Below are 144,179 nucleotides of genomic sequence, written 5' to 3'. Positions count from 1 at the left end.
AAGAGTGAATCTAATTCCAAATAATGAAACATTGCCGGTCAGGTTTCAAAGAAGACAATTCCCAATTATCATATCATTTGCAATGATAATAAATAAGTCCCATGGACAAACTCTATTGAAACTTCCAAGGCCAGTTTTCATCCATGGTCAATTGTATGTTACGTTATCAAGGGTAACGAGTAAAGATGATCTGCGAGTGTTGTTGCAAGATCATGGACACTTGGAAGATAACTGCATGATGAATGTGGTATATAGAGAAGTTTTTGAGAGCCTATAATAAAAAGGTAATAACAAAATGTCTTACTAAATCTATTTATTTATTAAAATTTATTACTATCACTTAAAAAAATTTAGAAATTCTAGGAACTAATAGATGAATTCTTATTATACATTAATAGTTTGAAAATATTAAAATTATCATTAAAATTCTTATAATTTTATATACAAACATTGATACGGTATTGTTTCATGTATATATTTTGCAGGTATCAAAAGATAGCATTGAATTGTTATTCAGTAGGTTTAAATTATTTATTGTTTATTACAAAACTTTCTGCATTAGGATTCTCTATTAATTTGTTCTTCATTTTGAGCTGATTTTGATATTTTCTTACTTCACATTAAACCAACATATAAAATTTTGTTGGTAGATTTAAGTATTACTAGATTATTTATGGTCATATTGAGTATATATGCCTGATTTATTGAAAAAAGTAGATTAAATAACTATTTTATAGTTAATACAATTAATACTATATTAAAAAAAGAAAAACAATGCATACAAGTTATTTTTTTATTAATTAAATTATTATAATTAAAATGAAATTTAACATAACAACTTAAAATTATAATTTTAATTTTATCACGTGCATGGCACGGGTGATTAAACTTGTATATATATATATATAAAACAAATGTTCAGGTGCTAGTGAGTTGTTTGTACACGAAACCTATGTGCAGGACGACCGACCTCTCATTCATGTCGCGATTCCGGAGCATGAGGCAGAGGAGGATGAGGAGGAGTTAGATGAGGATTACGTGGCGGACAGTGCGGACAGTGAGTCTTTTGATGGTGGCGATGAGGATGAGTTTGTGCCGGAGACACCTGCGGGGGCTGTGCCGCGCCATGTGCTGCCTCCACCTCATCTAATTCCGATGCTATTGGCTATGCCAAGTCACTATCACAGTCTACATCTGGACGCCATGCATGAGAGGAACCCGGTGGAGGACAGCTGTGGAGTGGATTACAACCTGGACGGCTGCGTACCGGGTGATCCAGTCTGACTGCTTAAAGTACCATGTGCAGTGCCATCAAGCAAACAGTGGGTGTCAATGGAACCTCTGTGTCGCCCTTCGTCAAAATCTCGGATACTAGTATGTTCAAGTTTAATTGTGAGTTTGAGTAGTTTTGTCTTATATGTTATTTCTGGTAGAATGCCGTGTAAGAATAAATTTTTTTCTGTGGTGATTAGGGAGGTTCGGAGATTTGGTGGACCACACAGCTGTCTAGCACCCACCGTGTGCGCGTAGGACCAGGTGGTACGCCACACCCTGCAGGGTGATAGTGACCTCACCCCACGGGAGATGAAACGTGTGCGTTTCTGGACGCCATCACTCCACCAATGTCGAAATGAGGGAATTGTCAAAAGTAAAATCCTTCAGCGGCACGGTGTCGCCGAATTCGACCTCAACCAGATACGGGACGATGGCATCCGATAGAGGTAAAGTATGGCTCACTCGCCGGGCAACAGGGAGGCGAGGCCTCTGAATAATTGCAAATAGAAATAAAATTTAAATTATATAAAATCAATTATAACTTATAAATTATTTGTTTAACATTTTAAAAAATTAAATTTAGTTTTGGTAATATTTATCTCTCAAAAGTCTCAAGAATAATTATTTCTATTACTACTGTTTTTACAAATTAAACAATATAATACAACAAAATAAAGTCTTAAACGTCTAATAAAATAAAAATATCAAAATTTATTAACGTATTACAGTGTCATACACACTATTCTAATGGCATTAAATTTATAACTACTAACAACATAGCAATAATAGTATTCCAAATTAATAATATTTATGTCATACCAACCTAGCACAAGCGGATAGAGTTCTAATTTAAGCCTACAGACCTAACTCCTAACAGATACCAACGTTCCAGATCTTCATGACTACCCTAACAATGGCAACATCATTAAACTTAACAACCATAACGAAACTAACCTCGAAGTCGGCCACCCCAGCGTAATGTGTCGTCTCGTTCAGTCTGTTTATATCCCCGTCATTCCCCACTTGGCGCGCCATCACCGTTTGGGTCAAAGGTATAGTTAGAAAGGGTTGAAAGAGAGGAGAAAGATGTTGACAAAGTAAAACTGGGGCCCGGATGTCTGCTGTAAACAACTTCTATATATAGGCGCGAATGGCCATATCTCGTTTACAGTGTAAACGAGATGACAATGCGTATATCTCGTTTATAGTGTAAACGAGATATACACGTATTACGCTGACGTGTCATATCTCGTTTACACTATAAACGAGATATGACAGGAGAATTTAATTCGGTATATTCTCTAAAAATTAATTATTTTAGTAAATATTATATTTATTTTATTTATTAAAATAAAAAATCTATAATAACTATCATAACACATATTTTTTTATTATTATATTAAATTAATTTATATTATATAGTTAAATGTGGTAAACAGACATCTCATATTATATAATAATAATAATAATAATAATAATAATAATAATAATAATAATAATAATAATAATAATAATTGTTGTTGTTGTTGTATTATTGATAAACACTTGCATATATTTTATCTTAAAAGAATTAGACTTGTCCTTCTTTTTATATTTCCATTTTTGAAAACAAACCAATTTAGAGATTAAATATTTATAGTAGTTTTTGAGGTCTACAGTTTTTATTTTAATCTCTTAAATTTAAAATTTATTATACTAATTTTTAAGATTCAATTTTGGACATTATATTAGTCTTTAGATTCTTTTCGTTGTTAAGTCATCAATGAATAGAATACTGAATTAGTTTTGACTTGTGACATTAGATACATGGCTAAATGATATTGTTTCATTTTAAAGTTTAAACAAGACTAAAACAATATCCTTTTGGATAATGAAGGGAGACAAAACGATTTGAATATCACATAAATTCTTCTTGTTTTTTCATTTTTTTTGTTTAAACGTAAAAAAAAAAGTTGTTTAGGCCTGTATCTAAAATAAAAAATCAGAATTAGTTCAATACTTTGTTTATTAATTCAATACTAAAAAGAGTCTAAAGACTAATACGGTGTTCAAACCTAAATTTTAGATATTAATATAATAAATTTTAAATTTAAAAAACTAAAATAATAAATGAAAATCATAAATTTAAGAGACTACTTTACAATTTTATCCTAAGTTAGATAGATACAAAAGGCATTCTACTCTTTAAGTTGGTAGAAAAAAAATATATATGTGAATGAAGTATATCTTGAATTATAAAGAAGATAATAAACAATATGCTGGTAATATAATATAAAAATTTGCGTAACCAACGTATAAGTTGGATATCAGTGAAATACAATAATAATAATAACAACAATAATAAATTAAAATCATTTAATAAATTATATAAAATAAATCACTTAAATATTGTTTAATAAAATAGAATATTACAAAATAATTATACAAATTAGTTCTTAAATTTTTAGAATCAAATATTTTATTTTTGTAAAAAAAATATTTAATATTTATCTCTATTAGACAATATAATCTCTTTTAATTTGATTCATTAGTCCTAATGATAACTGTCAATATAAAACATTAATTCGCACACTAAATTATTAAATGTTTACGTATATGAATTAAAAAGATCAATCTCTAGAGTGAAACAAAAAACAGTCTCTAAAAAATTAAAGAAAAAATTCAAAACAGTATTTGAACAATTTTAAAAATTCTAAAAAGTCATTTGATAAACAAAATATCCAAAGTGTGAAAGAGGTACCTATAATTAGGGAGCTGACTAGGAGACATAAATATCCTCTGCTACATGCTTGAAAGTTCTAGCATTTAATTGAGCACTAATCCGTCTATTTGCGTTGTCAATTTTTAATACAGTAAATTAGTGAACAATAATCACAAACCGTCACATTGCTAATTTGACTCCAACTCTAAATTAGTGAACAATCTTCACAAATACCGACACAGTAAACAATTGTCACAACCACTACTTTTGACAAGTTTTAATAGTCTAAATATGTGAATAATGTTGTAAAATAACTAAATAAATAAATAAAGAAGAAGTAACAAATATAAAGTATGGAAATATAATTAGATAGTTTTAGTAGTAGTGTTTATTAGAATTATTATATTAATAGATATATTTAATATATTGTAGTAAAGAATATAAGAGAGAGAGTGAAGAATATTTAATATTCTTATTGTTATGTACTGAGATTTGACCTCTATTTATACATGCAAGGAGGCTACCTTTTTTCACTATTATTAAATGCAAGAACTTTGGTAACATAGAACTTTAGTATGGAAAAGGTGAGTCGCCTATGGTCATCCATTTTATTCTTATCGTAACACTCCCCCTTGGATGACCATTTAGGATTATGCCTCATTAAAACCTTACTAAAGAAAAATCCAGTGGAAAAAAAATTTAGTGAAGAAAAAAGAGTACAATATCCTTTATGATAGGGACTGCCTCATTAAAAACCTTGTCAAGGAAAACCCATTGGGAAAAAAACCTGACCAAGGAAAAAGAGTACAGTCTCCCCCTCTTGACGACATCATTTAATGTCTCGAAATCGACGCATCCCAATCTCATGTACCAATCTTTCAAAGGAAGATTTTGGGAGTGACTTTGTGAATAAATCTGCCAGATTGTCACTTGAGCGGATCTGTTGGATATCAATTGTCCATTGATTTTGAAGATCATGAGTGAAGAAGAATTTGGGAGAAATATGCTTTGTTCTATCATCTTTGATGTATCCGCCTTTAAGTTGAGCAATGCATGTTGTATTATCTTCAAACAAGACAGTTGGAGCTATCTTATGATTAATCAGTCCACATGATGACAGAATATATTGGATCAAACTCCTGAGCCAAAAACACTCGCGACTAGCTTCATGTATCGCGAGTATTTCAGCATGATTAGAGGAGGTTGTTGCTATCGTCTGTTTTGTGGACCTCCATGATATAGTTGTACCACCATATGTGTATAGATATCATGTTTGAGATCTCCCTTTATGTGGATCAGACAAGTATTCAGCATCTACATAACCAACTAATTGTGACTTGGATCCATAGGGATAAAACAATCTCAAAGCAACCGTTCCATGAAGATATCGAAAGATTTGTTTGACTCTACTCCAATGTCTTATGGTTGGAGAGGAACTATATCTTGCTAGTAAATTCATAGCAAATGATATATCGGGTCGTGTATTATTAGCAAGATACATTAGCGCTCCAATGGCACTAAGATATGGTACTTCAGGACCAAGGATATCTTCATTTTCTTCTTTAGGACAGAACTGATCCTTTTCCACATCCAAAAATCTTACAATCATTGGGGTACTCAAGGGATGTGATTTATCCATATAAAAATTTTTCAAGATCTTCTCTGTATATGTTGTTTGATGAATAAAGATCCCATTTTTTATATGTTCGATCTGCAGACCGAGACAAAATTTAGTCCTTCCAAGATCTTTCATCTCAAACTCTTCTTTTAGAGTTTTTATAATTGTTGGAATCTCTTCAGGAGTTCCAATGATATTTAAATCATCAACGTACACAGCAATTAAAATGAATCCAGATGCAGTTTTCTTTATCAAAACACAAGGACATATATCATCATTCTTGAATCTATTTTTTGCCAGATACTCAGTAAGACAATTATACCATATTTGTAACACCCTAACTACCAAAGCTCACGCTTTCGGCTGCGCAACTCTGATAGCTCGGACATTACGACGACACTTATACTATTTAATACTAAAATATGAGCCTGTTTAAAACTTTAAACCGTAATACCGCTCCCAAAAATACCTTCGTTCGATAACGTACATCCATAAATACCATACAACTTACAACAACTCATAAAGAGTACGTCCATATATATATATATATATATATATATATTACAAGCATTAGACAATACAATTCCTACCCCTCTTACAGAATATCTCAAGATAAAGGTGAGGGTACAAATAATAACCTAAAGCAATACAGAGCATCTCAATAACAACTAAATAAACTCTTCGTGACTTCTGCGCCCATATCCTGAAAGGGGAAAAATGTAGGGGGTTGAGAACATCATCCTCGAAAGGGTTCTCAGTAGAGGGTTTTTGGGAATTACTGTAATAGGATACGTGAAGATAAACCGTACCAGTTATTAATAACCGTCTTATGCCTCTTTTCAAAAACAACGGTTTTCAATAAAAGTGAAGTCGAAAATCTTTTCTAAAAGAGGAACCATTCAATTCTCAAAAACATCAAAAGCCTTTCAAAAATGTTTATCTATACTGAACCAAAATAGCCTTTCATACATTTCCAAACCATAACCACAAAACCAAAATCAACCATCGGTCCATCTCAATTCAACCACGGCCCTAGGCCCAAACAATCCAACCAACAACCAATCACCACAATCCAACAGAGTCCCAGATGCAAACACAGATAGGAAGTTCAAGTACAAACAAACAGTTATTGCAAGTAGGACAATTAGCAATTAATCACATAGGCAAACCAAGTATAATATGCACACCCAAACAATGTCACATAGATGCATATGATGCATGCCTGTCCCTAGTGGCTGATGATATCATCTGTCGGTTATAGAGCCAACCCGACAAGTCCTGGTAGCTAACCATTGGACTGTCCCTCTGTCGTGCATCCCCAGCTCGAGTTATACTCATCATAAACTTGATCATAATCATGATCCATATCCATCACCTTCACTGGTGAATATTTACGGGGGCGAGCTCATCCGGGACTTTCACAGTGCCCGACCACACTTACGACATAGGGTCCAAAGAGCTTCGAGTCTCAACCTGGAGCACGTGGTGGCTAGCCACTGCTTTCTCCCAGGGAAACTCTTATCTCCGATAGTGGAAGTGCAACATTCACATTTATCAATGATTCAGCATATACATGCATTCAATCTCATCCATGGATCAACATCCATCTCAGCCATCCGGCTCACGGTTCAGTCCAGAACCAGCCAATATTCATATCATACATAGCCATTCCGGCTCACGGTTCAATCCAGAACCAACCAATATTTATAATCATACACAGCCATTCCGGCTCACAACAAAACAGCACTTCCACATTCAACATCATCAATTCATAAAATTGGCATTTAAGCCATAAATCACTTTTTCCCAAATCATTTCACTTTGAAATCAGGTTTCAACTCTTTTCAGCCTTGGCTTTAAAGATCTCATTTCTCAAATCATCTCAGGCTCATAAGCCAAATTTACTCAAAGTGAGTTCCCTTTTTAAAACAAAGCCTCTCTTGGCATTCTCTTTCCAAAACTTCCAAAACCATGGCAAGTTAAGGATTTATTTCAAAGCATTCAAAATCATCCATTCAACAATGGGATTTTATAACAAAAGTTCCTTGGCAGAGTCCCAAGTCTCTAGGGGAGGACAGCATAACTCATTTCGCCAAATTCATTTAAAATCATTAAAACCTTGGCTTTCCGATTTGAGTAATAAAATAGGGTCTAAGCCAAACCGAGTAACGTAATCCTTTACTTCTTTCAAAGCCGTTTCCTTTACTTAGGCAAAACCAGCTTTAACCCCCATGATAAATTCTAAAGCATTTCAACTGTTCAAAATTGTTTTAGTCTTGCAAAAATTCAGAATTCAAAGAGTAATTAAAACCTTTCTCAAAACATTTCAAAATGAAACTTGTCACTAGACATTCAGGTTCTTTCAAAGTCATTGAAACTTCTTTAATTGAAACCCCCAAGTCAAATTCAAAGGCATAAACCCTTTTCACATTCAAATAGCTTTAAAGCACAAGTTTCATCTAAATAACTTTCTCCTGAAAGAGATACAATGCCTTTCTTAAGAAGCAAGACTAAATCACAATTTCCTCTTTACCGATTCATTTCGAAAACATGAATCATCCTTTTCTCGATAATTCAAATAAAATAGTAGAAGTCTTTAACTCATCATTTTCCAGACAACATTTCAATAAAGACTCGGATTTTATAGAAATTTCGGCAGCACCTCCCCTAAAACTTGGACTTTGCCACCCGGTTCGGGTCCCAACTAAACCATTCCAAAATCCTTTTCAACAGCCCAAAATCCAAAATTAGTTCAAGGCAAGCCAAATCCAACAGTCATCTCAATTCCATATTTCAAGGAAACCGTTTCAAAATCAAATCATTATCAGCCGAATAAACTCATTTCTAAAGCTTTAAAGAAACGGTTCAGTAATAATCATTCATCAAAAACCAGATCATTTAAAGCAAGCCAGGCTAAATTCAAGAGTGGATTCTATTTTTTTCACATTCTCAATAAAATTAACTCAATTCAGTTCTCAACGGATTAAACTCGATCTCAAAGCTTTAAAAGAACCAACTTGAAAAGCATTTCGTTTCACAAAACCACACAACAATTCAACCAACAGACGTTCATAACTAACCAAGGCAAATCAAGCCATACATAAGGCCGATACAATCACCAAATACACATTCACTCACATCAGTATCCATATGTAATAATTCCAATACATAAAATATAGTTTTTGGAAAGCGCCCCTACCTCAAAACGCAAAGTTCCATAATCCAAATGCCTCATAAGTTCTTTTTGCCTCAACTCAAAATCAAAGGCAGCTTCAAAGCACAGCCCCACACATTTTCGCAGCAGCATAAACGGCTCTAAATTACAACAAGCAACCTCAGTTACCAAACTCTAAGAACATTAATACCGTAAAGCCTTTAATACACGTACGGGACACTAACGTAGGGTTTTCGAAACATAATTTCTTACCGGAATAACTACACGAAGCAGCTGCGATTTCGAACCGGCCCCAGCAATAGGTCCGGCGGCGGCCAGAAGCTCCGGTGGGTCATCTATAAAAAGCCGCGCAGCATCAAAACCTTTTCAAAATCCAAAATGGCAGAAACCTCAATTAAAACCCTTACCGAAAGAGTTCTCCGGCAATGGCAGCGAGGTTCTCCGGCGACAGCAGCAAGGTTCCCCAGCGACAGAAACGGGCCAAAGCTCCAGTGATGCTAACCGAGGCTTGCCGGCGGCAGAAACGGCGGCAATAGCTCCGCGCAGTGGGTCGCGTTCCGGCACGCGCCACTGGTCCGCATCTCCCACCCTCAACATCGTGCGACCTCTCTCTCTCCTCTGGGCTCCCTCCCCTGCGACGGGAAATGCAGCGATGGTGCACGAATTGTGAATCACACTTTTCACAACGCGTACCACTAACCAGCAAGTGCACTGGGTCGTCCAAGTAATACCTCACGTGAGTAAGGGTCGAATCCCACAGAGATTGTTGGTTTGAAGCAATCTATGGTTATCTTGTAAATCTTAGTCAGGAAGTCAATTATGTTTATCAGTTGAATTGCAAATAAACAACAGAGCATGGATTAAAGGTTACTTGTTATGCAGTAATGGAGAATATGTTGGAGTTTTGGAGATGCTTTGTCTTCTGAATCTCTGCTTTCCTCTGTCTTCTTGTTCACGCACGCACGTCCTCCTATGGCAAGCTGTGTGTTGGTGGATCACCGTTGTCAATGGCTACCTTCCATCCTTCCAGTGAAAACTACGCTCACGCGCTCTGTCACAGCACGGCTAATCACCGGTTGGTTCTCGATCCGGTTGGAATAGGATTTACTATCCTTTTGCGTCTGTCACTAACGCCCAGCCTTCAGGAGTTTGAAGCTCGTCACAGTCACTCAATCCTTGAATCCTACTCGGAATACCACAGACAAGGTTTAGACTTTCCGGATTCTCATGAATGCCTCCATCAGTTCTAGCTTATACCACGGAGATTCTGATTAAGAGATCTCAGAGATACTCATTCAATCGGATATAGAACAGAGGTGGTTGTCAGGCACACGTTCATGGTTTGAGGAAGGTGATGAATGTCACTGATCATCACCTTCATCACAGTTAAGCGAGAATGAACATCTTAGATAGGAACAAGCGTGTTTGAATGGAAAACAGAAATACTTGCATTAATTCATCGAGACACAGCAGAGCTCCTCATCCCCAACAATGGGGTTTAGAGACTCATGCCGTCAGAGAATACAACTCATAGTAAAGTCCAGAAAAATACCTGAAATTACAGAAAAACACACAACTCATAGTAAAGTCCAGAAATATTAATTTTTCCTAAAAACTAATAGAAATAGACTAAAAACTAACTAAAACATACTCAAAACTATATGAAATTATCCCCAAAAAGCGTATAAAATATCCGCTCATCACAACACCAAACTTAAATTGTTGCTTGTCCTTAAGCAACTAGACAAATAAAATAGAAGACTAATAGGTTGAGAAGCAATAATATCTCAGAGTTTTTGATTGAAGCTCAGATCCTAATTAGATGAGCGGGACTAGTAGCTTTTTGCTTCTGAACAGTTTTGGCATCTCACTTTATCCATTGAAGCTCAGAGTGATTGGCATCTATAGGAACTCAGAATTCAGATAGTGTTATTGATTCTCTTAGTTCAGTGTGATGATTCTTGAACACAGCTTCTTTATGAGTCTCGGCCGTGGCCCTAAGCACTTTGTTTTCCAGTATTACTACCGGATACATAAATGCCACAGACACATAACTGGGTGAACCTTTTCAGATTGTGACTCAGCTTTGCTAAAGTCCCCAATTAGAGGTGTCCAGAGTTCTTAAGCACACTCTTATTTTTGCTTTGGACCTTGACTTTAACCGCTCAGTCTCAAGTTTTCACTTGACACCTGCACGCCACAAGCACATGGTTAGGGACAGCTTGGTTTAGCCGCTTAGACCAGGATTTTAGTCCTTTAGGCCCTCCTATCCACTGATGCTCAAAGCCTTGGGATCCTTTTTATTTGCCCTTGCCTTTTGGTTTTAAGAGCTTTTGGCTTTTTTTTTTTTTTTCTGCAAGCTTTGTTCTTTGCTGCTTTTTCTTGCTTCAAGAATCATTTTTATGATTTTCAGATTATCAATAACATGTCTCATGTTCATCATTCTTTCAAGAGCCAACATATTTAACAGTCTTAAACAACAAATTCAAAAGACATATGCACTGTTCAAGCATTCATTCAGAAGACAGAAAGCATTGCCACCACATTTAACCAATTAGAATTTCTTTTATTAAACTCGAAATTTTATTGCTTCTTATTCAAAAGATCTACTATTTTATTCATATTTAATGATGATGAGAAAAATAAACTATAGCTTAATTGGAGATAAAATCAAATAGATACTAATTACTATTATATGACTTCTAAGGTAAACTTTTTATAAGGACACTGTCACAGAGTTAAGGCAGAAATTGGAAATTAACAACCTTTATTCTGGGGGTATGGGGGTTCCTCTGATCCTTGGGATGCTTGGTATTACAGAAGACTTTTGGCGCTTCAGTTCCCTTAAGTCACGTCCCTGCTCCTCTTGTTCTTTAAACATATGGGTCAGCATTTGACTGTGTTCCTTCTGTTGTTTTATTATTTGCTCCACAGCTTCCTGTATCTTGGTGACAGACGTCTCAAGATATTCCCAATATTCTGCTTGAGGAATCTCTGGGAGGAATTCCTGTGCTCTCTTCTTGATAAGATCCTCCTGTGCTTGTTGTCTCTCCATTGATGCTTTGGTGATTGACTTTTCAATTAGGATATATTCAGTTATTCCCATCTTGACTCCAGCATCCTTGCAGAGCAGAGCAATCACGCTTGGATAAGCCAACCTGGCCTCTTTTGAAATTTTGTTAGCAATCTTATAGAGCTCAGTTGAAATTAGCTGATGAACCTCCACTTCCTTTCCCATCATGATGCAATGAATCATCACTGCTCTTTTAACTGTGACTTCAGAACGGTTGCTAGTGGGCAACAGAGAACGCCCAATGAAGTCCAGCCATCCTCTGGCAACTGGTTTGAGATCCTCCCTCTTGAGTTGATTTGGGACGCCCTTTGCGTTGGTGGTCCACCTGGCTCCAGGGATACATATGTCCTCTAGAATCTTATCCAGGCCAATGTCTGCTCTCATCATCCTCCTGTTGAAGGAGTCTGGATCATCCTTTAGCTGAGGTAGCTTTAATATCTCTCTGATCTTGTCAGGGGTGGTATGAACAATCTTTCCCCTTACCATGGTCCGAAATTCGTAGCAAGCAGTTCCAGATAGTCTTTGCTTGTCAGTCTGCCACATATTAGCATAGAACTCCTGGATCATGTTCCTTCCTATTTTCATTTCAGGATTAGCTAGGACTTCCCAGTTCCTGATTCGAATTTGCTCCTGGATCTCCGGATATTCGTCTTCTTTCAGATCAAATCTAACTTCTGGGATCACTGATCTCAGACCCATTACTTTAAGATAATGGTCTGAATGTTCTTTAGATAAGAACTTCCCTTGATTCCAAAGTGGTTTTGGAACGCTCTCTTTCTTGCCTCTTGGAGTGGATTGTTTTCCTTTGGGAGCCATGATCTTAGTGATCTCGGAAAAACACACCAAACTTAGAGGTTTGCTTGTCCTCAAGCAAAAGAAAAGAAAGGAGAGGGATAGAAGGAGATCGAGGTGCACTTGTTGATGGAGGAGGGGGGAGGCCGAACCCAATTTTAAAGGGGTGGGGTGGTGGCTTTTCGAAAAAATGGAAGAGATAAGATAAAAAGATTGAGTTGAAAAAGATAAGATAGAAGATAGAGTTTAATTTTGAAAAGATATGATAGATTTTTGAAAAAGATAACTCTGAATTTTGAAAAAGATAATATGGATATTTGAAAAAGATATGGATTAGTTGAAAAGATTTTTGAGTGAAAAAGATAGATTTGTTTTCAGAAAAGATTTTGAAAAGAGTTGGATTGAATTTGGAAAGATGGATTTTTAGAAATTAAGGATTTTAGAAATCAGGGTTCTTAACATGTTCATGTAAAAATCATGCATTGAAGCATAAAATTTGAAATTAAAATAGAAATACGTGTGGGACAAATGGATTTGGCTCCTCCCTGTCTTCCTGGCATTTGAACGCCCAAACACTGCTTGTTTTGGGCGTTCAGCGCCCAAATGCTGATCTCCTGGGCGTTCAGCGCCCAGTTGCTGCCATTACTGGCGTTCAATGCCCAGTGGGTGGCCATTTCTGGCGTTGAACGCCCAGATTGCTACCATTACTGGCGTTCAGCGCCCAGTGGATGCCCATTTTGGGCGCTGAACGCCCAAAATGCCCCTTTACTGGCGTTTTCTTGCCATTGAGCTCTTTTACTCTGTTTTGTGTGCCGATTCCTTCTGTAACCCTGTAAACTTATACAAATGATTCTGTACCTTAGTGTCAGTGAACTTTATATAAACAAATAAAAATAAAAATAGGGCAAAAATGCTTAGAGGATTGATGCCCCATGGCTGGGTTGCCTCCCAGCAAGCGCTTCTTTATTGTCTTTAGCTGGACCTTGCTGAGCTTTTAATCTAGCTTCAGCCTTGAGCATTCTTGCTCAATGTTGCCTTCAAGATAATGCTTGATTCTCTGTCCATTGACAATGAACTTCTTATCAGAATCAATATCTTGAAGTTCCACATAACCATATGGTGACACACTTGTAATCACGTATGGTCCCCTCCACCGGGATTTCAGTTTCCCGGGGAATAGCCTGAGTCTAGAGTTAAACAACAGGACCTTCTGTCCTGGTTCAAAGATTCTAGATGACAGCTTTCTGTCATGCCATTTTTTTTATTTTTCTTTATAAAGTTTGGCATTTTCGAAAGCTGTGAATCTGAATTCCTCTAGCTCATTTAGCTGGAGCAATCGTTTTTCTCCTGCTAATTTGGCATCAAAGTTTAGGAATCTGGTTGCCCAGTAGGCCTTATGTTCCAGTTCCAAGGGCAAGTGGCATGCCTTACCATACACGAGTTGGTATGGAGAGGTCCCTATAGGGGTCTTGAATGCTGTTCTGTAAGCCCACAGAGCATCATCCAAGCTCCTTGCCCAATCCTTTCTACGGGTATTTACTGTCCGTTCTAGGATTCTCTTTAATTCTCTGTTAGAGACTTCAGCTTGCCCATTGGTTTGTGGATGATATGGTGTGGCCACTTTGTGGCGAATTCCATACCGAACCATGGCAGAGTAAAGCTGTTTATTGCAGAAGTGAGTGCCCCCATCACTGATTAACACTCTAGGGACACCAAACCTGCTAAAGATATGTTTCTGGAGGAACTTCAGCACTGTTTTAGTATCATTGGTGGGTGTGGCAATAGCCTCAACCCATTTTGATACATAGTCAACTGCCACCAGAATATAAGTGTTTGAATATGATGGTGGAAAAGGTCCCATGAAGTCAATTCCCCATACGTCAAACAACTCAATTTCCAAGATTCCTTGTTGAGGCATGGCGTAACCATGAGGCAGATTACCAGCTCTTTGGCAACTGTCACAATTACGTACAAACTCTCGGGAATCTTTATAGAGTGTGGGCCAATAGAAGCCATATTGGAGGACCTTGGTGGCTGTTCGCTCACCTCCGAAATGGCCTCCATATTGAGATCCGTGGCAATGCCATAGGATTCTCTGTGCTTCCTCTCTGGGGACACACCTACGGATAATTCCGTCTGCACATCTCTTAAAGAGATAGGGTTCATCCCACAAGTAGTACTTTACATCAGTGACTAATTTCTTCTTTTGTATTCTATTGTACTCCTTGGGTATGAACCGTGCAGCTTTATAGTTTGCAATATCGGCAAACCAAGGTGCTTCCTGAATGGCAAATAGATGCTCATCAGGGAACGTCTCAGAGATCTCAAGAAAGGGGAGGGACGTCCCTTCCACTGGCTCTATCCGGGACAGATGATCAGCCACTTGGTTCTCTGTCCCTTTTCTGTCTCTTATTTCTATATCAAACTCTTGCAGAAGCAATACCCATCTGATGAGCCTGGGTTTTGAATCCTGCTTTGTGAGTAGATATTTAAGAGCAGCATGGTCAGTATACACAATCACTTTTGATCCTACTAAGTATGATCTGAACTTGTCAATGGCGTAAACCACTGCAAGTAGTTCTTTTTCTGTGGTTGTGTAATTTTTTTGGGCATCATTTAGAACGCGACTGGCATAATAAATGACATGCAGAAGCTTGTCATGCCTCTGTCCCAATACTGCACCAATGGCATGATCACTGGCATCACACATTAACTCAAATGGCAATGTCCAGTCTGGTGCAGAAATGACTGGTGCTGTGACCAGCTTAGCTTTCAGCGTTTCAAACGCCTGTAGGCATGCTGTGTTAAACACAAATGGCGTGTCAGCAGCTAGCAGATTGCTTAGAGGTTTTGCGATTTTTGAAAAATCCTTTATAAACCTCCTATAGAATCCTGCATGCCCCAGAAAGCTTCTGATTGCCTTAACATTGGCAGGTGGTGGTAATTTTTCAATTACCTCTATTTTTGCTTGATCCACCTCTATTCCCTTGTTTGAGATTTTATGCCCAAGAACAATTCCTTCAGTCACCATGAAGTGACACTTTTCCCAGTTTAAAACTAGGTTGGTTTCTTGGCATCTTTTCAGAACAAGTTTTAGGTGATCAAGACAGGAGCTGAATGAGTCTCCATATACTGAGAAGTCATCCATGAAGACTTCCAGAAATTTTTCCACCATGTCAGAGAAAATAGAGAGCATGCATCTCTGGAAGGTTGCAGGCGCATTACATAGCCCAAATGGCATCCTTCTATAAGCAAACACTCCAAATGGGCATGTGAATGCTGTTTTCTCTTGATCCTGGGGATCCACTGCAATCTGGTTATAGCCTGAATAGCCATCCAAAAAGCAGTAATAATCATGACCTGCTAGTCTCTCTAGCATCTGGTCTATGAATGGTAAAGGAAAATGATCCTTTCTGGTGGCTGTATTGAGCCTTCTGTAGTCAATACACATGCGCCACCCTGTAACTGTTCTTGTGGGAACCAGTTCATTTTTTTCATTATGAATCACTGTCATGCCTCCCTTTTTTGGGACGACTTGAACAGGGCTCACCCAGGGGCTATCAGAAATAGGATAAATAATCCCAGCCTCTAGTAACTTGGTGACCTCTTTCTGCACCACTTCCTTCATGGCTGGATTTAGCCGCCTCTGTGGTTGAACCACTGGTTTGGCATTATCCTCCAATAGGATTTTGTGCATGCATCTAGCTGGACTTATGCCCTTAAGGTCACCTATGGACCACCCAAGAGCTGTCTTGTGTGTCCTTAGCACTTGAATAAGTGCTTCCTCTTCCTGTGAATTTAAAGCAGAGCTTATGATCACTGGAAAAGTATCACCTTCTCCCAGAAATGCATATTTCAAGGATGGTGGTAGTGGCTTGAGCTCGGGTTTAGGAGGTTTTTCCTCTTTCAGAAGAAAGTTCAGAGGCTCTTTCATGTCCTCTGAATCCTTCCAATCAGGCTGAACATCTTTAAAGATGTCTTCCAACTCTGATTCGAGACTCTCAGCCATGTTGATCTCTTCTACCAAAGAGTCAATGAGATCAACTTTCATGGAGTCTGTTGATGTGTCTGGATGCTGCATGGCTTTGACAGCGTTCAACTTAAACTCATCATCATTGACTCTCAGGGTTATTTCCCCCTGTTGGACATCAATGAGGGATCGTCCAGTTGCTAGGAAGGGTCTTCCTAGAATGAGAGTAGCACTCTTGTGCTCCTCCATTTCCAGCACAACAAAGTCAGTGGGAAAGGCGAATGGCCCAACTCTGACAATCATGTCCTCAATCACGCCTGATGGGTATTTAGTGGAACCATCAGCAAGTTGGAGACATATCCGGGTTGGTTTAACTTCTTCAGTTAAGCTAAGCTTCCTGATAGTGGATGCAGGTATCAGGTTGATGCTTGCCCCAAGATCGCATAAAGCTGTCTTGGTGCAATCACCTTCTAATATGCATGGTATCAGAAAACTTCCAGGGTCTTTAAGCTTTTCAGGAAAGCTTTTCAGAATGACTGCACTGTATTCTTCAGTGAGGAGAACTCTTTCTGTTTCTCTCCACTCCTTTTTATGACTCAAGATCTCTTTCATGAACTTGGCATAAGAAGGTATTTGCTCAAGTGCTTCTGCAAATGGAATCTTTATTTCCAGAGTCCTTAGATAATCTGCAAAGCGAGCAAATTGCTTATCCTGCTCTTCTTTCCGGAGTTTTTGAGGATAAGGTATCTTGGCTTTATATTCCTCAACCTTAGTGGTTAAAGAAGCCTTTTTAGAGGGGTTGTTATCAGCACTTGTGTGTGTCTGATCCCTCACTGGCAATTGAGTGCCAGAGTCAGAAGCTGGAGTGACGTTAGACGCCAGCTCACTGTCTGTTCCTGGCGCCTGAACGCCAGAAATGTACCCATTTTGGGCGTTCAACGCTGGATTCTGCCCCATTTGGGCGTTCAACGCCAGATTCTTGCCCATTTCTGGCGTTGAACGCCAATCCTGCCTTGTTTCTGGCGCTGAACGCCAGTTTTGAGCATGGTCTGGGCGTTCAGCGCCAGCCTTCCACCCATTTTCTGACGTTTTAGTGCCAGAATTATTTTTCCCTGGGCTCTTACTGTCCTCAGGTGAATCTTTGGTGGGTCGCTCATTTCTTGAATTTTTGATGCCTTGAGGTGGGGTATTTAATGTTTTCCCACTTCTTAATTGAACTGCTTGGCATTCTTCTGCTATTTGCCTTGATAGCTGCTGCTTTGTTTACTTAAACTGTTCGTCCATATGTATATTAGCTATCCTTGTCTCCTGTAGCCTGTCCTTGAATTCAGCTAGCTGTTTTGTTAGAAAATCCAATTGCTGATTGAATTCAGCAGCTTGTTTTACAGTACTGAATTCAGCAGTTACTGTTTTAACCTCTTCATTCATGGAAGGGTTGTTGCTTAGATACAGATGCTGATTCCTGGCAACTGTATCAATGAGCTCTTGAGCCTCTTCAATTGTCTTTCTCATATGGATAGATCCACCAGCTGAGTAATCTAAAGACATCTGAGCTCCTTCTGCAAGCCCATAGTAGAAGATGTCTAACTGAACCTGCTCTGAAAACATTTCAGAGGGGCATTTTCGTAGCATCTCTCTGTATCTCTCCCAGGCATCATAAAGAGATTCGTTATCTCCTTGTTTAAAGCCTTGGATGTCCAGCCTTAGCTGTGTCATCCTTCTTGGAGGAAAATACTGATTCAGGAATTTTTCTATCAGCTGTTTCCATGTTCTTATGCTGGCCTTAGGTTGGTTATTTAACCACCTCTTAGCTTGATCTTTTACAGCAAATGGAAACAGTAATAGTCTGTAGACATCCTGATCTATTTCCTTATCATGTACTGTGTCAGCAATTTGTAGAAATTGTGCCAGAAACTCTGTAGGTTCTTCCTGTGGAAGACCAGAATACTGGCAACGTTGCTGCACCATGATAATGAGCTGAGGATTCAACTCAAAGCTACTAACTCCAATGGAGGGTATGCATATGCTACTCCCATATGAAGCAGTAGAGGGGTTAGAATATGACCCCAGAGTCCTCCTGGACTGTTCATTTCCACTTATGTCCATGATGGATATATGGATATAACTTGGACTGATTTACCTTTTTATTTATTTTATTTTATAAGAAGTAAATACTTAAATAAAATAAAATAACTAAAAAGAATTTGAATTTTGAAATTAAAATTTTTTTTTGATAAAAAAAATAAAAATTAATTAGTTAATAAAAAAGAAATTTTTGAAAAAGAGGGAAGATATTTTCGAAAATTAGAGAGAGAGAGTTAGTTAGGTAGTTTTGAAAAAGTTGAGAAACAAACAAAAAGTTAGTTGGTTAGTTGAAACAAATTTTGAAAAGATAAGAAGTTAGAAAGTTAGAAGAGATATTTTGAAAAGATGTTTTTGAATTTAGTGAGGAGAGAGAAAAACAATAAGGTAGTACAAGATTTAAAATTTTTAGATCTAATGCTCCTTGTTTTTGAAAAGTTTGGAGGGAAAACACCAAGGAACACCAAACTTAAAAATTTTAAGATCAAGACACAAGGAAAACTCAAGAACACTTTGAAGACTCACAAGAACACAAGAACATGAAGAAAGAACACCAAACTTAAAATTTTTAGAAAATCAAACCAAAATTTTCGAAAACCAAAGGGAAATCAACAAGAAAACACCAAACTTAAAGTTTGGCACAGGATTTAATAGAAAAATTATTTTTGAAAAAGGTTTTAAAAAATATGATAGCTAATTATCATGAACATAAACACCACGTTCTAATTAACTGAGCTATAAATTTAAAGTGTTTTAACAAGGGATAAATAATAAAAGACTCTAAACCTAAAAAGAAAGATTTTTTTTTTCTTTATCTAAGCAACAAAATAATTCGTCAGTTATTCAAACACAAACAATCCCCGGCAACGGCGCCAAAAACTTGGTGCACGAATTGTGAATCACACTTTTCACAACGCGTACCACTAACCAGCAAGTGCACTGGGTCGTCCAAGTAATACCTCACGTGAGTAAGGGTCGAATCCCACAGAGATTGTTGGTTTGAAGCAATCTATGGTTATCTTGTAAATCTTAGTCAGGAAGTCAATTATGTTTATCAGTTGAATTGCAAATAAACAACAGAGCATGGATTAAAGGTTACTTGTTATGCAGTAATGGAGAATATGTTGGAGTTTTGGAGATGCTTTGTCTTCTGAATCTCTGCTTTCCTCTGTCTTCTTGTTCACGCACGCACGTCCTCCTATGGCAAGCTGTGTGTTGGTGGATCACCGTTGTCAATGGCTACCTTCCATCCTTCCAGTGAAAACTACGCTCACGCGCTCTGTCACAGCACGGCTAATCACCGGTTAGTTCTCGATCCGGTTGGAATAGGATTTACTATCCTTTTGCGTCTGTCACTAACGCCCAGCCTTCAGGAGTTTGAAGCTCGTCACAGTCACTCAATCCTTGAATCCTACTCGGAATACCACAGACAAGGTTTAGACTTTCCGGATTCTCATGAATGCTGCCATCAGTTCTAGCTTATACCACGGAGATTCTGATTAAGAGATCTCAGAGATACTCATTCAATCGGATATAGAACGGAGGTGGTTGTCAGGCACACGTTCATGGTTTGAGGAAGGTGATGAATGTCACTGATCATCACCTTCATCACAGTTAAGCGCGAATGAACATCTTAGATAGGAACAAGCGTGTTTGAATGGAAAACAGAAATACTTGCATTAATTCATCGAGACACAGCAGAGCTCCTCACCCCCAACAATGGGGTTTAGAGACTCATGCCATCAGAGAATACAAAGTTTAGATCTAAAATGTCATGAGATACAAAATAAGTCTCTAAAAGTTGTTTAAATACTAAACTAGTAGCCTAGGTTTACAAGAATTGGATAAACTATGATGGATGATGCAGAGATCCACTTCTGGGGCCCACTTGGTGTGTGCTGGGGCCCACTTGGTGTGTGCTGGGGCTGAGACTTAAGCAATTCACGTGCAGAGGCCATTTGTGGAGTTGAACGCCAGTTTTTATGCCAGTTTGGGAGTTCAACTCCAGCTTTTGATCCTTTTCTGGCGCTGGACGCCAGAATTGGGCAGAGGACTGGCGTTGAACGCCAGTTTACGTCGTCTATTCTTGTGCAAAGTATAGACTATTATATATTTCTGGAAAGCCCTGGATGTCTACTTTCCAACGCGATTGGAAGTACCCCATTTCGAGTTCTGTAGCTCCAGAAAATCCACTTTGAGTGCAGGGAGGTCAGAATCCAACAGCATCAGCAGTCCTTTTTTAGCCTGAATCAGATTTTTGCTCAGCTCCTTCAATTTCAGCCAGAAAAATACCTGAAATTACAGAAAAACACACAACTCATAGTAAAGTCCAGAAATATGAATTTTTCCTAAAAACTAATAGAAATAGACTAAAAACTAACTAAAACATACTCAAAACTATATGAAATTATCCCCAAAAAGCGTATAAAATATCCGCTCATCAAGCGACAACACAGCTCCTCACGCGCGGTGGTTCGGCGCGATGACGCCGCGACAGAGTCTCCCTCTTCCTCTGTCTGGTTCAGCGACATCAGCAGTGGGACGGACTTGACGGAAAGCAGAACGGTGAGGCTGATCGCAGAGGGCGCGACGCCAACGGGCATCACGGCGAAGGGCGACCGCAGCAACCCAAGCCCCGCGAAGACGGTAGCGGACGCGTTTTTCTGGGCAACGGCAGTAGCGCGGGGTCCCCACTCTACTTCCTCCTTCCATTGGTGGCGAAACCCTCACTCTCGAATCTCCCCTTTTTCCTGATTCTGTTTCCTTCTTCCACGGAACAAGAAAAGGAACTATGGGTGCTACTATGGGTTTCAGGTTTGGTGAACTTGCTGAAGGTGAAAGGGAAGACATGGTAGGATGTTCGGCTACTGGGATGAAGGCCTTGGGGTTTCATTCTTGAAAAAATTAGGGTTAGGAACATTTCTGTAATTTCAAATGAAATTAGAAAAAATATAGTAATTGAAACCCAATTAAATCCAACACCAACTATATATAAAAAAATACTATTTGTTCATCAATTTCACATTCTATTTTCAATAAAATGTTCAAATCAAATAATTAAAAATAATATAATTAAACCCCTTTATTTTCCAAAGTAGCAGTATTAATATTCAAAATATTAATTATTTAGTCCAAAATCATATAAAAATCCTTATTATTTCATAACTACCAACTTTATAATTTGAAAATAGAAAATAATCCAATAATTGTAAAATTGGATAAAAATCTCAATTTATTTCAAATTCAATAAATCAAAACTTGCTTTAATTTTCTTTAATAGAGAAATTTCTGAAATTAAAGCTACAGAAACACTGAATTTGAAATTAGCTAATGATAGCCCTTTTTCAAAGGTTTTGGGTTTTACATTCTACCCACCTTATAAAAATTTTTGCCCTAAAAAATTGATACAGAACGAAAGAAATTTCATAACAGTTCACACTTGAACACATTTAAGGAAGAAGCAAAAACATCTCATCATATAAACATATATACGATTTTGAAATACTTTGATTGTCATATGCATAAGGATGCAAAGGTAGAAGTATGGTTGCAAAGCAAACATTTCAAGACAGGCTCAATGCAAAAAGGTGACATGGTTCAACATGTGGTAGAAGAGCAAAGCATCGAAGGCTATAAAACAGGATGGGGTTAAAACGACATGCTTAACATCCGCACACTATTCTCATATCAACCTTCAAGGCTTCAATTTCCCAACTCCATAAAGCACTTTACAACCCCCATATCCGATCATAAGCCTAACGATCACAAACCTGTTCGCAAGGAACAAAACACCCACAACTCTTAATGTTATACACCTACCACTTCAACTTCCGTATACACATATCACGTCTTAAAGAACTAACGCATCACGTTACTACGTCTACAAGTCGCACGTGATATCAAAACAATTCTCGAGTCTACTCAGAAGGATACAAGATCTAGAACGGAGAAACAATTATCAAAGGTAATACTCATAGATTTGAGGAAATGTATCCAATTCCAGATAAACAAGGATGTCCAAGCAAAGAAGTTTGCTAGAAATAAATCGATTGACAACTCCAAAGATAACCCTTGGATCCAAGAAATTCAATAGGACCAAAAAGAAGAGAACCAGCGCCTTAGTTCGAAACAAATTCAAGTTGAGTCGAAGAAGTAGGAGGTTTACAGAAAAGAATATCAAACCCAAGACAAAGCTCACAGAACTTAAGAGCATGATTAAAAATACTTCCAAATACATTGTTCATAAAAGAATCGAAAACTTGCGGAAAAATCACTTCGCAATTTAGAAGAAAAGCTCAATAGCAAACATTCCTCAAAAGGGCAACAAAAGCAATAACGTGGCTTTGCTCTAATTCAACTTCATGTTGAAGTAGATTATGCAGAGTTTTAAAAACAAAATGCACCCAGATTTGGCTAAGAGCAAAAATATTTTCATCAAATATTTTAGAAAGTTAGTTGGGTGCACAATCTTAACCAAAAGTAGTCACAAAAAAAAACTTGGAAGAGAAATCAAATGCTTGTTTAAAAATTCCCAAAGTTCATATCCAAACAAGCGTGTATAAAAATTATAGCAAAGACGAAAGAGAAAATTAAACTCTTTTTAGAAAGGAAATTCCGAGGTAAAAATTTGCTTACAATCTGGTAAGGAAATAAGTGGTGCGTTACAAACAAACCGGTTTCCGCTAAACAAGGAAGCTTTTCAAAACTTCATTTAAAATAGTGCATGCCAACTTTAAATTAACTTCGTCAAAATTGAACAATGGTTTCAATTATAACCAAGCAACTGAAAAATAATTTCGATTTGGAACTTCTTCAAAGAGAGTTCAATCTGCTTTATAAAATTCAAAATAAGACTCCAAAAGTATACTTGAAATCACCATCTCACAACGATATTCAAGAAGATTAGGATGTACTTGAAAAGGAGTCAAGCCATACAAGAAAAGATCTTAAATCAAAGTAGTTTAAACAAGATCCACTAGTCGTGAGACATCCAACAAGCCTCCAATTGATCCAAAAGAAAGTCATAGGAAAAGACGACTCAATCATTAGTAATTTCTCAAGGATAAATATTTGACTAAAAACTCTGGTAGAGACAATGAGAGGATAAATGATGCACTATTTTGAAACGAATCAAACTGACTCACATACGGATGAGATTCACAAGAGAGGACAAACCAAGATCAATGGTAATTTCACAAGATGTAAAAGATTAGTTAAAAACAGAATCGCGTATGACATTCATAGAGGTGAAAAGCTTAAGAAGGAACGAGTCCGTTCATAAGAAGAAAGCTATTATTCCAACATTTTCAAAAGAACAACAATGGCATAAACCATGTAGTATGCTAAATCAGACTCAAATCAAAATGAATTAAGTAAAGTTTATCAAACGAAACTCAACCGGGATAAAAGCGAGAAATCCCCTTTCTTTCCAAAATTTTGAAAAATACCCCAAATACATAATCGAATAAAAATGTTCGTTGGAACTATAGTAATATTACTAGAAGGTCAATTTACATTTAAAGTAAGTACAGTTCCATAAACCAGTAAAAGTACAAGCAAGGTATTAGAAATAAATAGTTGTTAAACTGTATAAGAAATCTTCAAAACTTCATATATAGATAAGTATATATCTAATCAACAGCAACTTTTATAAAAATCTCAAAATTGGCTGTAATCACTGTCAAATAAGAGAAAAACTGAATCAACAATTTCTCAAAGAATGGACTCAGAACTCGGAGTTAAAAAGCACAGCGCATTAAGACAAGTTCAAAGCTATATCAAAGAACACCTGAATCAAGAAGAACTCAAACAAAGGAAGATAGACGCAACAAGGATTCCAAACAAGCATATGCAATTAAGATCAAAACAACAATGCATATGAATGGAGGGATAGAGTTGAAAAATCAAACTACTTTTCAAAAGGATTAGCAAACAAGAACTTCAAATTAGGATATGAAAGAACAGGTCGACTTGAACAGAAATCAAGACACACAACTGAATAGCCTTGAGAAATAGTTTCCAACGTTCCCAAAACCCGCGATTCGCTTTACTTGAAACTCGTATATCGCCTATGATAACCCATCAGTGCTCTCATGTACATAATTCACTAGTATTAAGCTGGCCAAACTTAATACCAATAATTATGCAATGCAAGACTAACAGCGTCAATCAATAGATCGTCATGTGCATAAAGCTCTAATTCTCGTCATTCGACAAGACCTAATACATGACACACACTCAGAGTATGCAACTGAAGCATAGTCGGTCCATTCCTCAGGCTCTACAGGAAGGACTGCTCTGATACCATAATGTAACACCCTAACTACCAAAGCTCACGCTTCCGGCTGCGCAACTCTGATAGCTCGGACATTACGACGACACTTATACTATTTAATACTAAAATATGAGCCTGTTTAAAACTTTAAACCGTAATACGGATCCCAAAAATACCTTCGTTCGATAACGTACATCCATAAATACCATACAACTTACAACAACTCATAAAGAGTACGTCCATATATATATATAATATTACAAGCATTAGACAATACAATTCCTACCCCTCTTACAGAATATCTCAAGATAAAGATGAGGGTACAAATAATAACCTAAAGCAATACAGAGCATCTCAATAACAACTAAATAAACTCTTCGTGACTTCTGCGCCCATATCCTGAAAGGGAAAAAATGTAGGGGGGTGAGAACATCATCCTCGAAAGGGTTCTCAGTAGAGGGTTTTTGGGAATTACTGTAATAGGATACGTGAAGATAAACCGTACCAGTGATTAATAACCGTCTTATGCCTCTTTTCAAAAATAACGGTTTTCAATAAAAATGAAGTCGAAAATCTTTTCTGAAAGAGGAACCATTCAATTCTCAAAAACATCAAAAGCCTTTCAAAAAGATTTATCTATACTGAACCAAAATAGCCTTTCATACATTTCCAAACCATAACCACAAAACCGAAATCAACCATCGGTCCATCTCAATTCAACCATGGCCCTAGGCCCAAACAATCCAACCAACAACCAATCACCACAATCCAACAGAGTCCCAGATGCAAACACAGATAGGAAGTTCAAGTACAAACAAACAGTTATTGCAAGTAGGACAATTAGCAATTAATCACAGAGGCAAAACAAGTATAATATGCACACCCAAACAATGTCACATAGATGCATATGATGCATGCCTGTCCCTAATGGCTGATGATATCATCTGTCGGTTATAGAGCCAACCCGACAAGTCCTGGTAGCTAACCATTGGACTGTCCCTCTGTCGCGCATCCCCAACTCGAGTTATACTCATCATAAACTTGATCGTAATCATGATCCATATCCATCACCTTCACTGGTGAATATTTACGGGGGCGAGCTCATCTGGGACTTTCACAGTGCCCGGCCACACTTACGACATAGGGTCAAAAGAGCTTCGAGTCTCAACCTGGAGCACGTGGTGGCTAGCCACTGCTTTCTCCCAGGAAAACTCTTATCTCCGATAGTGGAAGTGCAACATTCACATTTATCAATGATTCAGCATATACATGCATTCAATCTCATCCATGGATCAACATCCATCTCAGCCATCCGGCTCACAGTTCAGTCCAGAACCAGCCAATATTCATATCATACATAGCCATTCTGGCTCTGATAAACCACTATTTCATGGTTTATATTGTGTTTAAATTGTGTGGTTTTATCATGATCTTTGCCCACTTATTCATTAAATAAGCATGCATTTATATTTCCTTCCTAAAGATGTTTTATGGTTGAAAACTTGCTTCCTAGAGACTTTTAATTATGTATTTTATTTTTCCCTTATTCCATTCGATGCCGTGATCTGTGTGTTAAGTGTTTCAGGCTTTATAGGACATGAATGAGTTGGAGATTGGAAGGGAAGCCTGCAAAAATGGAAGGAACACAAGAAATTGAGGAGATGACCAGCGAGAAGCGACGCGGTCGCATGGATGACGCGACCGCGCGGAAGAGAGCAATTTGAAGCGATGCGGCCACATGGATGAGACGACCGCGCGGCATGGAGTAGCACGAGTGATGTGGCCACATGGGCGACGCGTCTACGTGGCAAAGCAGAAACGCGAATGACGCGTCCGCATGAGCGACGCGATCGCGTGACGTGCGCGATCTGCATAATTTGCAGATTTGCTGGGGGCGATTTTGGGCCCTATTTTGACCCAGTTTTCGGCTCGGAACAGCAGACTAGAGCCAGAGAACATGCAGAAACCAAAAACAACATTCATTCTACACGGTTTTAGTTTTTAGATATAGTTTTACTCCTCCTCTAGGTTTTTGCTCTCTATACATTCATAGTTCTTAGGATTTTAGTTTCTTTAGCTTTTTGCATTGGGATATTGAGAAGAGTTATTACCTCATCAAGACTTCGTCATTCTAGTTCGTTTTCTTTACTTGGCTTACTCTTCCATGTTCCTTGCTTTGTTTAATTTTACCATTGGAATATTTTTAGGATTATTTAATACATGGATCACTTTTATTTTTAATTGATTATTTTCAATTTTATTTATAATGTCGTTCTTTAATTCCTTTTCATATGCTACGAATTTTACCTTTACAATGAGTGAGTAGTTCCCTAACTTGATGGGGAGTTGATTGAAAGGAACCCTTGAGTTGGAAGGTTCAAGAGAAAGATTGCAATTGGGTTATTGTTGGATTGCTCTCTAATTCCTAACACCAATCCTCCCCAGAGTGGATTGGGACTTGTGAATAGAACAGCATTCCAACTTGTTTTACCTCCCTTTACCTAGTAAAGGATAACTAAACGAAATAACTCTCAATTGTCAATTAACCTTAAGAGTGTTCCATCAAGAATAGGGCTTCCATGTAATCAACTCCCAGTCAAGGCTTTTAATTACATTATTCAATTTCATCAATTTAATTTCCTATTTACTCAACTCAACCCTTTTAAAAAACATCTGATTAATAAAATAGCACCTTTTCCTGCAACTCGTTGGGAGACGACCTGGGATTCATACTCCCAGTATTTTAAATTCAATTTTCTGTGACACCTTTCTAAATTGATAGGCGGATTTCTGGTGAGTTAAGAACTATACTTGCAACGTACATATTTCAACAATTTTTAATTCGCCAAATTCTGTCGGCACCAATTTTTGGCGCCGTTGCCGGGGAGTTGCAATAGAGTGCTAAAGTTATTAATTAGAATTTACTTATTTACATTTTATTTTATTTTGCTACTATGAGCTGCCTGTTTCTTTCGTCAAATGACGCGTTCACTTCCTGATCCGCGCTTGCAAATATTCGATTCTGAAATTGAAAGGACTATTTCACGAATAAGGCAAGCTCGGCGTCGGTTAGTCCGCTCTGAGGGCAGATCTGAAAGTGAACTTGAGGAAGAAACCAGCTCCCGTTCTACTGATTTGGTTGATTCACGTGCAGACGACATGGCATAACCTAGGAGAGTTACCATCCAGGAGGAAGGAGCCCCTAATTTTACAATGCAACCGTTTCAAGCGCGTCACCCAGCAGTGGCTACAGATTTTGAAATAAAGAACGCACTGCTCAATTTGATGCCCAAGTTTCATGGTTTACCTGCTCAAGAGCCCATCAAGCACCTGAGAGATTTCCAGGCAGCCTGTTCTACTGTCAGGCATGATGGTACAGATGAAACTTCAATATTGCTGAAAGCTTTCCCATTTTCTCTTGAGGGAAAAGCAAGAGATTGGTACTACACTCAACCCCTAGCAAATGTATCCAACTGGGATATGCTTAGAAAAGAGTTTTTGGAGAAGTTCTTTCCAGCTGAAGTTACTGATAAACTGAGGAAAGACATTTCCACGATTGTTCAAGATGACAACGAGACTCTCTTTGAATACTGGGAGCGCTTCAATAATCTTCTGGAAGCATGCCCCCACCACATGATGGACAAGATAGTGTTACTCAGCTATATCACACAGGGTATGAGGCCCCAAGATAAGACCACATTGGAAAGTGCTAGCAATGGGTCTATGAAGAAGTACAAGACCACTGATGAGGCATGGCAATTGATCAGCGACTTAGCTGAATCCACTAGGAACCACAGACAGAAGCAAGGCCGCTCAAAAGCCGTTGCAGAAGTATCCTCTAGCAGAGAGACTACTGCTCTAACTCAGAGTATCTGTGAGATGACCAACTTGCTGAAGCAGATGCAATTGAATCAACAACAAGTTCAGCAAGCTCAACCTCCTTCACCACAGCAAAACCAACAGTTAGTCCCACAGATGGTTTGCGGAATTTGTACTGATTATAGCCATTATACTGATGAATGCACGCAACTCCAATAGGAAGACAACATGGTAGCATCCACTCATAACTTCTATGACTGTCCCAACCAAGGGTACAATCAAGGTGGAAATAATAACCATGGATGGCAGAACAATTCTAACCAGAATTGGAGGGATAACAATAACAGAGGAGGCAGAGATAATCAGGGAAATCAGAGGTGGAATAATAACAACAATAGACAGTAGAACCAACCTTACAGAGCACCTCACCTGAGGCAGTCCCAAGGACCACAGAATACCCAACAGCAGACCTATCAATTTACTCACCCTTCTTCATCTCCTAATGAAGAATTACTAAAATTTTTTGAGCGAAGTCAACAGACCATGGAAAATAACATTAATGCCAGTCTGAATGGTCTAACCGCTACCCTGTAAGCTCTTGTCTCACAGATTGGATCAATGCAAAATTCCAGTAACCAACCTTCAAGCTCTACTGGAATTCCCTCTCAACCTTTACCCAATCCAAAGGGAGGTATTAATGCCATCACCCTAAGGTCCAGAATCACACTGTAGGAGAGGAATCAGGAGGAGCCAAGCTCACCAGACCATGCCTCAGCTGAAGAGGTAGTAGAAATAGAAGATGTTGAAGAAGAAGGGGACATACAGGACATGGCTGAAGAAGAAGAAGTGCAACCACAAGAGAAAGCACCAAAAGGTGCAGACACTGCAGAAAACACTACTCCCATTCCCTTTCCACAACTTGCAAGGAAGCCCAGGAAGCAACTGGAATCCGATCCCAAAATGGTAGAAATATTCAAAAAGGTTGAGGTAACCGTTCCTCTTTTTAATGTTATTCAACAAGTACCTAAATATGCAAAGTTTCTAAAAGATTTATGTATACATAAAGACAAAATTAATGAATTAGAAACTATTCCTTTAGGTAGTTCCATATCTGCTTTAATGGGAGGATTACCTGAAAAATGTAGTGACCCAGGTCCTTGTATCGTTAGTTGTACTATTGGTGGAGTAGTAATTTATGATTGCATGTGTGATTTAGGAGCATGTGTCAGTATAATGCCTTTGTCTATATATGATATTTTGAGGCTCCCTCCCTTAAAAAGGTCGGCAGCTCGCTTTGTGTTAGCAGATAAAAGCATTATTACAGTGGCTAGAGTTGCTGAAGATGTTTTGGTGAACATTAAAGGGCTTACATTTCCCACTGATTTTTATATCTTGGAGATGCCCCATAATGACTCAGATAAGCCATCATCAATCCTACTTGGAAGACCATTCCTGAAGACATCAAAATTCAAATTGGATGCTTTTTCAGGAACATACTCTTTTGAAATAGATGGCCGAATAGTAATCTTCAATCTGAATGGAGTCATAAACAACCCTCCAGAAGATCATTCTATCTTCCAGTGTGATGTCATAGATGAAAGTGTAGCTGAAGTTCACAAGAAAGAATTAGAAGAGAGGCACACTGGACCAGGTCCAAGTGTGGGGACCCTCTTAACTGACAATGAGGGCACTTCACCATTTTCACAAGCTCCAAATAATCCAGAGCCTGCCCACGATCAGAATTTAGAGTTACCCCTCCCTCCACATCTCAAATATGCTTATCTTGAAGATGAGCAGAAGTTTCTGGTCATCATTGCAAGGGAACTTACTTCTCAATAAGAAGAGCAGTTACTTGATGTACTGAGGAAGCACAAGAAGGCAATTGGGTAGAGTTTGGCAGACATAGTAGGCATCAACCCTCAAGTATGTGAGCACAGAATATTTTTAGAAGAGGGAGCAAGACCTGTCCGTCAACCCCAAAGAAGATTGAACCCCACTATCTTGGAAGTTGTCAAAAAGGAAGTGACCAGACTATTGGAAGCAGGTATCATCTATCCCATTTTAGACAGTGAATGGGTCAGCCCAGTATAAGTGGTGCCCAAGAAGTCTGGAGTCACTACAGTGAAGAATGAGCATGGAGAGCTCATAGCAACTAGAGTTCAGAATGCTTGGAGGGTCTGCATTGATTACAGGCGTGTCAACCAAGCAGCCCGTAAGGATCACTACCCACTTCCATTTATTGATCAAATGCTGGATTGCCTATCAGGTAAATCACATTATTGTTTTTTAGATGGTTACACAGGTTATTTCCAGATTCATATAGCTCCTGAGGATTAGGAAAAGACCACTTTTACATGTCCTTTTGGGACTTATGCTTACAGGAGAATGCCCTTTGGCTTGTGCAATGCACCAGCTACTTTTCAAAGGTGTATGATGGGTCTTTTCTCTGATCTTATTGAGGATTGTATGAAAGTTTTTATGAATGATTTTAGCGTTTATGGTGATTCTTTTAGCCTTTTCTTAGATGGATTATCTAGAGTATTGGATAGATGTGTCAGTACAAACCTTGTATTAAATTTTGAAAAATGTCACTTTATGGTAAAACAAGGGATTGTACTAGGACATGTGGTATCTAATACCGGCATTTCTGTAGACCCAGCAAAGGTGAATATTATTTCTAGTTTACCTTACCCCTCTTCGGTGAGGGAAGTCCGTTCGTTCCTTGGCCATGCAGGTTTTTACAGGAGATTTATTAAGGACTTTAGTAAGGTAGCACTTCCCTTATCCAGATTACCGCAGAAGGATATCGAGTTCGAGTTCGGTGAGGATTGTAAAGAAGCGTTTGATAAGCTGAAGACCGCCCTGACTCATGATGCCAAGGCATCTTAGGCTAGTTTCACTAGCATTTTTCTGTTAGTTTTAGTTGTTTTATGCATTTTCTTGAGCTTAAAGTAACCAAAAATGGTTAAATGAAGAACAAAGCAATGAACCATCCAAACAGTATGATTTTAATGCAAATTCCATGAGTTTTAGTTATATTACTTGAATGCTATGAATGGAAGATTTCTCATGAAATTTTGCAAGACTTTGATGCATTTGTTTGGATGATTTCAGGGAAGAAGAGGCTAAGCAAGGAAGCAACAAAATCAATAAAGGAAGCTTGAATATCACATGTGGAGTTTAAGTTCCAGTTTAAGCCTAAACTGGAGCTTAAACGCCAGAATCATGAAGGCTAAGAAATGCTTGAATTGAAGTTTAACCTCCAGTTTAACCTTAAACTGGAGGTTAAACGCCAGAATGAAAAGTCTCACCAAAGAAGCATTCCACGTTTAACCTCCAGTTTGACCTCAAACTGGAGGTTAAACGCCAGAATGATAATGCCACTCAGGAAGGAGTTCCACGTTTAACCTCCAGTTTAACCTTAAACTGGAGGTTAAACGCCAGAATGGGAAAAGCACCAGGGAGCCATTTCCACGTTTAAGCTCCAGTTTGACCTCAAACTGGAGCTTAAACGTGTTCGACCAAGTTTTCTCCTCCAGGGTTGCTCTCTCCATTTCCAAGTTTAAGCTCCAGTTTGACCTCAAACTGGAGCTTAAACGTGTTCGACACCTCCAGGGCTACCTTCTAAGCTTCCACGTTTAACCTCCAGTTTAACCTTAAACTGGAGGTTAAACGTGTTCGACCTCCAGGATGCCTCCTTCCATTTCCACGTTTAACCTCCAGTTTAACCTTAAACTGGAGGTTAAACGTGTTCGACCTCCAGGGCTGCCCTTCCTATCTCCACGTTTAAGCTTCAGTTTAACCTTAAACTGAAGCTTAAACGTGTTCGACTACATGACTCTCCAGGGCTGCCTTCTTCCATTTCCACGTTTAAGCTTCAGTTTAACCTTAAACTGAAGCTTAAACGTGCTTCTACAAAAGGCCTCACTGGAAGTGTCTGGCGTTTAAGCTGCAATTTAAGCTTAAACTGCAACTTAAACGCCACTCTTGGAAAAGGTTTCTGGGCCAAAAATATTGCGGTTTAAGTTAGTATTTGAGCACAAACATTAACTTAAACTTACTCTGGTATGAAACCCAATTGAATATCATGGTTTATGGGATTGGGCCTGAAGGATTGATGAGTCTGAAATTTCAATTTATTGAGTCATGTGTCATTATTTGATTATCACTAAGTTTGCTCAATGAATGTTACAGAATTTGGATCAACAGCCTCATCAAGATTATGGATCATAAACCCAAGGCAAAAGGAAAGCATGGAGAGGCCTCAAAGCCCAAGAAACACAACAGAAGCTCAATATAGAAAGTGTATAAATAGGATAGAATTTAAGTTAGGAGGACTTTTACCTTCACTTTTAGCTAGTTTTCATATCTTTGTAATTGAATTCAGAGCTATGACTCACTAAACCCCCTTTCATTGGGTTAGGGAGCTCTATTGTAATTCAATGAATCAATAATAGTTTATCTTCTTCTTCAATCTTTTCTCTTGAATTTTGTTAGAAAGCTTCTCGATCTAATTCCATTGGGTAGTTGTCTTGGGAAAGAAACTACCCATAATTGGAATCCTTCGGAACCTTGGGAAAGGAATGGAGGATTCATGCTAGAGAAGCTTTCTCACAGTGAATTGGATTGGGGTTTGGATGGATATTGTGACATGTAATCCTACCAAATTGTGGTTCATGAAACTGTGTGGTATAATCAGTGATCGAGCATCATCTCTTCTTATGAACATTTAAACCAAGGGATTGGGAATTTGTTCATTTTTAGAGAGAATTGGTGAGCCAAGGGATTGGGATCCAATCATATAAGATTGCCAAGCAAAATTCAATGAACGCATTGCTTGAGGAAGAGATAAACATGTGTTGATTCGGAGATCTCAATATCTCCTATAACCCAATGAATTCCCCAATCTGATTTCCAACTTCTCTTTACATTCTGCAACTCAATTCATGCAATCAACCCCCATTCCCTTTTAATTTCTGCAATTTAGTTTTTGCTCTTTAATTCATGCAATTTAAGATTCCGCCATTTCAATTTCTTGTCATTTACTTTTCCCGCCAATTTTACATTCCGCAATTCTCATCTCAATCTTGATTCCGCTCAACTAGAACACACTTCTAATCCGAATTGTTCACTCAACCAATCCTTGTGGGATTCGACCTCACTCTATTATGAGTTTTTACTTGACGATAACCGGTGCACTTGCCGGAAGGAATTTTGCCGATCGTGCAATTTCCTAAATCGTAGCATAACTAGTTTATGCGCATCAACTCAAGCCCCAATTGTGAGAGGACCAGACTGGAGCCAGCCATTTGAAATCATGTGCGATGCTTCCAACCATGCAGTAGGAGCAACGCTAGCTCAGCGTGAAGGTAAGGACCCTTTTGTTATTGCTTATGCGTCTAAGACTTTAGACACTGCCCAATCCAATTATACTACTACTGAGAAAGAGCTTCTTGCTATTGTTTTTGCTCTGGATAAATTCTGAGCTTATTTACTTGGTACTAGAGTAGTAGTGTATTCGAATCATGCAGCTTTAAAGTATCTATTAGCTAAAAAGGAGTCCAAACCAATGCTTATATGTTGGATACTGCTATTACAAGAATTTGATTTAGAAATAGAGGATAGGAGTGGTAACCAGAATTTAGTGGCAAACCACTTGAGTCGCCTTGAGCACATTAAGGATGATTCTACTCCTATAGATGATAATTTACCTTTTGATAACCTGCAAGCAGTATCTGAGGTATCTCCTTGGTATGCACCTGTAGCTAATTATCTAGTTAGCCGCACATTTCCTCCAAACTTTTCTAAGCATCAAAGAGACAAGCTGAAAAGCGAGTCTAAATATTATATATGGGATGACCCATATTTATGGAGATGTGGCACTGATCAGGTAATTAGACGGTGTGTGCCTCAATCAGAATTCCAGTCCATCTTAGAGGCCTGTCACTCATCTGAGAGTGGAGAACATTTTGGCCCCCAAAGAACTGCTAGAAAAATCTTAGACTGTGGATTCTGGTGGCCTACTCTTTTTAGAGACGCTGCTGAATTTTGTAAATCTTGCCTCCCATGCCAAAAATTTGGTAATATATCCAAGAGGAATGAGATGCCTCAACAATATATGCTTTTCTGTGAAATCTTTGATGTTTGGGGCATTGACTTCATGGGTCCATTTCCAAATTCTAATGGTTATTTTTATATATTGTTAGCTGTGGATTACGTTTCCAAATGGGTGGAAGCAATTTCTACCCGCACTGATGATGCTAACATTGTTGTTTCCTTTGTGAGAAACCATATTATCTGTCGCTTTGGATCCCCACGAGCAATCGTGAGCGATCAAGGCACCCATTTTTGTAACAGGAGACTAACAGGACTAATGAAGAAGCATGGGATAATTCATAAGGTTGCAACAGCATACCATCCTCAGACCAATGGGCAAGCCGAGGTGTCAAATAGAGAGATAAAGCGTATCTTGCAGAAGATAGTAAAGCCCCATAGAAGAGACTGGAGCACCAGGCTACAAGATGCACTTTGGGCATACAGAATAGCATACAAAACACCCATTGGGATGAGCCCTTTTCGCTTAGTTTATGGAAAAACTTGTCATCTCCCGGTAGAAATAGAGCACAAAGCCTTTTGGGCAGTCAAGGAGTGCAATATGGGAATTGAGAAAGCCGGGGCTGAAAGGAAGTTGCAACTACAAGAACTGGAGAGCCTTCGCCTAGAAGCTTATGAGAACTCAAGGCTACACAAGGAGAAGATGAAGGCTGTACATGACCAGAACATTAAGAGGAAAGAGTTCCAACCTGGGGACTCAGTCCTCCTTTACAAATCTCGACTGAGGCTCATGCCAGGAAAGTTGAGATCAAGATGGGAAGGTCCATACAGAGTAGAGAAGGCCGAACCGTACGGAGTTTATCACCTTATCCATCCTTCGAGCTCGGAGCTTATCAAAGTTAATGGACATCGTTTAAAGCTGTACCATGGTGAAAAGCGGAAGAAAGACAAGGAACTCGAGATCTTCCTCTTGGAAGATCCCCACATAGCCACAGACTGAGCTAGTGAAGTGTCCAACTTACAGACGTTAAAGCAAAGTGCTAGGTGGGAGACAACCCACCATGGTATGATCGTTCTTTTCTTTATTTTTAATTTTTCTTATTCAATAACTCTTCTCTTTGCTGGAGCATGGCTGGATACGTGCCAGTGGCACAAATCAACCCACGCGACCGCATCACTGACGCGTCTGCGTCGTATGCGCATAATGGCCTCCCACGCGACCGCGTGCCCCACGCGGCCGCGTGCCCCGATTTTCGACGTAGAAAGGGTGCACAGCTGAAAGTTGTGCTAGAGTGGTGCTGGACTGGCGCTGGACGCGCAGTCCCCCTCACGCAATCGCGTGCCCCACGCGGCCGCGTCGTACCTCATATATTGCCCATTCACGCGATTGCATGCCCCATGCGATCGCGTCACCTCAAATTTGGCACATATATCAATTCGAACAGAGAGTTGTGCTGGCGTGAAGCTGCACTCGCGCCAGAAGCACAAACTGGGTCACGCGACCGCGTGACCGACGCGACCGCGTCCCTCACCTTAAGCGCAAGTCACGCGATCGCGTGCTCCATGCGATCGCGTCGCTTGCGCCGCACAACTCAACCTGAATTGCCAAAATATCTTATCTTTTTCCTCTCTAATCCTAATTTTTCTTTTCCCTCCTTACTTCTTTCTTCCCCCTTCTTCCTTTTATCTCACCTTTCACTCTCACTCTCCCTCACCTCCATTAACAAGGTTTTTATTTTCTTCTTCGTCCTTTCCTTTTCTATCATTCTTCTTATTTTATTTGTTATTTTCTTTTCTTTTCTTTTTCTTTTCATTATTCATATTTTCTTTTTTCTTCTTTCCTTTTTACATGGTGTTAGAATTTTATTTGAGTCATTATTTTTCCTTACTATGCTTGTGGATTATTGTAAATTGCTTGACAATTATACATTATTTTCTTTAAAGGGTTGCTTGCATGTTCACTTTAATACTTTCTATACCTTCTTCACCATTCATGCTATATGTTTGTGAAAAAACTCATATGACACTATGCACTTCTCTATATTATTCTACTATTCAATGCTTGCTTTTCACAAATCTCCTTTACTATTATATTAATTGAATTTAATTGTCAATACAAACGTGATGGTTTGTTACAAAGTCATGCTTGGTCTATGCTACTCATGCCCATTGCCGGCATGCCAATAAACACCTTGCATTTACTTGTATCATATGCACTAACTATTTTCCATTAATGATCTTTCACATGTACTCATGAGCATGTGTTAACATCATTTACCTTTTAATGTGCATTTCTAACCATCCTTTTCCGTTCTCTTCATTGCTATATATCTCTTTAAATTTAATTTACTTTCTCTTCCCTCTTTCAGAATGGCTGGTATGCGAAATTGCTACTTTGGGATTGTAAAATTTGTTGTTCGTTCTCTCCCTGGTAATGGCGCCAACAAACTGGTGCACAATACCATAGTCCAAACATATCTTCACAACTTTGCACAACTAACCAGCAAGTGCACTGGGTCGTCCAAGTAATAAAATCTTACGTGAGTAAGGGTCGATCCCACGGAGATTGTTCGTATGAAGCAAGCTATGGTCACCTTATAAATCTCAGTCAGGCGGATATCAAATAGTTATAGAGTTTTCGAAAATAAATAATAAATAAATAGAAAATAAAGAAAGAAATACTTATGTATATCATTGGTGAGAATTTCAGATAAGCGTATAGAGATGCTTTCGTTCCTATGACTCTCTGCTTTCCCGCTGTCTTCATCCAATCAATCTTACTCCTTTCCATGGCTCGCTTTATGTAAGGGAATCACCATTGTCAGTGGCTACTTTTCATCCTCTCTGTGAAAATGGTCCGATGCGCTGTCACTGCATGGATAATCATCTGGAGGCATCACCGTTGCCAATGGCTGCTTCCCATCCTCTCTGTGAAAATGGTCCGATGCGCTGTCACTGCATGGCTAATCATCTGGACGTTCTCGATCATACTGGAATAGGATTCACCCTCTTTTTGCGTCTGTCACTACGCCCAGCACTCGCGAGTTTGATGCTCGTCACAGTTATTCAATCCCTGAATCCTACTCGGAATACCACAGACAAGGTTTAGACTTTCCAGACTCTCATGAATGCCGCCATCAATCTAGCTTATACCACGAAGATTCTGATTAAGAGATCTAAGAGATACTCATTCAATCTAAGGTGGAACGGAAGTGGTTGTCAGGCACGCGTTTGTGGGGGAATGATGATTATTGTCACGCTCATCACATTCATATTGAAGTGCGAATGAATATCTTAGAAGCAAAATAAGTTGAATTGAATAGAAAAATAGTAGTACTTTGCATTAATTCATGAGGAACAGCAGAGCTCCACACCTTAATCTATGGAGTGTAGAAACTCTACCGTTGAAAATACATAAGTGATGAAGGTTCAGGCATGGCCGGGAGGCCAGCCCCCAAAACGTGATCACAGGATCAAAAATACAATCCAGGATCTTCCCAAAGATGTCTAATACAATAGTAAAAAGTCCTATTTATACTAAACTAGTTACTAGGGTTTACAGAAGTAAGTAATTGATGCATAAATCCACTTCCGGGGCCCACTTGGTGTGTGCTTGGGCTGAGCTTAAATGTTACACGTGCAGAGGCTCTTTCTGGAGTTGAACGCCAGGTTGTAACGTGTTTCTGGCGTTCAACTCTGGTTCGTGACGTGTTTCTGGCGTTTAACTCCAGACTGCAGCATAGAACTGGCGTTCAATGCCCTTTTGCGTCATCCAAACTCGACCAAAGTATGGACTATTATATATTGTTGGAAAGCCCTGGATGTTTACTTTCCAACGCAATTAGAAGCGCGCCATTTTGAGTTCTGTAGCTCTAGAAAATCCACTTTGAGTGCAGGGAGGTCAGAATCCAACAGCATCAGCAGTCCTTCTTCAACCTCTGAATCTGATTTTTGCTCAAGTCCCTCAATTTCAGCCAGAAAATACCTGAAATCACAGAAAAACACACAAACTCATAGTAAAGTCCAGAAATGTGAATTTAACATAAAAACTAATGAAAATATCCCTAAAAGTAACTAGATCCTACTAAAAACATACTAAAAACAATGCCGAAAAGTGTATAAATTATCCGCTCATCAATGGCCACCAAGAAAGGAAAGGAGAAAGCTACTCCCAAACCTCCAGCAAGAAGAGGAACTAAAAGAGCACTAGTGGCAGAGCCTTCTTCAACTGCAGTCAAGCCCTCAACAAAAAGAGTTAAGAGGATCATAAAGGTTGACGAAAAGGAGAAAGCCTTTCCAGCAAAGGACACTACGTGATTTTCCAATCGCTACTGTGAGCAGATGTTCCCTATTCTGGCTGAAAGGAGTTACAACAACGAACACCTTCTTATCCTCCCGCCCAATATTGCTACTTTTGTTGAGCCGCAAATTGAACGAAGACAATGGGGTTTCCTACAGAGACAACAAAAGCAGGTCAATCTTTCTTGGGTAGTCGAGTTCTACTCTAACTTCTACCTGCCTACCCTGCAGTCTGTCTTTATCCGTCAGAAGCAAGTCCCCATTACAGAAGAGGCTATTTAACAAGCTTTGAGTCTTCCCCCTTTTTCAGAAGGATTGGACGCTTTTCAAGAAGCTGCACTCAAGCGCCAGATGTACCAATTTGACTGGGAAGCTGTTCTCAGCGTTATCGCACTACCTGGCAGCCGTTGGATCTACGGATACCATCGTACCCGCCCTAAGGGTATATTGGCTTCAGCACTTACCTTGGAGGCTCGCGTATGGGCACAGATCATGTCCCATTACGTCTTTCCGAGCACTCACGAGTCTTACTTCACTGCGGACATGGCCGTTCTACTATGGTGTAGCCTTACAGACCAGCCTCTGAATCTACCAAGACATATCCGGAATGCCATGGGACACGTACAAATTGCGGGCAACTTACCTTTTCCCGCCTTGGTCTCAGATCTTGTCTCAGCAGCCGGAGTTTCCTACAGAGCTGGAGACACCAAAGACATGCTTCCACGGGATGATCAGTATGTTCCCAATGGGAAGTACCTCAGACTTCCAGCAGCCACTACCAGCCTTCCTACTACTCTAGTTGAAGATATTCCTTCTTCAACACCACAAGCACCTACTACTGATGAACTGCTCTAGCAGATAATCCAAAGATTGGATCGGCAAGAACAAAAAGTGAAGTTAAGAGAGCGCCGTCACGAGCGCCGATTCAAACACCTCAAGGAGCTACTCAAAGGATACTTTAATGACTCAGACACCCCGGACTCCACTTCTTTTACCAGCACAGGGAGCCATGATGGTCCCGACTGTGGAGATACTGCAACCAGCCCACCCCTGTTCCTGACAGATGGCAACGAGGACGGTGCAAAGCCTTAAGTGTGGGAAGGTCGGTCAGTACCTGACTTCCGGAGGTAATTTTCCTTCCCTAGCACCAATGAATTAGGATTTTAGTTAGTCTTTCTTTCTTTTATAGAATAGGATAAATTGCATAGTAATAGGTTAGTTGCATGCATGCTCTACTTGATTGAAAAGACAATAAGTTTCTTCTAAGACCCTATCTTTGGAACAAATTTCACTAATTTTTAAAATTTTTATGATAAATCTGCTTGGAGTTGTATTTGGAACATGATGTTTGAGCTAAAAGAACACACAACCTGTGAAGATTTGAGCCTTTATGCATGGTTACACTATTTAACCATGATTAATTTATTCTTGTGTGTTTACTTCTCTATTATTGTAATCTATATTTTGTTTTATCTTATATGTCCAATATTTATTATATTTATATGCTTGCACATGATTAAGGCCATTATTTATTTAAACTCACTCATCCAAATTAAGCCTACCCTTTTCAATTACCTTTTGTTAACCACTTTGAGCCTTTAAATCCCATTTGTTCTATATTTCACCACATTACTAGCCTTAAGCGAAAAAACAATTGTATATCCCAAATTGAATCTTTAGTTAGCTTAAGATAAAATTGTTTGTGCCAGTTAAGTATGGGAAATTGTGGGAACAAAACTTATTAAGGGGATGTATCATGATAATTTAATGGGAATTTGGATACCTACTCATGTGAAACTATAAGAATAAAAAAAATCTATGTGCATTGATAAGCTATATTTATTTTTATGTAAAAAAAAAAGAAATAAATAAATAAGGGGACAAAATTACCCCAATACTGAATTAAGAATTTAAAGATCAATGCACATATAATAAAAATTAAAATAAAACATTGATACATGAGTATGGAATGAAAAAGGGGAACTCTGGGTAGCTAGGTATGAATTCTAAAGTTATGTAAATTATATAGGTTGGGTTGAAGCTTGGGTTAATTAAAGATTCAATTTATAAGCTCACTTGACCATATATGTATCCCTACCCTTACCTTGGCCCTATTACAACCTTGAAAAGACCTCATGATATTTGCATTGGTATAATAAATGTTGTTGATTGGTTAGGAGAAGAACAAAAATTAGAAAGCATGATTAGAGAAGGATAGAGTGATTACCCTATACACTAGAGAGACTAGAGTGTACATACACCATCAGTGAGGGTTCCATGCTTGAATTTCTATGTTCGCTGCTTTCATGAGCTATCCTCTTGCATTTTTATCTGCTCTTACTTTATAAGAATTGAATTAGTGGAATTTGAATTATAAGTGTTTTGAAGAACTTACTTACTTTTGATCAAGTGGACAAGAATCATATAGTTGCATTCATATATATAGGTTGCATTGCATTTCATAGGTTTTACATGTTCTCACTCATTTCATTTATCTCCTTCAATTAAGCATGAGGACATGCTAATGATTAAGTGTGGGGAGGTTGATAAACCACTATTTCATGGTTTATATTGTGTTTAAATTGTGTGGTTTTATCATGATCTTTGCCCACTTATTCATTAAATAAGCATGCATTTATATTTCCTTCCTAAAGATGTTTTATGGTTGAAAACTTGCTTCCTAGAGACTTTTAATTATGTAGTTTATTTCTCCCTTATTCCATTCGATGCCGTGATCTGTGTGTTAAGTGTTTCAGGCTTTATAGGACATGAATGAGTTGGAGATTGGAAGGGAAGCCTGCAAAAATGGAAGGAACACAAGAAATTGAGGAGATGACCAGCGAGAAGTGACGCGGTCGCATGGATGACGCGACCGCATGGAAGAGAGCAATTTGAAGGGACGCGGCCGCATGGATGACGCGACCGCGCGGCAGGGAATAGCACGAGTGACGCGGCCGCATGGGCGACGCGTCCGCGTGGCAAAGCAGAAACGCGAATGACGCGTCCGCATGAGCGACGCGATCGCGTGACGTGCGCGATCTGCATAATTTGCAGATTCGCTGGGGGCGATTTCGGGCCCTATTTTGACCCAGTTTTCGGCCCGGAACAGCAGACTAGAGCCAGAGAACATGCAGAAACCAAAAACAACATTCGTTCTACACGGAGTTTTTAGATCTAGTTTTACTCCTCCTCTAGGTTTTTGCTCTCTATATATTCATAGTTCTTAGGATTTTAGTTTCTTTAGCTTTTTGCATTGGGATATTGAGAAGAGTTATTACCTCATCAAGACTTCGTCATTCTAGTTCGTTTTCTTTACTTGGCTTACTCTTCCATGTTCCTTGCTTTGTTTAATTTTACCATTGAATATTTTTAGGATTATTTAATACAAGGATCACTTTTATTTTTAATTGATTATTTTTAATTTTTATTTATAATGTCGTTCTTTAATTCCTTTTCATATGCTACGAATTTTACCTTTACAATGAGTGAGTAGTTCCCTAACTTGATGGGGAGTTGATTGAAAGGAACCCTTGAGTTGGAAGGTTCAAGAGAAAGATTGCAATTGGGTTATTGTTGGATTGCTCTCTAATTCCTAACACCAATCCTCCCCAGAGTGGATTGGGACTTGTGAATAGAACAGCATTCCAACTTGTTTTACCTCCCTTTACTTAGTAAAGGATAACTAAACGAAATAACTCTCAATTGTCAATTAACCTTAAGAGTGTTCCATCAAGAATAGGGCTTCCATGTAATCAACTCCCAGTCAAGGCTTTTATTTACATTATTCAATTTCATCAATTTAATTTCCTGTTTACTCAACTCAACCCTTTTCAAAAACATCTGATTAATAAAATAGCACCCTTTCCTGCAACTCGTTGGGAGACAACCTGGGATTCATACTCCCAGTATTTTAAATTCAATTTTCTGTGACACCTTTCTAAATTGATAGCATATTTCTGGTGAGATAAGAACTATATTTGCAACGTACATATTTCAACAATTTTTAATTCGCCAAATTCTGCCCACATCAGGCTCACGGTTCAATCCAGAACCAACCAATTTTTATAATCATACACAGCCATTCCGACTCACAACAAAACAGCACTTCCACATTCAACATCATGAATTCATAAAATCGGCATTTAAGCCATAAATCACTTTTTCCCAAATCATTTCACTTTGAAATCAAGTTTCAACTCTTTTCAACCTTGGCTTTAAAGATCTCATTTCTCAAATCATCTCAGGCTTATAAGCCAAATTTACTCAAAGTGAGTTCCCTTTTTAAAATAAAGCCGCTCTCGGCATTCTCTTTCCAAAACTTCCAAAACCATGGCAAGTTAAGGATTTATTTCAAAGCATTCAAAATCATCCATTCAACAATGGGATTTTATAACAAAAGTTCCTTGGCAGAGTCCCAAGTCTCTAGGGAGGACAGCATAACTCATTTCGTCAAATTCATTTAAAATCATTAAAACCTTGGCTTTACGATTTGAGTAATAAAATAGGGTTTAAGCCAAACCGAGTCACGTAATCCTTTACTTCTTTCAAAGCCGTTTCCTTTACTTAGGCAAAACCAGCTTTAACCCCCATGATAAATTCTAAAGCATTTCAACTGTTCAAAATTGTTTTAGTCTTGCAAAAATTCAGAATTCAAAGAGTAATTAAAACCTTTCTCAAAACATTTCAAAATGAAACTTGTCACTAGACATTCAGGTTCTTTCAAAGTCATTGAAATTTCTTTAATTGAAACCCCCAAGTCAAATTCAAAGGCATAAACCCTTTTCACATTCAAACAGCTTTAAAGCACAAGTTTCATCTAAATAACTTTCTCCTGAAAGAGATACAATGCCTTTCTTAAGAAGCAAGACTAAATCACAATTTCGTCTTTACTGATTCATTTCGAAAACATGAATCATCCTTTTCTCGATAATTCAAATAAAATAGTAGAAGTCTTTAACTCATCATTTTCCAGACAACATTTCAATAAAGACTCGGATTTTATAGAAATTTCGGCAGTACCTCCCCTAAAACTTGGGCTTTGCCACCCTGTTCGGGTCCCAACTAAACCGTTTCAAAATCTTTTTCAACAGCCCAAAATCCAAAATTAGTTCAAGGCAAGCCAAATCCAACAGTCATCTCAATTCCATATTTCAAGGAAACCGTTTCAAAATCAAATCATTATCAGCCGAATAAACTCATTTCTAAAGCTTTAAAGAAACGGTTCAGTAACAATCATTCATCAAAAACCAGATCATTTAAAGCAAGCTAGGCTAAATTCAAGAGTGGATTCTATTTTTTTCACATTCTCAATAAAATTAACTCAATTCAATTCTCAACGGATTAAACTCGATCTCAAAGCTTTAAAAGAATCAACTTGAAAAGCATTTCGTTTCACAAAACCACACAACAATTCAACCAACAGACGTTCATAACCAACCAAGGCAAATCAAGCCATACATAAGGCCGATACAATCACCAAATACACATTCACTCACATCAGTATCCATGTGTAATAATTCCAATACATAAAATATAGTTTTTGGAAAGCGCCCCTACCTCAAAACGCAAAGTTCCATAATCCAAACGCCTCATAAGTTCTTTTTGCCTCAACTCGAAATCAAAGGCAGCTTCAAAGCACAACCCCACACATTTTCGCAGCAGCATAAACAGCTCTAAATTACAACAAGCAACCTCAGTTACTAAACTCTAAGAACATTAATACCGTAAAGCCTTTAATACAAGTACGGGACACTAACGTAGGGCTTTCGAAACATAATTTCTTACCAGAATAACTACACGAAGCAGCTGCGATTTCGAACAGTCCCCAACAATAGCTCCGGCGGTGGCCAGAAGCTCCGGTGGGTCATCTATAAAAAGCCGCGCAGCATCAAAACCTTCTTAAAATCCAAAATGGCAGAAACCTCAATTAAAACCCTTACCGGAAGAGTTTTCTGGCAATGGCAGCGAGATTCTCCGGCGACCGCAGCAAGGTTCCCCAGCGACAGAAATGGGCGAAAGCTCCAGCGATGCTAACCGAGGCTTGCCGGAGGCAGAAATGGCGGCGATAGCTCCGCACAGTGGGTCACGTTCCCGCACGCGCCACTGGTCCGTATCTCCCACCCTCAACATCGCGCGACCTCTCTTTGTCCTCTGGGCTCCCTCCTCTGCGACGGGAAATGCAGCGACAACCCGGCTCCTCACGCGCGGCGGTCTGGCGCGGTGATGCCGCGACAGAGTCTCCCTCTTCCTCTGTCTAGTTCGGCGACATCAGCAGCGGGACGGACTTGACGGAAAGCAGAACGGTGAGGCTGATCACAGAAGGCGCGACGCCGACGGGCATCACGGCGAAGGGCGACCGCAACAACCCAAGCCCCGCGAAGACGGCAGCGGACCCATTTTTCTGGGCAACGGCAGTAGCGCGGGGTCCCCACTCTGCTTCCTCCTTCCACTGGTGGCAAAACCCTCACTCTCGAATCTCCCCTTTTTCCTGATTCTGTTTCCTTCTTCCACGGAACAAGAAAAGGAACTGTGGGTGCTGCTATGGGTTTCAGGTTTGGTGAACTTAAAAGGGAAGACATGGTAGGGTTTTCGGCTACTGGGATGAAGGCCTTGGGGTTTCATTCTTGAAAAAATTAGGGTTAGGGACATTTCAGTAATTTCAAATGAAATTAGGAAAAATATAGTAATTGAAACCCAATTAAATCCAACACCAACTATATATAAAAAAATACTATTTGTTCATCAATTTCACGTTCTATTTTCAATAAAATGTTCAAATCAAATAATTAAAAATAATATAATTAAACCCCTTTATTTTCTAAAGTAGCAGTATTAATATTCAAAATATTAATTATTTAGTCCAAAATCATATAAAAATCCTTATTATTTCACAACTACCAACTTTATAATTTGAAAATAGAAAATAATCCAATAATTGTAAAATTAGATAAAAATCTCAATTTATTTCAAATTCAATAAATCAAAACTTGCTTTAATTTTCTTTAATAGAGAAATTTCCAAAATTAAAGCTACAGAAACACTGAATTTGAAATTAGCTAATGATAGCCCTTTTTCAAAGGTTTTGGGTTTTACAACATTCGTCCAGATTGCTTTAGACCGTATAAAGATCTTTGCAATTTGACTGAGTATAACCCTTGCGAATATTCATTAGATGGTTTAGATATCTTTAGTCCTTCAGGGACTTTCATATAGATATCCCGATCTAATGAGCCGTATAAATAGGCTGTTACCACATCCATTAAGTGCATATGTAGTTTATGATATGCAGATAAACTGACCAAATAACACAATGTTATCGCATCCACTACAGGGGAATACGTTTCTTCATAATCTATAACGGGCCTTTGTGAAAAACCTTGTGCCACAAGTCGGGCTTTGTAGCACATAATTTCATTTTTCTCATTTCGTTTTCTCACAAATATCCATCGGTATCCAGCAGGTTTTACATCTTCTGGTGTATGGACTATAGGTCCAAAGACTTCACGTTTTGCAAGTGAGTCTAATTCATCCTTCATGGCTTCTTCCCATTTTGGTCAATCATTTTTTTGTCGACATTCTTCGACTGATCTTGGCTCAAGATCCTTACTTTCATGCATGATATTTAATGCCACATTATATGCAAATATTTCATTGAAAACTGTCTTATTTCGGTCCCATTTCTCTCATGTAAAGACATAATTTATCGAGATCTCGTCATTTTTACAATTTTCAGGTACCTTAACGTCTTTTGGCGTTAAAACTATATCAGAATTTTGGACAACTGCAGGTGTCTTTGCTATGTCTTTTTCAACCGGAATAGTATTTACCTCTTTTTTCTTTTGAAGATTTTTGTCTTTGGAACCGACAGGCCTGCCACGCTTCTGGCTTGAATTTGCTTCAGTGGCTACTTGTCCTACTGGGACATCAACTCGAATTGGGACATTTTCCGCTGGTATATAAGATTTGGTTATCCTCTTTGTATCCGAAAATGTATCAGGCAATTCATTTGCTATTCTTTGCAAATGTATAATCTTTTGAACTTCTAGTTCACATTGCCCTGATCGAGGATCTAAATGCATTAACGATGTTGCATTCCAATTAAGTTCCTTTTCAAGAAGCTTATTCTCTCCCCCTAATGTTGGAAACTTGATTCATCAAAATGACAATCCACAAACTGGGCTTTAAATATATCTCTAGTTTGTATCTCAAGATACCTCACTATAGAGGGAGAATCATATCCAACATATATCCCCAATTTTCTTTGGGGTCCCATTTTGGTGCGATTAGGTGCTGCAATGTGAACATATATCGCACACCCAAATATTCTTAAATGGGAAACATTTGGCTGCTGGCCAAAAACTAATTGCATAGGAGAGAACTGATGGTAACTCATTGGCCTTAATCGAATAAGTGTTGCGGCATGTAAAATAGCATGCCCCCAAACCGAGGTTGGGAGATTTTTTCTCATAAGTAAGGGTCTAGCAAGTAATTGGAGGCGCTTAATAAGTGATTCTGCTAACCCATTTTGTGTGTAAACATAAGCTACTGGATGTTCAACACTTATTCCATTAGCCATACAATAAGCATCAAAAGCTTGGGAAGTAAATTCACTAGCATTATCAAGACGAATTGCTTTGATTGGATTTTCTAGAAATTATGCTTTTAATCGAATAATTTGAGCCAGTAATCTCGCAAACGCCAGGTTGCGAGAAGACAATAAGCACACATGTGACCATCTCGAAGATGCGTCTATCAGGACCATAAAATATCTAAAAGATCCATATGGTGGATGAATAGGTCCACATATATCACCTTGAAACCTTTCTAGGAATTCAGGGGAGTCAAATCCAATCTTTACTGGTGATGGCCTTAAAATTAACTTCCCTGAGAACATGCAGCACAACAAAATTCACTAGATTTAAGAATCTTCTGGTTCTTTAGTGAATGACCATGGGAGTTTTCAATAATTTTCCTCATCATAGTTGTTCCCGGATGACCCAATCTATCATGCCAAGTTATGAATTCATTTGGTCTAGTAAACTTCTGGTTTACAATGGCATGTGATTCAATTGCACTAATCTTGGTGTAATATAACTCAGATGAAAGTGAGGGTAATTTTTCTAATATAACTTTCTTATTTGAATCATGAGTTGTGATGCATAAATACTCATGATTTCCCTCATTCATTGTCTCAACATGATATCCATTTCCGCGAATATCTTTGAAACTCAATAAGTTCCTCAGAGACTTAGTAGACAATAGTGCATTATTTATTATAAATTTTATTCCTCCGAGAAACAAAATTATAGCTCTTCCGAAGCCTTCTATCACATTGCCTGAGCCAATAATAGTATTAACACATTCTTCTTTTGGCACCAGATAGGTAAAATATATATCACTTTTGAGAATGGTGTATGAACTTGCGCTATCTACAAGGCATACATCTTCATTATATATCCTTGCCATTTTCTTCAAAGATAAATAATAATAAAATGAGTAGCAATACATGCACAGTCAAATCGAATTCTCGATTGGAATTATTTTTCTAAGAAACACTGCACATAATGTCATATACTTAAAATTTTATTTTAAAACTTGACACATTTAATGATTTCAAAATTCATAAACATTAATATTTCATTATTTATATACATCACATTTGAAACTTAAATACATAGAAAATAAAACTTAACAATAAGTTCTTTACATTACTTATTTACATGGATACATAACAATCCCACATTTTAAACTATTCCATCATTGATCAAATGACCAATATTTCCTTTAGGATCCTCAAAGAAATCAGATACATCATAATGAGTGGTGGAATTTTCAGCATCATTTGAAACAAAATTTGTTTCCTTTCCTTTGTCATCCTTTTTCAAAGATGCTTGGTAAAGATCGACTAGGTGCCTTGGGGTATGATAGGTACGTGACCAATGGCCCTTTCCACCACAACGGAAACACTTATCCTCTGTTGACTTATTTTGCCCAGAATTTCTTTCTATATACCACTTCTGGTGAGATCCTCTCTTTTGAATATAATTCCTTTTCCTTCCATAATTATTCTTGTTATTAAAACCTTTCCATTTACCTCTTCTGGGGTAATGATTTTCCGCATTTACTTCAGGAAATGGGACGGCGCCAGCTGGGCGCGCTTCATGATTCTTTAAAAGCAACTCATTGTTGCGTTCAGCAACAAGAAGGCAAGAAATTAACTCAGAATATTTTTTAAACCCTTTTTCTCGATACTGCTGCTGCAGGAGCACATTCGAGGCATGGAAGGTTGAGAAAGTTTTCTCCAACATATCATGATCAGTTATCTTTTTCCCACATAATTTCATTCGTAAGGTGATTCAAAACATTGCAGAATTATATTCATTTATGGATTTAAAATCCTGCAGACGCAAGTGCGTCCACTCATATCGGGCTTGAGAAAGTATCACCGTCTTTTGATGATTATACCTTTCTTCAAGGTCTTTCCAAAGATCTGTAGGATCTTTTAATGTAAAATATTCATTTTTCAACCCTTCATCAAGATGACGATGAAGAAAAATCATGGCTTTGGCTTTATTCTTTTGGGATGCATTATTTTCAGCCTTAATGGTATCTCCAAGATCCATTGAATCAAGATGGATTTCATCATCTAGTATCCATAATAAATAATTATTTTCAGATATATCAAGAGCATTGAATTCAAGATGGGAGAGCTTCGACATAATGAAAATTTGTTACCTGAGTCTTCCTAAATTTTGATTAGAGTCTCGTGCTGTAACGTGTTGTAAAATAACTAAATAAATAGATAAGGAAGAGGTAACAAATATAAAGTATGGAAATATAATTAGATAGCTCTAGTAGTAATGTTCACTAGAATTACTATATTAATAGATATATTTAATATATTGTGGTAAAGAATATAAGAGAGAGAATAGTATAAGAGAGAGAGTGAAGAATATTTAATATTCTTATTGTTGTGTAACTGTGTGTTACGTACTGAGGTTTAACCTCTATTTATACATGCAAGGAGGCTACCTTTTTTCACTATTATTAAATGCAAGAACTTTGGTAACATAAAACTTCAGTATAAAAAAGGTGAGCCGCCCATGGATATCCATTTCATTCTTATCGTAACAAATAATCACAAATGCTATTCGAATCCGTAGGGTTTTTCTTTTTTTTTGTTTTTCTATCTAAATAAAACAAGAAATAACTATCAACATTATTTTGAAGCAAATAAGCTACTCCACTGTCTTATTCATCCAAATTACTATTTGCAATTACAATTTTTTTTTGGAATTTATTTTTAAATTTTTTAATTTTTTCAAAAATTATTTTATACTTTACTCTCATAATTGATTAGTTCATCTTGTATATATGTATAAAGATAAAAAAAACTCGCATCTGTAAATACTTATAGGAATTATTCGCAATGAGAACCTAACGGAAAACCTATAAAATTCCCATGAAAAAAGGAATCCACCCTCGTGAATAAATGAGAATAGAAGCGGAGATTGACCTACCTGCCTCATGAAGGCCCCGCAAATTTTTTGCAAAAAAATTACTTAAATATTCTTATATAAGTATATGTGTATGTAGTGGCATTTTTTTAGTTTTATCAAGAAGCAAATTAATAATAATGTGCATAATATTTAAATTTTTAAATGCGTCAAGAAAGGAATATTATTATCTAACTATAATCAACCACTAAGAATTGTTATGTTGTTTTGTTGGAAATTTTTTATTTTATTTTATTTTAATTTATATGTTAGAAATTTTGTGTGTATATTGATTATGTTAAATTTGTATTTAGATTTTGTTTTAGTTTAATACATTTAGTTAAATTGTATTAAATTTTATTATGATTGTGTTAATTTTTTCAATTTCTTTTAAAGTTTAATATCAATGAATACCAGGGATATCTACATTCTCAATGGGAGAATATAAATGGAGACCCATAATGAAAATAAGACGAGGATGATAGACATTTTACTAAATAGGAACGTGGAATAATGCAGCGTTTATTTTGTTGGACATGTCCATCACTTAATGGATATAGTACATAGTGGTATGTATCCGTCGTTTGGTTTATTAGACACAATTTTTTTATGGACATAGTGGCACACAAGAGCAAATAAAATACATGTTGTCTCTCTTTTAGCTTGAAATACTAAAACATAACTTATAATACACAAACTTTTTTGATTTTGTCCCTTCTTTTTTCTTTAATTCCCACTTTGTTCATTATTCTCTCTTTTTCAGTGAGTTTTTTGACAGAGATAATATTGACATTTATAATTTATTATTTTGTCCAGTGTATAATTACCAAATAAAGTAAAAATTTTATGTCTTATTATATCTATGTTTTCAATGTTTATGTTCTTATGTCTTTTTCTCAATCCATTCATAAACTAAACGCACTGTAAAAAAGGGATCTCCACTCCCATAAAATCTCATTATTACTATCTCTACATAGATAGATATTTAATCTTCACATGTATAAGATAACATTCCATATAAGTAGTTATTATTAATGGCTAACAAATTAAGATGCAGAAAAATTATATTATCTAATAAAAACAAATGTTAAAAATTATTTTATATATTTTTAAATTTAAAAAACTAAAATATTCAATTTTAAAATTCTCAAAAACTGATCTAAAAAATTATTCAACATTATACAGAGGTTCTTCCGAGGGAACAAGCTTGCGACAAAATGTTCCAATGAGCCTTAGGCACACAATTTTCTTGCGCAACTATTCCTATTGTTATATGAATACCGAGATCATATTTTCGAACAAAAAGTTCTGTCAACAATCATATAAATAACTCATTCGTATAGCACTTGTCACGAAGACATTCTATGTGAATAAATATAATATGACTATTAAAATTTATTATTTTTATTGGTATTTTATTAATACTAAATTTTAAATTAAATTTTAATTATATAAAAATTAAATATATATTAACCTAAAAATTGGGACACTAGAAGTCAAACTCATCAAACATAAGGACTTTTGTTTTGAGGATATAATATATTAGTGCTAATATGGGAGTTCTACAATATGAAATTGGAGCGATTTGATTCAAGATTACTCTGTCTTGGTATCAATGTTATGGGGATGGTGATGATGTTCTTTGATGAGAGTTCTTGATGGTTGAGGATGCTGTTGCTTTATTCATAATAGTGTATAGGTTGTAATAGGTTGATGTATTATCTTAGAGTCTAAAATCTATTTGTGATTTATTTGTGTTGTTTTTCGTATGTTTATGTAGGGTAAAATTTTGTATCTAAACTTTCTCCTTCTTTGTGGTCAAGAGTGTTGAACCATTTATAAAAAAAAATATTAATTTTCTAATATTTTTCTATTCCATGTAGGTTATGTAGGAAAGGCTTTTTGTAATTAACGTTTACATGAATTCTAAATAAAGTTTTAAGGTAAATTATTAAAATAGTATTCAAAAATTTATATCATTGATAAAAATAATTCTTTAAAAATATAAATAACAAATAAATTTTTGAATGATAAAAAAATACTATAAAAATAACTAATAAATATTATATTTTTACAAATGACAAAAAAATTATATATAACAAACAACTTATTCATTTGATCTGAATTTTCGTGACAATATTTGAATAACTATTTTAAAAGTGAGTACAAAAAATAAAAAAAAAATTGATCTCTATTTTTTTAAAAAATTTGGTCATTTACAATAAAAAATTTTAAAAGGAATTCACTTGCCATGAAATTACCAAATTTTAAGGATATAAAGTTATTATTTTACTAATACTGTTTGCAAGGGTATGTCTAAAATCAGTTTAACTATTTTGTGTGCATTAGATACACTATCTTTTATAAATTATTAGATTTTATTAAATAAAAATCAACACTATAACATTTTTGAGCTATTGCAACATATAATATAAGTAACTTTTAAAAAGTGTTGTCTAAAATGGTCAAAAGCAACATTTAACATTTGTTGCAAAGAAATAAAATTATTGCAACTCTTTGTTAACCAACATACTGCAAACGTTCTCTTTGATCAATTTATAATACATGTGAAAAAGCGTTGATTTATAAATTAAATAGGTAACATTTATAGTATTTATCTATTATACTTTTTAAGAGTTGCCTTTAAATGTTTAATGAACTTCTCCTTCTAAGTGTTGTCTAAAGTTATTTCACTAAAATTTTTATTTTATTTATTTTTTAAAATCATTCTTTTCCTTTGAAACTCAACCAAAAACAAGAAAAGAAGCACAAAATACATCAAGCAATAATTGATTCATCACATTCCTAACGGCAAAGGATTCGATGGTCCCAGAACGTTTGGACCATTAAATGATCCCATAACAAAATATATTTTTTAAGTTTTTTAATAATTGATAAATAGTCCTTATCTAATTTTAATTACAAATTAACCCCATATATTTTATTTAATCATAAAAACTATTTTTTATTTTATAAATTATTATTTTATTATTAATCTATTAAGTTTATTAACAATAAAAAATAAAAACAATAACGAATTAGATCTTCCATTGATCGTAATAAACTTTTTGGCTATTCCAATCGATTAAAAGATTATATTTGATCCGTGTCCAAGACTGTGAAATCGTGTTTCTTTGAAAATCAATCAATTGGATTATCAAAACAATCGATTGAATTTCAGGTTTCCTATAACTCAATTGATTAAAAATTGCAAGGCATCATGATTTTCACAAACATCAATCAATTGGTCATATTACCTAATCGATTGAACGATGACTAAAATGTGGGTTTTTAATAATTCAATCAATTGCTTATACTACCCAATCGAAAACAACCTGAGGTCTCACAATTTAATTGATTAGTGATAAAGGCTGCCAAACAAGCTCAGGAAATTGACAAGTTGTTCGATACGGTGATCATGGTGAACGTGACAAAACGTCATGATACAAAGAAGATTCAAGGCTAAATTGCTGAGATGCTAGGAATGAAGTTGGAAGATGAAAGTGAGGAAGCAAGAGCAACTAGCATACAAGAGAGGCTGAAGAATGAGAAGGATAACATCCTTATAATCCTGGATGATCTGTATGACAAACTGGATCTGAATGCTTTGGGAATCCCATTACAAACAAAAGAAGAATCTTCTGCTTTGGGAATCCCACTACAAACAAAAGAAGAATCTTCTGCCATTATGGTTCACAACCAAAATCCTGAATTGAAGGATAATAAGCAAACTGAGAAACCTGCTACTAATGATAAGAAGGATAAGAAAGCAAAAACCTCCTTCGTCAATGCCTCTAGCAAGTTAAAAGAGCACAACAGGGGGTACAAGATTTTATTGATTTATGAGCTGAGACAAGTATTAACTGAAATGGATGTGAAAGCAGCCTCTATTTTTTCAATAAACTTCTTAAATTCCAAGGAGGCAGAGACATTGTTCAAGAAGACAGCTGCAATAGCTGACAAAAATGTTGACGAACTAAAAAAATATGCTCCTGATCAAATTGCCGAGAAGTGTAATGGTTTGCCTATGTTACTAGTGACAACTGCAAGGGCATTGAAGAACCAGAAGGACCACTTGTTTTGGAAGGATACCCTTGGAAAACTTGCAAAGCTTGCAGCTGAAAATCCAAACGCAGCACTTGAGTATTCTACAAGTTTGAGTTATGGGCTTCTAGAAAATGAAGAGCTCAAGCTTACATTCTTACTTTGTGCTCGTATGGATCACAATGCTTTGGTTGCTGATTTGGTGAAATATTGTATTGGTTTGGGTTTTCTTCAAGGCGTCTACTCAGTATGGGAAGTTAGAGACAAAGTACAAATGTTACTTGCAAAATTAAAAGATGCAGGTCTGTTGTCTAACAGTTATTCCAGCAATCGTTTCACAATGCAAAATCTTGTTCGCGATGCAGCTCTGTCAATATCATTTGAGGAGAGACACGTGTTCACGATGACTGAAGGAAAATTTGAGGAATGGCCTAGCAAGGATGAACTGGAAAGATGCACTGTTATTTCCTTAAAACATTGTGACTTCATTAGAGAATTTCCCAATAGCCTAAAATGCCCTTCACTTAGTGTCTTTCATATTGAAAATAATGATCTATCTTTAGAAATACCAGATAGTTTCTTTCAAGAAATGAAAGAGCTTAGGGTGTTGATTTTGATTGGTGTCAATCTTTCATCATTGCCTTCATCAATTAAATGCCTCACAAATCTTAGGATGCTTTGTTTGGAGCAATGCATTCTAAGTGAGAAATTAGAACTCATAGGAGAGTTAAAGAATTTAAGAATACTTAGTTTTTTAGGATCTGACATTAGAATCTTGCCCGATAAACTAAGTCTTTTATCTAAGCTACAAATCTTTGACATAAGTAATTGTTACAAGCTTAGAATAGTTCCATATTGTGTAATGTCAAGTTTGACTAGACTAGAAGAGTTGTATATGAGAAACATTCCATTCCAATGGGAGGTTGATGATGGCAAACAGAAACACCAGAGTAAAAATGCTAGTCTGTCTGTGTTAGGAGATTTGGATCAATTAACAAATCTAGACCTATAAATCCCAAGTGTCTCTTATTTGCCCAAGAATTTGTTCTTTGACAAGTTATACAGCTACAAGATTACAATTGGTTCTTCAATCAGATATTCAAAGCCTGATTTCCAAAGTCCAAATAAGTATGACTTGTCAAGATGTTTGGCAATATATCAAAAGGATGGCTTTGACATTCACTCCCATGAGGCAATCAAAATATTGTTTGAAAGAGTAGAAATTTTGTTGCTGGAAAAACTTAACAGTGTCAAAGATGTTTTCTATGAACTGAATTTGCAAGGGTTTTCATATCTTAAACATTTAACCATTGCAAGAAATTCCAATATTCAGTGTCTCATCGGTCCAAAAAGAAGGGAGAATTATCTGGAGAATGCTTTTCTGAAATTGGAGTCATTGCATCTCTACAAGCTCAGGAAGATGAAGCAAATTTGCTCTCATCAATCATTCACAGAACCTTTGGTGTGCGAAATTGTGATCTAGATGTGAAATTGTTGTTCGAAATTGATTCCCTGGCAATGGCTCCAAAAACGTGTGCACAATACCATGGTCCAAACATAACTTCACAACTTCGCGCAACTAACCAGCAAGTGCACTGGGTCGTCCAAGTAATACCTTACGTGAGTAAGGGTCGAATCCCACGGAGATTGTTGGTATGAAGCAAGCTATGGTCATCTTGTAAATCTCAGTCAGGTGGATTAAATTGTTTTAAGAAATTATAGTGGATGAAAATAAATAAAATATAAAATAGGATAGTGGTACTTTTGTAATTCATTGGTGAGAATTTCAGATAAGCGTATAGAGATGCTTTCATCCCTCTGAACCTCTGCTTTCCTGCTGTCTTCATCCAATCCTTCCTACTCCTTTCCATGGCAAGCTGTATGTAGGGCATCATCGTTGTCAATGGCTACTTCCCATCCTCTCTGTGAAAATGGTCTGATGCGCTGTTGGTGAGAGGAACTTTTGCGTGGTCTAGAAATTTTGCGGATAAATCCTCGTTGCAAGTATAGTTTCTAAACCTTCAAAAGTCCTTTCATACAAACGTTTTGGTTGTCACAAGTAACAAACCCCTAAATAAATTGTTAACCGAAGTATTCAAACCTCGGGTCGTCTTCTCAAGGAACTGTAGGGAAGTATGTTCTTATTATTGGTTATGGAGATTGTAAATTTGGGGTTTCAAGAATGAGGAACAAATATGACAAATAATTTAAATGGCAATTAAAAATAAATAAATACTGTAAAGCAAACTTTTGGTAAGGGATGAGAAATTGGAAGTCCAGATTAGTTACCCTTCTCAATAATAAAGAAGATTGAATCTTAATTCCACTTAGTTGACCTTTACTAAAGCAAAGGAAAGTCAAGGGACTAATTAGCTTAATCTTCGAATCCTATTTATTTCCTAAGAAAAGGTTGGGATTATTGAAGTTCAGTTCAATTAGCAAAGATAACAGTTATCAATTATATTGAGCTAAGATAACTCCTGAGTTACTGATTTCTTAACCAAGACCAAAAGGGGAAAAGTAAATCTATTGGAATAAAGATGTCTTCAGAGTAAAAGCAATAATAGCATAAATAAAAGAAAGCAATATTAAACTGAAATACCTCAAATAACATTAATTCAAATAATCTGGAACATAGAAGAATTCATAAATTAAATGACAAAGTAAATAATCAACTAAAGTAATGGAATGAAATAAAAGTGAAAGGGAAGCTTAAAATAAGGGAACATTAAACCTGGGATTGAGAGTCACTCCTAAAACTAAGAGAAGTCCTAAATCCTAAGAGAGATAGGAGAGAACCTCTCTCAAGACTAACCTAAATCATGAGAAGTAACTAAATTGGCGAGCTCCCTTGAATGGATGTATTCCCACACTTTATAACCTCTGGTCTATGCCTTCTGGACTTGGATTTGGGCCAAAAAGGGCTTCAGAAATCGCTGGGAACATTTTCTGTAATTTCTGGTGCGTGGCCTCTGTCACGCGTCCGCGTTGGTCACGCGGTCGCGTCAGTCATGCGGCCGCGTCATATGTGTTTTGCTTAAGGTGCGTGGTCGCGTCAGTCATGCGGCCGCGTCGCTATCGATTCGCACTTGGCATGCGTCCGCGTCACCCCATGCGATCGCGCGGATGCCAGTTTCTCCAAAAACTCCGTTTTGTGCTTTCCTTCCATTTTTGTATGTTTCCTTTCCATCCTTTGAGTCATTCCTGCCTTAGAAGGTCTGAAACTACTCAACACACTAATCACGGCATCGAATGGAAATAAAGGTAATTAAAATAATTAATTTTAAAGCATAGAAAACATGTTTTTCACATACATCATATAATAAGGAAGGGAAAGTAAAACCATGCAATTAATATGAATAAGTGGGTGAAGGATTGAATAAATCACTCAAATTAAGCACAAAATATATCATAAAATATGGGTTTATCAATCTCCCCACACTTAAACAATAGCATGTCCTCATGCTAAATCCAAGGTAAAAAGTAAGGTTAAAGTGGTGGAATGTCATGCAATGCAATCTAATCTAAATGCAACTACCTAGATGAATGATGCATCATGCAATTCTAATTTTTATTCACTTGAATATAAAGCTTGCATGTAGTTGAATTAACTCACATTCTCAAGGAGTCATGTATATATATATATATAGCCAAGCCTTAGATAGTGATAAAGTGCCCTTACAATTGAGATGGGAGAGAAAAACATTTTAAAAACTTGCAAGACAATTAATAATTTAAGCAGAGATATATGTTAATGAGCTCTTGAACCCTCACTGGATTTTGTGTTTACTCTCTAATCACTCAGTGTTTATTGGGTTAATCACTCTATTCTTCTTTTTATTCTTTCTTTCCATAACTTTGTTCTTCATCTAACCAATCAACAATTATAGAATATAGACATACCAAAGATCATGAGGTCTTTAATCAAGGTTGTAATGGGGCCAAGGTAAAGGTAAGGGTATATGTATAAGGCTAAGTGAGCTAATAAGTGAATCCTTAGTTAGACTAAGATCTCACCTAACATACATACTTTCTAAATCAAAGCTTCTTTACCTACTTTCCATATTTTCCCACTTTTGATGTTACATGCTCATGCCTTAATGTTTATTTTTATCCCATGTGCATTGCTTTATTTCATAATTGGGGAGTTCTTTTTGTGTCCCCTTTATTCGTAACAAATTTTTTTTTAATGCACATGGTAATTCAATTATTTTGATTTTATATGAGCATACTTCCCAAAACTTTTTATTTGAGTTATTTTATTCTTTTCAACTTTTCTACCTTTTGTTTTCATCATCCATGTTCCCAATAGGTTTTCCCACATTTAAACTATACATAATTTTCTATCTTAAGCTAACCAAGGATTCAACTTGGGATTTTATTTTATTTTTATGCTTAAGGCTAGTAATGCGGCTAATAGAATAAAAGGGGATTTAAAGGCTCAAGGGGGCTAACAAGGGTGATGTATAGGGTAGGCTATTTTGGGATAAGTGAGCTAAAATCAAATAATGGCCTCAATCACTCTCTTGGTATGTATCTACATTCTATAATCGGACATATAGATTAAAACAAAGTAAAGAACACCAGAATATAAAAGAAGGGCGGAACACATAGGAATAAAAATTATGGTTTGAATGTAACCATACAATTAAGCTCTAAACTCACAGGCTATGTGTTCTCTAGCTCAAAAATCATTTATCTATTATGTATGTCATGCAGGTTTAGTTAAAAATTCCCATTATTCTCAATGTAAACTTAAGGTGGCTTTAAAGTTCTAGTGTTTCTCCTTGATGAAATGTTGTTTAATTAACTAACATTTAATGCTATATATACAAGGTGTGGGTTGTTTTGATTCTGTTAAAGTCTCTAGTTTACTTCCTTTTTCTTTTCAATCTATTCCGAGTTATCTTATGCTAAAAAGGGTAAACTATACTAATCAATCCACAATTTCTATAACTAATAAGTTAGAATTGCAACTAAACTAAGTGGCTAAAGTATGAACTAAAAATGTAAAATGCAGAAATAGAGTATAAATACATAAAAATAGCAATGTATAAGTACTGCAAAATAGAAATAAAAAGAAAAATACAGAAAATTAGCAAAATAAATAAATAGAGTATGTAGTGGTTCACCAAAAAGAACGCCAGAGATGGCGACCTCCCCACACTTAAAATGTAGCATCGTCCCCGATGCTCACTCAAGCAGGGTGTGAAGGAGTGTCATCACTGGAAGGGTGGGTAGCTGGGGTCTCTGAGGTGGTGATCTGAGGGTCTGGCTGCTGTGCGGCAGGTGCTGACTGAAGAGGGATCTCAGGGTCTACAGCCTGAATCTGGGGCAGAGCCTCCTGATGGTGTGCTGCCTGCTGGGTGCCTGCCTGCTCCGCCTCCTGCTGTGGGTGGGTCTCTGCTTCGGGTGCATCCGCCTCCTCCTCAGATGCCTCGGATGGTGTGTCAGGCTCGAAGGGGATGTCACCAGATCGTATCATCAGCTTCAGGTGCTCATAGCGTCGCTTGTTGCGACACTCCATCTGGTCAAGCCGTCGAAACAGGCAGTGCACTAGATAATAGATGGGCTCTGGGGCAGGTGGAGGTGCAGTGGTGGTGGCAAGTGTAGCTGTGGAGGAAGAGGGGCTGGCAGATGGTGTGGCTATGTCACCAGGAGCAGTGAGGACTGGAGGTCTGTAGGACAAGGCCAGAAAGTTCCTATTGTGCGGGATAATCTTCTTACATTCCGCAGCAGGTGGCCTCTCATCAGCATCCTCCCAAGGCACGTCAGCTCGACGGCCTAGCTGTGTGATCAAATATAGAAAGGAAAGAGTGCCTCAGACGTGGACCCTGGCCATGTAGAACCGGATAAATCGTGGCAGGTACAGGTCCTTACCCTCCATCACACACCATAAGAGGATGATCATAGCGGCTGGTATATCCGTCTCATGAGTACTCGGCATAATGAAGTTGCTAAGTATCTGATGCCACATCCGAGCCTCATCATTCAAGTATGCCCGCTTGATTCCCTTGGGTATGGTGGTATTCTGACCCATAATCCAAGGAACGGTCGGGTCAAGGGCAATCCTCGCCTTGACTGCATCCCAATCAAGCTTCAGAAAGCGCATGTCTTCCTCAGCTTTCTGATAACCATCTGGCTGATCAGATTTAGGCAGAAGCTTCAGAACATCTTCAATTGCCTCTTCAGTAACCAGAATCTGCTTCTCCCTAAGGTTCACTACATCTAGGGAAGTCTTGAAGTAATTGCAGTAGAATTTCCTTACCCAAGATGCATTGACCTCAAACATGTTTCTCTCTAGAAAGAACCAGCCTCTTTGTTTGATCTGATCAGAGGTGTATTGCTGGAGTTCTTCTGGGATCTTCAGAGTCCTCTCCAGGTATAGGTTCCTGGAGTTTGCAAACACCGGATACTTTAGCTCACAGTATCGGTTTGCAAACTTCACTGGGTCATTAGCAGGGAGCAACTGGTCGGCCTTTTCCTGCGGGGTGAAGTTTTTCTCCCGCCAGGAGGCATCATGCATGAGATCTATGATAGACATAGAGGATTCTCCTCTTTTATGTTTGCCAGTGGTAGCCTTTCCTTTTCCCTTTCTATGGGTATCTGACATCCTGAAAAACAGAAAACCAGGATATATAAAAAAAATAGGAAAACAAATAGGCAAATAGTCAAAAGAAACACACAGTGGCAAAGGAGAATTAAAATGAGGTGAATGAGTTAAGGAAATGTGCATTAAGGATTGTATAGGAGTTAAAAATTCGAAAGGAAAAATTTACAATCCAAAATGTAATAGAAGGCATGTTAAGTAGGAAAAATTATCAGTATGCCATGGTTAGAGGGTTAAAAGAAAGTGAAAAACCAGAAAAAAGAATTTAAAAGGTTAGTTTGGTTAGAATTAAAAAAAGAGTTCAGGAAATTAGAATTAGTGAGTTAATGAAAAATGGGTTAAGGTAAGTGGCATAAGGATAAGTTTCTAAGTAACAAGCACTCATAATTAGAAGCGATAGGTAACTCATAACCAAACAAGGAAAAACAGGTTGATGATGATTCAAATAGATATAGAAATAGCAAAAATTGGAATCAAACATCAAAAATGCAATATATGAACCAGGAAATCAAAGAGAATAAGAATGCGTGCCTGGCATTCAAGAATGGGTTTGGGTAAAGCAGAGGAAAGCAGATTTCAAAATGCCAAAACCAAAACATGAATGAAAATAGTTTACAGAAATTTGGGCAGCATTTCGGCTAAAATTGGATTGTCCCGGAAAATAAACAACAATCAAATAGTTCATATGAATTAAAATTAAAGCTTGCAATTACATATAAGGAATATAAACATGAAAATTCAGTGTAAAGAGCAGCATGAAACAAGAAATCACAGCATATGAACATTACAAACATCACAGCAACAGCAGAATTACAAATTGGATAAAATAGAAACATGAACAGTGCAAGTAAACAGGCCTAAATCCACTAACCACATCCTAGGCTACCTAACAACCTAAAATCCACTACAACATGTATATCTAACTAGCCTAAACATGAACATAAACAGAAAAAAATTGAAATAACGACTAAGGATAGAAGGGTGGCATTCGTCAGAACCTGGTAGGCCGGATAAGGAGAGTGGGCAGAAAGGTGGCTGGGGGTAGTGGTAACAGTGGATGGCGCGGCGGCTGGCGGTGGTGGGCACGGCTATTCGGGGCAGGGGGGAAAGGAGGGATGGGTAATGGGGTAGGGGGTAAGAGGGAAAGGGAGGGGGTAGGTGTGTGTGGTGGACGGGGGGTGCGGCTGGGACGGGCGGCGGCGGTGGGTGGTGGTTGCGAAGGGGGCAGTGGCAGAGGGGGGGAAAGAAGAAGAAAGAAGAAGAAAGAAGGGGGAGGAGGAAGGAGGGGTAGGTGGCGGCGGCGTCTGGGGGTGGCGGTGATGGTGGCTGGATGGTGGTGGTTGGATTGGAGAGGAAGAGAGGGAGGAGAGTGTTTCAGGGAGGCGCGACTGATAGGGTTCGCGTGGTTGGGGGGTTATAAATTTGAAACCACGCAGCCGCGTGGGGCACGCGGTCGCGTGGCTGGAGCGAAATGGGGGGTGACACGATTGCGTGGATGACGCGATCTAATGGAGGGCAAAAAAGATTGAATGACGCGATCGCCTGGGGCATGCGATCGCGTCGCTGGAATTTGTGCGAAACGCATGAATCCAGCGTCGTTTCCGCACAACTCTCTGTCTCCTTCTGCGGCCTTGTGTAATCCATGCGACGCGATCGCGTCACTCACGCGGTCGCGTGGGATTGGTTGTGTGCAAGTGACGAGATCGCATGGGGCATGTGATCGCGTGGGCATTTTGTGCAAAACGCACAATGGCCGCACGATTCCAGCCCAACTTTCTGGACGTTGGATCCTTACGCCGATTTCCATATCATGCGGCCGCATGGATGATGCGGTCGCGTGGGTAGTGTTTTTCGCAATACGACGCGATCGCATGAGTGATGCGATCGTGTCGCGCACCCTTTTTTATGCAGTATGCAGAATGCAATGATTAATATGAATGCGATGCAAAATTCCAGGTTTAATAGAATAAAATAAAACTCAAAAACAAACAAAACTAAATAAAATTAAAAGTGCAAAAGGAACGATCATACCATGGTGGGTTGTCTCCCACCTAGCACTTTTAGTTAAAGTCCTTAAGTTGGACATTGGAAGAGCTTCTTGTTATGGCGGCTTATGTTTAATTCATCCAAAAATCTCCACCAATGCTTGGAATGCCAATAGCCTCCGGGGTCCCAAACTAGGCATGTAAAGCTCCTGAGCAGCTTCAAACAAATTTTTAGGCTCCCAGAATGACGAATGTCAGAATAGATTCCAGGATCCCAAACTTTGCTTTTAAATCCGCCTCTGTCTTGATCTATACTTTTTCATCCGGGCGGTTTAGAAAGTAGATTCTCACCATGGTGACCAAACGTTTTCCGAGATCCATTCAATTGAACATGATACCAATCCGTGCACTTCAAGTTGAAGCGTGGAACCTTATTGAACCTTGTGCACCAGCTCTGAGCACGAGCCATTTCCCTCTTACTCTTAAAGCCATAGAGAACTCTAAGCTGGCCATCTGTTTCAAGCAAACCGTATTCAAGTGAAAAAGTAAAGTTAAAGGTTAAGGATTGTACCCACTTGAAGCTTGTATTGGGTGGTAATGGCCTTGGGGAAGGTGTTTCTGGTGGTTCTGTAAGTTCTACTCCCTTGTGCTCTTCTGTGAATTCCTCCACTTCTTTGCAAGGTTCTTCAAATGCATCTGTGTCCTGGTCAAAGTCTTCTGTGTCTTCCTCATCACTCGAGTCATAGATTGGAGGTTGAGAGAAATCTACCTCTGCATCATCTTCGTATTTATTTGGGGAAGATTCTTCGATCTCAGAGAATTCACTTGCGGATGTAAGTTCATTACTAAGAGAGCTTGACTTGTGACTATCATCATCAAGGGAATTTGTGTCCTGGGTTATTCCGTCGAGTTCTTCATAAACGACTTGCCTTGGGGATTGTGTACTGTCCTCCTTAGCATCAACTGTAGTGTCCTTAACGGAGTTCTCTTCAGCTCTGAATTCCCATGGAGGTTCAACGTCTCCTAGATCTTTAACCAACTCTTCTTCTTGCATAATGACAGCTTCTTCTACTTGTTCTAGTACGAATTCATTCTCTGTCTTGTCCACTGGAGTTTCTAGTATTTCCTTCATGCTACACTCTTCGTTAGATTGTCCACATGGGGCTGTGGTTGGTCCTTGAATGTTTGAACGTCAAAAAGCTAATTGAATTACTTCTTGCTCCATTTGTCGAATGGTTGTTTGAAGTTTATTTACTGTTTCCTTGAGGCGAACCTCTGATTCTCGGGGTGATGGATTTGGACATGATACATAGGAAAGTGGTGGTGCTTGGGATTGATTGGATTAGAACTGGGGTAAATAGGGATCATGTGGTGGCGAATGGTGAAGAGAAGCTTGTGAGTGTGGTGGTTCGAGGTTATGTTGAGAGGATGGTCTATAGGCACGGGGTGGGGCTTGTTGGTAGTTACAAGGTTGTCCACCATATCTATCAGCTGGGTATGCATTGTAGAATGGTCGTTGTCCATGATATCTTGGAGGGTGTTGTTGCCTAAAGGGTTGATTAGATCCTTTTGGCTCCATCCATCCTTGATTGGTCTGACCTTGATGCATATTCCTGCTGTAACTTCTATTTCCTTCAACAAAGTTAGAACCAAACTCAAAGAGAGAAGGGTGAGAGTTCATAGTAGCAAATAAAATTAAAAAGGAAAAACAGAAATAAATAAACAAGTAAAAGAAAAATATTTACAATAACCAATAATAAGGCACACGTTAGCAGTTCCCCGGCAACGGCGCCATTTTGGTGAGAGGAACTTTTGCGTGGTCTAGAAATTTTGCGGATAAATCCTCATTGCAAGTATAGTTTCTAAACCTTCAAAAGTCCTTTCATACAAACTTTTTGGTTGTCACAAGTAACAAACCCCTAAATAAATTGTTAACCAAAGTATTCAAACCTCGGGTCGTCTTCTCAAGGAACTGCAGGAAGTATGTTCTTATTATTGGTTATGGAGATTGTAAATTTGGGGTTTCAAGAATGAGGAACAAATATGACAAATAATTTAAATGGCAAATAAAAATAAATAAATACTGTAAAGCAAACTTTTGGCAAGGGATGAGAAATTGGAAGTCCAGATTAGTTACCCTTCTCAATAATAAAGAAGATTGAATCTTAATTCCACTTAGTTGACCTTTACTAAAGCAAAGGAAAGTCAAGGGACTAATTAGCTTGATCTTCGAATCCTATTTATTTCCTAAGAAAAGGTTGGGATTATTAAAGTTCAGTTCAATTAGCAAAGATAACAGTTATCAATTATATTGAGCTAAGATAACTCGTGAGTTACTGATTTCTTAACCAAGACCAAAAGGGAAAAATTAAATCTATTGGAATAAAGATGTCTTCAGAGTAAAAGCAATAATAGCATAAATAAAAGAAAGCAATATTAAACTGAAATACCTCAAATAACATTAATTCAAATAATCTGGAACATAGAAGAATTCATAAATTAAATGGCAAAGTAAATAATCAACTAAAGTAATGGAATGAATAAAAGTGAAAGGGAAGCTTAAAATAAAGGAACATTAAACCTGGGATTGAGAGTCACTCCTAAAACTAAGAGAAGTCCTGAATCCTAAGAGAGAGAGGAGAGAACCTCTCTCAAGACTAACCTAAATCATGAGAAGTAACTAAATTGGCGAGCTCCCTTGAATGGATGCATTCCCACACTTTATAACCTCTGGTCTATCCCTTCTGGACTTGGATTTGGCCAAAAAGGGCTTCAGAAATCGCTGGGAACATTTTCTGCAATTTCTGGTGCGTGGCCTCTGTCACGCGTTCGTGTGGGTCAGGCGGTCGCGTTATTCGGAGCTTTTCTTGTCACGCGGTCGCGTCAGTCATGCGGCCGCGTCATATGTGGTTTGCTTAAGGTGCACGATCACGTCAGTCATGCGGCTGCGTCGCTATCGATTCGCGCTTGGCATGCGTCCGCGTCGCCCATGCGATCGCGTGGATGCCAGTTTCTCCAAAAACTCCGTTTTGTGCTTTTCTTCCATTTTTGTATGTTTTCTTTCCATCTTTTGAGTCATTCCTGCCTTAGAAGATCTAAAACTACTCAACACACTAATCACGGCATCGAATGAAAATAAAGGTAATTAAAATAATTAATTTTAAAGAGTAGGAAACATGTTTTTCACATACATCACATAATAAGGAAGGGAAAGTAAAACCATGCAATTAATATGAATAAGTGGATGAAAGATTGAATAAATCACTCAAATTAAGCATAAAATATATTATAAAATATGGGTTTATCAGCTGTCACTGCATGGCTAATCATCTGGAGGTTCTCGTTCATACTGGAATAGGATTCACCCTCCTTTTGCGTCTGTCACTACGCCCAATACTTCCGAGTTTGAAGTTCGTCACAGCCATCCCTTCCCGGATCCTACTCAGAATACCACAGACAAGGTTTAGACTTTCCGGATCTCAGGAATGGCCATCCATGGGTTCTAACTTATACCACGAAGATTCCAATATCTCGGACTCGGTCCTCTGTATTAGATATCCAAGAGATACTCATTCTAGCTTGTTTGCATGTAGAACGGAAGTGTTTGTCAGGCACGCATTCATAGGTGAGAATGATGATGAGCGTCACATAATCATCACATTCATCATGTTCTTGGGTGCGAATGGATATCCTAGAATAGGAATAAGCTTGAATTGAATAGAAAAATAGTAGTACTTTGTATTAATTCATGAGGAACAGCAGAGCTCCACACCTTAATCTATGGAGTGTAGAAACTTTACCATTTGAAAATATATAAGTGATAATGGTCCAGGCCTGGCCGAATGGCCAGCCCCCATGAAAGTCTAAGATAGCATAAAACTGATCAAAGATCCAAAGATGTAAATACAATAGTAAAAACTCCTATTTATACTATACTAGGGTTTACAGAAATAAGTAAATAATGTAGAAATCTACTTCCGGGGCCCACTTGGTATGTGCTTGGGCTGAGCATGAAGCTTTCACGTGGAGAGGTCATTCTTGGAGTTGAACTCCACTTTGCAACATGTTTCTGGCGCTGAACGCCAGACTGCAACATGGAACTGGCTTTCAACACCAGTTTGCGTCATCTAAACTCAGGAAAAGTATGGACTATTATATATTGCTAGAAAGCCCTGGATGTCTACTTTCCAACGCAATTAAAAGCGTGCCATTTGGAGTTCTGTAGCTTTGGAAAATCCACTTTGAGTGCAGGGAGGTCAGAATCCAACAGCATCTGCAGTCCTTCTTCAACCTCTGAATCTGATTTTTGCTCAGGTTCCTCAATTTCAGCCAGAAAATACCTGAAATCACAGAAAAACACACAACTCATAGTAAAGTCCAGAAATGTTATTTTTAATTAAAAACTAATAAAAATATACTAAAAACTAACTAAATCATACTGAAAACTATGTAAAAACAATGCCAAAAAGCGTATAAATTATCCGCTCATCACAACACCAAACTTAAATTGTTGCTTGTCCCCAAGCAACTAAAAATCAAATAGGATAAAAAGAAGAGAATATACTATAAATTCCAAACTATCAATGAAACATAGCTCCAATCAGATGAGCAGGACTTGTAGCTTTTTGCCTCTTGAATAGTTTTGGCATCTCACTTTATCCATTGAAGTTCAGAATGATTGGCATCTATAGGAACTCAGAGTTCAGATAGTGTTATTGATTCTCCTAGTTCAGTATGTTGATTCTTGAATCCAGCTACTTTATGAGTCTTGGCCGTGGCCCTAAGCACTTTGTTTTCCAGTATTACCACTGGATACATAAATGCCACAGACACATAACTGGGTGAACCTTTTTAGATTGTGACTCAGCTTTGCTAAAGTCCCCAATTAGAGGTGTCCAGGGTTCTTAAGCACACTCTGCTTTTGCTTTGGACCTTGTCTTTAACCGCTCAGTCTCAAGTTTTCACTTGACACCTTCACGCCACAAGCACATGGTTAGGGACAGCTTAGTTTAGCCGCTTAGGCCAGGATTTTATTCCTTTAGGCCCTCCTATCCACTGATGCTCAAAGCCTTGGATCCTTTTTATTTACCCTTGCCTTTTGGTTTTAAGGGCTACTGGCTTTTTGCTCTTGCCTTTTGGTTTTAAGAGCTTTTGGCTTTTTCTGATTGCTTGTTCTTTTTCTCTTTTTTTTCGCTATTTTTTTTTTTGCAAGCTTTGTATTCACTGCTTTTTCTTGCTTCAAGAATCATTTTTATGATTTTTCAGATTATCAAATAACATGTCTCCTTGTCATCATTCTTTCAAGAGCCAACATATTTAACATTCTTAAACATCAAATTCAAAAGACATATGCACTGTTCAAGCATTCATTCAGAAAACAAAAAGTATTGTCACCACATCAAAATAATTAAACTAGTTTCAAGGATGAATTCGAAACCATATACTTCTTGTTCTTTTGTTTTTAAAACATTTTTCATTTAAGAGAGGTGATGGATTCATATTCACTACTTTAAGGCATAGACACTTAGATACTAATGATCATGTAATAAGACACAAACATAAATAAACATTTAACATAAAAAAACAAAAAACAGAAAATTTAAGAACAAGAAATGAGTCCACCTTAGTGATGGTGGCGTTTTCTTCTTGAGGAACCAATGATGTCCTTGAGCTCTTCTATGTCTCTTCCTTGTCTTTGTTGCTCCTCCCTCATTGCTTTTTGATCTTCTCTAATTTCATGGAGGATGATGGAGTGCTCTTGATGTTCCACCCTTAGTTATCCCATGTTGGAACTCAATTCTCCTAGGGAGGTGTTGATTTGCTCCCAAAAAATTCTGTGGAGGAAAGTGCATCCCTTGAGGCATCTCAGGGATTTCTTGGTGATGAGCTTCTTCATACGTCCCTTGAGATCCATGAATAGGCTCTCTTGTTGGCTCCATCCTTTTCTTAGTGATGGGCTTGTCCTCATCAATGAGGATATCTCCCTCTATGTCAATCCCATCCGAGTTGCATAGATGGCAAATGAGGTGAGGAAAGGCTAACCTTGCCACAGTGGAGGACTTGTCAGCCACCTTGTAGAGTTCTTGAGGTATAATCTCATGAACCTCCACTTCCTCCCCAATCATGATACTATGGATCATGATGGCCCGGTCTATAGTAACTTCAGACCGGTTGCTAGTGGGAATGATTGAGCGTTGAATGAACTCCAACCATCCTCTAGCTACAGGCTTAAGGTCTAATCTTCTCAGTTGAACCGGTTTGCCTTTTGAGTCAATCTTACATTGAGCTCCTTCCACATATATGTCCATGAGGACTTGGTCCAACCTTTGATCAAAGTTGACTCTTCTTGTGTAGGGGCGTGCGTTCTCTTCCATCATTGGCAAGTTGAACGCCAGCCTTACATTTTCCGGACTGAAATCTAAGTAGTTACCCCGAACCATGGTAAGATAATTCTTTGGGTTCGGGTTCTTACTTTGATCATGGTTCCTAGTGATCCATGCATTGGCATAGAACTCTTGAACCATTAGGATTCTGACTTGTTGAATGGGGTTGTTTAGAAATTCCCAACCTCTTCTTTGGATCTCATGTCGGATTTCCGGATACTCATTTTTCTTGAGTTTGAAAGGGACCTCGGGGATCACCTTCTTCTTGTTCACAACATCATAGAAGTGGTCTTGATGGGTTTTGGAGATAAATCTTTCCATCTCCCATGACTCGGAGGTAGAAGCTTTTGTCTTCCCGTACCCTTTTTTAGAGGTTTCTCCGGTCTTAGGTGCCATCAATGGCAATGGAAAAACAAAAAGCTTATGCTTTTACCACACCAAACTTAGAATATTGCTCACCCTCGAGCAAGAGAAGAAAGAAAAGAAGAAGAAGAGAAAATATGGAGGAGAGTGGGGGGAGGTGTATTCGGCCAAGGTATAGAAGAGAGGGTTGTGTTGTGTTGAAATGAAGGAGGGATGGAGGGGTTTATATAGTGAGGGGAGAGGTGGTAGGTTCGGCCATTTTGGGTGGGTTTGGGTGGGAAAGTGATTTTGAATTTTGAAGGTAGGTAGGGTTTATGGGGAAGAGTGGATGGATGTGAGTGGTGAAGGGGTAATAGGGAAGAGAGTTTGAGGTGATTGGGGAAGGGTTTTGGGGAAGGGTGTTTATTAGGAGGAGAGGATGAATGTTGAGAAGAGGGAAGAGTATGAGTGGAGGTAGGTGGGGATCCTGTGGGGTCCACAGATCCTGAAGTGATCCTGTGGGGCCCACAGATCCTGAGGTGTCAAGGATTTACAACCTTGCACCAATTAGGCATGTAAAATGCCTTTGCATGCATTTCTGGCGTTTAAACGCCGAAGTGATGCTTGTTCTGGGCGTTCAACGCCCATATGCAGCATGTTTCTGGCGTTGAACGCCAGTTCTATGCTTGTTTCTAGCGTTCAGCGCCAGCTCTATGCTCTGTTCTGGCGTTGAACGCCAGCCAGATGCTCCTTACTGGCGTTTAAACGCCAGTAAGTCCTTCCTCCAGGGTGTGATTTTCCTTCTGCTGTTTTTGATTCCGTTTTTAATTTTTTGTATTTATTTTGTGACTCCACATGATCATGAACCTAATAAAACATGAAAGAACAATAAAAATAAAAATAAAATTAGATAAATAAAAATTGGGTTGCCTCCCAACAAGCGCTTCTTTAATGTCAATAGCTTGACAGTGGGCTCTCATGGAGCCACACAGGTGATCAGGTCAATTTTATAGACTCCCAACACCAAACTTAGAGTTTGGATATGGGAGTTCAACACCAAACTTAGAGTTTGGCTAAGGCCTCCTAACACCAAACTTAGAGTTTGACTGTGGGGACTTTAGTTGACTCTGTACTGAGAAAAGCTTTTCATGCTTCCTCTCCATTGTTACAGAAGGAGATCCTTGAGTTTTAAATACAAGGTTGTCCTCATTTAGTTGAAGGACCAACTCTCCTCTGTCCACATCAATCACAGCTCTTACTGTGGCTAGGAAGGGTCTTCCAAGGATGATGGATTCATTCTCATCCTTTCCAGTGTCTAGGATTATGAAATCAGCAGGGATGTAAAGGCCTTCAACCCTTACTAGCACGTCCTCTACTAGTCCATAAGCCATCTTCAGAGATTTGTCTGCCATCTCTAATGAGAAATTGGCAGCCTGTACCTCAAGGATTCCCAGTTTCTCCATTACAGAGAGTGGCATGAGGTTTATCCTTGACCCAAGGTCACATAGAGCCTTCTCAAAGGTCATGGTGCCCATGGTACAAGGTATTAAGAACTTTCCAGGATCCTGTTTCTTCTGAGACAATGTCAGTTGATCCAGATTACTCAGTTCATTGATGAGCAAGGGAGGTTCATCTTCCCAAGTCTCATTACTAAATAATTTGGCATTCAGCTTCATGATTGCACCAAGGTACTTGGCAACTTGCTCTTCAGTAACATCCTCATTCTCTTCAGAAGAAGAATACTCATCAGAGCTCATGAAGGGCATAAGGAGGTTCAATGGAATTTCTATGGTTTCTAGATGAGCCTCAGATTCCTTTGGTTCCTCAAAGGGAAACTCCTTGTTGATCACTGGACGTCCCAGGAGGTCTTCCTCACTGGGATTCACGTCCTTTTCCTCCCCTGTAGGTTCGGCCATATTGGTTATATCAATGGCCTTGCACTCTCTCTTTGGATTCTCTTCTGTATTGCTTGGGAGAGTACTAGGAGGTGTTTCAGTGATTTTCTTACTCAGCTGGCCCACTTGTGCCTCCAAATTTCTTATGGAGGACCTTGTTTCACTCATGAAACTTAGAGTGGCCTTGGACAGATCAGAGACTAAGTTTGCTAAATTAGAGGTATTTTGTTCAGAGTTCTCTGTCTGTTGCTGAGAAGATGATGGAAAAGGCTTGCTATTGCTGAGCCTGTTTCTTCCACCATTATTAAAGCCTTGTTGAGGCTTTTATTGATCCTTCCATGAGAAATTTGGATGATTTCTCCATGATGAATTATAGGTGTTTCCATAAGGTTCACCCATGTAATTTACCTCTGCTATTGCAGGGTTATCAGGATCATAAGCTTCTTCTTCAGAAGATGCCTTTTTAGTACTGTTGGATGCATTTTGCCATCCATTCAGACTTTGGGAAATCATGTTGACTTGCTGAGTCAACACTTTGTTCTGAGCCAATATGGAATTTAGAGCATCAATTTCAAGAACTCCCTTCTTCTGAGGCGTCCCATTACTTACAGGATTCCTCTCAGAAGTGTACATGAACTGGTTATTAGCAACCATGTCAATGAGTTCTTGAGCTTCTGCAGGCATTTTCTTTAGGTGAATGGATCCATCTGTAGAATGGTCCAGTGACATCTTGGAGAACTCAGACAGACCATAATAGAATATATCCAGAATGGTCCATTCTGAAAGCATGTCAGGAGGACACCTTTTGGTCATCTGCTTGTATCTTTCTCAAGCTTCATAGAGGGATTCACCATCTTTTTGCTTGAAGGTTTGAACATCCACTCTAAGCTTGCTCAGCTTTTGAGGAGGAAAGAACTTAGCCAAGAAGGCCGTGATCAGCTTATCCCAAGAGTTCAGGCTATCTTTAGGTTGTGAGTCCAACCATGTTCTAGCTCTGTCTCTTACAGCAAAGGGGAAAAGCATGAGCCTGTAGACTTCAGGATCTACTCCATTAGTCTTAACAGTCTCACAGATCTGCAGGAACTCAGTTAAAAACTGGTAGGGATCTTCTGATGGAAGTCCATGGAATTTGTAGTTCTGTTGCATTAGAGCAACTAATTGAGGTTTCAGCTCAAAATTATTTGCTCCAATGGTGGGGATTGAGATGCTTCTTCCATCAAACTTGGAAGTAGGTGTAGTATAATCACCAAGCTTCCTCCTTGCATTGTTATTATTTTTGGCTGCCATCTCCTCTTCCTTTTCGAAAATTTCTGTAAGGTTATCTCTGGATTGTTGTATTTTAGCTTCTCTTAGTTTCCTCTTCAGAGTCCTTTCAGGTTCTGGACCAGCCTCAACAAGAATACCTTTTTCCTTGTTCCTACTCATATGAAAGAGAAGAGAACAAGAAAAGAAGAGGAATCCTCTATGTCACAGTAAAGAGGTTCCTTATTGTTAGTAGAAGAAGAAAGGGAATAGGAGTGAAGAAGAATGGATAATCCAAACACAAGGGTGAGGATAGGAGCAGTGATTTGAGATGAGGAAAAGTGTTAGTAATTGAATAAATAAATAGAATAAGATGAGGAAGAGAAGAATTCGAAAATTTAAAAAAATTAAAAATAAAAATTAAGGTTAAAATTCGGAAATTAAAATTGAAATTAAGTTAAATTAAAATTCAAAACAATTAATTAATTAAAAAGAATTTTTGAAAAAGAGGGAGGTATTTTCGAAAATTAGAGAGAGAAGAGAAGTTAGGTGATTTTGAAAAAGATAAGAAACAAACACAAAGTCAATTAGTTAGTTGAAAAAGATTTGAAGATCAATTTTGAAAAGATAAGAAGATAAGAAATTAGAAGAGATATTTTAAAATCAAATTTTTGAAAAGGATAAGATTTAAAAAGATATGATAGAAATTTATTTTGAAAATAGATATGATTAAAAAGATATGATAGAAAAGATATGATTGAAAAGATATTAAGAAGATTTAAAAATTAAATTTGAAATTTCAAAATCAAAATTAATGACTTGACTCACAAGTAATCACAAGATATGATTCTAGAACTCAAAGTTTGAATCTTTCTTAACAAGCAAGTAACAAACTTGAAATTTTTGAATCAAAACATTAATTGTTGATAATATTTTCAAAAATTATGAGATAAATTTAAGAAAAAGATTTTTGAAAAATATTTTTAACATTTTCGAAAATAAATAAGAAAAATAAAAAAGATTTTATTTTTGAAAAAGATAAGATTTTTAAATTGAAAATTTGATTTGACTTATAAGAAACAACTAAATTTTAAAAACTTTTGACTAAATCAAATCAAATTTTCGAAAATTATGAGTGAAATAAGGGAAAGATAATTTTTTGATTTTTGAATTTTTAATGAAGAGAGAGAAAAACATAAAATTGATGCAAAACATAAAAATTTTGGATTAAAATAAAAGATGCATGCAAGAATACTATGAGTTTCAAGATGAACACCAAGAACACTTTGAATGTTAAGATGAACACCAAGAACTTATTTTTGAAAAATTTTCAAGAAAAGAAAACATGCAAGACACCAAACTTAAAGATTTTTCATGTATAGACACTAACAAATTGAAAATGCATATGAAAAATAACAAAAGACACAAAACAAGAAAATATGAAGATCAAACAAGAAGACTGGCCAAGAACAACTTAAAGATCATGAAGAATGCAATGGATGAAATTTTTGAAAATAATTTTTAGAAAATTAAAAAGATGCAATTGACACCAAACTTAAAAGTTGACTCTAGACTCAAACAAGAAACACAAATTATTTTTGGTTTTTATGATTTTATTAATCTTTTTTTTATTTTTTCGAAAATTAATTGGGAAAAATGAAAAAGAAGAAATATTTTTTTTTTGAAAAGAAAATGAAAAGAAAGTTACCTAATCTGAGCAACAGGATGAACCGTCAGTTGTCCAAACTCGAAGAATCCCCGGCAACGGCGCCAAAAACTTGGTGTGCGAAATTGTGATCTAGATGTGAAATTGTTGTTCGAAATTGATTCCCTGGCAATGGCTCCAAAAACGTGTACACAATACCATGGTCCAAACATAACTTCACAACTTCGCGCAACTAACCATCAAGTGCACTGGGTCGTCCAAGTAATACCTTACGTGAGTAAGGGTCGAATCCCACGGAGATTGTTGGTATGAAGCAAGCTATGGTCATCTTGTAAATCTTAGTCAGGCGGATTAAATTGTTTTAAGAAATTATAGTGGATGAAAATAAATAAAATATAAAATAGGATAGTGGTACTTATGTAATTCATTGGTGAGAATTTCAGATAAGCGTATAGAGATTCTTTCGTCCCTCTGAACCTCTGCTTTCCTGCTGTCTTCATCCAATCCTTCCTACTCCTTTCCATGGAAAGCTGTATGTAGGGCATCACCGTTGTCAATGGCTACTTCCCATCCTCTCTGTGAAAATGGTCCAATGCGCTGTCACTGCATGGCTAATCATCTGGAGGTTCTCGATCATACTGGAATAGGATTCACCCTCCTTTTGCGTCTGTCACTACGCCCAGTACTTGCGAATTTGAAATTCGTCACAGCCATCCCTTCCCGGATCCTACTCGGAATACCACAGACAAGGTTTAGACTTTCCAAATCTCAAGAATGGCCATCCATGGGTTCTAACTTATACCACGAAGATTCCAATATCTCGGACTCGGTCCTCTGTATTAGATATCCAAGAGATACTCATTCTAGCTTGTTTGCATGTAGAACGGAAGTGTTTGTCAGGCACGCGTTCATAGGTGAGAATGATGATGAGCGTCACATAATCATCACATTCATCATGTTCTTGGGTGCGAATGGATATCTTACAATAGGAATAAGCTTGAATTGAATAGAAAAACAATAGTACTTTGTATTAATTCATGAGGAACAGCAGAGCTCCACACCTTAATCTATGGAGTGTAGAAACTCTACTGTTTGAAAATACATAAGTGATAATGGTCCAGGCATGGCCAAATGGCCAGCCCCAATGAAATTCTAAGATAGCATAAAACTTATCAAAGATCCAAAGATATAAATACAATAGAAAAAAGTCCTATTTATACTAAACTAGTTACTAGGGTTTACAGAAATAAGTAAATGATGTAGAAATCCACTTCTGGGGCCCATTTGGTGTGTGCTTGGGCTGAGCATGAAGCTTTCACGTGGAGAGGTCATTCTTGGAGTTGAACGCCAGTTTGTAACGTGTTTCTGGCGTTGAACTCCACTTTGCAACTTGTTTCTGGCGCTGAACGCAAGACTACAACATGGAACTGGCGTTCAACGCCAGTTTGCATCATCTAAACTCAAGCAAAGTATAGACTATTATATATTACTGGAAAGCCCTGGATGTCTACTTTCCAACGCAATTGGAAGCGTGCCATTTGGAGTTTTGTAGCTCCAGAAAATCCACTTTGAGTCCAGGGAAGTCAGAATCCAACAGCATCTGCAGTCCTTCTTCAACCTCTGAATCTGATTTTTGCTCAGGTTCCTCAATTTCAGCCAGAAAATACCTGAAATCACAGAAAAATACACAACTCATAGTAAAGTCCAGAAATGTGATTTTTAATTAAAAACTAATAAAAATATACTAAAAACTAACTAAATCATACTGAAAACTATGTAAAAACAATGCCAAAAAGCGTATAAATTATCCGCTCATCAACCTTCCTTCAGTAAATTGAAAACCATAAAGATCGAGCTCTGTGGTATGTTGAAAAAAGTTTTCCTAAGTTCTGTGGTTGGATTTCTAACTGCTCTTGACACAATTGAAGTTTCTGAATGTAACTCTTTGAAAGAGATTGTTGTCATGGAAACAAATAATAGTAATGAAACAGAGCCTATTCCCAATCTTCCTAAACTACGTTCTTTGACACTACAATCTTTATCAAAGCTTATTGGATTCTATCATATTTCATCTGAAGGAGATACCAAATCACTATTTCATCGTAAGGTATGTTCAAATTCGATTCTCTTGTGCATTTTGAATTTTGTTTAATAGTAGCTTGGAAGAATTGACTTTCTTTTTCCTCGAAGGAAGAAAATTAATTTGAGAAAATCAAATTCATATTGTTTTGCAGATAGAAGTTCCAAAGCTGGAGAGAATTGAGTTGTCTATGCTCGAAATCAACCACATATGGAGTGACCAAATATGGAGTACTTTCCATACTATCAATCAAAGCAATTATCCTTTACAAAAGTTGAAAGAGTTGGGCAAGAAGTACCACACTATCAAACAAACTTATTCTCCCTTTCAAAACTTGATACACCTGGATGTGAATGGGTGTTGGAATTTTTTAAAATGCCTATGGTCTTTCTCTATTGCTAGACATTTGGTGAATCTTCAAAGCCTTTTTGTTACTGATTGTAACATGACCTACATCTTTCCCCAAGATCAAGGTGGTGGAGAGGCTAAAACGAAGAAGGTATGTAACCCCCCCCCCTTTTTTTATCTTTTTGTTTAATTAATTATTTCTTGATAAAAAAAATTTAAGATGAATAATATCTTCTTGTTATCTGCTAGATTTCTTGTTCCTGAAAGTCCAAACTTGTCTTGTACTCTAGACCCTTGTAGTTGTAAGATGAATAATATCTTCTCTGTTATGTGAAAAAAGACGCTTTACCTTCATCGATTCACAAACATTCATATTCCTTATCTTACCTTCATACGTCCGTACATCATCACATGAATTTCTATACTGCTTCATTCAATCACCCATTTAGCTATAACACAACCAATCGATTGAATTGTGAGACCTCAGGCTGTTTTGAAACATTCAATCGATTGGGTAGTATAAGCAATTGATTGAATTATTAAAAACCCACATTTTAGTCATCGTTCAATCGATTGGGTAATATGACCAATCGATTGATTTTTGTGAAAATCATGCTGCCTTGCAATTTTCAATCGATTGTTTTGTGATAACAACCTGTAGTCCAATCGATTGAGTTATGGAAAACCTGAAATTCAATCGATTGTTTTGATAATCCAATCGATTAATTTTCAAAGAAACACGATTTCATAGTCCTGGACGAACGTCACGGATCAAATATAATCTTTTAATCAATTGGAATAGCCAAAAAGTTTATTACGATCAATGGAAGATCTAATTCATTATTATTTTTGTTTTTGATTGTTAATAAACATAATAGATTAATGATAAAATAATAATTTATAAAATAAAAAAATAGTTTTTATGATTAAATAAAATATATGGGGTTAATTTGTAATTAAAATTAGATAAAGACTATTTATCAATTATTAAAAACTTTAAAAAAATATGTTTTGTTATGGGACCATTTAATGGTCCAAACATTCTGGGACCATCGAATCTGGTGCCATTCCTGACTACCATTACTTAGAAACAAAACTCGAAGTCTCGAACCATACCATTTCAGAATCAAAATCCTAACCCTAACTCAATTTTCCCCTTTAACGACATTGACGCGCGTTCTGCATTCCTCTATGCTTGTCGTCATCATGTTCATCACTGCTTAAGCTTGCGCCGTGTTCTACTTTGCTGGCACCGTATTCTTTTGCTTGCATCACATTTTGCTATAGTCTAATCTGATGTGTTCTTCTACCCGTGCCGTTCTGAATCTTCTGCTCTTCTCCGCCATTTTGAAATCTCTGACTTGTGCTGCTGTTGCCATTTCTACCTGCGCTGCCGGATCCGCCGCTGCTGTAATCCCTCTTCTCTGCCTTGCGCTGCCTGAGTCGTCTCTGGTCATCGTTGCTGCTCGATGGTTGTCATCGGCTCGCCAATGCCTCACGTCCTCGCTGCTCTGTCTGAGCTGTCTCCGCTGCAATCATGTCTCAGGTTAGGGTTTTTCTCCACTGTAATCTTAGGAAGCTAATTCTATTCTCAAATTGGAGAAATTGAGGAATGTGTTTAGGATGTATGTATGTTCTTTGAGAGGTTCTAGTGTATGTTGTTATTGAATATGCTTTTTTGAGTCGCTAGCATATAATGCTATGCTTTGAGGTTCGAGGCCCAAACATGTTCAGAAACAACTGTATGTACTGTGTATTTTTCCTTTTCTTTCTATTTTCACTTTCATCATCATGATGTGCATCTTTTCTGAGTTTCTTGTGCTGAATTTTCAATGTTTTTCCTAGCTTGTGGTTAGTACGGGTAACCGCAGAAGCTTTCAGAGTTGCTGATGCTCCTGCCAAGGTTTTCTTTCTTCTGATGGAAAACACTGAGGAGATTCTTCCATTTTGCACACAGATCTTCCAGTTCCAGGCTCAGTGGTATTAATTTCTTAAATTCAAGCTAAGTGATATACATATAGTGGTCTAAATTTTTTGGCAATTAACTTAATTGAACATAACTTGCATAAAAAATGTATTGCTTTTCTATAACAGTATAGCTTTAAGATAATACTATTATAGTGAAGAGATTTTATGCGTATCAATTATAAAAACTAAGCTTCATTGGTATATGTGCAGGTTATTTGTGGTAGCAGCTAAGGTATACTGTCTTATTATTTTTGTGTTGCTCTTCCAGGGAAACTTAAACTTTGTATCAAACCAGAGCAAATGGCTTGAGGATGAATCTTAGGGATCCTTGTCTATGGATTGTTATATCTAGAAATATTGGTATGCCTCTGTAACTAATGCTTAATGGTGCAATATTATTATTTGTAAACTGCAATGTTATGTGTAACTTTATTACCCATTTGAAAAAGATTAGCCTTATGGTGCTATATTGGAGTTTAATTTGATTAATGATTATTATGAATTTTTGTGGACATCAAACATCTTATGGTATCTAATACAGTGAGGATTTGTTGAAAACTTGATCCCATTGATTACTAATAAATTGTATGATACTCATTATCACTATTGGAAGGTGACTAAAACGAATTATTGTGCACGACTGAATTGGCTATTTATGTGCAACTATTGTACTAGGGACCGGTGCCAACACTGTGTTTGCAGAAGATCCAACTAATGAAGCATCTCCAGATGATGACTTAATTGGATTAAGAAAAGTTGAGGATAGTTCTGTAGTATCAAAAACACATACAGCAAAATAGAGAGTATTTACTGATAAAGCGAGGGAATTTTTCATAAAGGCAAGCAGTTTCTGCCTATTGTTTTTCTTTTTCATTCTCTTCATTTAAAATTTTTCCTGCTCTACCAACCTCTATTGTATGTTCTTTTTCTGCCAAGGACAACTAGATGCAGCTGAAAACATTTTTCTTGCTACTCTACAAGAAGCTAAAGAGGGTTTCGGCCCAAGAGATCCGCATGTTGCATCTTCATGCAATAACCTGGTTAGTTTATCTATACTTGATAATTGTCCTATTCTTAATTACTATGAGAACTGTATAATAAATCCTATATACTTTTTGTCAGATGCAACCTTTTTTCAAAAATGATCATTGTTGTCTGTTGATTTAGAAGTTTTATAGGGGAGAAGGGCAAAATAAAACTAGGGAAGGAGATGTGTACTACCTCTCACTTGGTATTCCCCTTTTATTGCTGAAGTATTTTCATATGCACTAAGAAAATATTGGTACATCTGTCATAGTTCTTATATGAAGAATGGTTTAATGCTATATTACGAGATTACATTTGATGCACAACTTAAAATGGTCAAATCTCGAATAATTTGGCATAGTGGTGTTGAAGTTGTATTGAAATATTCAGCTTCCTATGACACATGTACCAACATTTTCTTTAACTTCATCTAATTTTTCCTCTCTTCTAACTACTTAAATTTCTTGAAAGATTGATTGTATATAATATGCTACTAATATGTACCGATTCTTTATGTTAATTGAAAAAGTAAATGACATTGATAACACGCCCCTCAGTTATTTCTATTATTTTTCATTTCAGGCAGAGTTATACAGGATCAAAAAGGATTTTTCCAAAGCAGAACCATTATACTTGGAAGCCATCGACATATTAGAGGAAGCTTTTGGCCCAGATGATATACGGTATAGTGCTACTGCTGTGCAACATCATAGATTATGCTTCTTTCAACTGTATTTGTAGACATCATTACTAGGGGGTCAATAATGCATCTGAAACTAAAGAACGTAAGTTATGATTTAGTTTGCATGGAGCTGGAGATTTTAGGAAAATAGAATTATGTTCAAGGAATTACTGAACCTTTTCATCTCAAGGTCATTTTATGAACTAGAAGTAAACAATTGACAGGACATTAAACTTTATTTTTTATTTCCCTTCCTATGAGCTAGCATCGTTTTTGATGTTGCCAATTTTCTTGATGATTGGTAGTATAAAAATCTTGCATAACAATAGTTCAAATTAAATTTTTCATCAATGAAATTGAGTATAAGCTGTTATATATTCAATATGAATTTTGTTTTCCATGGAAATTTTTTCTTACATTGATGGTAGACCAAATTGAGTATAAGCTATTATATATTCATGATGAAATATATTTGCGCACGTGCTATGTTACATAGTACGAATGATTCTAGTGCCTTGATATGGTGAGTTCCATTAACCTTTGACGGCTTTAATACAAAACCATACTCATGCAAGGTTGGGGCTACTGCTCACAACCTTGGACAGTTCTACCTTGGACAGCGGAAGTTGGAAAAAGCTCGTGTTAGCTATGAGATAATCTGCTGAGTTTAACAGTCTTGGTGATTCATATGTGGGGTAGATGACAATTTTACTCATAAGTGGAACCAGATTTCAACATTTTATTCTACAGTTTCCATTCTTTTTTCTCGAAAGAATTGATTGTAAAATTGATTATCAAAATATCTTTTTTAGCGTTTCATCCCATTCCTAACTGTCTAAAACTGTCTAATTGAACCATCCAATTCTGACATAAACTATTGCTTTTTTGTTTCTAGGGGTATTTGTTCATGTGGCAAATTGATTTGATTGTAAATGTAGTCAAATTTTAATGCAGAGGGCTTTATTTTATTTTATTTTCAATTTTTAATGCGTGGATTTTAAGTTTTTCTCATAATTGAATCTTTAAGTACTCTTTCCAGACAGCTTCATCGCCTTTTGTTTATTCTCAGGGCTATACTGCTGGAAATGCAATTCCAAGTCTTTTTAAAAATGTGGAGAAAGCATTTCTCAAAAAGTGTTGGGCCAAATGAAAAGCAGATCATACTAGTCGAAGGTAAATATAATTTATCATACAATGCAATTTACACCAGAGCTAGTTGATATTAACTTTTCTTCTGCATTAAACTTTAGATCCTAAGCCATACAATGCAATTTACACCAGACCACTTGTGGCATGATCTGTTTCCTTCTCAATAGAAAGTATTATTTAGAAACTCCCCTCCTCCCAAGCCTCTTGGCTCTACTTTCTAAAGCCCCACATAGTGAAGTAGAAAAGTCTAACTTGTTGATTCTGACTATGCCTAACAATTTTTTGAAAAGCTAGATGTGGAATTTGTTGCTAAATTGATTAAATTTTAGACTATGGCCTCATGATATTAACTAAGCTTGCATTTTTTGCATTGATTGTGTCTTTGAATATATCTCTTTTGTTTCAACGGAATCCTATCGTCCTATACCTTGGCCACATTAGACGGAATTTTTTAGACCTATTTATTGCTTTTATATCTATAGTATTTAATATCATAAAGAAATTTTTATTATAATTTTTCAATTTTAATGATAAGTTGCTTATTTTTTGTTGTGTATTATTTGCAGATTTAGCATATGGGATAAGTCAAGCATGGATATAAAATATGCAAGTAGATTGACCTCTTTTTTATAAATATTAATTACTATTTTGTTATGACAATTATTGTTAGACAAAAATTTTATTATTTTGTTGAGAATTATTGATGAACTTGTATTTAAAATACTAATTAAATTTTTTAATATCTATTTTAATTAGAATTTTATTATTAGTTATTTTGTCTCTTTTATATTTTTTTTATTGTGTACAAATTTATTTATTAATTAAAATAATTACACATGTATGAATAAAAAATTTTATTGTAAATTTTAATTTTTTGTATTTTTATTATGAAAGTAATTTTTATTTTTATCAAAAAGGCAATGCTTCTATTAGTTGTATAATTTGAATATTAGACAACACTTGTATGGTTGTATATTTAAAAGAAAAGGCAACACTTGTATAGGTTGCATATCCAAAAGAAAAGGCAATGCTTTAAAATGTTGCATATTCAAAACTAATAGGCAACACTTTAAAGTATTACAAATTCAAACTTATAAGCAACACATAAAAGGGTTGCATTTTATTACAAATAGACAACATTTTTTAGTAGTGGCTAAAATATGAGAAAAGACAACTGATAAACCACTATTTTATGGTTTATCTTGTGCTCAATTGAGTGGATTTCATCAACTCTTTACACACTTATTCATAATATTTGCATGGTTTTATATTTCCTTCCTGATTTTGTGCTATGATTGAAAACATGCTTCTTTGATCTTATATTTACTTATTATTAATCCTCTCCTATTACCATTAGATGCCTTGATATGTGTGTTAAGTGTTTTCAGAGATTACAGGGTAGGAATGGTTCAGAGGATGGAAAGGAAGCGTGCAAAAGTGGAAGGAATACAATAAGTTGGAGAGATTGCTAAGTTGTCCAGCCTGACCTCTTCGCACTCAAACGGCTATAACTTTAGCTACAAAAGTCCAAATGATGCGGTTTCAGTTGCATTGGAAAGCTAACGTCCGGGGCTTCGATTTGATATTAATATGCCATAGTTGCCCTGACGCTAGATGACACGAACGCGTGATCCACGCGAACGCATCGCATCTGCGAACATCAATCCGCGCGGCCGCGTGGTTGACGCCTCCGCGTTATTTGTCCGCGACCTGAACGTACCAGAATACGCAGGGGGCGATTTCTGGGCTGTTCTTGACCCAGTTTGCGGTCAGAAAACACAGATTAGAGGCTATAAAGTGGGGAAATGCATCCATTCAAAGGGAGCTCGCCAATTTTCACTCTCCATGATTTAGATTTAGTTTGAGAGAGGTTCTCTCCTCTCTCTCTTAGGATTAGGATTTAGGATTTAGGACTTCTCTTAGTTTTTAAGAGTAACTCTCGATCCAGGTTTAATATTTACTTTAATTTATGTTTCTATGCTACTTTAATGCTTTTATTCGTATCTACAGATGTTGCCCAATTGGCTTATGAATTATTCCATGTTACAGATTATTATTTGAATTAATGATTATTTGAGGTATTTCAGTTTATTATTATTCTCTTTAATTTAAGTTATTATTGCTTCCCATCTAAGGACATTTTTATTCCAACAATTTTACTTTTTCCCTTTTTGGTCTTGGTTAAGAAATCAGTAACTCAACATTATTAAACTCAGCATAATTGATAATCATTATCTTGCTAATTGAACTGAACTTCAATAATCCCAACTTTTTCTTAGGAAATAAATAGGATTCGAAGGTCAAACTAATTAGTCCCTTGACTTTCCTTTACTTTAGTAAAGGTTAACTAAGTGGAGTTTAGATTCAACTTTCATTATTGTTGAGAGAGATAATTAAGTTGGACTTCCAATTTCTCTTACCTTGCTAAAAGTTTGCTTTACAGTTTTATTTATTTTAATTGCCATTTACTTTACTTGTCATTTAAATCACTAGCTTCTCACCCTCTAAACCCTGATTACAACCTTTATAGCCAATAATAAGAACATACTTCCTTGTAGTTCCTTGAGAAGACGACCCGAGGTTTGAATACTCGGTTAACAATTTTTAAGGGGTTTGTTACTTGTGACAACCAAAACGTTTGCACGAAGGGATTTTGTTGGTTTAGAGACTATATCTACAACACAACTGTTTTTATGAAATTCTTTACTGGCAAAAATCTCGACGTCAAAATGGTGCCGTTGCCGGGGAACTGCTAACGTGTGCCTTATTTTTGGTTATTGTAAATATTTTTCTTTTACTTGTTTATTTATTTCTATTTTTCCTTTTTATTTTTCATTTGCTACCATGAATTCTCACCCCTCTCGCTTTGAGTTTGGTTCTAACTTTGTTGAAGGAAATAGAAGTTACAGCAGGAATATGTATCATGGTCAGACCAATCAAGGATGGATGGAGCCAAGAGGATCTAATCAACCCTTTAGGCAGCAACACCCTCCGAGATATCCTAGACAAAGACCATTCTACCGTGCATACCCAGCTGAAAGATATGGTGGACAACCTTGTAACTACCAACAAGCCCCACCCCGTGCATATAAACCATCCTTTCAACATAACCTCGAACCACCACACTCACAAGCTTCTCTTCACCATTCGCCACCATATGATCCTTCCTTACCCCAGTACCAATCCAATCACTCCCAATCACCACCACTTTTCTATGTATCATGTCCAAGTTCGGCAACCCGAGAAGCAGAGGTTCGCCTAAAGGAAACAGTAAATAAACTTCAAACAACCATTCGACAACTGGAGCAAGCAATAATTCAATGGGTTTCTAGGTGCTCAAATACACAAGGATCAGCCACAGCCCCATGTGAACAGTCTAACGAAGAGCGTAGCATGAAGGAGATACCAGAAACTCCAGTGGACAAGACAGAGAATGAATTCGTACTAGAACAAGTAGAAGAAGCTGTCATTGTTCAAGAAGAGGAGTTGGTTGAAGATCTAGGAGATGCTGAACCTCCATGGGAATCCAGAACTGAGGAGAACTCGGTCAAGGACGCTACACTTGATGCTAAGGAGGATATTGTACAATCTCCAAGGCAAGTTGTTTATGAAGAATCAGACGGAATAACCCAGGACACAAATTCCTTTGATGATAATAGTCACAAGTCAAATTCTCTTAGTAATGAACTGGCATCCGTAAATGAATTCTCTGAGGTCGAAGAATCTTCCCCAAGTGAATATGAAGACGATGCGGAGGTAGATTTCTCTCAACCTCTAATCTATAACTCAAGTGATGAGGAAGACATAGAAGACTTTGACCAGGACACAGGTATAATTGTAGAACCTTGCAAGGAAGTGGAGGGATTCACAGAAGAGCACAAGGGAGTAGAACTTACAGAACCACCGGAAACACCTACCCCAAGGCCATTACCACCTAATACAAGCTTCAAGTGGGTACAATCCTTAACCTATAACTTTACTTATTCACTTGAATATGGTTTGCTTGAAACAGATGGCCAGCTTAGAGCTCTTTGCGGCTTTAAGAGTAAGAGAGAAATGGCTCGTACTCAGAGTTGGTGCACAAGGTTCAATAAGGTTCCACGCTTCACTTCGAAGTACACGGATTGGTATCTTGCTCAATTGCATGGATCACGGAGAACGTTTGGTCACCATGGTGAGATTCTACTTTTTAAACTGCCCGGATGGAAACATGTAGATCAAGACGGAGGCGGATTTAAAAACAAAGCTTGGGATCATGGATTCTGTTCTGACATTCGTCATCCCGGGAGCCTGAAAATCTGCTTGAAGCTGATCAGAAGCTTCACATGCCTAGTTTGGGACCCCGGAGGCTATTGGCATTCCAAGCATTGGTGGAGATTTCTGGATGAATTTAAACACAAGCCACCATAGCAGGAAGCTCTTCCAATGACCAACTTAAGGACTTTAACTAAAAGTGCTAGGTGGGAGACAACCCACCATGGTATGATCGTTCCTTTTGCAATTTTAATTTTATTTAGTTTTGTTTGTTTTTGAATTTTATTTCATTTTATTGAACCTGGAATCATGCATAGCATTCACATTAAGCATTGCATTCTGCATTCATTAAAAAAAAACCGCCACGCGACGCGACCGCATCAGCGACACGTTCGCATCGCAAGGAGAGGGGAGAAAATAAAAAAAACGAACAGAGAGTCACGCTGGAGCGTGGATGGAGGCGTGCCCATGGCACAAATTGTCCCACGCGACCGCGTCGCTGACGCGTCTGCGTCGAGTGGGAATACTGGCCTCCCACGCGACCGTGTGCCCCACGCGACCGCGTGCCCCACGCGGCCGCGTGATCAGGATTTCGACGTACTAATGGTGCACAGCCGAAAGTTGTGCTAGAGTGGTGCTGGACTGGCGCTGGACGCACAGTCCATCTCACGCGACCGCGTGCTCCACGCGGCCGCGTCACATCCTACTAAGTGCCCACTCACACGATCGCGTGCCCCACGCGATTGCGTCACCCAATATTTGGCAATTAATAATTTTTGAACAGAGAGTTGTGCGAGAGCGAGGCTGTCCTCGCGCCAGTAGCATAAAATGGGTCACGCGATCGCGTGACCGACACGACCACGTCAATCATTTTAAGCGCAAGCCGCGCGACCGCGTGCCTCACGCGACCGCGTCGCTTGCGCCGCACAGCTTATCCTAATTTACCAAATATCTTATCTTTTCTTCTCCAATCCTAATTTTTCCTCCCTCCTTTCTTACTTACTTCTTCTTCCGTTCTTTCCCTTCTCATTCTTCTTATCTTTCATTTTATTTTACTTAATTTATTTGAATATTTCATTCATTGTATTTTAATTTTGTGCATATTTTTCTTTTCTTTTCTAAATTTATTATTTTACCATTGGTGTTCAAATGTTCTTATTCAACTGTTATATCTTTTATGGTATTATCTTGGTGCTTGTGACTTATTTTATTCTGGTTAGGTAATATTATTTAAATCAATACCAACCTTTTATACCTGTATTACTTTTTGCATTGACATGAATTTATATTATCTCTCTTTCTCCACTCTCTTCCCCATTGTTGCAATTTTGCACCACTGGTATGCCATAGGTTCTATTGTTTTCTCACTTACATGTTGAAGCTTCCATGAGACCCTTATCATTTGGCATTAACCCACCCATACTTCTTTTATTTTCTTATCTCTATTTCTGGGTTACTCTTCTTCCCTTTTTCTTTCAGGATGGCCACCCGGAAGGGAACCGGAAGACGTTTACATGGGGAGACAAACAAGTCAATCAGCACAATCCTTGAAGAAAAGCATCAGTTGGAACAGCCCGTCCACCTGCACATCTCAGCGTGCACCAAGGACGGTGCAATCTTTAAGTGTGGGGAGGTCGATACCGACTTCCATGGGTTAGTCACTTCATATTTTTGCACCAATGTTTAATTTTCTTTATTAAATTAGTTGCTGCATTTGAATATTTGTTTGATTTTATGCATCTAGTTACTACTTGGTTAAAGTAATAAAATTCTTCTAAAGACCCTATTTTTGAAAAATTTCACTAATTTAAATTGAAAAATTTTTTGTTAAATTTGTTTGAAGTTGTATTTGGAACATGGTTTTTGAGCCAAAGAACACACAACCTGTGAGATTTTGAGCTTATTTACATGGTTACATTATTTAACCATAAATATTTTATTCTTGTATGTTTACTTCTCTATAATTGTGATCTTTACTTTGTTTCAGTCTATATGTCCAATATTTAGTGTATTTACATGCTTGCATATGATTGAGGCCATTATTTGATTTTAGCTCACTTATCCCAAATAAGCCTACCCTTTAAATCACCCTTGTCAGCCACTTTGAGCCTTGAAATCTCCATTTGTTCTATATCTTACCACATCACTAGCCTTAAGCGGAAAACAAATTAATTATCCCAATTGAATCTTTGGTTAGCTTAAGATAGTGTGTTAATTAAGTGTGGGGAAACTGTGGGAACATGGGTTAATAAAGGAAAAGTATAATGTTTCTAATTTATTTGAATATCAGGAATTTGGGAACCTACTCATGAAAAACCAAAATAGAAAAATAATAGAAAATCCATGTGCATTGATAAGTTATGTTTGTTTCTCTAAAAAAGAGAGAGAGAGAGAGAAAAAAGAGAAAAATAAAAAAAATACTTAATAAATAAGTAAATAAGGGGACAAAATTACCCCAATATTAAGTTTAATAAAAGATCAATGCACATGTGATAAAAAAATTAAAGAAAATTTGGTACATGAGTATGGAAATTATACAAAAGTGGGAAATATGGGTAGCTAGGCATGAATTTAAAAGTATATAGAGTATATGTATATTAGGTGAGAGCTTAGGTTAATTAAAGATTCAATTTATAAAGCTCACTTAGCCATATATATATATATCTTTATCCTTACCTTAGCCCCATTACAACCTTGAAAAAGACCTCATGATGTTTGCATTGGTATATTAAATATTGTTGATTGGTTAGATGAAGAACAAGGTTTAGAAAGCATGACTAGAGAAGAGTAGAGTGATTGACTCTAGACACCTTAGAGTAAGAGTGATATACACTATCAGTGAGGGTTCAATGCTTGATTCTATGTTCCCTGCTTTCATTAGCTATCTTCTTACAAGTTTACTTGTCTTTTATTGTATAATTTGAATTAGTGAAATTTGATTTATGTTTGTCTTGAAAAGCTTATTTACTTTTAACCAAGTAGGTAGAAACATTTTGCATTTAGTTGCATTCATATACATAGGATTGCATTTCATACTTTCTACCATTCCTCTTCATCTTTATAGCTTCTCTTGAGCTTAGCATGAGGACATGCTAGTGTTTAAGTGTGGGGAGGTTGATAAATCACTATTTTATGGTTTATCTTGTGCTCAATTGAGTGGATTTCATCAACTCTTTACACACTTATTCATAATATTTGCATGGTTTTATATTTCCTTCCTGATTTTGTGCTATGATTGAAAACATGCTTCTTTGATCTTATATTTACTTATTATTAATCCTCTCCTATTACCATTAGATGCCTTGATATGTGTGTTAAGTGTTTTCAGAGATTACAGGGCAGGAATGGTTCAGAGGATGGAAAGGAAGCGTGCAAAAGTGGAAGGAATACAATAAGTTGGAGAGATTGCTAAGCTGTCTAGCCTGACCTCTTCGCACTCAAATGGCTATAACTTTAGCTACAGAGGTCCAAATGACGCGGTTTCAGTTGCATTGGAAAGCTAACGTCCGGGGCTTCGATTATATATATAATACACTATAGTTGCCCTAACGCTAGGTGATGCGAACGCGTGATCCACGCGAATGCGTTGCATTTGCGAACTTCAATCCGCGCGGCCGTGTGGATGACGCCTCCGCGTCACTTGTCCGCGACCTGAACGTACCAGAATACGCAGGGGGCGATTTCTGGGCTGTTTTTGACCCAGTTTGCGGCCCATAAAATACAGATTAGAGGCTATAAAGTGGGGGAATGCATCCATTCAAAGGGAGCTCGCCAATTTTCACTCTCCATGATTTAGATTTAGTTTGAGAGAGGTTCTCTCCTCTCTCTCTTAGGATTTAGGGCTTCTCTTAGTTTTTAAGAGTAACTCTCGATCCAGGTTTAATATTTACTTTAATTTATGTTTCTATGCTACTTTAATGCTTTTATTCGTATCTACAGATGTTGCCCAATTGGCTTATGAATTATTCCATGTTACAGATTATTATTTGAATTAATGATTATTTGAGGTATTTCAGTTTATTATTGTTCTCTTTAATTTAAGTTAGGGAAAGTATGAGGAGCCAATGGAATATTTATACAATGTGTACAATGGAGGTTTAGGAAGTATTAGAGATATAATCATTAGTGTTACCTTTTCCCATCAGCTGAAGCTTTTGGGATGAGTGGTATCATGACATAGTATTAGAGCGCTAGATCTGAAAGGTCAAGAGTTCAATTCTTGGTGAACCCCAAAATTTGTTTAAGCTTTTGGGAAGATGTTTATTATCGCTAGTACTCGGATGGTTATTCTAGATAGTATGGGGATGTTCATTTTGTAACTCAATAACCCATTGTACACATTGTACAAATAGTCCATTGTCTCCCTTGCGGGATCCTTTAAGTTATTATTGCTTCCCATCTAAGGACATTTTTATTCCAACAATTTTACTTTTTCCCTTTTTGGTCTTGGTTAAGAAATCAGTAACTCAACATTATTAAACTCAGCATAATTGATAATCATTATCTTGCTAATTGAACTGAACTTCAATAATTCCAACTTTTTCTTAGGAAATAAATAGGATTCGAAGGTCAAACTAATTAGTCCCTTGACTTTCCTTTACTTTAGTAAAGGTTAACTAAGTGGAGTTTAGATTCAATTTTCATTATTGTTGAGAGAGATAATTAAGTTGGACTTCCAATTTCTCTTACCTTGCCAAAAGTTTGCTTTACAGTTTTATTTATTATAATTGCCATTTACTTTACTTGTCATTTAAATCACTAGCTTCTCACCCTCTAAACCCCTATTACAACCTTTATAGCCAATAATAAGAACATACTTCCTTGCAGTTCCTTGAGAAGACGACCCGAGGTTTGAATACTCGGTTAATAATTTTTAAGGGGTTTGTTACTTGTGACAACCAAAACGTTTGCACGAAGGGATTTTTGTTGGTTTAGAGACTATATCTACAACGCAACTGTTTTTATGAAATTCTTTACTGGCAAAAATCTCGACGTCAACAACATTGCAAAAGTGTTGTCTCAAACACACCTTTGAAGTGTTTGTTTTTCAACCAAAGGCAACACTTAGCGTTGCTTTTGAAACAAAAAAGTGTTGCCTTGATCTAAGGCAACGGCTGCATATGCAACGCTGCCCAAAAACGTTGCCTTAGGTCAAAAGTGTTACTATAGATCAAAAGCAACCTTTTGTTAACCTTTAGGCAACACTTTTTAAATGTTGTCTCAACCTGAAAATGTTGTAATGCAAAAAATACTATGAAAGAGGAGTATTGATAGACTTTATAAATATAGAATATATTAGTATATACATACATAAATACATTTTAATATAGAATATTTTAAAAATAGCAAGTACAATCTTTTACTTTAAAATAAATAAATATAAAATATATAAATACATATAAAAATATTTTTTATTTATTATGACTAATTATTATACAGTATTATTTTTAATTACATTACTTAAAAATAATTAAATTATTTTATATCATTTAAAAATAATTAGATTATTCATTAAAAAATATTTATTAATAGTTAATTTTATTAAAAATATATTATTATATAATGTAATTTTTTATTCAAATATTTGTAAACATACTTTTTATTTAAAATAGTATATATAATATGATTTTAAAAAATAATTATTATATAATAATATATTTTTTAATGTTAGTGGATAGTTTTAAAGCAAAAAAGAGAAAAAATAGAAAGGCCATTTTCTGCACGATTTATGCCAAATTACTTTACCACACCACAATTTTATATACTTCTGAAATCATTAGCTCCTTCAACAATTGGCACCTTCAAAATTAGAGTCTGGTCTACTCTCTTTGCTCCATGTTTTTGTAATAATTGACACCACAACCACTACAATGTTGTTAGAAAATGACTATATCCTTTGATATTAATATATTTTTTAAAATATTATATATAATATATAAAAATGTTGATTTTTTAATTTTTTACACTTTGAAACAAATATTTTTTAATTTTTATTTATATTCTTAAAAATAAAAATAAAAAATAAACATTATTTTTTTAAATATAAGTAAAAGTTTATTTTTAAATATTACATATATAATGTACTTATGGCTAAGAACTTTTATATATGTATATACACTAATTTATGATTTTCATAAGTTTGTGTATAATAATTTTATGTATCTGTTAAATCTCAAATGAGTCATAATAAATAATATTTATAACAAATTAAAAAAAAAAGGTGAACACATTTTTAATTATATAAACATGTTAATTATAATTATATAATTATCATGTCATTCTATAGATTTTGTTTATTGTGTAGAAATAAATTTGTATCTTTATTTAAAAAAATAAAAATTATGTTTATTTTCTATTTCTATTTTTTAAGAGTTTAAATAAAGAAATTCAAAAACGTTTGCTTAAAAGTGTGAAAAAAAAAACATTTTATATATTATATATAATATTTTAAATAAAATACATATTTACAAATATTTGGATAAAAAAATTGTATTATACAATAATATGTTTTTAACAAAATTAACCATTATATTACCGTGTTTTTTAATTTTTTATGAATAAACTAATTATTTTTTAGTAATATAAAATAAATTATTTTATATTATGTAATTAAAAATAGTATTGTATAATAATTAATCTTAATAAATAAAAAATATTTTTGTATATATTTATATTTTTTATATTTATTTATTTTAAAGTAAAAGATTGTACTTGTCATTTTTAAAATATTCTGTATTAAAATATATTTATGTATGTATATATTAATATATTTTATATTTGGAAAGTTTATCAATACTCCTCTGTTATAATATCCTTTGATTTTCATTTAATAAAATCTAATGGTTCATAAAAAGTAGTGTATCTAATACGTATAAAATGGTTGGGCTGATTTTAAACATACCTTGTTTGCAAAAAATTGCATTAAAATTTTATCTCTAAAATCTTTTTTAGAATATATATTTACTTTCTAGATATCTTTGTCGCATTTTTAAATGCTTTACAGATTTGTTTGTCGTATATATCTTTTAGAGTTAGTTTTGTCAGTGATATAAACTTTCGAGTACAATTTTAATAGTTTATCCTAAATTTTTATTTCGACTACAATTTATAGCCAAATCTTATTATAAATGCATAAATCACAACTATTAAGTGGCTTTTTTATATAATTTTTTAAATAAAAATATTTGTGAGACAATAAAAATTAATCAAAAGTCGCCTAAAGTGATCTTAGTTTAAATCTATCTATTATATATTACTAATTTTACAACTAAAATTTGTCACGTGTCATTCTGTTATTGTAATTGAAATAAATTTTTTTTCAATAAAATTAAAAAATTCTCTCATCTTCTCTTTCTTTTTCTCTATCTATGTCATTTTTTCACCCACTCTATCTCTCTTATATATCATTATCAATGACTAATTATAAATTTAACAATTAAAATATACAACATAATATTCTTTAATTGTAAGTAAAATTAAATTAAAATTGAAACTAAAATATTAAAATTGAAATATAGTTATATTATATTACTAATTTAATAACCAAAATGTGTCACATGATACTCTCGTTAAAATTGAGATGAGATATTTCTCTCCAAAATTAATAAACTTCCTTCTTATCTATCTCTTATCCCTTCTCTATTTCTCTCTATAACTTCCCACTCTATATATAACTTATAATTTATATTTTATATTACTAATTTAACAAATCAAAATATGTCACATACAAGATATTTTATATTACAATTAAATAAATTTTTTTCTCTAAAATTAACAAACACACACTCTCTCTCCTTTTTTTCTCTCTCTTTTCTCTCTCATTCTCTATTTCTCTCTAACAAAAATTTATTATTTTCCTTAAACATATTACCAAACATAAAAAAATTACAGTAAATCAAAAGCTAATACACACAGTTTATAACATATAATTTCAAAAATTACTCTAACGATTATACTAATGAAATCATACTTATATTATTACAATTAAAAAACTTAGTCTAAAAATTATACTAATTATTCATACATATTATTAAATTTAATAAAAACATTTTATAAAAAATATTAATTATAATTTTTAATATTTTACTCCTATTAATCAATTGAACCTACGAAAATTCACATTTTTCAACCAAAATTATACTTTAAATATCAAACTTGCACCAAACACAATTATTAATTTTTTCTAAACATATAACTAAATATAACAAAAACTTTACGGTAAATTTAAAACTAATAATCACATATATTTCATTATATATATTACTAAATTCAACTATAGATTTTATTATAAATATAAAACTAACCTTAAACAAAATTATTTATTTTTTCTAAATATATTATTAAATATGTTAAAAATAATTACAGTAATATATAAATTTGTTGGGCCAATAATACCTTACTCTGATGACCTTCTAAGCTAACGATTTTTCATCTATATGATATCCACAACATCCTTCATTAGTTTTCTGCAACACATACATTATTTGTTGAGGTTTTAAACATTTAAGCAAAGGCTGCGATCCCTAAATCACTCATTTATAATGGTATATTAAATTTCTTTTAATGGAAACTTCTTAGCCTCCTTTGGATCTTCAGGTAAGAGTCCATGTTCTAAATACATGTAAATGAGATCCATCCAAGTATCAACAATGCTAAAATGGAAAATCGTTACCTTGGACATATTTACACTACAAAAAAAAAGGTTTAAAATGGCATTTATATACGATGATTTTAAAAAATTGCCATAATATTCAGGTATTATGACATTTTATGGTGCTGCCATAATTAATGTATATAAAATGGTTCTTTGGTGATTTTGGCGGTTTTAAACCGCCATTATTCGAAACCCATCATTTAAAAAAAAGCCCAAATAAAATCCACCGCAACCAAGAAAAACCCTAACCCGAAAACCCATTACTGCTGAAATTAATGCACGCTGCCATCAAACCCAAAAACAAAGATCTGTGCTCTGCTCTAGCGACGGCTCCAGCGACGATCTTCTCAGTGGCATTATCCTCCGACGAGATTGTGTGCTCTCTCCAGCGACGATATCTTCTGGCAGGTTTTTTTCCGGCGATGCGTTCTCCTCCGGCTACAATTTCTGTGTGAGAGCAAGGTTGATCTTCTTTCTCTCTCTCAATTTTCTACTATTGTCGAAAATACCTGAAAGCTTGAAATGGAAAATCAAGTTGCAAAAACTTCACAAAACTATGATATCTATTGCGTAAGTGTTTCCTCAAACTATCTTCTTCGGCGGCGATCTTCTCCATCAACGCTTCTCTTCCATTGATGAGATCTGTTGTGCAAGTATTTCCTGCAGCATCGAGTTGTGTTCTGCGACTTCTCCATCTCCATCTCCATCGAGCTTCATTGATCATCTAGGTTAGTATACAAATTTGCATTATCTTCTTCTGTTTACTCATGATTTGTAAATATGCCATGTTCTATGCTAACAATGACTACATTTTTTTCTTTAATTCTAGGTTTTCGATTTTCTTCCTTGTCAGAAGAAATTGAAGGTTAGGCATTCGCTAAATTTTCTTCTAATTTTGTTTGTATGTATGTTAGTTGATTATGGATTATGATGATAATAATTTTCTTCATTAAAAAATAAATTTGCACAGTTTTTGTTATAATATCAAGTACGTGAAGCAGCTATAAGAGCAAGTGAAGGTTCTAGAAACTGAAAGCAAAAGGAAAAGCGTGGAGTCTGTTGTGTATGTTGAGAAATCTGAGGTGTGCGGAGAGGAAGATGTGTCAAACACTTGGTCAAATTCAAGGGATGAAAACTTGTACGAAGTCTCAAAAGCACTGAGTAGGTTGGTGTTGCCTGAAGTGGAGGCAAGTGTGATTGAGAAGAACGTCCTCATTCGGATCCACTGCGAGAAACACATAGGAGTGTTGATGCACATTCTCAAGCTCATTGACAAACTCCATCTCTCTGTTCTTAGCACCACTTCCTTGCCTTTTGGACCCTCCATCGTATCGATATAACCATCACTGCCGAGGTACATTAACTAAATTAAACTCATCACGTTTACATTATTGAATAATTTATTATGGTTATTACATTATTGAATAATTAAACTCATCAATGCAGCTTCTGTTTCAGAATTTGTGAAAGCTGAGTTGTTACAATGAATTAGATCATTTCTTTTATCAACTGCTATATGATCATGAAAGCATTATATCAGTGTGTGCATTCTCTGAATGGTAAGAGGCATGAACTCCATAACTATCTATCCTGTCAACTGTTGTTTCATGTAATATTATCTAAGAAGTTTGGATAAGCTTTTCATAGGTTACATCATGCTTGAAAAAGAGAAAAGAGAAAATAAGGGGTGGGTTTTCCGAGTTCTGTCCAGGCATGTAAACTTCAGGTTGAGTATTCTTCGAATATGCAATTTACGCCCTTTCTAGTTGTAGCTTTGTAATCAATGGCCTTTCTAAGACTTCCTTTTTTTTCTCTCTGATTGTATGAAGGCGGGGAGCTTCTTGACAGAATTTTGTCAAGGTTAGTTTTCTATTAGTTATGTTTGTTGCAACTTTCAAGCTGATATAATCTCTCTTTCAATTTTATTGAATCATGTAAATTCCAAAATTAGGGGAGGAAAGTATCTGGAGGAGGATGCCAAAGCTATAGTTTTGCAGATTCTAAGCGTAGCTGCTTTTTGTCATGGTACTCATTTTTCCCTCTCTTCTCTCCTTTTATTTTTTTTTTTGCTTTTTGCTTTTTTTTTTTTAATTTCTAGCTATAGAAGTTGAAATTCAAGTAGCTGAAAACTATTTTTCTTTTTTCTTTGAAATTTTGAATTTTTTGATGATGAATTGACAGTAATGGTGATGGTGATTAAGGTAATGCAGTTATTAGAACGTGGAAATTGAACTGTTCACTCTATTTTCAAAGTCTTCATGAATTGGCCTTTTTATTCTTTAACCATCTGTTAACTGTGAACGTGTACCTCATGTTTCTCTCTCTACATTTGATTGATTAGATTCTTGATATCTGAAATTATGAAACATTACCACACAGGTTGTTGTAACCATTTGGTATCGTGCTCCTGAGTTGCTTCTTGGAGCAAAACATTATACTAGTGTTGTTGGTATCCTTTTATTTTACTTCCTTTTTATGCATAAGTTAATCATGTGTAGGTGTATGTTTTTATATTCTATGCTTTTGCAATATTTTATATTCAAGTGACTATACATTTGTACTCATGTATCTATTGTTGACTTCAGGCTTATACTTTCTTTACAGCTTAATTCTTATGGTATTTCTCGTTAATATTAATTTCGTTACATTCTTGGTACTTTTTGCTATCTCTATTTTGACTTGAGGTTGTTGCTTTTTATTAAATCTCAGATGCTAAAGTATGGGTCTAGGGTCTACAAGAATGGTTGACATGTCATAAATAAGTTATTTGAAAATTTTTCATTTGGGATGCTGTGGAATATACATAATCCAAGGATATGCTCATGAAATTAATGGGTTTGTCTTCATTTTTGCTCACAGTGATAACAACAGTCTCTATAATGTGGTTCACATATCTCTAAAAAGTTCTGCATTTGACCTTTTGTCAAAGATGCTTGAGTGAGTTTTCCTTTAAAGCTTTTAAGAAATTGTTTACTATGTCTACATTAATATATTCTGAACTTATTTTTCCTTATTTTCCCTCTGCTCTTGCTTAACAATAATATGCTTATGTTTTTATGTACAGATATATATGATCCTCGAAAGCGTATTACAGTAGCACAAGCTTTGGAACATGAGTAAGACTTCTTTTATTCTCTTTTATTCTTGTACAATTTCTACATACTTTATAAGATTTAACATTCTGTTGGTCATTGGTGGTTGTTCTGTAGAAATTTTCATATAAGATTCCACATTCTTTTATAGTTTCCTGCATCTTTTTCCCCTCATGCTTTGACCTACTTATGCAGCTATGCAAGTATAATTAAATGATGTAGTTGCCATATTCTTCTTGAATTCAATATATTTTTATTAGAACTTGTAATAATGATTGAAGATGAGCAAGTAGATTGTCGTAGTTATCCACAAAACTAGTTCAGAAGCTTCCCCTAAACTAATATAGTGCTGGAGTTTGATATTGATACATATTTTCTATATCAATTTGTGACTCCAATGGGGTAGAGAAAAAATAATATACTAGTTGCTTTGTTGCGTTTGATGCAAATGTTGTTTATTTATATTAGGGAACATTGCATTGCTACTTTGGTGGAAATAAACCTTGTTATAAGTCACTGTTCAATTGGTTTTGATATTTTGCAAGATTACATGCGTGATTTGTTCTCCATGTCCACAATATACAGGTGACAATTATAGTGATTCTCAATTCTTTTTCTTCGTTTTAGTTGCAAAGAAATCTCTTATTCCATTATTATATTAGATAGGCAACTTGCTACTAAATGCACTATTTATTAATGCTGTTTACATTTGCATAATGTTCCTGTTGTGATGTGCATTAAATGCTTTTAAAAATTTGTCAAAGACTAATAACCAAAATTTAAGTGTCATCAACTCTGTATATGAAACCAGAGGTACTTCACATATCATATAGTGTGGAAGCAGATATATGAAACCAGAGGTATTCTAGAGCGAGCAACAAAGAATGTAATCTTTTTCTGTTCAGCATGTTGTTGGAACAATTTGTCGAATGATTCTTGAGAGTGACTAGATTGTTCCCCTTGCTGCTCCAGAATTCTTGCTTGGAATTCTCTCTGCTAGTCCATCATCCTCAACTGCCAGTTTTCTTGTTGCTCCATCATTTTTAGCTGCCAGTTCTCTTGTTGCTCCTGAGCTCTTAAATATTGCTCTTGCTGCCTCAAGTATTGCCCTTGCTGTTGCTCTTGTGCTCGCATATATTGCTGAGACATTTCTTCAATGGCTCTTTGCATCTGGCTTAAGTCCATTGCACCAGAAGCTTGTTCCTCCTCCATCTGTGGCCTCCTTCTTCTTCGTTGAGTTCTTCTCTCCTCCTTGGTGTCAGTGACACCTTCCATCCTTTGCTTAGTGATTCCTCTGTCTCCCTTTACCCAATATGTATCTGCATCCTCAAAGAGTACCCCTGCTCTGTTGCATAGCCTCAATATAGTACTTGGGTGACCAAGTCTGCTTGATTTGCTGCTGTCCTCAGCCATCTCTTGGATGCTGTCTGCTATGATTTGTGGGATATTAATTTCTCCTCCTTTGAGTATGCAGTATGTTAGAATGGCTCTCTTTATTGTGACCTTTGATGTATTTCTAGTAGGGAGTATGGATCTTCTCACTATCTCATACCAACCTTTGGCCTCAGGTATGAGATTAATTCTCTTCAAGTAGCTTGGATCCCCATCTGAATTCCTTTCCCAGTCTTTGCCTTCCAAGCATAAACCATTTAGTAGCTCATCAGGATCATTCTCACTCTTCATTCTTTCATCAAAGCTAGGTTCTCCAAAGGGTATCACTCTTATCTGCAAGACCCTCATGATGGATGATGGGCTGAAATCCACATCAACCCCCCTAACATAGCTCTTGTAGGGAGGGCTGGTTTTGCTTGGTCTTACAGTATTTGCATAAAACTCCCGTACCATGGTTGCACTTATGTCCGTGAGAGGTTCACACAAGAGTTCCCATATTCTTTGTTCGATTATCCTTCTCATGATGGGGTATTCTCCTTCTTTCAATCTGAAGCCAATCTCTGGAATGACTTCTTTTGATTCCATCAACCTATGATATCGTGACTCATGAAATTGAGACTTAAATCTTCTGTCATCATAAGTTGGTGGTTCAGTTTTAACTGGTTGCTTCCCTTTTCTTCTTCTGGAACTTGATGAAGCCATCAATTAGGGAAGGAGGAGGCCGAGTGGAGAATTGAAGAATGGTGAGGGAGAGAGGATTTGTGTGACTCTTAGGATGAGTGTTTGGCTTACTGGTAAAGTAAGAAGAAAAGATTAAGGAGACAAGATTGGTTTGGAGCTCACAGAACATGGTTATTAGGACTTTATCTTATGGAAAATGAAAGCTAAATTTTTCAATGCATGAGTGTGAAAGTTGGGTTATGAGGCATAGTCCAAGTGACTCTATTTATAGCAACTTTAATGAAGATTGGATGGCCAGGTTGTCTTTTGAAAGAGTTAGAATGGACGGTGTGCATGTAAGAGATGATGAGGACAAGGACCACATCTTCATTGGGCATGTGGTTTGGTCTCCTAGGTGCTAAACCTTGCAGATTTTTGCTCCCCAAAAAGCAATTCTCAAGCACATGTGACTCACTTTTCCCCCTTGTGACACCCGTGCTTGCATGGTGCTGTCCTTTCTTCATTTTTTCTTCATACCTATCCATTTCAATCAAAGCAACAGTAAGCTCAAAATTTGAATTTAGCACGGTGGTGGTTATCAAGTGCAAAGTATATATAAAAAAATTAAAATTTGCTATATGTTCCTTATTTATGAATAACCAACTATGCCCCTTAGGAATTGAATAAAATATTGGTGAACACCAAACTTGTTTTCTGCTAAGTAATTCAGATAGAACCCAATGAATGTCTTGTCATAATTAGTATACTCATTACAAGGAACATTTTATTTTCTACCTTAATAAAATCAATTCATAAGAATGATGCAGATATGGTTTATCTTTTCATGAACTTAACTCTCTGACTTTCCTGAAATTCATAGCATATATAGACACTAAAATTAATGTTTGACTATATACTTTAATAGAATGAATGAGTATATATCCTAAAATGGTTATATGATCAGCATGCTTGAAAAGCCATTTTAGAGTGCCTTTAGGCACACCAAACTTAGGAGTTAAACATATGCTTCAAAACAATATGTGCAGTTGTCAAATTTACCCATGAGAGTTATAATTTATGCTAGAAAGACCATTAATTATTGAAATTAAAACAAAAGCAAGAACATTAAATCATGGGCTGCCTCCCATGGAGCGCTCTTTTATTGTCACTAGCTTGACATTGGTTCCTTGTTAGGGTGGTTGATGATTATGGTGGCTCAGCTTGTCCCCTCTCACTGTGAGCCTTCTTCCTGTGATTTGATGAACCATCTATATATACTCAAGCGAGAGTATCTTATTGACAGTATAATAATCAGTAGATTGTGGGTCTGTCTCCAACTGTTGGTAGATCAGTTTCACTTTGTCTCCTTTTGAGAACCCTTCAGTTGGAATTCTTTTGTTTCTCCACCCTTTTGGAATTCTTTTCTTGCTCTTCTTTCCTTTCTTTGGTGGCCCTTCTGTCTTCACAGAAGGCTTTATATCAGGGTTTTTCTTCCTAGTGATCAACTTATCAATCTCTTCCTGCCTTCTTTTCTCAGTCTTTACATCTTCATTCCCCTTTTGTTCTTCTCCATTGTTTGTCTTTTGCTTTGAAGGTGAGCTGATGAGAGTCTCTTTGGGTTTTTCCTTCCGATGCAAGTCTTCTTCTTCAACTCTCATGTAGCTTTTCTCTTCACCAGTATACTGCATTTCCTTAAAGACATTTTTAGTGATCTTCTCATCATGTGCACTCAGAGTCATTTCTCCCTTTTCTACATCAATGATGGCTCTTGTTGTTGCTAGGAAAGGTCTTCCCAGTATGATGGAATTGCCTCCCTCTTCATCCAGGTCCAATATCACAAAATCTGCTGGAAATATGAACTTATCCACTTTGACCAAGAGGTTCTCAACCACTCCATTAGGGATCACCATTGATCTGTCAGCAAGTTTTAAGGTCATCCTTATAGGTTTCACTTCTTCTATGGATAACTTCCTCATCATAGATAAAGGCATCAGATTGATACTTGATCCTAAATCACCCAATGCCTTATCAATGACTATATTGCCAATGGTGCTAGGCAGAAAGAAGCTCCTAGGATCCTTGAGTTTTAGTGGGAGACCTTTTTGAATCATTGAACTGCTCTCTTGTGTTAAGATCACTATCTCCTTCTCGTTCCAGCTTCTTTTTTTGTTGATGAGCTCCTTGAGGAATTTTGCATACAAAGGCATCTGCTCTAATGCTTCAGCAAGTGAGATATTGATTTGCTTTATTATCCCACTTGAATATGGTTTGCTTGAGACTGATGGGCAACTTAGAGCTCTTTGTGGCTTTAAGAGCAAAAGGGAGATGGTTAGCGGTTGGAAACATCACTCTAAGCTCATGAGGGTAGCATGCTCAAAGTTGAATACCAATGGTTGGTGTAGAACCAAACTGCATGGGTCTAGGAGAATGTTTGGATGCTTAATTGAGAATTCACAAGCCTTGTTACCCAGATTTAACTATGATAGTCAACAAGACGATGGGTGCAAGAACAAGGTTTGGGACCCCAGAATTCATTTCAGCAATCAAAACTCTTGGGGCCTTGTCATTTATTTAAGCTTACTTGAAGGCCTTGTGCGCCTAATTTGGGATCCCAGAGGCTATTGGAAATGCAAGCATTGGTGGGGATTCAAGGAAAAGTTCAAGCATAAGCCACCATAGCAAAGATTCCACCAAATGTCCAACTTAAGGACTTAAAGAAAAGTGCTAGGTGAGAGGCACCCCACTATGGTAAACTCTTTCCATTCTCTTGTAGATATAATAAATGAATGAATTGAGTTGCCATTATAGATAGTTTTTCTTATTTTCTATACTCTTATACATTTTTCTTTTATTGATAGTTGTTTGTTAAATTCATGTTTTGATTAGAGTAGTTGTTGTTAAGTTGTATTTTTGCTTGAGGTGTAAGTTTTGTTTGTTTTATATTTGAAAATTTTTCAAAAACTAAAAAGACTTGTTGTTAAATTTGATTTTTGATTGTTTTAGAATGCTTGTAGATTAGTAGAGTGCCTTGTTTTTGTTCTAAGTTTAAAAAACAAAAAGGGGCAGGCACACGTACGCGTACACCACGCGTACGCGTCGATGCGTCAGTGCAGCGCCCATACTTTTTCCTGAGAGTTATGCCAACTTAGTGCCAGAATTGTGCCTCAGGCACAATTCTCATCCCACGTGTACGCGTGCATCACGCGGACGCATCGGTTTGCACTCTCTCCTTATACGCATACACGTGCATGACGCCTACGCGTCGCTTGTCTACCCTGCCACCCACGCGCACGCGTAGCGCCGCCTTTCGCGCCCTGTTTTCCCCTGTTTCTGCCCTGTTTTCTGTTCCATTCTTCTCCTGTTTTCTTTCTTCTTTCTTTCTTCTTCCTTTCTTACTTTCTCTCTTCCTCTCTTTTCAATTTCCCACTTCTCATTTTTTTTCTTAATTTTCATTTTCTTTCATATGTTGCATTTGCATATTATCATCCATTGCATTTTAATTTTGTTCTTATAACTTGTTTTTAGTTTCTTTTCTAAATTTCTTATTTTAATAATGGTATTGAATTCTTTTACATAATTGTTGATAATTTCTTGGTAAATCTTAGTGCTTCGTGACTTGTTTGGCATTAATTATTCTCTACACATAAGATTAGTGCTTTAGTCCTTCCTTACTCATGATCCATTGTTTTTGTACATTATTGTCATTGTGTTAGGATACGGCCAAATACTCTCATGCTTATCCCTAATCTTGTTTGTGTCAATTTTCGTTTGAACTTGATGCTCAACATGCTCTTCATGCTTTGACTTTACCCTTGCATCAAGTGTAGTGATATGCCTTAGCTTATATTGCTTTCCCACTCACATGCGTAGCTAACATGAAGTGAGAACCTTACTCTTATTTGGCATTAGCCCCCGCCTATGTTCTATTTCTTTGATATCAAGTATAGTGAGAACCTTTCTTTTTCTTTTCTTTTAGGATGGCCACCAAGAGGGAAAGGAAAAGCTTCTAAATGGGGGCAACAAACAAGTCATCCGCACAACCTTTTGAAGAAGCTCAACAAGTTGTAGCAACCTGTCCACCTTGCTCTTCTTTACATGCACCGAGGACGGTGCAAATTTTTAAGGGTGGGGAGGTCGTCCGACCGATCTCCATGGGTAACTGGTGCACGAAATTGTGTATGTCAATGTCAATATTACTATTTCTTATAAATTCGCACAACTAACCAGCAAGTGCACTGGGTCGTCCAAGTAATACCTTACGTGAGAAAGGGTCGAATCCCACGGAGATTATTGGCTTGAAGCAATCTATGGTTATCTTGTAACTCTTAGTCAAGATATCAATTATATTTGTCAGTTTGAATTGTGAGAAATAAAAGAGCATGAAATAAATACTTGTTCTGCAGTAATGGAGAATATGTTGGAGTTTTGGAGATGCTTTGTCTTCTGAATCTCTGCTTTTCCCCTGTCTTCTTCTTCACGCACGCAAGGTCCTCCTATGGCAAGCTGTATGTTGGTGGATCACCTTTGTCAATGGCTACCATCCGTCCTCTCAGTGAAAATGGTCCAGGTGCGCTGTCACCGCCCGGCTAATCATCTGTCGGTTCTCACTCATGCTGGAATAGGATCCGTTGGTCCTTTTGCATCAGTCACTACGCCCAACCTTTGTGAGTTTGAAGCTCGTCACAGTCATTCAATTCCTGAATCCTACTCGGAATACCACAGACAAGGTTTATACCACAAAGATTCTGATTAAGGAATCCAAGAGATATTCATTCAATCGAAGGTAGAACGAGAGTGGTTGTCAGGCACGCGTTCATAGATTGAGAATGGTGATGAGTGTCACGGATCATCACATTCATCATATTGAAGTGCGAATGAACATCTTAGATAGAAACAAGCGTGTTTGAATGGAAAACAGAAATACTTGCATTAATTCATCGAGACACAGCAGAGCTCCTCACCCCCAACAATGAAGTTTAGAGACTCATGCCATCAAAGAGTACAAAGTTCAGATCTAAAAATGTCATGAGGTGCAAAATAAATCTCTAAAAGTTGTTTAAATACTAAACTAGTAACCTAGGTTTACAGAAAATGAATAAACTAAGATAATTGGTGCAGAAATCCACTTCTGGGGCCCACTTGGTGTGTGCTGGGGCTGAGACTTAAGCTTCTCACGTACCTAGGCTGTTTCTGGAGTTGAACGCCAGGTTGTAACCTGTTTCTGGCGTTCAACTCCAATTTGTAACCTGTTTCTGGCGTTTGACGTCAGACTGCAACATGGAACTGGTGTTGAACGCCTGTTTAAGTCGTCTATCCTTGAGCAAAGTATGGACTATTATATATTTCTGGAAAGCCCTGGATGTCTACTTTCCAACGCAATTTAGAGCGTGCCATTTGGACTATAGTAGCTCCAGAAAATTCATTTCGAGTGCAGGGAGGTCAGAATCCAACAGCATCTGCAGTCCTTTTTCAGCCTGAATCAGATTTTTGCTCAGCTCCCTCAATTTCAGCCAGAAAATACCTGAAATTACAGAAAAACACAAAAAATCATAGTAAAGTCCAGAAATATGATTTTTATTTAAAAACTAATAAAAATATAATAAAAACTAACTAAATCATACTAAAAACATACTAAAAACCATGCCAAAAAGCGTATAAATTATCCGCTCATCACAACACCAAACTTAAATTGTTGCTTGTCCCCAAGCAATTGAAAATCAAATAGGATAAAAAGAAGAGAATATACAATGAATTCCAAAAACATCTGTGAAGATCAGTATTAATTAGATGAGCGGGGCTATTAGCTTTTTGCTTCTGAACAGTTTTGGCATCTCACTTCATCCTTTGAAGTTCAGAATGATTGGCATCTATAGGAACTTAGAATTCAGATAGAGTTATTGACTTTTCTAGTTCAGTATGTTGATTCTTGAACACAGCTACTTTATGAGTCTTGGCCGTGGCCCTAAGCACTTTGTTTTCCAGTATTACCCCCGGATACATAAATGCCATAGACACATGACTGGGTGAACCTTTTCAGATTGTGACTCAGCTTTGCTAGAGTCCCCAATTAGAGGTGTCCAGGGTTCTTAAGCACACTCTTCTTTTTGCTTTGGATCTCAACTTTAACTGCTCAGTCTCAAGTTTTCACTTGACACCTTCACACCACAAGCACATGGTTAGGGACAGCTTGGTTTAGCCGCTTAGGCCAGGATTTTATTCCTTTAGGCCCTCCTATCCACTGATGCTCAAAGCCTTGGATCCTTTTTATTACCCTTACCTTTTAGTTTTAAGGGCTATTGGCTTTTTTGCTTGCTTTTTCTCTCTTTTTTTTTCTTTCATTTTTGCTAGTTTTTTTCTGCAAGCTTTTGTATTCACTGCTTTTTCTTGCTTCAAGAATCATTTTTATGATTTTTCAGATTATCAAATAACATTTCTCCTTTTTCATCATTCTTCAAGAGCCAACAATTTTAACATTCATGAATCAACAATATCAAAATATGCACTGTTCAAGCATTCATTCAGAAAGACAGAAGTATTGCCACCACATCAAAATAATTAAACTGTTTTAAAATTTGAAATTCATGCACTTCTTTTTCTTTTTCAATTAAAAACATTTTTCATTTAAGAAAGGTGATGGATTCATATTCATAACTTTAAGGCATAGACACTTAGACACTAATGATCATGTAATCAAGACACAAACATAAACATAAAGCACAGTAAATGAAAAATAGAAAAATAAGAACAAGGAGATTAAGGAATGAGTCCACCTTAGTGAGGGTGGCGTCTTCCTCTTCTTGAAGAACCAATGGTGCTCTTGAGCTCCTCTATGTCTCTTCCTTGTCTTTGTTGCTCCTCCCTCATAGCTCTTTGATCTTCTCTAGTTTCATGGAGGATGATGGAGTACTCTTGGTGCTCCACCCTTAGTTGTCCCATGTTGGAACTTAATTCTCCTAGGGAAGTGTTGATTTGCTCCCAATAATTTTGTGGAGGGAAGTGCATCCCTTGAGGCATTAGTGGTTATAGAAAAATAAAAAAAACACTACTTTTCCACACCAAACTTAAAATGTTTGCTCGTCCTGGAGCAAAAGAAAGAAAGTAGTAGAAGAAGAAGAAAATAGATGAGATGGAGAGGTGTGAGTGGTTTGAATTTGAGTGGGTGGGTGTAGGTGGTTTGTATGATGGTTTTGGAGGAGTAATGGAGGTGATTGGTGGAGGTTAATTTGGGAAAGAGTGTTATGGAAAGGTGTAATAAGGAGAGAAGAAGAGGTGGGGATCCTGTGGGGTCCACAGATCCAGTGGGGTTAAGGACTTAACATCCCTTCTCCAATTAGGCGTGTAAAACGCCCTTGCTGTGCAATCCTGGCGTTTAACGCCAGACTGCTGCCTGTTTCTGGCGTTAAACGCCCAAACGTAGCTTGTTTCTGGCGTTTAACGTCAGGTAGATGCTTGCTTCTGGCGTTAAATGCCAGCTTGGTGCCTGTTTCTGGCGTTAAACGCCAGACAGATGTTTGTTTCTGGCGTTTAAACACCAGACTGTTTCTCCTCCAGGGTGTGCTATTTTTAATGCTGTTTTTCATTCTGTTTTTGATTTTTCAGTTGTTTTTGTGACTTCACATGATCATCAACCTAAGGAAAACATAAAATAGCAATAGAAAATAAAGAGATATAGTTAAATAACATTGGGTTGCCTCCTAATAAGCGCTTCTTTATTTTCTTTAGTTGGACCTTGCTGAGCTTTTAATCTAGCCTCAGCCTTGAGCACTCTTGCTCAACATTTCCTTCAAGATAATGCTTGATTCTCTGTCCATTAACAATGAACTTCTTATCAGAATCAATGTCTTGAAGCTCCACAGAGCCATATGGTGACACACTTGTAATCACATAGGGTCCCCTCCATCAGGATTTCAGTTTCCCAGGGAATAGCCTGAGCCTAGAGTTAAACAACAGAACTTTCTGTCCTGGTTCAAAGACTCTAGATGACAACTTTCTGTCATGCCATCTTTTTGCTTTCTCTTTGTAAAGCTTGGCATTTTCGAAAGCAGTGAATCTGAATTCCTCTAGCTCATTCAGCTGGAGCAATCTTTTTTCTCCAACTAATTTTTCATCAAAGTTTAGGAATCTGGTTGCCCAGTAGGCCTTATGTTCCAGTTCCACGGGCAGATGACAGGCCTTACCATACACAAGCTGGTATGGAGAGGTCCCTATAGGAATCTTGAATGCTGTTCTGTAAGCCCACAGAGCATCATCCAAGCTTCTTGCCCAATCCTTTCTACGGGTACTTACAGTCCGTTCCAGGATTCTTTTTAGTTCTCTGTTAGAAACTTCAGCTTGCCCATTTGTCTGTGGATGATATGGAGTCGCCACCTTGTGGCGAATCCCATACCGGACCATGGCAGAGTAAAGTTGTTTGTTGCAGAAGTGAGTGCCCCCATCACTGATTAGTACTCTAGGGACACCAAACCTGCTGAAGATATGTTTCTGGAGGAACTTCAGCACTGTTTTAGTATCATTGGTGGGTGTGGCAACGACCTCTACCCATTTTGATACATAGTCGACTGCCACCAGAATATAAGTGTTTGAGTATGATGGTGGGAAAGGTCCCATGAAGTCAATTCCCCATACATCAAACAACTCAATCTCCAAGATTCCTTGTTGAGGCATGGTGTAACCATGAGGCAGATTACCAGCTCTTTGGCAACTGTCACAGTTACGTACAAACTCCCGGGAATCCCTATAGAGTGTAGGCCAGTAGAAGCCACATTGGAGAACCTTGGTGGCTGTTCACTCACCTCCAAAATGGCCTCCATATTGTGATCCATGGCAATGCCATAAGATCCTCTGTGCTTCTTCTCTAGGCACACACCTACGGATTATTCCGTCTGTGCATCTCTTAAAGAGATAGGGTTCATCCCACAAGTAGTACTTTGCATCAGTAATTAATTTTTTCTTTTGTTGTCTGCTGTACTCTTTGGGTATGAACCTTGCAGCTTTATAGTTTGTAATGTCTGCAAACCATGGTGTTTCCTGAATGGCGAACAAATACTCATCCAGAAAGGTCTCAGAGATCTCAATAGAGGGGGGACTCCCCTTCTATTGGTTCTATCCGGGATAGATGATCAGCCACTTGGTTCTCTGTCCCTTTTCTGTCTCTTATTTCTACATCAAACTCTTGCAGAAGCAACACCCATCTTATGAGCCTGGGTTTTGAATCCTGCTTTGTGAGTAAATATTTAAGAGCAGCATGGTCAGTGTACACAATCACTTTTGATCCTACTAAGTGTGATCTAAACTTGTCAATGGCATAAACCACTGCAAGCAATTCTTTTTCTGTGATTGTGTAATTTTTCTGGGCATCATTTAAAACACAGCTAGCATAATAATTGACATGCAGAAGCTTGTCATGCCTCTGCCCCAGTACTGCACCAATGGCATGGTCACTGGCATCACACATTAGTTCAAATGGTAAAGTCCAGTCTGGTGCAGAAATAACTGGTGTTGTGATCAGCTTAGCTTTTAGAGTCTCAAACGCTTGCAGACACTCTGTGTCAAACACAAATGGCATGTTAGCAGCTAGCAGATTGCTCAGGGGTTTTGCAATTTTTGAAAAATCCTTTATAAACCTCTTGTAGAATCCTGCATGCCCCAGAAAGCTTCTGATTGCCTTAACATTAGCAGGTGATGGTAATTTTTCAATTACTTCCACTTTAGCTTGATCCATCTCTATCCCCTTGTTTGAAATTTTATGCCCAAGGGCAATTCCTTCAGTTACCATAAAGTGACATTTTTCCCAGTTTAAAACTTGGTTGGTCTCTTGGCATCTTTTCAGAACAAGTGCTAAATGGTCAAGGCAGGAGCTAAATGAGTCTCTAAAGACTGAAAAGTCATCCATGAAGACTTCCAGAAATTTCTCTACCATATCAGAGAAGATAGAGAGCATGCACCTCTGAAAGGTTGCAGGTGCATTACACAGACCAAAAGGCATTCTCCTGTAAGCAAATACTCCAGAAGGACATGTGAATATTGTTTTCTCTTGGTCCTGAGGATCTACTGCAATTTGGTTGTAACCTAAATAGCCATCCAAAAAGCAGTAATATTCATGACCTGCCAGTCTCTCTAGCATCTGGTCTATGAATGGTAAAGGAAAATGATCCTTTCTGGTGGCTATGTTGAGCCTTCTGTAGTCAATACACATGCGCCACCCTGTAACTGTTCTTGTAAGAACCAGTTCATTTTTTTCATTATGAACCACTATCATGCCTCCCTTCTTGGGAACAACTTGAACAGGGCTCACCTAGGGGCTATCAGAAATAGGGTAAATAATCCCAGCCTCTAGTAATTTGGTAACCTCTTTCTGCACCACTTCCTTCATGGCTGGATTTAGCCGCCTCTGTGGTTGAACCACTGGCTTAGCATCATCCTCCAATAGGATTTTGTGCATGCATCTATCTGGGCTTTTGCCCTTAAGGTCACTTATGGACTACCCAAGAGCTGTCTTGTGTGTCCTTAGCACTTGAATTAGTGCTTCCTCTTTTAGTGGGTTTAAAACAGAGCTTATGATCATTGGAAAAGTGTCACCTTCTCCCAGAAATGCATATTTCAGGGATGGTAGTAATAGCTTGAGCTCGGGTTCAGGAAGTTTTTCCTCTTCCTGAGGAAATCTCAGAGGCTCTTTCAGTTCCTCTGAACCCTCCAAATCAGGCTGAACATCTTTAAAGATGTCTTCCAACTCTGATTCGAGACTCTCAGCCATGTTGACCTCCTCTACCAAAGAGTCAATGAGATCAACTTTCATGCAGTCTTTTGGTGTGTCTGGATGCTGCATGGCCTTGACAGCATTCAACTTAAACTCATCCTCATTGACTCTCAGGGTTACTTCCCCCTTTTGGACATCAATGAGAGTTCGTCCAGTTGCTAGGAAAGGTCTTCCTAGAATGAGAGTAGCACTCTTGTGCTCCTCCATTTCCAGCACTACAAAGTCAGTGGAAAAGGCGAATGGCCCAACCCTGACAATCATGTCCTCAATCACGCCTGATGGGTATTTAATGGAGCCATCAGCAAGTTGGAGACATATCCGGGTTGGTTTAACTGAAGAAGTTAAACCAAGCTTTCTGATAGTGGATGCAGGTATTAAGTTGATGCTTACCCCAAGATCACATAAAGTTGTGTTGGTGCAATTACCCTCTAATGTGCATGGTATCAGAAAGCTCCCGGGATCTTTAAGCTTTTCTGGAAAGCTTTTCAGAATGACTGCACTGCATTCTTCAGTGAGGAGAACTCTTTCAATTTCTCTCCAATCCTTCTTATGACTCAAGATCTCCTTCATGAACTTGGCATAAGAAGGTATTTGCTCAAGTGCCTCTGTAAATGGAATCTTTATTTCAAGAGTCCTAAGATAATCTGCAAAGCGAGCAAATTGCTTATCATGCTCCTTTTGGCGGAGTTTTTGAGGATAAGGTATCTTAGCTTTATATTCCTCAACCTTAGTTGCTGCAGGTTTATTTCCTACAGAGGTGGTTGGGGAAGCCTTTTTAGAGGGGTTGTTATCAGCACTTATGTGTGTCTGATCCCTCACTAGCATTTGAATGCCAGGGTTAGAAGCTGGAGTGGCGTTGGACGCCCACTCCTTACTTGTTCTTGGCGTTTGAACGCCAGAACTGAGCTTCCATTGGGCATTTGACGCCAAATCCTTGCCTGTTTCTAGCGTTTGAATGCCAGAGTTATTCCTCTCTGGGCTCTTACTATCCTCAGAGAGATTTTGGATAGCAGTTTGTTCTTTTCTTGGCTTCCTGTTGCCTTGAAGTGATGTATTTAATATTTTCCCACTTCTTAATTGAACTGCTTGGCACTCTTCTGTTATTTGTTTTGATAACTGTTGTTCTGTTTGCTTCAACTGTACCTCCATATTTATATTAGCCATTCTTGTGTCTTGTAGTATCTCCTTGAATTTGGCTAGCTGTTTTGTTAGAAAGTCTAATTGCTGATTGAATTCAGTAGTTTGTTCTACAGGACTGAGTTCAGCAGTTACTGTTTTAGCCTCTTCTTTCATGGAAGATTCACTATTTAGGTACAGATGCTGATTTCTGGCAATTGTATCAATAAGCTCTTGAGCCTCTTCAATTGTCTTTCTCATGTGTATAGATCCACCAGCTGAGTGATCTAGAGAAATTTGAGCTTTCTCTGCAAGCCCAGAATAGAAGATGTCTAACTGAACCCACTCTGAAAACATTTCAGAGGGGCATTTTCTTAGCATCTCTCTGTATCTCTCCCAGGCATCATAAAGAGATTCATTATCTCCTTGTTTAAAGCCTTGGATGTCTAGCCTTAGCTGTGTCATCCGTTTTGGAGGGAAGTATTGATTCAGGAATCTTTCTGACAGCTGTTTCCATGTCCTTATGCTAGCCTTAGGTTGGTTATTTAGCCACCTCTTAGCTTGATCTTTTACAGCAAATGGAAAGAGTAATAATCTGTAGACATCCTGATCTACTTCTTTATCATGTACTGTGTCAGCAATCTGTAAAAACTGTGCCAGAAACTCTGTAGGTTCTTTCTGAGTAAGACCGAAATACTAGCAACTTTGCTGCACCATGATAATGAGCTGAGGATTCAACTCAAAGCTACTGACTCCAATGGAGGGTATACAGATACTACTCCCATATGAAGCAGTAGTGGGGTTAGCATATGACCCCAGAGTCCTTCTGGACTGTTCAATTCCACTTAGATCCATGATGGAGAAAAGGGAATTGATATGAATAGCAAATAGAATATATTTTTATTTTTATTTATTTTTTTATTTTTTTTTGAAAACTGAAATTAAAATAAAATAAAATAAATGAAAAATTAACTATAATTTCAAAAATTTAAAGAAAAATAAATAAAAAAAATTGAAAACTAAATTAATTAATTAAAAATATTAGAAAAAGATGTGGGTGAGGATTTTCGAAAAAATGAAGAGAGAGAAATTGGTTATGAAGTTTTGAAAAAGAAATGTCTTAAATTTAAAGATACTTGTAAGAAAATAAAATAAAATAAAAAAAAGAAAAGATATGAAAAAGATTTGATTTTAAGATTTGAGATTAGAAAAGATAAGATAAGCTAGGTAAGAGAAGATAAGGAATTTAAATAAAAAAGTGTTGAAATTTAAATTTTAAATTTGAAAATTAATTTTGAAATTTAAAATTTGAAATTTGAAATTTTGAATTTTGAATTTTGAATTTTGGAAGTTGAAATTTGAAATTTGAGATAAGATGAGATAAGTTTTGAAAAAGATATGATTTTTTTTTGAAAAAGATTTGAATTTTGAAATTTTAAAACTAAAATAAAATAAAATAAAAAAATTTAAAATAAAATCTGAATTTTTAAAAGGAAAATTTGAAAAATCAATTAAAATAAAGGAAAAAGATATTTTTGAATTCAATGAGGAAAGAGAAAAACAATAAAAAGACACAAAACTTAAAATTTTTAGATCTAATGCTCCTTATTTTCGAAAATTTTGGAGGGAAACACCAAGGAACACCAAACTTAAAAATTTTAAGATCAAAACACAAGGAAGACTCAAGAACACTTTAAAGACTCACAAGAACAACAAGAACATGAAGATAGAACACCAAACTTAAAATTTTTAGAAAACCAAAATAAAATTTTCGAAAACTACAGAAAAATCAACAAGAAAAAACCAAACTTAAAGTTTGGCACAAGATTTATTCAAAGAAAAATTATTTTTGAAAAAGTTTTTTAAAAAGAAGATAGCCAATTACCAAGAACATAAGCACAACGCTCTAACTAATTGAGCTATAAATTTAACCTGTTTTAATAAGATATTTAATAAATAAAGATTTTTTTTAGATACTAATAATTCGAAAATGCACAAGAAAAACAAGAAAAATCACAAAACAAGAAAAACTAAAGATCAAACAAGGAAAATAAACAAGAACAACTTGAAGATGAAGAAAGAACAAAGAACACAAATTTCAAAAATTTAAAGGAAAATAAAAAACATGCAATTGACACCAAACTTAAAACATGAAACTAGACTCAAACAGAAAAACTCACTTATTAATTTATAAAAATTGTCAAAAAAATTAAAAAGAGAAAATAAGTATTTTTAAAATTTTAACCACAAAAACAATAATAGAAGACTCTAAACCAAAAAGAAAAATTTTTCCTAATCTAAGCAACAAAATAAACCGTTAGTTGTCCAAACTCGAACAATCCCCGGCAACGGCGCCAAAAACTTGGTGCACGAAATTGTGTATGTCAATGTCAATATTACTATTTCTCACAAATTCGCACAACTAACCAGCAAGTGCACTGGGTCGTCCAAGTAATACCTTACGTGAGTAAGGGTCGAATCCCACGGAGATTGTTGGCTTGAAGCAATCTATGGTTATCTTGTAACTCTTAGTCAGGATATCAATTATATTTATCAGTTTGAATTGCGAGAAATAAAAGAGCATGAAATAAATACTTGTTCTGCAGTAATGGAGAATATGTTGGAGTTTTGGAGATGCTTTGTCTTCTGAATCTCTGCTTTTCCCCTGTCTTCTTCTTCACGCACGCAAGGTCCTCCTATGGCAAGCTGTATGTTGGTGGATCACCGTTGTCAATGGCTACCATCCGTCCTCTCAGTGAAAATGGTCCAGGTGTGCTGTCACCGCCCGGCTAATCATCTGTCGGTTCTCACTCATGCTGGAATAGGATCCGTTGGTCCTTTTGCATCAGTCACTACGCCCAACCTTTGTGAGTTTGAAGCTCGTCACAGTCATTCAATCCCTGAATCCTACTCGAAATACCACAGACAAGGTTTAGACTTTCCGGATTCTCAAGAATGCTGCCAATGGATTCTAGCTTATACCACGAAGATTCTGATTAAGGAATCCAAGAGATATTCATTCAATCGAAGGTAGAACGGGAGTGGTTGTCAGGCACGCGTTCATAGATTGAGAATGGTGATGAGTGTCACGGATCATCACATTCATCATATTGAAGTGCGAATGAACATCTTAGATAGAAACAAGCGTGTTTGAATGGAAAATAGAAATACTTGCATTAATTCATTGAGACACAGCAGAGCTCCTCACCCCCAACAATGAAGTTTAGAGACTCATGCCATCAAAGAGTACAAAGTTCAGATCTAAAAATGTCATGAGGTGCAAAATAAATCTCTAAAAGTTGTTTAAATACTAAACTAGTAACCTAGGTTTACAGAAAATGAATAAACTAAGATAATTGGTGCAGAAATCCACTTCTGGGGCCCACTTGGTGTGTGCTGGGGCTGAGACTTAAGCTTCTCATGTGCCTAGGCTGTTTCTGGAGTTGAACGCCAGGTTGTAACCTGTTTCTGGCGTTCAACTCCAATTTGTAACCTGTTTCTGGCGTTTGACGCCAGACTGCAACATGGAACTGGCGTTGAACGCCAGTTTACGTCGTGTATCCTTGAGCAAAGTATGGACTATTAGATATTGCTGGAAAGCCCTAGATGTCTACTTTCCAACTCAATTGAGAGCGTGCCATTTGGACTCCTGTAGCTCCAGAAAATCCATTTCGAGTGTAAGGAGGTCAGAATCCAACAGCATCTGCAGTCCTTTTTCAGCCTGAATCAGATTTTTGCTCAACTCCCTCAATTTCAGCCAGAAAATACCTGAAATTACAGAAAAATACACAAACTCATAGTAAAGTCCAGAAATATGATTTTTATTTAAAAACAATAAAAATATAATAAAAACTAACTAAATCATACTAAAAACATACTAAAAACAATGCCAAAAAGCGTATAAATTATCCGCTCATCAGTAACAACTTCCTTTCTCAACACCAAATTTTTTTTCTTAATTTATTTGTTAGTTAGTTGTTGCATTTCATGATAGGTTGCATGTTAGTTATAATTTGTATATATTCTATCATTTCTTTTTATGTTAGGACCACTTGGTTAGGGTGATGATTTCTTTTCCAAGAAACTGTTTTTAGAGCACCCTACCAATTTGAAAATTTTTTGTGTTGAACTTGCTTGAAGAATATATTTTGGAACATGGTTTTTGAGCTAAGAACACAAGTATATGAGTTTTGAGCCTAATTGTGTGGTTACATCATATAACCACTTATTTTCATTCTTGTGTGCATTATTGTCTTTCTATGATTGTAATCTTTGATTTGTTTGATTCTATATGTCTATTGTTCCATGTATACATGCATTTATATGATTGAGGCCATCATTTCATTTAGCTCACTTACCCAAATAGCCTACCTTTCATCAACCATTGTTAGCCAATTTTGAGCCTATTTAATCCCTTTTGTTCTTAATTGTAGCACATCATTACCCCTAAGTGAAAAACAATAAACGCCCTTAATTTGGATCTTTGATTAGCTTAGGCTAGTGAGGGTGTGTATCATTTGGGTATAGGAAATTTGGGACATTGGTTGAGATAAAATTGTATTTTGTATTTTTGTTGAAGATTTATGGGAATTGGGTACATGCTTATGCATTAAATATGTAAAACCACATGCATTGATACGTTTGTATATACTTTTGAAAAAAAATGTGTGAAAAAAATGTAGAAAAAATAGAAAAAATAAAAGAAACAAAAATATATAGAAAAAAATGCAATAAAAAGAGGACAAAAATGCCCCAAAGTAAAGTAACAATAATAATGCATATGGAATGTGAATTAAAGAGAATGCATGAGTATGTGAAAAAAGTGGAAATCATGGGTAGTTAGGTATTGTATTAGAATTGTATAGGTTGTCATATGTGTTTGGTGAGAGCTTAGGTTAATCAAAGATTCAAATTTCAAGCTCACTTGACCATATACATGATGGGTTGGAAATGAAATTCCAACACCTAAACTCACCGGCAAGTGTACCGGGTCGCATCAAGTAGTAATTACTCACATGAGTGAGGTCGATCCCACAGGGATTGATGGATTGAGCAATTTTAGTTAGGTGATTAGTTTAGTTAAGCAAACAGTTGATGATTTGAGTGAATTGTAACCAACAGAAGCTAAATTGCATGAAACTAAAAGGGAGAGGGAGAATTGACAGAAAACTAAAGTGCAGAAGATTAAATTGCTTGAAACTTAAAGTGCAAGTAATGTAAATGACTGAAACTTAAATTGCAAGAAATGTAAATAGCTGAAGCTTAGAGTGAAAGAAATGTATATTGTTTGAATAGTAAAGGGATGTGGGGTGCTGGGATGCATAATTTAATAATAGAAAGTAAAGAAGATGAAGTAAGTGCAGTAGATCTAAATAGAAATGGAAAGTTTCTTGAAGAATAAGACAGAAAGTAAACTCAGCTCAATTGTAAAAGCTAGGAAAGAAATTCAAGATCTTAGGGGCTCAATGAGACTAGAAAATAGGTCTAGATCTCAATTCCTTTCTTGATCAAGCAGAAAACAATTTGTAGAAGAAATGTAAATGGAACAGTAAAGAAAACTTAGATCCAATTCTTAGAACAATTGAGAAGAGAGGTAAAAGATGATTCTCAAACTTAGAATCAGTGAAGCTCTTCAATCTCAATTCAAATTCCAAGAACAGATAGCAAGATTTGCAGAAGAAATGAAAATGAAGACATAAAGCTCAATCAAATTCCCAATCCTTAGAATTATGCAGAAGAAAACAAAGAGGAATTATAGATCAAAGATTGAAACAGAATTCCTTCAATCTCAATCCAAAATTCAGAAACCAAAAGTAAGTAATGCAAAAGTAAGAACAAAGAGGAGAGAACTCAGCTCTCAATCCCAATTCCAAGCTAAAATGTAAAAGTGAGCTAAAAATAACACTAAAAATAAAAGAAAGTTCAAAAGTGAAAGTAAAGGTCCTCTCTAAATCAAACTAAGTCCTATTTATACCCTTTCTATCTTTGATCTTCAGAATTTGGAGTGGACTTTTCAAGTTGGTGAAGAATTGGATCCAAATTGGCTTTTGAATTAAAATTGGAACCATTGTGCACCTCCAGGGAACCGCTCGGTTAGCTTCACCAACGGAGCACTCAATCCTTGGCCCAGGTTCGTCTCGTGCATGGCTCCAGGGAAGCGCTCAGTTAAGTAAGGTAACTGAGTGCCCCATGTCTTGTTCCAGGCTTGTTTTGTCTCGTGCCAAGCTTCTTTGTGTGCCTTCATAGCACTCAGTTAGAACTCTTAACTCAGCGCCCTTTTGTTTTGGGGAGAAACTCCCTTTTCGAATCCTTGCTAAGCCAATTTTTGGAGCAAATCTTGCAATGTATGGCACTCAGTGAAAGAAGTTAACTCAGCGCCCTTTGCTTGTGGAGAGGACTCCCACTTCGAACCCTGCTAAATCCATTTTGTGCATTTTCTTTGCAAAAAGTTGTAGTGCTCCTTCCTTGCCAGCATGGGTTCGAACCTTGGCTAGCTCCTTTTGCCAATTTCTTTTGTGGAGTAGCGCTTCCTCTTATGCCTCATGTGCTTGGTTTTGAAACTTGGTGGCATCACTCCTTGATTTTGCACCTTTTTTTCTTTTGGTTGATGCACGATAAAGTGAAATAAGTTAACTGAGCGCTCCTCATTTTGCTTGCTTCCTTGGGCGCTCAGTTAAATGCACCAACTTAGCGCTATGCTTTGCTCCCTTGGCCTTGCTTGATATGCCACGCTTTTGTTTCCTTAGGTCACGCTTTCCAAAGCGTGGCCTAAGGTCTAAAGCGTGCTTTAACTTCAAAAGCGTGCCAAAAATTCCTTTTTCCACCATTTCTTTATTTACAAGTAATCAAAACAACCAATCAAAGCATCACCAAATTCACAAGGTTTAATAAATCATTCAAAAACCAACTAATTCTAGCTTAAACCTTATGATTTAGTGTCAATTAAAGGATGGTTGATTGATTCAACAAAACCATGTAAATCCACTCCAAATTACTTACTTACAATGCAAGAAAGTGCATAAAACCTAATGAAACAAGTGAAAAATGCTTGAAAAGCTAGCATAAGATGACTTGTCATCACAACACCAAACTTAAACCTTACTTGTCCCCAAGCAAGCACTAAACATAAGAGAAAATGAAATGACATAGAGAAGTATGCATGTCCTTATTTAGCAGATAATTGAACTTGGTTCATGGAGTTTTATGCAGACAATGATAGCTCATTTATTACTTGCTGACAAATAAGAAATGTTTCCTTAAAGGTTCATTAGAGTTGCTGCTATAATGCCTTGCTTTTGATTGATCCCTTGCTAGCTTTTTCTTTCTTTATTTTGCTTTAGAAAGCTTATTTCTTAATGGAGGCTTGGTGGCAAATGTTGCAGCAGTCTTTTGGCTCAATTTTGCTCAACATTTCTTCACCAAAGATACATGGCTCACAATTTCTTTCTAGGAACATTGATGCCCAGTATCTCTTTGGATTACTAAATGCTTTGTAACTAGGTTGCTCTTGATGGTGGACTTTCAGTTGGCAATCCCAGATCAGTTGATCTAAGTGGCCAAGTTTCAAAATACTCCTCAGAACCTACTTGTCCAAGCATATTCCAGTACAAAAATACCACAGGCATATGTCCTAGGGTCCAAGCTATTGGTGTCTAGCCTTATTGTTTCTTTCTTTGCCAATTCTTGGCTTTTCTCTTTCTTTTCCTTTTTGTTTTGCTTCATTCTCAAGGGAATTTCATTAATTAACAGACTTTATAGCAGCAAACTAATTCACACTTCAAAGAACATGTTATTATGCAGCTTTTGTTATTTGAGCTAACCATTAAATCAAATAACTACCACCACTGAATTCTCATTCTAATTTCTACAACATTGGTCAATCACTTTCTTGTTTCAAACATTTCTCTTTTATTTTTGCAGAAGGGAAACAAAACAAAATTCAAGCTAGTGATGGATGACAAGCACAATATGCAGGCTAGCATTCTTAGCAAACATCTCTACTTGCACTTAATTGAATACTTCAGCAAGACATATAGGAATTTCCAAATTAAAATACTTCAAAGCAACAAGGATTAAGTGTCAATACAACCTGTTGGGAATGTCTCTCAGCTTTTTCTTCTGTCATTATTATTTCTCTTTATTGTACTTTCTTTGGACAATGATGCAGACTCCCTCCACAGGTTGAATGTTTTCCTGCATAATCCTCAAAAGTTGCTTGTTTCTCAAGCCCTTAAGCAAATGGTTAGCTAACATGACTTATTTGTGGGCATTTTGAACTTACTTTGGTGTGTGAACACCAAACTTAGTCTCTTGCCAATGTTTCTTATGTATCAAGTTAACCATATGTGAAACCCTTCTGTCTTTGCTAAAGGTAATATAACTAAAAACTAGAAAACAGACAATGGTTAAGTAGTTTCTCTGATTGCTTGGAGCTAGCAACCCTTTATGCAGAAGGTGAAAATGTGTTTTCAAATGAGATTTTGGTGGAACACCAAACTTAGCATCCTTCATTCTCCCTTAAATTGTTTTGGTGTACAACACCAAACTTAGCTCCTTACAATACATACAAAACTACTCAACCTTTCTATTGAAATAACTATGAAAAGAAAACTACCTCAGGTTGGGTTGCCTCCCAACAAGCACTTCTTTATTGTCATTAGCTTGACATTCTTCATTCCTGCTCAGCTCAGGTTCTGAACCTCTTTTTCTTTGTCCCATTGACCTCCCAAGTAAGGCTTTGCCCTGTGCCCATTTGCTGTGAAATAGCTTTTTGTTGCTTCGTCTAACAGTTCAAGGCTTCCATAAGGGAGAACCTTTGTCACCAAGTAAGGACCAGTCCATTTGGATTTGAGCTTGCCAGGGAAAACTTTGAGTCTGGAGTTATATAGGAGTACTTGCTATCCTGGTTTGAACTCCTTCTTTGAGATCTTCTTGTCATGCCACCTCTTGGCCTTTTCCTTGTATATCTTAGCATTTTTATAAGCTTCTAGCCTAAACTCATCCAACTCATTTAGTTGCAGTAGTCTCTTCTCCCCTGCTGCCTGGGAATCAAGTTTGAGGAGTTTAGTGGCCCAAAAAGCTTTATGCTCAAGCTCTACAGGGAGGTGACAAGATTTGCCATATAGCAGCTAAAAAGGGGATTTTCCAATAGGAGTTTTGAATGATGTTCTGTATGCCCAAAGTGCATCTTCTAGCTTTCTGGTCCAATCTTTTCTGGTGGCTCCCACAGTCTTCTCTAAAATCCTCTTCAATTCCCTATTTGCAAGTTCGGCCTGGCCATTGGTCTGAGGTTGGTATAGTATGGCTACTTTATGAATCACTCCATATTTGTGAAGGAGTTTCTCCATCTGCTTGTTGCAAAAATGACCACCACCATCACTGACAAGTCCCTTAGGCACTCCATATCTAGTGAAAATGTGCTTCTTTAGGAATTGAAGAACAATTTGTGCATCACATGTGGTTGTGGCTGTTGCTTCCACCCACTTTAAGACATACTCCACTGCGACCAAAATGTATTTGAAAGAGTAGAAAGGAGGAAAAGGCCCCATGAAATCAATGCCCCAAAGATCAAATAGCTCCACTTCAAGAATGAAATTTTGAGGCATCTCATTCCTTCTTGTCAATCCTCCAGCTCTTTGGCATTCATTACATTGGTGAACAAACTCTCTGGCATCCTTGAAGATGGTTGGCCAATAAAATCCACTCTGCATTATTTTAGCAGCTGTTCTCTCTGGTCCAAAGTGTCCACCATAGGCTGAACCATGACAATGCCACAATATATCTTTCATTTCATTTTCAGGCACACACCTCCTAATCATTCTATCAGAGCATCTTTTGAATAAGAAAGGTTCATCACACAAAAACTTCCTTGCTTCATTGAGTAGCTTTTTCACTTGTTGCTTGAAAAATTCTTGAGGTATCTTCCTTCCCACTTTGTAGTTTGCTATGTCAGCTAACCAAGGTGCTTGCTGAACTTGGAAAAGGTGCTCATCAGGGAATTTTTCATTCACTTGATGTGGTATATCTTGATTGGCTTCTTGTGGCACTCTTGATAAATGATCTACTACTTGATTCTCACTCCCCTTCCTATATCTCACTTCAATGTCGAATTCTTGTAGCAGCAGCACCCACCTAATAAGCCTTGGCTTTGAATCCTGTTTAGACATTAGATACTTGAGAGCAGTGATAAACCCCTATTTTATGATTCATCTTATGCTCAATTGAGTGTTTTTATCAATTCTTCACCCACTTATTCATATGAATTGCATGGTTTTACTATTCCTTCCTTATTTTATGATATATGTGAAAACATGTTTCCTATGCTTTAAAAATATTAATTTTAATTATCCTTTATTACCATTCGATGCCATGATCTGTGTGTTAAGTATTTCCAGGCTTTATAGGGTAGGAATGGCTTAGAGGACAGAAAGGAAACATGCAAAAATGGAAGGAACGCACAAAATGGAGTTTTTGAAGAAATAGCAGTGACGCGCACGCATAGACAACGCGAACGCGCGCCAAGCAAAAAGCACGAGCGACGCGTATGATGCACGGAAACTTGTCTCTCAACAAATTTCCCTTTGGCAAGTATACCGAGTTGTCATCAAGTAAAAACTCACAATAGAGTGAGGTCGAATCCCACAGGTATTGATTGGTCAAGCAACTTTAATCAGAGGAATGTTCTAGTTGAGCTAAGCAGAAATTGAGTTGAGATTTGTAGAAAAGTAAATGGCGGAAAAGTAAATAACAGAAAGTGTAATTGCTGGAAGTAAATGGCAGAATGTAAATGACGAAAAGTAAATTACAGAATCTTAAACGGGGGTTTGGAGAAATGAACATAAAAGTAAATGGCAGAAAGTAAAGAGAATGGGTAAGATCAGAAATGGGGGATTCATTGGGCTCAGGAGATGTTGTATTCTCCAGATCAAGTTCATTCTCATCTCTTCCTCAATCAATGTATTCATTGATCTCCTTGGCAATCTTAAGTGATTGGATTCCAATTCCTTGATAATTCAATCTCTCAAATCTTGATCAATAGCCAATTCCTTGGTCTAATTGCTCAGGAGAAGAGATAAAGTATGGTCACTGATTATACCACATGTATTCCCAAATCAAAGTGTTGGTAGGATTATATGTCACTATATCCATCCAAACCCCAATTTGGTCCAACATGAGAAAGCATTTCTAGCATGATCTTTTCATTCCTCTTCCAAAGTTCCGAAGAGATCCAAGTATGAATAGCTTCTTTTCCAAGACAACTACCCAATTGGATAAAGATTGAAAGCCTTCTAGTAAAATCAAGAGAAAAGAAAGAAGAAGAATAATGAAAACTATTATTGATCCATCAAATTACAACAGAGCTCCCTAACCCGATGAAAAAGGGTTTAGTTGTTCATAGCTCTGGAAATGGAAGAAGATAAAGAAGAATGCATTGTTCAATTAACTAGAAATTATAGAGAAAGTAAAATATACAGAGTGTAGTTCTCCCAAAATGCCCAAAAGCTCCCTTTGTCACTAACACTCCAAACGCCCCTCCTTCCCACGTTAGAGTTCACGTTAATTAGATTAACGTGGCCACTAACGTGGTGGTAATTGCCATCTCCAACGTTAGTGACAAAGGTGAGTGTCACTAACGTTGGCCTGTCACTCTTTGCTCCACGTTACCCTTCACATTAGTGGTCTTAACGTGACCACTAACGTGGGCAATGTTGGCCTAGTCCAACGTTAGAGACAAAAGTGAGTGTCACTAACGTTGGCAATTTCTTCCTCCTCCCACGTTAGAGTTCACGTTAATTAGATTAACGTGGCTCTTAACGTGGCTTATGTATGGCCTTTTGGAACGTTAGTGGTGTTCACTTTTACCACTAACGTTGGAGCTCCTCTTTTCTTTCCACGTTAGCTCCCACGTTAATGTAACTAACGTGGCAACTAACGTGGGCTATGATGGCTTTCGAAGGCGTTATTGGCAAACACTTTTTTCATTAACGCCATAAGCTTATGCCCATTCCACATTAGTGGTCACGTTAATTAGACTAACGTGGCTACTAACGTGGCTCTTCCTTGCTTCCTTTGTCCTGAAATCAAGCAAATAAAGTGCATCAAAGGTCTATTCCAAGTCATGAGATCATGCATTATCCAATTTTGTCATTCAATTCATGCATAATTCTCATGAAATCATGTAAAGTTCACAATGTTTGCTTGAAACAAGATGTAAGTGTATTTCTACCCAAAACTTGCTTATTTACTAAGAAAATACATGAAACTACCCTAAAACAGTAAAGAAAAGGTCAGTGAAACTGGCCAAAATGTCCTGGAATCACAACACCAAACTTAAAGCTTGCTTGTCCCTAAGCAAGTACTGAAACATCAGAATGATGAATGAAAGAACGAGAGGAACAAGTTCTTATTATAGAAGTAAAGCTCTTGGTTTATGGGGTTTCATGCATAGCAACTTAGCTTCATTCCTTTACTGGTTTCCAGGTCCTTATCATGCTCTTGAATACTTGCTTGATTGTATCCTATGAGATCCTTATTCTTTGATCCTCCCTTTTTTTTCTCAGGGTTTATTGTATCCTTAGGCTAAGTTCTTTGTGAGGGGGCAACTCTTTAAAGTAATCTTTCAGCCAACATTCCCGAACCAGTTGGTTCAAGGTGCTAGGTGTTGAAACACCCCTAAGGACTTACTCCCTCAAGTCTCTCTCCCCCATACATGCACACCACAGGCACATGGTTTGTTATTTTCTTTCTTTGAGGCCTTGGTGTCCAGCACCTCTTTGGGTTACTAAATGTTCTGTAGCAAAAGTTGCTCTTGATAGTGGACTTTCAGCTGATAATCCTGGGTTAGTTAACCCAAGTTACCAAGTGATAAGGCACCCCTGAGAGCTTAGTCATCCAAGCATATCCTTTGCACAGGAGCACCACAGACATATGCCTCAGTATTCAAACCCTTGGTGCCTAGCCTTATTTCTTATTATTTTTCTTTCTTTTTCAAACTCTTATTGTTCTTTCTCTTTTTCTTATTAGGATCTTGTTGTTTGGCTAGTCTCACAGGATGTGTTTCAAGCATGTAATTCAATACACATGAGTGCCCTCATACCTTATAGGTGATTGATGAGCGAATAATTTATACGCTTTTTGGCATTATTTTTAGTATGTTTTTAGTATGTTTTAGTTAGTTTTTATTATGTTTTTATTAGTTTTTATTTAAAAATCACATTTCTGGATATTACTATGAGTTTGTGTGTTTTTTTGTGATTTTAGGTATTTTCTGGCTGAAATTGAGGGACCTGAGCAAAAATCTGATTCAGAGGCTGAAAAAGGACTGCAGATGCTGTTGGATTCTGACCTCCCTGCACTCGAAGTGGATTTTCTAGAGCTACAGAAGCCCAATTGGCACGCTCTCAATTGCGTTGGAAAGTAGACATCCTGGGCTTTCCAGAAATATATAATAGTTCATACTTTGCCCAAGATTTGATGGCCCAAACAGGCGTTCCAAGTCAGCTTAAGAATTCTAGCATCAAAACGCCAAAACTGGCACAAAAGCTGGAGTTAAACGCCCAAACTAGCACAAAAGCTGGCGTTTAACTCCAAGAAAAGTCTCTACACATGGAAGCTTCAATGCTCAGCCCAAGCACACACTAAGTGGGCCCGGAAGAAGATTTCTGCATTAATTACTTATTTCTATAAACCCTAGGCTACTAGTTCTCTATAAATAGGACCTTTTACTATTGTATTTTCATCTTTGATAAGTCTTATACTTTGGATAGACCTTTTCACGTTTGGGGGCTGGCCTCACGGCCATGCCTAGACCTTTTTGTTCTTATGTATTTTCAACGGTGGAGTCTCTACACTCCATAGATTAAGGTGTGGAGCTCTGCTGTTCCTCATGAATTAATGCAAAGTACTATTATTTTTCTATTCAACTCAAGTCTATTTCTTTTCCAAGATATTCATTTGTGCACAAGAACATGATGAATATGATGAGTATGTGATACTCATCACCATTCTCACCTATAAACGCGTGCCTAACAACCACTTCCGTTCTACATGCAAACAAGCTTGAATGTGTATCTCTTGGGTTGCTAATCTAAGATTGGAACCTTCGTGGTATAGGCTAGAATTATTGGTGGTCATTCCTGAGATCCGGAAAGTCTAAACCTTGTCTGTGGTATTCCGAGTAGGATCTGGGAAGGGATGACTGTGACGAGCTTCAAACTCGCGAGTGTTGGGCGTGTGACAGACGCAAAAGGATTAATGGATCCTATTCCAACATGATCGAGAACCGACAGATGATTAGCCGTGCGGTGACAGCGTGCATAGAATATTTTCACTGAGAGGACAGGAAGTAGCCATTGACCACGGTGATGCCCAACATAAAGCTTGCCATGGAAAGGAGTATGAATGATTGGAAGAAGGCAATAGAAAAGCAGAGGTTCAGGAGGAACAAAGCATCTTCATACGCTTATCTGAAATTCCTACCAATGAATTACATAAGTATCTCTATCTCTATCTTTATTTTATGTTTTATTTATCTTTAATTATCAATCCTCCATAACCATTTGAATCCGCCTAACTAAGATTTACAAGATGACCATAGCTTGCTTCAAGCCGACAATGTCCGTGGGATCGACCCTTACTCACGTAAGGTATTACTTGGACGACCCAGTGCACTTGCTGGTTAGTTATGCGGAATTGTGACAAAGTGTGATTCACATTTGAGAGCTCCAAGTCTTTGGCACCATTGTTGATGATCATAATTTCGTGCACCAGTGATCCAACTTAGCTAATCTATTATCCCACCACAAACCTTGAGGACTTATTTCACCATATGAACCCTACTCTAGTTTCTTTCATAACATTCTCTTTTATTGAATTCAAAGGGCAAGCATACAAGTAAGTAGGATGAAAATAAAAATAGGTAACTTGGACCAGCACATATAGACTTAATAACTGAAAATGCTAAAGACAGAATTGAAAATTCCTAAGCTACTATGGAAGCATGTTCTATTTCATACATGATTTTCCTTATTTAGACTTGAAAACGATAAAATGAAGAGGGAACTCCACCACCTTTTACTCATAGGGCTGCCCATGCTCTCTCTCTTGTTTGTCCTCTTTGTGTCCTTCTTGAGTGCTTGAACCCCCATTTCCCTTGCACTTTCCGACTAACTTTTTCCAGAAGCCAGCATCTTCCATCTTATTTTTCAATGTTTCCTTCTGTTGTTTCACCTTTCCTTCCTCTTATTCTGTTAGATTTTTTTGGACTGAATCATACCTTGGGATTGCAGAGTGCATATTATGCATATGCCCAGATACATAGTTCAACTTGGCTTGAGTGTTTATGTTGAATTCTTCCCTATGTAGTTGCCGTCCTTCATTAAGCACGCTGAACTCGTTGAATGCTTTCATCTGAGCTAGTTGACGTTGGTTGAGTTCTTGAAGGCGTTTATCTTGACGCTCTTGCCTTTCAGTCACTTGATTGATGGCTTGAGTGAGCTGGGAGTAGTGTTCCTGTTGCTGCTCCATTTGTTGTTTCTGCCACTCTCCTTGTTGATTCATCTAGTTAGCAAGTAGTTCTTCCTGACGATCCATCCGTTGGGATTGAAAGTGTAGTTGTTGCTCTTGTCCTTCCATATATCTCCTTGCCAAGTCCTCAATGGCTCCTTGAATGTGAACCAGATTTATATTGGTTGGATCATAGTACTCTTCTTGCTGGTATTCTTCTTGATGAGGTTCTTCTTGGTGAGGTCCTTCTTGTGATGTTCTTTTCCTTATTTGAGGTCTTCTTTATTGTTGGGCGCATGCCACATAAGTTATACGCTGGAGCGTAACTAACCTCCCAGGGTTTACCCAATGTGGATTGCTGTCTTCGAAGACCACCTTGGCTTTCTTACATAGTCTCAGGATGGTACTGGGATACAAAAGCCGAGCACTCGGATCACTCTTTTCGGCTGCTTCTTAGATTCCCTCATCTATAATTTCATGTACATTGATGTCTCCACCGCTCATAATGCAATGTAGTATAGTAGCTCGAGCAATGTTGACCTCAGAATTGTTTGAGGCTGGAAGGATAGATCTTCTCACGAGCTCAAACCATCCTTTGGCTTCCGGGATGAGATCTCCTCTTCTAATGAACCGTGGCCTCTTATCCAAATACCTTTCCCAATCCGATCCTATAACACACATGTCATTCATAATTTCTTCAAGCTCATCATTGTCGGGGCCATTACTTATTCTTGCTTGATAACTTGGCTTGTCAGAGGGTTGTGATCTAAGATGAAGAGTCCTCATTATAGCATTGGGACTGAAATCTACCTCTGTTCCTCTCACATAGCTTTTAAAGGTAGGAGCCTCGGTATTGTCTTCTCTGGCTACATTGGCATAGAACTCCTTAATGAGATTTGCATTTATCTTTGTTTCTGGTGCGCAGAAATCGTGACGGTTCCATTCCTTGGTAACGGCGCTGAAAACTTTATACGCACGTTCATAATCTTAATTCTTTGTCACAACTTCGCACAACTGACCAGCAAGTGCACTGGGTCGTCCAAGTAATAAACCTTACGTGAGTAAGGGTCGATCCCACAGAGATTGTCGGCTTGAAGCAAGCTATGGTCACCTTGTAAATCTCAGTCAGGCAGATTCAAATGGTTATGGTGAATTGATAATAAAAAGATAAATAAAACGCAAAATAAAGATAGAGGTACTTATGTAATTCTTTGGTGAGAATTTCAGATAAGCGTATAGAGATGCTTTCGTTCCTCTGAACCTCTGCTTTCCTGCTGTCTTCATCCAATCATTCCTACTCCTTTCCATGGTAAGCTTTATGTAGGGCATCATCGTTGTCAATGGCTACATCCCTTCCTCTCTGTGAAAATGGTCCAATGCGCTGTCACTGCATGGCTAATCATCTGTCGGTTCTCGATCATACTGGAATAGGATTTACTATCCTTTTGCGTCTGTCACTACGCCTAGCACTCGTGAGTTTGAAGCCCGTCACAGCCATCCCTTCCCAGATCCTACTCGGAATACCACAGACAAGGTTCAGACTTTTCGGATCTCAAGAATGGAAGTTTCTAATATCTCGGACTCAGTCCTCTATATTAAATATCTAAGAGATATTCATTCTAGTTTGTTTGCATGTAGAATGGAAGTGTTTGTCAGGCACGCGTTCATAAGTGAGAATGATGATGAGCGTCACATAATCATCACATTCATCATGTTCTTGGGTGCGAATAGATATCTTAGAATAGGAATAAGCTTGAATTGAATAGAAAACCATTAGTACTTTATATTAATTCATGAGGAGCAGCAGAGCTCCACACCTTAATCTATGGTGTGTAGAAACTCTACTGTTTGAAAATACATAAGTGATAATGGTCCAGGCATGGCCGAATGGCCAGCCCCCATGAAATTCTAAAGATGAAGCTAAAGATGTTCCAAATATGTAAATACAATAGTAAAAAGTCCTATTTATACTAAACTAGTTACTAGGGTTTACAGAAATGAGTAAATGATGCAGAAATCCACTTCCGGGGCCCACTTGGTGTGTGCTTGGGCTGAGCATTGAGCTTTATACGTGTAGAGGTCTTTCGTGTAGTTGAACGCCAGTTTGTAACCTGTTTCTGGCGTTTAACTCCACTTTGCAACCTGTTTCTGGAGTTTGACTCCAGAATGCAGCATGGAACTGCCGTTCAACGCCAGTTTACGTCATCTAAACTCGGGAAAAGTATGAACTATTATATATTGCAGGAAAGCCCTGGATGTCTACTTTCCAACGCAATTGAGAGCGTACCATTTGGAGTTCTTTTGTTCCAGAAAATCCACTTTGAGTGCAGGGAGGTCAGAATCCAACAGCATCTGTAGTCCTTCTTCAACCTCTGAATCTGATTTTTGCTCAAGTCCCTCAATTTTAGCCAGAAAATACCTGAAATCATAGAAAAACACACAAACTCATAGTAAAGTCCAGAAATGTGATTTTTATTTAAAAACTAATAAAAATATACTAAAAACTAACTAAATCATACTGAAAACTATGTAAAAACAATGCCAAAAAGCGTATCAATTATCCGCTCATCACAACACCAAACTTACATTGTTGCTTGTCCCAAAGCAACTGAAAATCAAATTGGATAAAAAGAAGAGAATATACTATAAATTCCAAAATATCAATGAAACTTAGCTCCAATCAGATGAGCGGGACTTGTAGCTTTTTGTCTCTTGAATAGTTTTGGCATCTCACTTTATCCACTGAGGTTCAGAATGATTGGCATCTATAGGAACTTAGAATTCAGATAGTGTTATTGATTCTCCTAGTTCAGTATGTTGATTCTTTAACACAGCTACTTTATGAGTCTTGGCCGTGGCCCTAAGCACTTTGTTTTCCAGTATTACCACCGGATACATAAATGCCACAGACACATAACTGGGTGAACCTTTTCAGATTGTGACTCAGCTTTGCTAAAGTCCCTAATTAGAGGTGTCCAGGGTTCTTAAGCACACTCTCTCTTTTTTTGCTTTGGACCTTGACTTTAACCGCTCAGTCTCAAGTTTTCACTTGACACCTTCACGCCACAAGCACATGGTTAGGGACAACTTGGTTTAGCCGCTTAGGTCAGGATTTTATTCCTTTAGGCCCTCCTATCCACTGATGCTCAAAGCCTTGTATCCTTTTTATTTACCCTTGCCTTTTAGTTTTAAGGGCTATTGGCTTTTTGCTCTTGCCTTTTGGTTTTAAGAGCTTTTGGCTTTTTCTGCTTGCTTTTTCTTTTTCTTCTTTTTTTCGCCATTTTTTTTTCTTTTCTCTCTTTTTTTTCTGCAAGCTTTTGTATTCACTGCTTTTTCTTGCTTCAAGAATTATTTTTATGATTTTTCAAATTATCAAATAACATGTCTCCTTTTCATCATTCTTTCAAGAGCCAACATATTTAACATTCATAAACAACAACTTTAAAAGACATATGCACTGTTCAAGCATTCATTCAGAAAACAAAAAGTGTTGCCACCACATCAAAATAATTAAACTAGTTTCAAGGATGAATTCGAAACCATGTACTTCTTATTCTTTTGTAATTAAAATATTTTTCATTCAAGAGAGGTGATGGATTCATATTCATAACTTTAAGGCATAGACACTTAAACACTAATGATCATGTAATAAGACACAAATATAAATAATCATAATGCTTAAAAATCGAAAAATAGGAAAATAAATAAACAAGGAGATTAAGGAATGAGTCCACCTTAGTGAGGGTGGCGTCTTCCTCTTCTTGAAGAACCAATGGTGCTCTTGAGCTCCTCTATGTCTCTTCCTTGTCTTTCTTGCTCCTCCCTCATAGCTCTTTGATCTTCTCTAATTTCATGGAGGATGATGGAGTACTCTTGATGCTCCACCCTTAGTTGTCCCATGTTGGAACTTAATTTTCCTAGGGAAGTGTTGATTTATTCCCAATAGTTTTGTGGAGGGAAGTGCATCCCTTGAAGCATCTCAGGGATTTCATGGTGAGGAATCTCCTCATGCTCATGTTGCGGTCCATGATCTCTTGTTTGCTCCATCCTTTTCTTAGTGATGGGCTTATCCTCTTCAATAAGGATATCTCCCTCTATGTCAATTCTAGCTGAATTGCAGAGGTGGCATATGAGGTGAGGAAAGGCTAACCTTACCCAAGTGGAGGACTTGTCAGCCACCTTGTAAAGTTCTTGAGGTATAATCTCATGAACTTCCACCTCCTCTCCAATCATGATACTATGGATCATGATGGCCCGGTCTATAGTAACTTCAGACCGGTTACTAGTAGGAATGATTGAGCGTTGAATGAACTCTAGCCATCCCCTAGCCACTGGTTTGAGGTCATGCCTTCTTAGTTGAACCAGCTTGCCTCTTGAGTCAATTTTCCATTGAACTCCTTCCTCACATATGTCTATGAGGACTTGGTCCAACCTTTGATCAAAGTTGACCCTTCTTGTGTAGGGGCGTGCGTTCTCTTCCATCATTGGCATGTTGAATGCCAGCCTTACATTTTTCAGACTGAAATCTAAGTATTTCCCCCGAACCATGGTAAGCCAATGCTTTGGATTCGGGTTCACACTTTGAACATGGTTCCTTGTGATCCATGTGTTTGCATAGAACTCTTGAACCATTAGGATCCCGAGTTGTTGAATGGGGTTGGTGAGAACTTCCCAACCTCTTCTTTAAATCTCAAGTCGGATCTTCGGATACTCATTCCCTTTGGACCTTTGAGATGAATCTTTCCATCTCCCATAACTTAGAGGTGAAAGCAATTGCCTTCTCTTTCCTCTTTCTAGAGGTTTCTCTGGCCTTAGGTGCCATAAATGGTTATGGAAAAACAAAAAGCAATGCTTTTACCACACCAAACTTAAAATGTTTGCTCGTCCCCGAGCAAAAGAAGAAAGAAAGAAGTAGAAGAAGAAGAAAAATGGAGGAGAGGGAGAGAGAGTAGGTTTCGGCCAAGTGGAAGAAGAGAGGGTTGTGTTATGTGAAATAGAAGAAGGAATGAGGGGTTTATATAGAAGTGGGGAGGGGTTTAGGGTTTGGCCATTTAGGGTTGGGTTTGGGAGGGAAAATATTTTGAATTTGAAAGTAGGTGGGGTTTATGGGGAAGAGAAGATGGATGTGAGTGGTGAGGGGGTGATGGGAAAGAGTGATTGAAGTGATTGGTGAAGGGCATTTGGGGAAGAGAGTTATGAAAAGGTGTGAAGAGGAGAGAATAGGGTTAGGTGGGGATCCTGTGGGGTCCACAGATCCTGAGGTGTCAAGGATTTTTTATCCATGTACCCTTTAGACGTGTAAAACGCCCTATACATGCAATCCTAGCGTTTAACGCCAGACTGCTGCCTGTTTCTGGCATTAAACGCCACTTCCATGCTCTGTTCTGGCGTTTAACGCCAGGTAGATGCTTGTTTCTGGCGTTAAACGCCAGCTTGGTGCCTGTTTCTGGCGTTAAACGCCAGACAGATGCTTGTTTCTGGCGTTTAAACGCCAGACTGTTCTCCTCCAGGGTGTGCTGTTTTTCATTCTATTTTTCACTCTGTTTTTGATTTTTTAGTAGTTTTTGTGACTTCACATGATCATCAACCTAATAAAACATGAAATAAAAAAGAGACAATAAAATAGATATGATTAAATAACATTGGGTTGCCTCCCAACAAGCGCTTCTTTAATGTCAATAGCTTGACAGTGAGCTCCCGTGGAGCCTCACAGATAATCAGAGCAAGGTTGGAACCTCCCAACACCAAACTTAGAGTTTGAATGTGGGGGTTCAATACCAAACTTAGAGTTTGGTTGTGGCCTCCCAACACCAAACATACAGTTTGACTGTGGGGGCTTTGATTGACTCTGCAGTGAGAGAAGCTTTTCATGCTTCCTTTCCATGGTTACAGAAGGAGATCCTTGAGTTTGAAACACAAGGTTGTCCTCATTCAGTTGAAGGACTAACTCTTCTCTGTCCACATCAATCACAGCTCTTGCTGTGGCTAGGAAGGGTCTTCCAAGGATGATGGATTCATCCTCTTCCTTCCCAGTGTCTAGGATTATAAAATCAGCAGGGATGTAAAGGCCTTCAACCTTTACTAGCACGTCCTCTACTTGTCCATAAGCCTATTTTCTGGAGTTGTCTGCCATCTCTAATGAGATTCTGGCAGCTTGCACCTCAAAGATTCCCAGTTTCTCCATTACAGAGAGTGGCATGAGGTTTATCCCTGATCCAAGGTCACATAGAGCCTTTGCAAAGGTCATGGTACCTATGGTACAAGGTATTAAGAACTTTCCAGGATCCTGTTTCTTCTGAGGCAATCTCAGTTGATCCATATCACTTAGTTCATTGATGAGCAAGGGAGGTTCATCTTCCCAAGTCTCATTACCAAATAATTTGGCATTCAGCTTCATGATTGCACCAAGGTACTTGGCAACTTGCTCTTCAGTAACATCTTCATTCTCTTTAGAAGAAGAATACTCATCAGAGCTCATGAATGGCATAAGGAGGTTCAATGGAATCTCTATGGTCTCTAGATGAGTCTTAGATTCCTTTGGTTCCTCAGAGGGAAACTCCTTGTTGATCACTGGACGTCCTAGGAGGTCTTCCTCACTGGGATTCACGTCCTCTCCCTCCCTTGTAGGTTCAGCTATGATGGTTAATTCAATGACCTTGCACTCTCTTTTTGGATTCTCTTTTGTATTGCTTGGGAGAGTACTAGGAGGGGTTTCAGTGACCCTTTTACTCAGCTGGCCCACTTATGCCTCCAGATTTCTAATGGAGGACCTTGTTTTATTCATGAAACTTAAAGTGGCCTTAGATAGATCAGAGACTATATTTGCTAAGCTAGATGGATCCTGCTTAGGACTCTCTGTCTTTTGCTGAGTGGATGATGGAAAAGACTTGCTATTGCTAAACCTGTTTCTTCCACCATTGTTAAAGCCTTGTTGAGGCTTTTGTTGATCCTTCCATGTGAAATTTGGATGATTTCTCCATGAGGGATTATAGGTGTTTTCATAGGGTTCACCCATGTAATTCACTTCTGCTATTGCAGGGTTCTCAGGATCATAAGCTTCTTCTTCAGAAGATGCCTCTTTAGTACTGTTGGATGATTCCTTCAATCCATTCAGACTCTGAGAGATCATATTGACTTGCTGAGTCAATATTTTATTCTGAGCCAATATGGCATTCAGAGTATCAATTTCAAGAACTCCCTTCCTCATAGGCGTCCCATTACTCACAGGATTCCTTTCAGAAGTGTACATAAACTGGTTATTTGCAACCATGTCAATAAGTTCTTGAGCTTCTACAGGTGTTTTCTTTAGATGGATGGATCCACCTACAGAATGGTCCAGTGACATCTTTGATAACTCAGACAGGCCATCATAGAATATATCCAGGATGGTCCATTCTGAAAGCATGTCAGAAGGACATTTTTTGGTCAGTTCTTTGTATCTCTCCCAAGCTTCATAGAGGGATTCACCTTCTTTCTGTCTGAAGGTTTGAACATCCACTCTAAGCTTGCTAAGCTTTTGAGGAGGAAAGAACTTGGCTAAGAAAGCCGTGACCAGCTTATCCCAAGAGTTCAGGCTATCTTTAGGTTGAGAGTCCAACCATACTCTAGCTCTGTCTCTTACAGCAAACGGGAAAAGCATAAGCCTGTAGACCTCAGGATCAACCCCATTGGTCCTAAGAGTATCACAGATCTGCAAGAATTCAGTTAAGAACTAAAAAGGATCTTCAGATGGAAGCCCATGAAACTTGCAGTTCTGTTGCATCAGAGAAACTAATTGAGGTTTAAGCTCAAAATTGTTTGCTCCAATGGCAGGGATTGAGATGCTTCTTCCATGTAAATTGGAATTTGGTGCAGTAAAGTCACCAAGCATCTTCTTTGCATTGTTATTATTTTTGGCCATGTTTTCTTCTTTTTCAAAAATTTCTGTCAGATTTTCTCCAGAGAGTTGTGCTTTGGCTTCCCTTAGCTTCCTCTTCAGAGTCCTTTCAGGTTCAAGATCAGCTTCAACAAGAATGTTCTTATCCCTGTTCCTGCTCATATGAAGAAGAAGAAAACAGAAAAGAAAATATGGAATCCTCTATGTCACAGTATAGAGATTCCTGTATGTGAGTATAAGAATAGAAGAATAGAAGAAGAGAAATTCGAACACCAAGAGGAAGAGAGGGTTCGAATTTTGAGATGAAGAGAAGTGTTAGTAAATAAATAAATAATTAGAAGGAGATGAGAGAGAGGGAATTTCGAAAATTAATTAAATTAAAATAAAATTTAAAAATTAGAAAAAAAATAAAATTAAAATTAAAAATTAAAATAATTAGTTAATTAAAAAAGAATTTTGAAAAAGAGGAAGGTGATTTTCGAAAATTAGAGAGAGAGAATTAGTTAGGTAGTTTTGAAAAAGATATGATTAAAGCAAAAAGATAGGATTGATTAAAAAAATTTGAAAATCAATTTTAAAAAGGTAAGAAGTTAGAAAAGATTTTGAAATTGATTTTGAAAAAGATGTGATTGAAACTTAATTTGAAAAAGATTTGGAAAAGAAATTTAAAAAGATTTGATTTTGAAAATTAAAGTTGATTACTTGACTAACAAGAAACTAAAAAGATATGATTCTAGAGTTTAAAGATTGAACCTTTCTTTTTAGGCAAGTAACAAACTTAATATTTTTTTGAATCAATCACATTAATTGTTAGTAAAGATTCGAAATTATGAAACAAAATAAGAAAAAGATTTTTTGAAAATCATTTTGGAATTTTCGAAAATTATGAAAGAAAAATGAAAAAGATTTGAAAAAGATAAGATTTTTAAATTGAAAATTTGATTTGACTCATAAGAAACAACTAAAATTTAAAAAGTTTTGAAAAAGTCAACTCAAATTTTCGAAAATTTATGAGTGAAAATGGGAAAGATATTTTTTTTATTTTTGAATTTTAATAAAGAAAGAGAAAAACATCAAAAAGACTCAATGCATGAAAATTTTGGATCAAAACATGTGATGCATGCAAGAACACTATGAATGTCAAGATGAGCACCAAGAACACTTTGAATGTCAAGATGAACACCAAGAACTTATTTTTGAAAATTTTTCAAGAAAAGAAAACATGCAAGACACCAAACTTAAAATTTTTTATTCTTTAGACATTAACAAATTGAAAATGCATATGAAAAACAAGAAAAGACACAAAACAAGAAAAAAGATCAAACAAGAAGACTGGCCAAGAACAACTTGAAGATCATGAAGAATGCAATGCATGAAATTTTCGAAAATAATTTTTTAGAAAATTAAAAAGATGCAATTGACACCAAACTTAAAACTTGACTCTAGACTCAAACAAGAAACACAAAATATTTTTGGTTTTATTATTTTATTAAACTTTTTTTTTGAAAATTTTTTTTTCGAAATTTAATTGGGAAAAACAAAAAAGAAGAAAATATTTTTTTTATATTTTTCGAAAATAAGAAATAAAAAGCTTAAAATTAAAATAAAATTACCTAATCTGAGTAACAAGATGAACCGTCAGTTGTCCAAACTCGAACAATCCCTGGCAACGGCGCCAAAAATTTGGTGCGCAGAAATCGTGACGGTTCCATTCCTTGGTAACGGCGCTGAAAACTTTATACACACGTTCATAATCTTAATTATTTGTCACAACTTCGCACAACTGACCAGCAAGTGCATTGGGTCGTCCAAGTAATAAACCTTACGTGAGTAAGGGTCGATCCCACGTAGATTGTCGGCTTGAAGCAAGCTATGGTCACCTTGTAAATCTCAGACAGGCAGATTCAAATGGTTATGGTGAATTGATAATAAAAAGATAAATAAAACGCAAAATAAAGATAGAGGTACTTATGTAATTCTTTGGTGAGAATTTCAGATAAGCGTATAGAGATGCTTTCGTTCCTCTGAACCTCTGCTTTCCTGCTGTCTTCATCCAATCATTCCTACTCCTTTCCATGGTAAGCTTTATGTAGGGCATCATCGTTGTCAATGGCTACATCCCTTCCTCTCTATGAAAATGGTCCAATGCGCTGTCACTGCATGGCTAATCATCTGTCGGTTCTCGATCATACTGGAATAGGATTTACTATCCTTTTGCGTCTGTCACTACGCCCAGCACTCGCGAGTTTGAAGCCCGTCACAGCCATCCCTTCCCAGATCCTACTCGGAATACCACAGACAAGGTTCAGACTTTCCGGATCTCAAGAATGGCCATCCATGGGTTCTAACTTATACCACGAAGATTCTAATATCTAGGACTCGGTCCTCTGTATTAAATATCTAAGAGATATTCATTCTAGCTTGTTTGCATGTAGAATGGAAGTGTTTGTCAGGCACGCGTTCATAAGTGAGAATGATGATGAACGTCACATAATCATCACATTCATCATGTTCTTGGGTGCGAATGGATATCTTAGAATAGGAATAAGCTTGAATTGAATAGAAAAATAGTAGTACTTTGTATTAATTCATGAGGAACAGCAGAGCTCCACACCTTAATCTATGGTGTGTAGAAACTCTACCGTTTGAAAATACATAAGTGATAATGGTCCAGGCATGGCCGAATGGCCATCCCCCATGAAAGTCTAAAGATGAAACTAGAGATGTTCCAAAGATGTAAATACAATAGTAAAAAGTCCTATTTATACTAAACTAGTTACTAGGGTTTACAGAAATGAGTAAATGATGCAGAAATCCACTTATGGGGCCCACTTGGTGTGTGCTTGGGCTAAGCATTGAGCTTTATACGTGTAGAGGTCTTTCTTGGATTTGAATGCCAGTTTGTAACCTGTTTCTGGCGTTTAACTCCACTTTGTAACCTGTTTCTGGCGTTTGACTCCAGAATGCAGCATAGAACTGGCGTTCAACGCCAGTTTACATCGTCTAAACTCAAGCAAAGTATGGACTATTATATATGGATGGAAAGCCCTGGATGTCTACTTTCCAACTCAATTCAGAGCGCGCCATTTGGAATTCTGTAGCTCCAGAAAATCCACTTTGAGTGCAGGGAGGTCAGAATCCAACAGCATCTGCAGTCCTTCTTCAACCTCTGAATCTGATTTTTGCTCAAGTCCCTCAATTTCGGCCAGAAAATACCTGAAATCACAGAAAAACACACAAACTCATAGTAAAGTCCAGAAATGTGATTTTTATTTAAAAACTAATAAAAATATACTAAAAACTAACTAAATCATACTGAAAACTATGTAAAAACAATGCCAAAAAGCGTATAAAATTATCCGCTCATCAGTTTCTGGGTTCGTGAGCTCTTGCCAACCCCTCTGTTCAATCTTTTCTCTAATCTACAGGCACTCATCATCGTTGAATTGGAATATCAGCTCTGGAAATACTTTCTTGTGTTTTATACATTCGAATTGAAGCTCATGAAAGGCGGTCTTGAACCTTCCTTCATCAAAAGGAATGCTCTCCACCGGTGTCTTTCCCTTTCACCTTTTGGAGCTTGATGATGGCATAAGTGACTTTTGATATGTGAAGGTGTTGAACGGTGTGGATCGATGATGGAATTCGGCCGGGTTAGGATAGGGTGTAGTTAAGGGAGTGGGTGAGAATGCTTTCGATGGGGTAAGAGGTGTTGAGTTCCGAAAGTGAGAAGTACAAAGAAAGGGTAATTGGAATGTAAAGAGGTACGGACTAGGAACCACTTATATAGAAAAGTGGTGAGTAAATGAAAGGTGTGGATTGATGGTGTAGGCTTATGATGAACGGATGGGGTTCAGCATGGGATGGGCACAAGGATCATCACTTTTATGATGGGGTTGGTTCGGTTTCCAAGCGTGTTATTCTTCCAATGTTGCATGGTAACATTTCCCAATGTATTCCCCTTGAAGACATGTGTATAGTCCCCATTTTTGAAGTGGCCAAACCCTTCTTCTTCACTTGTCCCATCAATTTCTCTTTAATCATTCCTTTAATTCCTATACAAGACAAAGGAATAAAATTAATAACGTTGAAAGTTGGCGGCAAAATTAGAAAATGGGATAACTACTTTTTAAAATTTTTGTTTTTAAGTAACTAAGTGCTATTCATGAATGCAAACCAACTGACTATTTAACTGTCCATGTATGCAACATTGGTGACACCAAACTTAGTTTGTGGCCATGTAGTGTAAAAAGATTTGTTCAAGGTTCTAAGAGTGACATGATATGAATTGCATTTATGTTCTCTTAGTGTGCCTTGAACACCAAACTTGTTCTTCACTATATGTTGCATACAAGGATTCATTTAAGTGTATGTCAAAGTTGATTTGGAATTCATGAACATTGCTTTATTAACTACTTTAAAAGCATATAAAACATGGGTTGCCTCCCATGAAGCGCTTCTTTGCGTCACTAGCTTGACGTTCTGCCTTTGTCAGGGTGGTTGGTAATGCTTCAAATCTTCTCCCTTCGCAGTGAATCTATCTCCATTGGCTTCATTAAGGATCTCCACATGTTCTAAGAAGAGAATTTGCTGATGGTGAAAACTTTAGGCAGCTGAGATGGTATGGTGGGGAGATGAGGTAGAATAGCTGGGAGATGAGCTAAGATCACTTTATCCCCTGGAGAGAAATCTTCTGTAGGGATCTTTTTGTTCCTCCATCCCCTTGGTGCCTTCTTCCTTATTTCTTTTAATGTTACCCTGCTCTTTGTGGCCTCCTTCCCCAGGAAAATTTTGTTGCTGGTCTCATACGACTCTGGTGGGTTTGGCTCCTCTTGGGTTTCCTTTAGCTGTTGCACCTTCTGACTGTTTTATTTACCAACCAAAGGGATTCCAGGGTGTACTGTTTGTGCTTCGGTGCTTGTTTCTTTCACCAGTGCATCATTGTGATCTTCCCTTGATTCCTTGTTTTCTTGATCTGCTTCTTGTGAGGGTTTGAAGACATTGAATGCGAGTTGTTCATCATGTATCCTCAGTATTAGCTCTCGTCGCTCCACATCTATAAGTGCTCTGGCTGTGGCTAGGAATGGTCTTCCCAATATGATTGGGTGGAGGTGACTCTCTTCTATTTCCAATATGACAAAGTCTGTGGGAAAGAAGTAGTTCCCAACCTTTACCAACACGTTTTCAACCACTCCTACTGCTTGTTTTTTAGTTTTGTCAGCCAGCTTGATGACTACGTCTGTGGGCGTTAGCTCATTGATCTACAGCTTCTTCATGAGGGATAAAGGCATTAAGTTGATGCTTACTCCCAGGTCACAGAGTCCTTTATCAAACCTTATTTCTCCTATGGCACAGGAGATGTGAAAACTCCCTAGATCCTTCCTTTTTGTAGGTAACTCTGGTTGAATGAGAGCACTGCACTCCTTATTCATCACTATTGTTTGCCCTCCTTTGAGTGAGCTTTTCCTGGTCAGTAGCTCCTTCATACACTTAATGTATGAGGGCATTTATTGGAGAGCCTTGATAAATGGTATGTTTACTTGAAGGGATGAAAACATGTCGAGGAACTTTGAGTATATTCTCTTTTCTACACCACCTTTGAATCTTTGGGGAAAAGGTGCATAGAGTTTCAGAATCTCCTTTTGTGTAGTTTTGGTTTCTTGATTACCCTCTTCCTGCTTCTCTGCTGAAGTATCTCCAGAGTGTTCTAAGAGTTTGTTCAGCTCTTTCTCAGTCCCGTTATCACTTATAGTGACCATCTTGCATTCTTTCCATCTCACTTTCTTTGCTTCACCTCTCGGGTTTTTCTCTATGTCACTTGGGAAACTGTCAGTAGGTTTGGGAATCTTCTCAGAGAGGTATCCCACTTGAAATTTTAGCCTCTTGATGGTGTCTCCCTGGTTTTTGATATTGGCTCACACCTCCTCCTTGAACACCTTGTTATCTTGGATTTCCTTACATATGCCTTCTAGTAGGGTCTCAATTCTGGAGAGTCTATCTTCGGATGATGGTGAGTTGAGATTGGAGGGATGAGAAGGGCTATTTTGGTTTTGATATGGATGTTGAGAGGTATTGTTAAGTGGGTGCTGATATGATCTCTGTGTGGAATGTTGGTGAGCTGCATTGTTGTTGGGGTTGTGACGTCTCTGATCTTGGCCTTGATCTTGTTGATTTCCCCACCCAAAGTTTGGGTGGTTCCTCCAACCAAGATTATAAGTTTTGGAGTATGGATCATGGGTCTGCCTAGGTGAGTTCCCAATGTAGTTGGCTTGTTCCTGATCACTCTCATCCTCTGTATTCACTCCTTCTTGAGCTGCTGATGAGGTGGTGACTGCTGCCAACTGGTTCCTTTCCATCTTCTTGGTAAGGTCAGCCAGCTGCTTGGTGATCATCTTGTTTTGAGCCAGCAGTGCATCCACGTTGTTCAGCTCCATCACTCCTCTAGTATTGCCCTTTTCAGAAGCATAGAAGTAATCATTCTCAGCTACAGTCTCAATGACTTCTATGGCTTCTTCAATGGTCTTCTTCTTGTTCAGAGATCCCCGTATGAGTGGTCTACTGCCTTCTTTGATTCATAAGAAAGACCCTCATAGAAAATATATAACTGCACCCATTCATTGAACATGTCTGATGGGCACCTTCTTGTCAAGTCCTTAAACCTCTCCCATGCTTCATAGAGAGTTTCACCATCTTGTTGCCTGAAGGTTTGTACTTCAGCTCTCAACCTGTTAATTCTCTGAGGAGGGTAGAATCTCGCCAAGAATTTGTTCACCACATCTTCCCATGTTGTTAAACTTTCCTTCGGAAAAGATTCCAGCCATTTAGATGCTTTGTCCTTGAGTGAAAAGGGGAACAAAAGCAATCTATAGGTGTCAGGATGAACACCATTCGACTTCACAGTATCACATATCCTTAGGAAGGTGGTGAGATGTTGATTGGGGTCTTCTTGGACACTTCCTCCGAATGAACAGTTGTTCTGAACAAGGGTGATGAGCTGTGGCTTTAGTTCAAAGTTATTGGCATGTATGGTTGGCTTTTGGATGCTACTTCCACAATTTCCTGGGTTTGGATTGATATAAGAGCCTAGAACTCTTCTCTCTTGCCCAGCATGATTTGCTGGTCCTTCTCTGGCATGGTTGTGAGCCTCTTCTTCATGGTGGTTTCTCCATATTCTCCTCCATGTTTGGTTCAAAATACTCCTCCTCTTCCTCAGCACCAACGACTCTCTTTCCTCTTGCTTCCTTCCTTAATCTAAGGAAGGTCTTCTCAGGTTCAGAATCAAAGGAAGTTGAAGCCCCGCTTCTTCTACCTGTCATACAACCAACAGAGCAAAAAACAGGAAAGGGAATTGATGGAGCAGTTACTCCTATTAGGGGTGCTGTTAGTGTTGAGTGATGCAATATATTAAACAGTTAGTGGGTTAGTGAACTGAATTGTAAAAAAAATGAAGATAACACCACAAACGGGTAAGGGGTAAAGGGAAGAAAATAGCTAAAACTGAAAGTAAATCACTCAAATGAAATTAAATCAGACAAAGAAAAATGCTCAATCTAGTTATCCACCAATTTAATCATTGTTGATACAAAATCAATCCCTGGCAACGGCGCCATAAACTTGATGCACGGAAACTTGTCTCTCAACAAATTTTTCTTCGGCAAGTATACCGAATTGTCGTCAAGTAAAAACTCACAATAGAGTAAGGTCGAATCCCACAGGGATTGATTGGTCAAGCAACTTTAATCAGAGGAATGTTCTAGTTGAGCTAAGCAGAAATTGAGTTGAGATTTGCAGAAAAGTAAATGGCGGGAAGTAAATAACAGAAAGTGTAATTGCTGGAAGTAAATGGCAGAATGTAAATGACGGAAAGTAAATTGCAGAATCTTAAACGGGGGTTTGGGGAAATGAACATAAAAGTAATTGGCAGAAAGTAAAGAGAATGGGTAAGATCAGAAATGGGGGATTCATTGGGCTCAGGAGATGTTGTATTCTCCGGATCAAGTTCATTCTCATCTCTTCCTCAATCAATGTATTCATTGATCTCCTTGCCAATCTTAAGTCATTGGATTCCAATTCCTTGGTAATTCAATCTCTCAAATCTTGATCAATAGCCAATTCCTTGGTCTAATTGCTCATGAGAAGAGATGAAGTATGGTCACTGATTATACCACATGTATTCCCAAATCAAAGTGTTGGTAGGATTATATGTCACTATATCCATCCAAACCCCAATTTGGTCCAACATGAGAAAGCATTTCTAGCATGATCTCTTCATTCCTCTTCCAAGGTTCCGAAGAGATCCAAGTATGAATAGCTTCTTTTCCAAGACAACTACCCAATTGGATAAAGATTGAAAGCCTTCTAGTAAAATCAAGAGAAAAGAAAGAAGAAGAATAATGAAAACTATTATTGATCCATCAAACTATAACAGAGCTCCCTAACCCGATGAAAAGGAGTTTAGTTGTTCATAGCTCTGGAAATGGAAGAAGATAAAGAAGAATGCATTGTTCAATTAACTAGAAATTATAGAGAAAGTAAAATATACAGAGTGTAGTTCTCCCAAAATGCCCAAAAGCTCCCTTACTAGTTCAAAACTACTCCTATATATACTACTCTTCTGATCTTCTAGTTGGCTCTTCAAGTCCTGGATATGGGCCTTCGGTCTTTAGTTGAAGCAGTTACAATCTTCAATGGGCTCAGCTTTGCTTGCAGAAAAAGTGTGAGTTAGGCATGGACGTTAGTTAGGACGTTAGTTGTGTTAACGTTAAGTGAAAATGTGGGTTCGAGAACGTTAGTGACGATCACCTTTTTTACTAACGTTCCAAACCAAAA

At 37.3% G+C, this 144,179-nt stretch overlaps 1 protein-coding gene, 1 long non-coding RNA gene, 3 other non-coding genes and 1 pseudogene across 5 annotated transcripts in view; all 6 read left to right on the top strand.

Annotated features, from left to right (window-relative positions):
• The window catches only part of LOC107646820 (ATP-dependent DNA helicase RRM3-like), a 2,392-nt gene extending 1,108 nt beyond the window's left edge, over positions 1-1,284 (top strand). The window contains exons 2-4 of the mRNA XM_088490608.1: positions 1-247; positions 486-516; positions 923-1,284. The exon at positions 1-247 is cut by the window's left edge and continues 783 nt beyond it. Coding sequence (XP_088346734.1) covers positions 1-247; positions 486-516; positions 923-1,284 — 640 coding nt within the window. The remainder of the gene's footprint in view (positions 248-485; positions 517-922) is intronic.
• A 52,615-nt stretch (positions 1,285-53,899) lies between these two features.
• Positions 53,900-80,957, top strand: LOC148555127 (uncharacterized; annotated as a pseudogene).
• Positions 72,670-72,777, top strand: LOC148555128 (small nucleolar RNA R71). Its single transcript, XR_015887578.1, has one exon. It is a non-coding gene; the product is annotated as a small nucleolar RNA R71 (small nucleolar RNA).
• Positions 80,958-95,555: 14,598 nt separating the features above from the next.
• Positions 95,556-96,271, top strand: LOC107646822 (uncharacterized). Its single transcript, XR_002348672.2, has 3 exons — positions 95,556-95,682; positions 95,784-95,819; positions 95,925-96,271. It is a non-coding gene; the product is annotated as an uncharacterized LOC107646822 (long non-coding RNA).
• Positions 96,272-134,873: 38,602 nt separating this feature from the next.
• LOC148555126 (small nucleolar RNA R71) lies at positions 134,874-134,981 on the top strand. Its single transcript, XR_015886480.1, has one exon. It is a non-coding gene; the product is annotated as a small nucleolar RNA R71 (small nucleolar RNA).
• A 6,992-nt stretch (positions 134,982-141,973) lies between these two features.
• On the top strand, positions 141,974-142,077 carry LOC148555125 (small nucleolar RNA R71). Its single transcript, XR_015887686.1, has one exon. It is a non-coding gene; the product is annotated as a small nucleolar RNA R71 (small nucleolar RNA).
• Positions 142,078-144,179: the final 2,102 nt, after the last annotated feature.

This window comes from Arachis ipaensis, chromosome B6 (assembly GCF_059453495.1).
Source record: "Arachis ipaensis isolate K30076 ecotype BB chromosome B6, ASM5945349v1, whole genome shotgun sequence".
In the NCBI taxonomy this organism is placed as follows: Eukaryota; Viridiplantae; Streptophyta; class Magnoliopsida; order Fabales; family Fabaceae; genus Arachis; species Arachis ipaensis.
The sequence above is the reverse complement of the archived record's forward strand: the minus strand, read 5'-3'. Positions and strand labels throughout refer to the sequence as shown.